General features: G+C 45.1%; 3 protein-coding genes across 8 annotated transcripts; 2 read left to right on the top strand and 1 right to left on the bottom strand.

Moving 5' to 3' along the window:
* Window positions 1–3608: 3608 nt before the first annotated feature.
* Window positions 3609–30449, bottom strand: ACSM5 (acyl-CoA synthetase medium chain family member 5). 6 transcript variants are annotated; one of them, XM_088656497.1, is made up of 14 exons: window positions 30116–30449; window positions 23440–23706; window positions 20109–20319; window positions 17973–18180; window positions 16842–16985; window positions 15131–15287; window positions 13616–13695; window positions 11626–11749; window positions 11219–11299; window positions 10341–10442; window positions 8773–8900; window positions 8582–8696; window positions 7797–7916; window positions 3609–5590 (listed from the first exon to the last, which is right to left on the bottom strand). In XM_088656497.1, exons 2-14 carry the CDS (start codon window positions 23623–23625, stop codon window positions 5504–5506), a joined length of 1743 nt encoding a protein of 580 aa, XP_088512623.1. In that variant the 5' UTR covers window positions 23626–23706; window positions 30116–30449; the 3' UTR covers window positions 3609–5503. The 6 variants fall into 6 exon arrangements, with proteins under 6 accessions (XP_088512623.1, XP_034987164.1, XP_088512628.1 ...); XM_035131273.3 differs by having other exon boundaries at window positions 8597–8696; XM_088656502.1 differs by lacking the exon at window positions 30116–30449 and adding an exon at window positions 19386–19740 and having other exon boundaries at window positions 20109–20339; window positions 23440–23579.
* PDILT (protein disulfide isomerase like, testis expressed) lies at window positions 27216–54905 on the top strand. Its single transcript, XM_035131275.3, has 11 exons — window positions 27216–27490; window positions 36720–36926; window positions 38889–39022; window positions 40307–40444; window positions 42343–42453; window positions 43809–43934; window positions 44682–44879; window positions 50160–50280; window positions 50819–51000; window positions 54282–54359; window positions 54707–54905. The coding sequence occupies exons 1-11, from the start codon at window positions 27259–27261 to the stop codon at window positions 54776–54778; spliced, it is 1599 nt and encodes a 532-aa protein (XP_034987166.2). The 5' UTR covers window positions 27216–27258; the 3' UTR covers window positions 54779–54905.
* Window positions 54906–64580: 9675 nt separating this feature from the next.
* UMOD (uromodulin) lies at window positions 64581–79589 on the top strand. The gene is made up of 10 exons (XM_035132109.3): window positions 64581–64806; window positions 65730–66371; window positions 66512–66604; window positions 69599–69801; window positions 71106–71254; window positions 72494–72739; window positions 74206–74368; window positions 74478–74559; window positions 77661–77696; window positions 78107–79589. The coding sequence occupies exons 1-10, from the start codon at window positions 64725–64727 to the stop codon at window positions 78175–78177; spliced, it is 1767 nt and encodes a 588-aa protein (XP_034988000.3). The 5' UTR covers window positions 64581–64724; the 3' UTR covers window positions 78178–79589.
* The last annotated feature ends 35436 nt before the right edge of the window (window positions 79590–115025 follow it).

Below are 115025 nucleotides of genomic sequence, written 5' to 3'. Positions count from 1 at the left end.
AAGACAAATTGCAGTCGTTAACAGTCATCAACGAGTTTCCATACCTATCAGTCAAACACCCATTCCCATCACCCTCCTGAGAATACCCCTCCCCCACCCACCCACACTATATATATCAGGGTCTGGAGACTTCTGTTTCAGTGTATCTGAAGAAGTGTGCATGCACACGAAAGCTCATACCAATGGCAAACTTAGTTTTCCATTTTCCCCCAGTAGTGATGTATGGAAGTGAGAGCTGGACCATAAAGAAGGCTGATCGCCGAAGAATTGATGCTTTTGAATTATGGTGCTGGAGGAGACTCTTGAGAGTCCCGTGGACTGCAAGAAGATCAAACCTATCCATTCTTAAGGAAATCAGCCCTGAGTGCTCACTGGAAGCACAGATCGTGAAGCTGAGGCTCCAATACTTTGGCCACCTCATGAGAAGAGAAGACTCCCTGGAAAAGACCCTGATGTTGGGAAAGATTGAGGGCACTAGGAGAAGGGGACAACAGAGGACGAGATGGTTGGACAGTGTTCTCGAAGCTACGAACATGAGTTTGACCAAACTGCGGGAGGCAGTGGAAGACAGGAGTGCCTGGCGTGCTATGGTCCATGGGGTCACGAAGAGTCGGACACAACTAAACGACTAAACAACAACAAAAACAACAAAAGGTGCTACTGGAAGAAATTTTTTTTTTCCGAGTACACCAGACCAACACGGCTACCTACCTGTAACATATATATATATATATATATAGAGCTTATGTTTTATGACAGTGAAGAAGCTTCATGGCTGAGTAGGGATTTAACCCTGGCCTCCCAGATCTGGCACTTGAACCACTACACCACACTGCCAGAGAGAAAAATATGGGCTCACAGGTCTCCTGCTGAACAACAACTCCCATTATCCCTGACCATTGACCAAGTTAGCTTGGGTTATAGGGGGTTGTAGTCGAACAACGTATGGAAGACTTTCCCACCCATGCCATAAATGAAGAGGAAGAAAGAGAAACGCTCTTACAACGTCTGCTGGACAAAATGCAGTTTTTCAGCGCCATTTTTGCTGTTCAAAAGGAGTTGGGGATTTAGGCTAAGGTTACCAGACGTCCCCGTTTCCCAAGGACAGTCCCCGGATTTACAAATCAGTCCCCTGACAAAATCCTATCATTCCTACTGAAGTTGAAAAGTGTCCCCGGATTCATTGGGGGAAAAAATCTGGTAGCCTTAATTTAGGCCCATCTGCGCAGAGCACTAACCTGAGAGTTCTGGTAGGTCAGGAACTGGAGCGAAAGGTTTTTAGGAGAAAGGGCTTCCTCACTGGGCTCTGTCTCTTTTTCAGGGCACCTCTGTCTTTAAAGCAGTTGCGGCAGCTATTGCTTGGAGAACATCATACGCACTGAGGGTCCTGAATTGCCTTGGCATGTACTTCCACAGCAAAGAGGTGTGTGGCCAAGCATTGGATGCCAGCATCCTCTAATAATTGACATAAAATGTAAAAATGTGGTGGTACTTTGACCATTATATTCTCCCCTTCTCAGGCACAACTTGAGGAGGGAATGGAAGCAACAGGCTAAACATTTACATCTGCATACAGATCTCTTAACATTCTCTCCCCCACCCCCTTCATTCCTAGAGTGACCCAAAAGATCCTCCTTTCTCTCTGTGTTCCAAGGGCTACATTTCTGTGGGCTTTGAAGAAATCTCTGAGTTATGTGCTCAGAGCAAATATATAGTGAGTCAGACCATTGGTCCATCAGCTTAGGTAGCTCAGTTGGTTAGGAGTGTGGCGCTGACAAGGCCAAGGTTGCAGGTTCGATCCCCGTATGGAACAGCTGCATATTCTTGCATTGCAGGGGGTTGGATAAGATGATCCTCAGGGCCCCATCTAATGCTACAATTCTAATTTGGTATCATCTGCACTGACTGGCTGTGAAGTACATTGAGCACTCGGCTGCAAACTATTATTGTACAGTGGTACCTTGGTTTGCATACGTCTTGGTTTGCATATGTTTTGGAATACAAACACATCAAACCCGGAAGTGCGTGTCAAACCCAGAAGTGGATTACAACCCAATTTTTTTGGATTACAAACGAAAAATTTTTGGAGGCCCCATTGGCGAAAGTGTGCCTTGGGTTGCAACCTGTTTTGGTTTACAAACGGCCCTCTGGAACGGATTACAACGGTACCTCGGGTTACAGGCGCTTCAGGTTACAGACTCCGCTAACCCAGAAATAGTACCTCAGGTTAAGGACTTTGCTTCAGGATGAGAACAGAAATCACATGGCGGCAACATGGCGACAGCGGGAGGCCCCATTAGCTAAAGTGGTACCTCAGGTTAAGAACAGTTTCAGGTTAAGAACGGACCTCCGGAATGAATTAAGTTCTTAACCTGAGGTACCACCATAGCTGCCAAGTTTTCCCTTTTCTCACGAGGACGCCTATTCAGCATAAGGGAATTTCCCTTAAAAAAAGGGATAACTTGGCAGCTATGGGTACCACTGTATAGTTGTAAACCAAGGTACCACTGTACTATGTACAAACTATTATTTTCATTTCTGGATGGCTAGATGTTTTCACTGCAAACCTAAATGCCTGCTCTGAATTTTCAGCCGTTTGAAATTTAGGAATATCCAAATCACGAGTATTTGTGGTCTGATTAGCTTAACATTTGAAGTGAGTCTGAAAATCCTTCTGAAACCACAGCAGTGATTGATTAGTTATTCTGCCTTCCATACAACAAGGACCCAATGAGTACAGAGATATTAGGAAAAGGTAAAATGGATGAGGAGGAGGATTTGCCTGCTTTTTGTTACCAGAAAATAGGGAAATTAGGGGGGGGGGACTTTTACATTAAGAGACTGACAGTCCCCCAAGTTTGTTATGGGTCAGAGAAGAATGAGCTAAGGCAGAATCCAGTGAAAGCAAGGCAGATTTTTGTTATTCTATTGCAGGCATCCCCAAACTTCGGCCCTCCAGATGTTTTGGACTACAATTCCCATCATCCCTGACCACTGGTCCTGTTAGCTAGGGATCATGGGAGTTGTAGGCCAAAACAACTGGAGGGCCGCAGTTTGGGGATGCCTGTTCTATTGCAACAGAATCCACCCCCCCCAGGAGGCGAGGACCCAGAACAACAGTGTGCAAAACCTTTTAAAGACTTTAGAAACCGCCCAGCTCCTTAGCCCAAGGACCACCCCAAAAGCATCATACACGTGTCACAGAAAGAGGTGGTCTACAACATAAATCTGAGAGTGTAGCTTGTCTCATGTCTGTGAAGATATCTGATAATGTTTCCTGATTGCCCTATCTTGACCAGTCTGGGTCATCCTTTTGAAAAGGTAAATTAGGGCTGCCATAGATCTGGACAATACTGGGACTTCAAAGGCGGAATTGATGTCCGGGAAGAATATCTGAAAGGTGGTTGCGTAGGCAAGTCAATACAGAAATCATTTTTTATTTTATTTTTTGGCATTTGGGGTTCGTCTTGAAAAGCACAACAAATTTCGGAGTGTCCTAGTTTTTACCTTTTGAAATATGGCAACCCTAGGTAAATACCTTTGTTCCTGACTCCCATTCACAATTTTGTACCTACTGATACACAGAAGATGCTCCATTGGCAGTCTGCTCTGGTTTTTTTAATTAGTATTTTATTAGAAGAATTTCGTTTATAAAAAGAGTGATGAAAAAGAAAAAGAAAAAAGAAAAACATGAATGAAAATAGAAATGAAAGAAAAACACTTAATTACATTTCTGTATGCTAGTATTGGTCTAGTACAAATATCTTTATCAATAACTTAATATATTCTCTGTAAAGTCGTTCCATATATCATTATACCCATCCAAAGAAAGTCTGTGTCTATATGCAGTCTGTTCATATGTTGCTAATGTTGTAATATTGTCAAGCCATTGATTAAGGGGAATCATAACTCTGTTCCTTCAGTTCATCAATATCAATTTCTTAGCCACCATTATGGCACGTAGAATCCATTTTCACTGTTCCGTTTTCACTTTCCATAGAATAGGTATGTAGTTCAAAAGAACGTTCACCTTTGAAAATCTTAAATTCCTCTGTAACGTATTATTTATACAATGCAATACTTTCTCCCAAAACTTAGTGTGGGACATTGTTAAAAACATGTGTTTCAAAGAAGCATTGTCCATATTCCACCTCCATTTTACACCTCCTGCTTAACAGATACTTGCCAAACCGCATTTGCAGAGGTTCCATTCCAAGCAACACAAAGGAGGGGAAATATATGAATGACTTGGGGATGGGATAGAGATTAGTTCAGTTCATATTTTAATACAAACCTACCACATTTGCACTTCCCGAACCAATACATGGGGGGGGGGGAATGCAGCTCTCCTTTAAAACCCACATTTTACTGAATTTTGCAATGAAGTTTTCCAACCAAAGAATTTGTACATAGATGCACCAAGAAGTGCACACATGAAAATAATATTCAAAGATTTGATATATTAAGGGAAATTGATTGCCAAAATCTTTAAATTCGGTAACATTGCATACAAAAATGCATCTATTAGCAGAAATGCCGGCAGGAATGCCAATGAATTTTTCCGCAGACTTAAAAAACAATAGACAATCTAATCTAGAACCCGATTTAAGATTGGAAAAACAAGAAACCAGAATCAACAAATTTGCCCATCCCTAGAATGAGCTGAAGAACTGCAAGCTGCAGCAAACTACACATCCATTGCATTCTACACAGCAGGGTCTCTCCAGATGTTGCTGGACTACAACTCCCATCCTCTCTGACCATTAGCCATGCTGTCTTGTGATGGATGGGAGACTGAATCCACCAACTTCATTTGAAGGGCCACAGGCTCTCGATCTAATTTGGAAATAATAATAAAAATGTAACAGTGGAGAATTCCTGATGTATTGCAGTTTCACTTTGGCAACAAAGGCTGCATTATCACTGCAATTAATTCCATTCGCCCGATGTTCCCCTAGCTGTTATTTTGCCCATTATATTTGAGCTTCCACATGATGTAGAAAGGCAGTTCTGGAAAACTAAAGGAATGGAATGTAGTGGAAGTTTCATGCCCATTTCCGTGTTATTTAGGTCTAGAAAAAAAATCAATTTGCAGCCCCATCAACCTGGAAAATAACGGGAGTTTCGCATGGCAATTTGCCCATTTTTTTTCATGGGTCCATGCTGTGAAGTGTTGTGAAGTGGCACTCCCTGCCCATCTTAAGGCTCGTGCCTTTTCAAAACAGTTGGCCTGCTGAGAAAGCATGCCGGTATTTTGGCATAGAAAGTCATGCCAAAAAGGTAAAGCCAAGAAGAATGGGTAGAACGTCGAGATATTCATATGAAGAGAAGCAAACTTAGGAGAAAGTATAGTTATTGTTGCTGGACGACATGAATCTCTTTGCTTGAGATATCATAACTTAGCAATAGATTAGGGTATGAAGGCAAGATGGGGAAACTCTCCATCGTCAGAGCAAACAGCTGATTGCAGGACGATTCTGCATATGCAAATATCCTTCCAAAGCTAGACATTCCCCCACTCTCTTTTCCGTAAAACGTTCCTTCGCATTTTCCCTGCAGCCGTCTTTGGCAGCTCTTGGACAAACTCGACCTAGCAAAGTAAAAGACATTGACATCATTTATCGCAGTCACATTACCATGGCTCACAAGTGTTTAGTGCTTTTCATGTGAGTGGAAGTGTCAAGTTAATGGCAACAACAAATCCCCCCTGAAAACGTCCCCAGTCTATGATCATTGTTATTATTCATTAGACTTGCTCGTTACTTGAAGGCCTCCAAGCAACTTAACAGGATACAAAAATTAATATAAATATATTACACCTTAAAAAGCTAACAAAACAACTCTCGTAACAGCTGGAGGAAGCTTTGGTAGCACACTGGGAAGAAAAGGACAGCATCACAGCCTATCCCAAGGCCTGGCTGGAAAAAGGAAAGGCTTGGCCTGATGCTGAAAATATGTCAATAAAGGCACCAGACCTTACCTGCCAAGTCTCCCGTTTTTCGCGGGAATCCCCCGTTTTTAAAGCCATTTCCCCGCTGTTGTCCCGAATGGCAAAATATCCCGTAATTCCCCCGGATTTTAAAAAATCGGGCAGAGTGGCACCGGAAGTCGCTTCTACGCATGTCTGGACATGCGTATAAGCGACTTCTGGTGCTGCGCCGCTGCTGATCCCGGATTTTTCAGTCCAGGAGTTGGAGGGTATGCACCAGATGTACATTGCTGGAGGCAACATTCCACAGATGAATAGCCACAACTGACAAGGCCCTTTCCTTTGCCACTACCCTCCAAGCCTTCTGCAGATGTAAGACCTGGAGAAGGGTCTCTGAAGATCTAAGGCAGGCACCCCCAAACTTCGGCCCTCCAGATGTTTTGGACTACAATTCCCATCTTCCCTGACCATTGGTCCTGTTACCTAGGGATCATGGGAGTTGTAGGCCAAAACATCTGGAGGGCCGCAGTTTGGGGGTGCCTGATCTAAGGGCCCTAGTGGATCAGACATGGAAAGCCAATGCAGTCCAGACTCTTCTTTCTCACGATGGCCAACCAGGTGCCTCTGGGAAGCCTACAAGCAGAACATGAGTGCAATCGCTCCCTTCCCTTGCAGCTAGTAAGTTAGATGCTTGCTGCTATTGAAGCACAAGGAAGGAGTATCCCGCCACCATGACTAGTAACCATGGACAGGGCTGGGCAATATCTGGTTTTCAACATCACGATATATCATCAGCTAAACATTGTGCTATGCTGATATATCATGATGTCTGAAATAAGGAGGGAGCTATGCAGAGGCATTGGCTGGTTTCATGGTTTTCAACGCATTGTGATTTTTGCTGGAACCTGCTTTTGTGATATGCAGGACTCAGGGGAGAGCTGAGCCAGCAGAGTTAACAGGGGCTGCAAGATAGATAGATGGACTGTTGGTCTCACTTGGGGTAAGGCAGCTTCCTCTCTCCCTACACAAGATGATGATGATGATTAATAATAATAATATTTATACCCTGCCCATCTGGCTGGGTTTCCCCAGCCACTCTGGGCGGCTCCCAACAGAATATTAAAAACACAATAAAACATCAAACACTAAAACACTTCCCTAAGCAGGGTTGCCTTCAGATGTGTTGCCTTCAGATGTCTTCTAAAAGTCAGATAGTTGCTTATTTCTTTGACATTTGATAGGAAGGGATTGCACAGAACAAGCGCCACTACCGAGAAGGCCCTCTGCCTGGTTCCCTGCAACCTCACTTCTTGCAATGAGGGAACCGCCAGAAGGCCCTCGAAGCTGGACCTCAGTGTCCGGGCTGAACGATGGGGGTGGAGACACTCCTTCAGTTATATTGGGCCGAGGCCGTTTAGTGCTTTAAAGGTCAGCACCAACACTTTGAATTGTGCTTGGAAACGTACTGGGAGGCAATGTAGGTCTTTCAGGACTGGTGTTATACGGTATCGGTGGCCACTCCCGGTCACCAATCTAGCTGCCGCATTCTGGATTAGTTGTAGTTTCTGGGTCACCTTCAAAGGATAGTCCCACGTAGAGCGAATTGCAGTAGTCCATGTGGGAGATAACCAGAGCATGCACCACACTAGAGCATGCACTTAACACAGACCAGTGAAATCACTGGTGTCTTCCTGTACCTAGGGCCATGAGCAGGGAAAAGTCTCCCAGGTCAGCACCAAACCACTACCACTAGGGCGCATATCACATCTGTCCAACAGGAAAGTGAGACATAAGTTCTTAATTCCCCAAAGTTTGACCTCTCAACCCATTCTGTCATTTCCTGGTTAGGTCCTGGGAAGATACTTGCCTTTCTAGGATACTTGTAAGGAGCAGTCACCTTTTTCACATGATCCTGGAGCTCCTTGATTAATTCTTCTGGGTCATGTGATAAAAAGGCAGGTGACAAGACGACAAAAGCTTTCACCACCTATAGAATGCCAATTGTATGTGCTTTAATGGCTCAGAGAGAAAAAGTAGGTTTCAGTGTGATTAAGTGCTTGCTGTAGCAAAAGACACTCCTTTCTATTCCCCCTTCCCCTCGTCCCCTTACAGACAGACAGCATTTCACATCCACTAAGCATGCTCTATTCTCTATTCCCCACTTAGGAAATTCCCCTCTAAATATTGTAAATTTGGGGGTTCCCCTGAGCCTGCTGTTGCCCCAACTCTTGAGCACGGATGGTGCCATTTAATCTACAGAAGGATTCTCACTTGGAGTACTAAAGGCCAAGATAGATTCATAAATTCATTTTGTGTTGGCCATAGCCAGAGCATAGCAAATATAACTGTTTGGAGGTAAGGGAAGAGCAGGATTTAGGGATTCATAGAGGTTGGCAGCATCTCTAGGGACCATTGTGATCCTGGTAAGAACATGCATTGGGCTGTGTCTCCCCCCCCCAACTTTTCATTTGTACCCAGCTGAGCTAAGGTGCGTTTGCTCACTGAGAACATTTCATCGTTCCTCAACTCGGAAGCATCCCTGAAATGCAGCTCTGCCAGTGCCGCTGTCATTTTTCAAGATTTAGTACGCTTTCTCCGAGCAAGCAAACTGCATGCGACTGAGTATCGTGTGTTGCAGAATGTGTTGGCTGCCTGAATCTCCATTACCTCTCCTCTCACGGGATCCGGGCTGCTGACCACAGCTGATTCCACCACAGCCGGGTGCTCTATCAAGGCGCTCTCCACTTCAAACGGGCCGATACGGTACCTAAGAGAGAGAAGGAGGTCACTCCCGTGCCTTTTGTTGCAGAGCAAATGAAAAAGCCAACTGAACACAAACCTACCCGGCAGAATTAATCAAATCATCTGATCTTCCGACAAACCAGAAATAACCTTCTTCATCTTTAATCGCTCTGTCTCCAGTGATATAAAAATCGCCACGTTCACTAGCTGCTGTTTTCTCAGGGTTATCCTGGCAACAACAACCGGACAACATTTCAACCAATGCCTGCTGATCTGTCCCTTTTTAGTAATGGTGCCTCAAGATAAAATAGCAAGACTCTTGGGTTGATGACTGTGCCAGCTCCAGTTCTTGGAGGGTCCTTGGACCAGATGTTGTCACTTCCTCTGCTCTATCTGAGTGGGTCCTACCTCCTCTCTGTTGCCTCTATTTTCTCATACTCTCCACCGGACCCTAAACCAAACCTCCATGCAAAGGGAGAGTGAATGGTTTGAAAAGTGGCTTAGACAAATTCATGGATGATGAAGTTATGAATGGATTCTAGCCATGATAGCTATTTTCTATCTCCACCATCGGAGACGGTATGACTGTGAATTCCAGTTGTTGGGATTCACAAATGGGGAAAGGGCTGTTGCACCGAGGTCCTGCAAAGCCATTTCCTCTAATATAACACAGCTAGATATTTCCACTAACGTATGTGTTTTATGCAGTTTACCCTGGTATATGCCCTTTTTGGGGTACACATTCCACGACAATGCAAAATTCAGAGAAGTGCAAATTCCCAAAGATGGCTGGCTTTCAGTTTGGGTATTGTTTTGGGAAGTGCAAATGAAGAAGGTTCATCTTTACATGTGAATGGGATCAAATCCCTTCCCCCATCCCTTACCACAACCAAACCCTGTTACAAATGCAAACCCAGAGCAAGTGAAGCTGTTGGTGAACATTTTCACCAGACCTGCCGAGGAACACCAAATTGAGTTGTTGTTGTTATTATTTATTAGAAAACACTACACAAAAATGAACATAAAAACCCAAAATACCTCTCTCCCGCCAGAACAGAGAAGTACAACTCATTCATTAGAGCAGGGCCACAGGGGCGTACCCAGGATCAAAACTGGGGGGGGGGGAGAGGGGAAGAGAGAGAAGGAAGGAAGGGGTGAGAGAGAGAGAAAAAAAAAGGAAGAAAGAGAGGGAAAGGAAGGATGGAAGGAAGGAAGGACGGAGCCCCCATCTGCCCCCCCAGCTCAGGATGCTCCTCCCCCTTCCCACATTCTTGTTGCTGGCTGCAGCCGCGGAGGAAACAGCCCGATTTCCATAACCCGCAGCAACTTTTCCCCTTCAGTTTTCGGAGGGAAAAAGTGTGGGTTATAGTCCGTAAAATACGGCAAAAAATTTTTGCTTCTGGGGGGGGGCAGCTGCCCCCCTGCCCTGCTAGGTACGCCCATGCAGGGGCAGGCCACATGATGCCTTTCAGATGTTGCTAAATTACAGCTCACATCTGGCCAGGCTGGTTGAGGCTGATGAGAGTCAAAGACCTACAATATCTGGAGGGTACAGCTTTGCCTACCCCTGGCTTAAAAAGTTACACAGGAATGTGTAGCAAGAGTCTTACGTGTCGATTTCCTTCTCCTTCCTTAGTTTGCCCACGTCATCACCTCAAATAATACTTACTAAGTACCCTGGGAAAGGACAAAATGGTTGCTTGGGTTTGATCCTGATCGCAATGTACCCTTCTTGTCCTGGAGGTTGAACATTGCCTTCATCATCTACAATCTGTAAAAACAAAACAAAAAACAGAAGGAAGCTTCCCAAAATGCACATGTTATTTCAATCAATTGGCCTTGATTTAAAACTCATATGCATATCCTTGGTTCTCTGTGGCACCCATTAGGTTCTATGGAACAAAGAAAAATAGATAAAGCTTCTTCTCAGGGTTCTGTTACACTCCAAGAAATGGAAAAGAGTAGGAATATGTAGATGGAGAACTGAACTATGCAAGCGAGGATTGACTTAGTAATCAATGGTTCCCATTAAGCTCTATGGTGTGGGTGTGTGGGTATGTGTAGAGCATGCATAGTGTGTGGGTGTTTGTTCTCAGAGTTCTAGTACATGATATTCTATTGAGAAATGGAAAACATTTGAGAATATTTAGATCAGGCACCCCCAAACTCTGCCCTCCAGATGTTTTGGGACTACAGCTCCCATCATCCATAGCTAACAGGACCAGTGGTCAGGGATAATGGGAATTGTAGTCCCCAAACATCTGTTTGGGGATGCCTGATTTAGATAAAGAAAGAGGGGGCTAATAAATTCTCATGGATTCCCATTCAATTCTTTGGAACAAGGAAAATGGACTGCTCAGCTGGGACACAGCTGAGAAAAGAGCAAATTACTTGCATACACAGGACTTCCCCGCCCATGATAATAATGGGGATTTCCCTGGTGACAGATAAATTATAGGGAATTAAAGTTCAAGGATAAAGAATACTTTGTTTTCTTCCAGCCTTTCGATGGACACCATTCTGGTAAATATAAGTTTGTCTTTGTACCTGGACATCATATGGTGGAGAAGCCTTTCCTAGTGAGCCTGGTTTGATTTTCATTCCCTTTATATTGGAACATATTGTTACCTGTAAGAAAGAGAGAAAGAGAGAGCACAATGCAATTAATTGAAAATTGGGGTGGTTTTGGAGAGGGAGGAGATTGTTTTCATTGTGGCATGAGAGGACAGCATACTAATCTAAGACAAGCAAGGTTGGATAGAGAGCTACATGTAGAAACTAGCGCCCAGGACAAAAGAAAGATTTACATTCCTTGCTCCGCCCACTTTTGTCCCTAGCCCCGCCCACCACTGGAATTTGCCCCCCAGAAGATTGGATGGAATGGAATGCAGCCCTTGGGCTAAAAAAGATCAATCAAAAGACCCACCACCATGCACTAACAAAGACAGACATACTGTTTCTGTTTGTCCATAGCCTTCATAGATATCCAGCCCCGTCTGAGCCTTCCACTGCTCCATCACTTTTGGGATGAGTGGTTCCCCTCCTGTCACACAGTGCTTCAGGCTCATGAATTTGCAGCTTGAGAGGAAATGGCAACCATCAGTAGCAATCCTATAGATCAGGGGTGAGGGAGCTTTGGCCCTCCAGATGTTGCTGAGCTACAACTGCCGTCACCTCTGATCACGGGCTCTGCTTGCTGGGTCCTATGCCCCCACCAGATGAATCCTCTACCAAGGAGCATCCGGAGCCCCAGAAACTCAGGAATAGCCCAGAACAATATCCATGGAAGAGTTGGGACCCTTGGGGGAGGCTGGCACGGTCCCCTCCCTGCAGAAAGGGAGCTTAGTCTGGGATGCAGAGGCAGAACAACACCTGTGAAGGCCTAGGGGTGATGGTACCTCAAGAGGCAGGCCGAGACCCTCGCAGTCACGAGAAATGCTCGGTTGCAGAAGGCTCCTCATGAGTAAAGGGCTATTTATTCATGGACCCTCCTCCTGAGTAGGACTCTCTGCAGAATCTCAAAGAGGCTGGAGCAGGGGCCAGGGTGGGGTTATGGCATCTCTGGCTTAACGCCTCAATGTCTTGCTACCACCGCTTTGTGTTGTACACAGAGCTAGCTGTTTTCTTCATGTATTTATGGTTTACATTTATATGCATTTCAATAGTAGTTTAACAGTAAATCAAACATTTCAAAACTTGACTTCCTTCCTCCTCTTTCTGCGGTTCGTTAAAAGTTTTTATCATCATTCCCTGCATATTCTAAATTATATCAAATCATTCTTTTATTTATCTATTTTCATATATCTATAATTTAAAAACTGCAGGTTATTACAATAGTCCTGCCAATGTTTTTAGAGCTAGCTGTTTTCTTTGACCTTGCCCTTTGATCTGTTCTTTGTCTGAGCTGCTGGTGAGCTGAACCTTGGGCTCCCTTCTTGTCTGAGTTCTTGTCTGAATCTCTGCTGCCCTAGACTGGAGCTCAGATGGACCCTTGCCTGAGCGCCTCCTGGAATCACTGTTTGCCTGGAATTGGACCCTGGGCTGGCGTTGGGTGTTCCTGCTGCCCGTACCCACAACAGCCTTGGTTATCTGGAAAGTCTCCTGCAACCTGGGACTCACCTAGAGCAGGACACTGGGGCCGATGCCAGTTGTGTTCCTGAAACATCTAGAGGGCTGAAGGTTCCCCACTCCTGCTAGAGAAGTACCAGCTAGAGCCAGCTGGATTTGTGCTGGTGTTTTCTTTTCACCTAATCCCTTGAATTGGATTAGACTGTGTTTCATAAACCACTTTGCAGTGGTATCATGCTTAACTCGATTAAGCAAATGGATTCTGCAGGGAACAGTATGCAATTTCTCTAGTCATGCAATTATTCAAATGATAGACTAGGTTAAGCATCTGTTTTCGTAGCATTTGCCATGGTGTACAGGCCAGGCTCCACCCCCAAGAACCCCCAAGCCTCAAACTACGGGCAATGACTCAAGAGTGTCTCTTTCTCCCATAATGCCATAGGGTGGAAATGAATTACAATCTTTCCTTACCTGCCCACACAGGTATTCTACAGTGTGAATAAGGTAAAAACACATACCCTTCAAATGTTCCGGTTTCCCCGGAATATCATGGAATTACAGAAGCCACCCCATCTTGCTGAGCTAACTAGTATGCTGAGCTCAGCAAGGAGGATGAGCCAGCGGTTGCATTGGTGCTGTGCTCTCGCATGAGTCAGTTGGCTCCTGCAAGAGCACGGCACTGAAATATGCTCATGTGCTAGCAAAATTTTAACAACCCATCTCCATCAAACAAGGACAGTGATCTACTCGGAACTAGGGCTGTCTGTGGTAAATGTGAGCAGCTGGAGCAAATGACAAGAAACGTTTGCTACCCATCCAATTCTCATGACAGTTCTACTCTTGCGTTCACCTTTCCAATTACACATTATAAAGTACCTGGTGAGATCGTGCTGAACCAACATCCGGTATGCAGTAGGAGCTGTGCAGAAAGTCGTGATTGGGTATCGGTTGAGAGTCTGAATGGAGGCAATGGAAGTACAGCCATTATTGCAACCTCAAATTCTGGTTTTGCAGCATAGGGTGAGATCCAACGTTAGGAGGCTAGCTTTTTGGTGGGACGTTAGAAGGAACTTTCGAAAGAAACTCTCTTTAGAAACATCAGAAAAATGGGTATGCAGTGTAACAATGTACACAAAACTGATTGCCCATCTCCTTAGCCTCTCCCTGCTGCCAGGTGGACCCTCTTTTGACAGCCCCAGATCACTCTGGGTGGACTTGATCTGATCTGGGGTGATCCCATGCTGCCTCAACCTGATCCAGCTGAATGTTGGGTCTACCAGAATCAGAAAGATAGAGTTTGGGACCCAGTGCACAGCTCTAGATTCTAGGCCACACCCCTTTCCAAGCCACAACCCTCACTGGTCCTGCTTTACACCTCTAGATTCTGCACACTCTCACACCCCTCTCTATCCTCCGCCCAGGGAATCAAGAGGCTTTATCAGAGTTGAAGGACACATTCTAGCTGGGCAAAAGTGGTCAAGGAGGGTGCAAAGCAGGACCAGTGAGGGTTGTGGCTTGGAAAGGGGTGTGGCCTAGGGGGAGTCTGGTAAGCCTTCTTTAGAAGCATAGAGGGCTTTATTTGGGCCCCAACCTTGAGGTTCCTCATTCCTGGTCCACAGACCCTACATAGCCTGGCAGATCCTCAGGCTCAAGTCTTTTCCATATTTGCCAAAGCTTGAATCTGAAACTTTTTGCATGAAATGCTCATTCCTTACCACTGAACCCTTTCCTTGAAAGGGAACCTATGACCTGCATGCAGGGTGTTATATATGCAGGCATTGTAGACTGAAGCCAGGCTGCATGAATGCAATGCAAGCCTGGAACTCAGGATAACAAAAGACAGAGAGGATTCTAAAACCCTCCAATGACACTGTTAGCAGCTGGCAGGCTGCCAATCACTGCTGAGATAGGGCCAGTGTTGTGATTCGCTAATTGCAGCATTAAGGCGGCCTATCACAGGCAGTGGGTGTGTTTTGCCTGGGCCAGCTTAAGGTATATATCAGGGGTCGGCAAACTTTTTCAGCAGGGGGCCGGTCCACTGTCCCTCAGACCTTGTGGGGGGCCGGACTATATTTTGAAAAAAATATATGAACGAATTCCCATGCCCCACAAATAACCCAGAGATGCATTTTAAATAAAAGGACACATTCTACTCATGTAAAAACATGCTGATTCCCAGACTGTCCGCGGGCCAGATTTAGAAGACGATTGGGCCGCATCTGGGCTCCGGGCCTTAGTTTGGGGACCCCTGGTACATATACTAGGCCAAATGTCCCTGTTTGTCATTCTTGTTGTTCTTGTTCCTGGTGTTCCAATAAATCTTTTTCGAGCTGAATCTCGGTCTTGGGTTATGCCCGTACCTACCTACACTCCACAAACCTTTATTCTTACATTTATTATGACCGTGGGTTCGAATTTCAACAGGTGATGTACAAAGACGCAGGACCCATTGATCCACGGAGCAAACACGCTGCTCCAAGCTGACTTCACCCATCCTGTGTCAGATGTATTCCAGAATATATCTGAAGGAGTCAGATTCATCCAGTGCCTGTTCAGTGAGAAAGAACACATTTGTATTGGCTGTTGATAGTCAGGATCCTGGGAAGGAGTTTGCAGGATGACCCAGCAAAGATGTCACACATCTGATTTAGAGGGTACAGGGAGAGCTGGTGGAGAAGTGCAAAATCCAAATGGGCAGTGGAGTGGAGCAAAGAGAGAAAACTCCTCACCTCCAGCAACGTTTGTTCCTGTTGACAAGTAAGACTTTGGGGAGGAAGTCTAGGGCCCCACTTAGCAGAATAGAAGACCCTGGAGGGCAAGGTCAGATCTAAAACTCTCTAACCACACCATTGGCTGAGCCTGCTGTTCTGTTCTTCCCCCACCTGCCTCCACCAGCATCTTGCAAGTTATGCCAAAGTTACGTAGATTATGTAAGTTACATAACTTACATTAAGTAGCAGACAGTGAGATAATACCGGTAGTAGTAGTAGTAGTAGTAGTAGTAGTAGTAGTAGTAGTAATAATATAATAATAATATCGGGTCCTCCCTGCAAGAGAGGGCACGTGTTGTGGTGGGACCCGGCATTCAGGCCTAGGTGTTGGGGCGGGGACAACTGGAGCAGCCACAACACCCTATTGGTGGTCCCTCTGACGGGGAGCAATTGGGCTAAGGGCATGCCAGTCAAGGAGTCATAGGGACCGCTATTGAACTGCTGCACGTGACCCTCGAGATCCTCTTTTCGGGTCACAGTGCATCGGAACACCCGCCCACCTCTCCCTATATTTAGGGCTTGCACTTGACCTTGCTATGCCATCGTGTGTCACCTGTCTTTGTGACAGGGGCATGGCAGGAATTTTCCCCATTTGGCTGATGCCACTTGGGTTTTGCCTGCCACGTAGCAAATCATCACAACTTGTAAGGTTGGCGGATAGGCTCTGGTTCTTGTTGATAGGGGTGGCAGGATTCCTAGCCATCTCTATGCATGGGTATTCCTGTAAAAGGAATCCTAGGACTCATGGTTGGTCTTCCCCGAGCGGGGTTGTGCCCTGAGCCAGAGTTCAGGGCGCATCTGGGTGGACCCGGGCCCATTCATCTGATGGCCCCCGTCCCAGGTGTTCCCCCAGGCTGACTCATGGTTGCTGCCCTGAGTCAGCACTACTGTAGGTTGCTTGATGAATCAGAGCCTATGCAACCACTCACTTGATTTGTAATCAATAAAGTTGTGGCTTAAATTCTGCCAAAAACCAAACCAAAAATTTGAGTCCCGTCTGAATTTATTTCTAGGCCAGGTTAAAGGGTCTCCACACGCAAATAATAATTTATTATTTATACCCCGCCCATCTGGCTGAGTTTCCCCAGCCACTCCCCAATCGAGTGTTAAAAACAATACAGCATTAAATATTAAAAACTTCCCTAAACAGGGCTGCCTTCAGATGTCTTTTAAAAATAGGATAGTTGCTGAGCTTCCCATCCTTCTGATCCACCTGTCTCCCTCTTATCCTGAAGCTTTCCAATCCTGTCAGGGCCCTTTGCACCCTAATCCCAAATGGCGTTGCGCTGTTTTGCTACCGCAAGAGTCGGAAAGAAGTCAACGGGTGTTACCTGCCGCTTGCTGTAAATCCAATCCCGTAACTGCAGTGGGAATGTTCCACCATTTTGGGAGACCCTGTGCTCCCGCTAGTAAAGTAGATGACCATGGGCTCGTCGCTTGTTGTCTTAACACAGTCATGGTTGGCAGGTGCTGCTCTTAAAAACAGTGACATCGCATGCGATCAATGTGAAACACTTTCTCCTTTTGCAATGGGCATGCATTTCATGAATGGAACCCCCGGCAAGCTTCCCAAATTACACCAGCTTGGCACAAATCCAATGGATTGCTGTGCAGCATCCAAGTTTATCAGCCACCAAGAAGTTTTCTGGGCATGCCCCAAAGGACCCCCCCCCAAAAAAAAATTTGTTACGAATTTAATGCGTTCTGAACACACATTTGTAAGTAAAAAAAAAAAAATGTAAGTCGAATCCCATAGGAATGCATTGGGAGAAAAAATTCGTAAGTCGAAGCAACCCTATCTAAAAATTCGTAAGTAGAAAAAATCCTATCTAAACCGCATCCAAGATGGCGGACGGAGCTCCATTTGTAAGTAGACAAATTCGTAAGTAGAGTTATTTGTAAGTAGAGGTACCACTGTATATAAATTTAAAATTGATTATATATATTTTAGAGTGTGCTCTCATAGGTATCCCACTGTGATGCCAAAAGGATTTCTGTGCCTGTCAAGCTCTTCCAAATTTGTCCATTAAAAAAATAAATTTAAAAAATGTTTTAACTAACCACTCCTGAAGAATCCCTGCTGTGGTGTCAAAAGGTTTTTGTGATCTTCCTGACCCCCTCCCCCCACAAATGGGTTCTTTTTTTTAAAAAAAAGAAATAAATAGAATTGGCTAGCCCCACTTTTAGACTTCAGCTCCAGCCCCCTTAACACATGACCCCTGAAGGGTTTGTTGTGGGTCAATCTGGCCCTAGGCCTGAAGATAGTTATTCACCCTTGGTTATATCCATGCTTCCACCTACACCCAGCTGGTAAATAAATACCAATGTTACAAAACATCAGTGAGTCCTCAGTGATTTCCTTCCAAAGGAAGCTATAGCTGAGTAAGTGTTGTACACCTGGAACATCTTAGCAGAGTGAGCAGAGCAATTGGTTACTCTCGTTTCATGCTCTGTCCACTTACTGGAAGAGATCCTTGAAGTTCAGCCAGCCATCTCTGCTGCTGTCAGACACAAGAAGCTTGGTTTTCAGAAATGTGCATTCGGACAGGACCGAGTCCACTGCGGGGGCCAAGGCGTCGCTGACCACGATGCATTTGGCTTTGGAAGCCTGGAGCCTGTAGGAGATGTCTTTGGCGGTTAACTGGGGTGTCCCTGGAATAAAAACAATGCCTAGAAAAGAAGGAGGCAATGAAGTGAGTAGAGAGCCCAGAAAGTCTCCATGCTTGGTTAAAGCAGGTGTGCTGAACTTCTGATAAATGAATTAATAGCATAAGAACATAAAGAAGAGCTCTACTAGGTCAGAACAAAGGTGTCCACCTAGATCAGAATTCTGTTTTCACAGTGGCTGACCAGATGCCTCTGGGATGCCCATAAACAGAGCGTAATAATTCTCTTAATAATAATAATAATAAATTAATTATACCCCGCCCATCTGGCTGGGTTTCCCCAGCCACTCTGGTGTATTGTAAAATACAATAATTTATTAAACATTAAAAGCTTCCCCTAAACAGAGCTGCCTTCAGATGTCCTCTAAAAGTTTGGTAGTTGTTTTCCTCTTTGGCATCTGGTGGCAGGGCGTTCCACAGGGCGGGTGCCACTACTGAGAAGGTCCTCTGCCTGGTTCCCTGTAACTTGGCTTCTCACAGCGAGGGAACCGCCAGAAGGCCCTCGGTGCTGGACCTTAGTGTCCAGGCAGAGTGATGGAGGTGGAGACGCTCCTTCAGGTATATTGGACCAAGGCCGTTTAGGGCTTTAAAGGTCAGCACCAACACTTTGAATTGTGCTCAGGAACGTACTGGGAGCCAATGTAGGTCTTTCAAGACCGGTGTTACGTGGTCTCGGCAGCTGCTCCCAGTCACCAGTCTAGCTGCCGCATTCTGGATTAATTGTAGTTCCGGGTCACCTTCAAAGGTAGCCCCACATAGAGCGCATTGCAGTAGTCCAAGCGAGAGATAACTAGAGCATGCACCACTCTGGCGAGACAGTCCCCAGCCACTGTTATTCAGAGGCATACTGCCTCTGATACCTGAAGGTAGTACAAAACCACCAGGACTAATAGCTATTGAAAGCCTTATCCTCCATGCATTCGTCTAAGTAATAATACTAATACTGTACTACTACTAATAATTTATTATTTATACCCTGCCCGTCTGGCTGGTTTTCCCTAGCCACTCTGGGTGGCTCCCAACAGAATATTAAAAACACGATAAAAGGATGCTACTTCTATGCTCTCCTGAGCACATCCATTTTTATTTCTGCGGTGTATTTTGTAATCTAGAAGTATATTCTGCCTTGTTTGTTTTTCACTGCTGCTTTCTGCTGAATCAAGTCTCAACCTTTATATACAGGTAAGTAAACAGTGCTTTTATTCTTACTGTAAGGGGGAGAGATTGCAGAGAACCTCCCCCTCTCGTCAGAAGCAGTTCGTCCCCAAGCAGCCATGAAAGCGTGGGGTCTGAAGGGGCTAGTCAGGAAGCGGAGAGAGAGGGAGCCAGGTCTCTGGCAGCATGGGAGAGCCCCTGCTCCACAGGCGGGAAAGGAGAGAGACGGAAAAGGGGGAGAGGGAAAAGACGGAGCGCAGACCCTTTCCCCCGGCACCGGAATTAAGGAGGAGGAGAAAGGGGAGGAGATTCGCTGTCCCGCGACTCTTATGTTGGTCCAAGTCGCGAAAAGGGGCAGTGCCGGATTCTGGTTCGGAATAAGCAGACATGTTTCCAGCACCTCGTTACACTGTAAATAGAGTGCACCAATAAAGACTGTTAAAAGACAAGCATGTGGAAGGTCGTTACTCTAGAGTAGTCGCAACAACCTCTGACACTTACATTACAGTGTTGTTATTTAAATCAGATAAAAGGGATAAAATGGGAAGTTCTAGTCTGCTAAAGCATCCTGGATAATTACTAATAAGGTTAAGCAACCTTTGTCCCAAAAGTGTCTATATTTGATGCTGCAAAGGGATGCTAAATTTTAAACTCTGCTAACTAGACATTGAACTCACACAAGTAAGAGGAAGGATAAATAATAAAATAATATCCTATCCTACCCTCCAAATCCTCCCAACACTAATGACTATTTTATTGCCCGTAATATTGACTAACCTGTCCGCATACAAGCCACACTTAGTAGCCACCATTCTGGAATCCGGGGTAGAACTGTCATGATCCGGTCACCTCTTTGCAAGCCGCATGGACCAAGGAGCATGTTGGCAGCTTTCCGGGATAAGACTCCCAGTTCCTCAAAGCTCCACTTCACGTCTCCCCCGCAGTCATTCACCCACCAGAAGGCTGGATTCGGAGGTCTCTTTCCCTCCTAACAGATAACCCAAAAAGCTATAATAAGAGGAAAGACAATGAAAAATGGTGCATAATCTACAGGACCAAGCACATGTGTGAATCAGATAGGATTTTATGACCAACAGGGAAACGTAAGGGGAAGAAAGAGCGGGCAGGAGTGCCCCAGAATAGACTTGCCTTGGAAGCAGTCATCATAGGAACACAGGGAGATGCCTTATACTGACTCAACTCATGGGCCCATCTACCGTATTTTTTTTTTTTGCTCCATAAGATGCACCTGACCAAAAGACTCTCCTAGTCTTTAGAGGAGGAAAGGGGGAAAGCCCCATTTTTGGGGGGATCAGCTCACAGTTGTGCAACTTCTTTTACAAAGGGGAAAAGCCCCGTTTTTGAGGATCAGCTCAAAGTTGTTGAGCTTACTTTGCAAAGGGAACAAATCCTGTTTTTATGGGGTTGAACTCACAGTTCTGCAGCTTCTTTAGGAAAGGAAAGGGAGCCCTTCCTAGTTTTTCCAGACAGATAATCTAATCAGCCAGTCACATGTTGCTGGGGGAACAAACAGCCTCCATCTGCAGAACATTCAACAATGGAGGCCTGGGCAAGGGGGCGGGGCCTGAAAGGGCCAGTGATTGACCACACATTCGCTCCATAAGACGCAAAGACAATTCCCCTTACTTTTTAGGAGGAAAAAAGTGTGTCTTATGGAGCAAAAAATACAGTAGCTTGGTATTGTCTACAATGAATGGGTGTGGCTCATCCCCAGGTGAGCACCGTTTGTTTTTAGCTCTGCAGTTTGCTCAAGTTTTTATCGTTTTAAATACCTTTTGAAGTCCTAATTATTCTAAAACCGTTTCTTTCTTTTATTTGGTTGTATAACTGTAAGCAAGGGATGTGGGTGGCACTGTGGGTTAAACCACTGAGCCTAGGGCTTGCCGATCAGAAGGTCGGCGGTTCGAATCCCCGCAACGGGGTGAGCTCCCGTTGCTTGGTCCCTGCTCCTGCCAACCTAGCAATTCAAAAGCACGTCAAAGTGCAAGTAGATAAATAGGTACCACCCCAGCAGGAAGGTAAACGTTGTTTCCGTGCGCTGCTCTAGTTCGCCAGAAGCGGCTTAGTCATGCTGGCCACATGACCCGGAAGCTGTACACCAGCTCCCTTGGCCAATAAAGCGAGATGAGCGCCGCAACCCCAGAGTCGTCCACGACTGGACCTAATAGTTAGGGGTCCCTTTACCTTTACCTTTACTGTAAGCAACTGCATTTTTTTTTAATCAAGAACTTTTTTTATCTTATTGTCTGTTTTGGCTGTAGTGAGCCTGCATGTGTGGTGGGAGTCGCCCTCTATTTGGCTTTCTTTTTTCATATATATTTTTTTATTTTATTGCTGGATGGGATACTCTCCTGTTAGTTGCTGAATTGCCTAGAGTTTCTGCTTCTGTCTCTGCTTCATCTGGTTGAGAGGAAAAGATAACGTCTTACCAGTGGTAGCGTTTGCAACAAGAGAGGAAAGGTTCCTGTCTTTGTTTACCCCATTTATCCCCTGCAACTTTCCTTTAGTTGGTGGAGTTGCTACAATGAGTTGCTAAAACAATTCCTGACGTTGAGGGGGAAGTTATAAATTACAGGGGGCTGCAAAGCTAGAGCCATAAGTCTTCAATATAATATGAAACAAATCTCTACAATGAATGGTGAATGACAGTGATCATTCCCAGGTCAGAGGTCATCCCCAAACTGGGACCTCAGGCATGCAAAGCATGTACCGTGTTTCTCCTAAAATAAGACGTGCCTCTAAAATAAGCCATGGCACGATCTTTTAAAGGCAAAAAATATAAGACATCCCCCCAAAATAAGATGTGTTGGGGTACCGGTACCTACCCGACCCAGCGGGAGCCGGCAAACGCAGCAGTGCGCAGCGCGCCAAGCCCCAGCAGAGCGGGAGCCCCAGCACAGCGACGCGCCGAGCTCCGACTGAACGGGCCCCAGGACCCGGCAGCGGGCGGTGCGCGAAGCCGCAGGACCCCGGCAGGAGCCGGCAGCAGCCCCAGCCGCGCCGCACCGCACCGCGTGAAGCCCAGGGACCCAGCAGCGGGCTCAGCGGGCGGCGCACGAAGCCGCAGGACCCGGCAGGACCCGGCAGCAGCCCCAGCCGCACCGCACCACACCGCGTGAAGCCCAGGGACCCGGCAGCGGGCGGCGCGCGAAGCCGCAGGACCCGGCAGAAGCCGGCAGCAGCCTCAGCCGTGCCGCGTGAAGCCCTGGGACCCAACAGCAGGCTCAGCGGGCAGCGCAAGAAAGCCCCGTACCATACTTAACAATGCTGTACCATGCTTAATAAAAAAGACATCCCCCGAAAATAAGCCGCGATGTGTTTTTTAGAGGAAAAATAAATATAAGACGTGTCTTATTTTAGGAGAAACACATAGTCTGCCACAACGAACGGGAGGGGACATTCACTTCTGTTTGCATTCTAATGAGAATTTGGACTTTTTGAACCAAAATATGAACCGCAACATGGTTATCCTTTGAATTTTGCATCTCTTCGAAGTTTGTGATGCAGTTCTGCAATCAAGCGGTAAATACCAAAACACATATGTTAAGAGAAATTATGCACAAAGAATGCATTTGTTCATGAACATAACATACCAACATGCATTACATTAGGTAAAAGAGCTTTCCAATATGCAGCTTAGTTTTAAAAAAAACCCACAAAAAACACTGCTAGGAGAAATTCCCAGGCAAACGCTGATGAATTTTCGTGAGGATTAAAACAAATAATCACAAATTGTAGCAAGAATGTGGAGATTTAAAATGGGAAAAATAAGGAAGTCAGAGAAGTCGAAAGTGGTTGATTCATCGATCCCTGTCTACAACTGAATTAGATCCATAGTCAGCCCAGGTAACTCAAGGCAAATAAAGGGAGCTTCCAGAAATAATGGATCAGAATCCTACCAATGGCTAGAGTTAGACCAAATTCAATACTTCCTTCAGTCTCTTAGTTTGGGGAACACTTAACTTAACTGAACAAAGCCACAGGTCCCCTGTACTCCAAAGAGATCATAAATGTATACCTAGAGTACCAGCAATATCCTGTTTTCCTGCCAGCCATGAATGTCTTCCTAAAGCAGACAAATCCATACCTTTTCCACTTGGGTCCACCTGTCCAGAACATCACTAGCAAAATTGAAGTACTTGGGCACTTCCTGCTCACACCGGTTTATAGCTTCGTAGTGTGAGGTGATTGGAGAGGCAAGGTGTCTTTTGACCTGATGGAGCACTGTGTGAGGTGGCCGCAGATTCCAGAAGCATTTAAACAAGGTCTTCATGGCACCAGAGCAAAAGGCAGCTTGAGAACACCAACTCAGTTGGATTCTTTTGCAATGACGTGTTGTAAAAGCAGAAAAGTTCTTTAAAAAAAACATGTTTGCAGTTAACAGAAACATCTGATACATTAGGAACATTGTAAAATATGTTATACTAAGTCAGTATTGTGTTAGATGTGCCAATCTAAGAGTATTGTATTAGATCTGCCAATAGACTGACTTGCAGAATATTTCTGACTACACACTAGAGGTTGACTAATTCCACAAAATCACTTGAAAGCATACAGAGGAAATGTTTCATGTTGGCTTCTCCGGTTTTTGTTTGTTTGTTCTTGTTTGAGGTAAAGATCTTGAATCCGGGAGATCAGGGAGGTTGTGAGCAACTTGGGTGAGAGCACGTAGGGCTACCTTTTGCAGGTGACCCAGAAACTACAATTAATCCAGAATGCGGCAGCTAGACTGGTGACTGGGAGCGGCCGCCGAGACCATATAACACCGGTCCTGAAAGACCTACATTGGCTCCCAGTACGTTTCCAAGCACAATTCAAAGTGTGGTGCTGACCTTTAAAGCCCTAAACGGCCTTGGCCCAGTATACCTGAAGGAGCGTCTCCACACCCATTGTTCAGCCCAGACATTGAGGTCCAGCTCCTAGGGCCTTCTAGCAGTTCCTTCACTGCGAGGTTGCAGGGAACCAGGCAGAGGGCCTTCTTGATAGTGGCACCCGCCATGTAGAACGCCCTCCCATCAGTTGTCAAGGAAATAAACATCTATCTGACTTTTAGAAAACATCTGAAGGCAGCTCTGTTTAGGGAAGTTTTTAATGTTTGATGTTTTATCGTGTTTTTAATATTATGTGGGGAGTTGTCTAGAGTGGCTGGGGAAACCCAGCCAGATGGGCGGCGTATAAATAAATTGTTATTGTTATTATTATTACTAGCTATACGATGTTGGAAAATGAAGTGGTCAGTTATGGAAGGTCAGAGAGACCACTTACTTCCAGGATCTCTTTCCTTCCAGTTATTACACTGGGGATATTCTCATGTTACACAGTCCCTGCAGAGAAGTCAGCTCCACCTGGGAGACCAGGGTTCAAATCCCCACTTGGCCATGAAACTCACTGGGTGACTTTGGGTCACTCACTGCCTCCCGGCCCAGCCTACCTCACAGGGTGGTTGTAGGATTAAATAAGAAGGGGGAAAGTCGTGCATGCTCTCTTGAGTTCCTTGGAGACAATATGGGACATAAATCCAATAAAGAAATACTAAAGGAACACAGCATCTTAAAAAGCATAGACATCACCTTGCCTACAAAGGTCCGTATAGTTAAAGCTATAGTTTTCCCAGTAGTGATGTATGGAAGTGAGAGCTGGACCATAAAGAAGGCTGATCGCCGAAGAATTGATGCTTTTGAATTATGGTGCCGGAGGAGACTCTTGAGAGTCCCATGGACTGCAAGAAGATCAAACCTATCCATTCTGAAGGAAATCAGCCCTGAGTGCTCACTGGAAGGACAGATCGTGAAGCTGAGGCTCCAATACTTTGGCCACCTCATGAGAAGACAAGACTCCCTGGAAAAGACCCTGATGTTGGGAAAGATTGAGGGCACTAGGAGAAGGGGACGACAGAGGATGAGATGGTTGGACAGTGTTCTCGAAGCTACGAAGATGAGTATGACCAAACTGTGGGAGGCAGTGGAAGACAGGAGTGCCTGGTGTGCTATGGTCCATGGGGTCACGAAGAGTCGGACACGACTAAACAACTAAACAACAACAACAAAGGAATATTTGTGATGGGTGCAAGGTTTTTTTTTGCAAAAGCTTCTTCTAGGCCTAGAACAATCTTTTTAAATAGAATTGCGGGCAGGGCTTGTCAAACTAGCTCATTTCATCCCCCCCGTTTTTGGCAGAGGGGTATTGCCGATCTCATTAAGCTTCCGGTTTTTGTTCTGCAAGACTGTTTGTGCACAAACCTATCTTTTCCTGAAGCCGCTGCACACAGGCTCATTATATTAAGTATTCTGTGTGCTTAATGATAACAGGGGGGAAAGGTGCATTGTGGGTCATTTTCAAAGACTGCTTGTCATTGAGAGCACAAAAATGGCACTTTAGGTGGGGAATGTTTTCCAGCTTGCAGGGTGGATCAAGAACTGGGTCACAATCCATTTTTGACAAATGGATGGGACCACCTACCTGTAAATCATCTGATGCCATTACTGTGTCAGGTGACAACTTCAAAGCCCAGGTAGGGCTGGGAATGTCCCCTGCCTGAAACCCTGGAACACTGCTACCTGTCTGTGTAGACAGTACTGAGCTGGGTAGGCTAGTGGTCTGACTCAGTATGAGGCAGTTTCCTATGTTAACTGTGATAACTATTGCAATGAAATTTGCGATGTCCTATATTAAATAAATAACCCCTGAATACAGGTGAAATCAGAATGATCACCGTCACATGTCAATTTCTTTGACACAGGAATGAACATAACTTCCTTGAACTAGTTACATAGGGCCAGGGCTATTTTTTCTGGGGGGACGCAGGGGTACGCATACTCCTAAACATTTTGTGAATCTTTGTACTTTTGTCCATTTACTTTTCCCGATTTGAACTATGAAATGGTGATTTTCTTGAGTCAAGATGAGAGTACCCCTAAACATTTTTTAAGGGAAAAAAGCACTGCGTAGGGCATAGCATGAAATACCTCTCCAGTCTTGAGTGGATACTAACTGAACAGCTACCAGAAGGTAAACGAAGAAGATCTGCTTTACCTTTATCAAAAACAGGCAAAATATGTCGTATAGGACCCAGGATTTCATTTTTACCTGTGAGTACGCCGATTTCTGTATTCACGTGTGGCGGCCATTTATGGAAGATCAGTTTTCAATTTGTCAAAATGCTGAAACCTGTTTTGGGTGTTTCTGTTGTTTTAGAGTTTGTCAAATTGATCTATTGTTCTGAGACTGTTTCTGCACTTTATTCTTCTTTCACCCTGTGCACCACATGGTTGGTTTTATGCTATTGAAGCAGACTTTAAACTCGCTGAGCTAATAAATAAGATGGACCAGCGCTATGACTCGGTGTAATGTGAGCACCCCAGGCAGCGGCGGAGCAAGCTGATCGGGCGCCTGGGGCGGCACGCATGCCCTGCGCCCAGGGGCTGGGCCAGTCACCCGTGAGGCGGGGTGAGCCGGGGCAGGATGCTCCGCGGGGGCCCTGAGGTGTCTGCCTGCCTCCTGCCACTCAGCTACCTGACATCTGAGGGGTAGGCGGAGAGTGGACTGTTTGGGGCAGTGAGGAGTCTGCCTGGCCCCCAAGCCACCGTGTCACTCCCAGGAAAGATGCGTGGCTCAGGCGTGCTGCAAGCCCTGTGTTGAGTGCCACCCGCCATTGTGTTACCCCCCCTCAGTGGTGACGCCCGGGGCGTACCACCCCCACTGCACCCCCTCCCTCCAGCCCTGACCCTAGGCTCCTAAAGTCTTGGCAGCTTTAACAATTCAAAGAGGGAGCAGACTCGATTCTCTTTGCAGCGAGCCCTGTCCCCTATCTCTAATTATGTGGGAATTAAGCCACGTGGCCTGCTGATAAGGCCATGGGCATTTTTATCCAGAGCAGACCCAGGCTAAGTCCCCTTTCTCCTCTTCCATGGTGTCTGCAACGTCCTGGAAGGCCACAATGAGAGCTCTGTGGCTGCTCGTCCTGACTGGTTTAGCGTGCCTTCCTCTTTCTACCGCAGAAGGTGGCATTGGCCCGTCGGAGAAGAAACAAAAGAAAGCCAAACTGTCCCAAATCAAGGAGGAGGACAATGTTCTGGTCCTGAAAAAGAGCAACTTTGACAGGGCTCTGAATGGAACACAGTACCTGCTGGTGGAGTTCTGTAAGTATTTCTTTTTCCAAAGGAGATATTGCTATTTATTTCTTTCTTTCTACTTTTCCATTCCCTCTTTCCTCTAAGGAGCTCAAGGTGCCATACGTGGTTCTGTTCCTCTCCATTTTGGCCTCACAACAACCCTGTGAGGTAGGCTAGGCTGAGGGACTGTGACTGGGGCCCAAGGCCATTCAGTGAGTTTTATGGATGAGCAGGGGTTTGAACCCTGGTCTCCCGATTTCCTAGCCCAACACTCTAACCACACTGGCTGATGAGCTAATCTTCACAAAAATGGGCAAAGTCTTGTGGCACTTTAAACCTGAATGACTAACAACAGCTAAGGATGTAGGGTAAATTTTTATTCTGCTGTCATTTAAAGGTGAATCTGCCTAATTTGTACTTTCGGGGGGGGGGGGGGAGAACAAGGACCAAAACACAGTCATCCTGCGAAACATGCACTTCTCTGAATTTTGTGGCGCAGTTCGTCAAGAAAGTCATATATACAAAAGCATATATTAGCATAAAGTGTACCTAAAGATGCTTACATTCATGCTAACAACATGCAAAAATGTGTTATATTAGGGGAAGTCACTCTACAAAAATGTAGATATTAGGCAAAATTGTGTGTAAGGAGAAATTAGCGCTAAAATGCTGGTGAATTTTCATGAATATCACACACACACACACACACACACACACACACACACTGATGTGGAAATGTGAAGCAAACTTAAGATTGGAAAAATGAGGAAATGAGGGAAACAGAAATGAACATATTTGCCTTGTGGCACCTTAAACTAACTGTGCAATCCTTACAATGTCTGCTCAGAAGCAAAATAAGTCCAATTGAATTCAATGGGAATTACTTCATATGTTGTCCAGAAAGGAATGCTTCCCTTGGGGTGAAAAAGTTCCCCCATCTCTTATTTATTCCATCCTTTCCATGGGGTTATTGAGCTGGGGTACCTAAAGGCCAACTAGTCCACTCACCAAGTCAAATTTAGGACTGCTAAATCTCCCCCACTCCTAACCAGTATAGAAACTGCAGCCAATTATCTGCTTCAAGCAAAGAAGAAACATATTATAAGAGAATCTAGATACTGTGAAAGCAAGTCAAGGTGCCGTGCCCTTATTTTCTCGCTGCATAATGTACCAGCTCAGGGCGTGTTCCTGCTGTTGACTTTTCAGTTTAATCCAGTGGTGTAAAAAAAGCCAAGGATGATTTTCAGTTTGATCTAGCAATAGTTGTAGTCACTTATTAACTTTTTAGCAAACTGAAAAATCTATGCAAATAATGAACACCCATTACTAGTGCAGAACCATTTTGTGGATACAGTAAATGCAGAAGAATTCTGTTTGAAGTTTTGAAAATGGGACTTTGGGTCAGCAAGTGAGCTTGCCAATTCTGTTTTTGTTTTTTTCTGTTTTCCTTTTTTCCAGTTTCCATATTTCTAGGTTTGTGTTTGTTTGTTTTTTAAGTCTTCATGGATGCCCATTCATTTCAGAACATTTGTTCCCTAATATACAGAGTTCTGAATGCAGTTTTTCCTGAAGTAAAAAAAAAATTATGCAAGTAATTTCCACTGATATAATGCATTTTAATATGTTGTTTTCATGAATATATGCATTTCTAAGCACATTGGTTGGCTCGGAAAACAGCATCGCAAAACACGAAGTGCTACTTTCAAAGGATAATTGTGTTTTGGTTTGCATATTGCTTTGGAAAGTGGTAGTTTCACGTTGGAATTTGAACAGAACTGAATTTCTCCCCTCTCCCTGGAGACTACTCATACATGCCTTTCTTACCAAAAAATAAACAAATATATAGGAAGTGAATATGGTATTGTGTGTTTTCAATGCGGTGGTGGTGGTGGTGGAAACACATTTTGAATGTAAAATGTGTTATTGTATGTGAGTCACTGAATTTCTTAGAAGAGGCTTATTCATGCAACTTACTCTTTGACCTTCTTATGTAACAGGGGGGGGATGCATATTTTTTTCTTTTGACAAAGAAAAGTATGTTCATTAGAATTATGAAACTCTGGAGGATCAAAAATTTGTTATCTAGAATGGGGTGGGGAAGGAATCTCCCCAGGACTCTGCCCTTTCTCTCCACTTCCAGGGGTGCATCTAGGGACTTTCTGCAAGCTCCCTACCCCTGCGCTGTGACCCTTTCCCTATACAGTAACGGAAGCATTGATGGGCACTGAGCAAACCCCCCAAATAGCATATTGCACAGTGCCCACAGCTGTCTGCATTTTAATTTTACTTTTTTGTAATTTGAGAGTGAGGGCTGGTTGTCAGCACACACACAACTTTGGCCTGTATGTAGCAAAGTTCTACTCAGAGTAAACCCATTAGAATTAATGTCCCTTCTGGGGGTACTCAGGGGTACATGGTACTGGCACTTTCCCCTCCCACCACGTGTTAAAAGTGTGGCACTTACTGTCACAACTTCATGGTGAGCACCTTTTTTTTGAAAAAGAAGAAAAAGAAGCACTGATCATGTCCATTAATTTCTCCCCAGAGTAGGACTAGAATTGGATACAGCCATTTGTTGACAGGGAGTGCCCCAAACAGAGTGCCCCAAATATTTAAGCTGGTGTAAAATATTTAAGCCTCTGTAGTACTCACCTGTCCTCGGGATTTGGGGAGTGGGTGGACGTCTCGACTGAGCCTCTCGCTATGACTGCTGGGTCCCTGGTGTCCTTTGCAGATCCTTTCCTGTGTCCTGTGCCTGGGTTGTTGATTTTAGGCAAAAGTGAAAGCTTGCTCGCAGCTGTAGCCTGAATTGCCTGGCCCGACTGTCATACAACCGGCACAGCGGTGATGGGACAAAGTCCAGCCTTGGCTTGGCGCGGTGCCCTCGATGCTCACATCTGCTGTGTGTAGTGAGGGGTACCCTATCCCTTCCTTTCTTTACTTATCATTCGTGGTGGCTGCTGCCTATCGAGACTGGTAAGGCAGAAGACTGGGAGACCAACAGTGGGTGGAGACAAAGGCAATGACAAGCAAGAGCCGGCTCCTGGCTCCTTGTCAGTAAGAAGAATGGCATGTAGGGGTTGGCTGAAGGTAGTCTGAGATCGATGGGGCCATGCAAAATTTTGTCAGCCTCCACTGCTTATAAACTGCTTTCCCTCTGCAGTAGGTAAAGGTAAAGGGACCCCTGACCATTAGGTCCAGTCGTGACCGACTCTGGGGTTGCGCGCTCATCTCGCATTATTGGCCGAGGGAGCCGGCGTATAGCTTCCAGGTCATGTGGCCAGCATGACAAAGCCGCTTCTGGCGAACCAGAGCAGCACATGGAAACGCCGTTTACCTTCCCACTGTAACAGTTACTATTTATCTACTTGCATTTTGACTTGCTTTCGAACTCCTAGGTTGGCACGAGCTGGGACCGAGCAACGGGAGCTCACCCCGTCACAGGGATTCGAACTGCCGACCATCTGATCAGCAAGCCCTAGGCTCAGTGGTTTAACCCACAGCGCCACCTGGGTCCCTCTGCTGTGGAGACCCCCAAAGCAGCAGCCCCCCTGCTGCTGCTGCTATTATTATTATTAGTTTATTATTATCATTAGTTTATTTATTCCTCAAGGAGCTCAGGGTGCAGCAAGATAAGCTTTCATCATGTGATGGGGCAGGGAACCTCGGGCCGAGGGTCTGAATGCAGCCCTCTCTCTATCAGGCCCTTAAGACTCTGCCCAGGCCACGCCCCAGAGGCCACGCCTTTCACTGGCTTGGCTATGTGCCCTAATCTAGCGATTTCACTAGGCTGGAATGTGTCCTCAAATGGTGATAAAACCTCTCCCTTCCCTGGATAGAAGTTGGAAAGTTGTGCATGTCTGATTACATCGGTTTTCCCCATGGCCAGCACAGGTATGTGGCCCCCGGAATGAGGGAATGTGGCCCTCAGGCTGAAAAAGTTCCCTATCCATGTTGTTTTCTAATGATGCACCACTTTACCCTGCTGAATTATATGCTTAGGAACTATTATTATTACTGTATTATATTTTGATCCAACCCTACCTGCAGGGCTCTCAGAGCAACATACAAGGTTCTCCCCCTGGTGTTATCCTCACAACGACCCTGTGAGCTAGGTTAGGCTGAGAGATTAGTGACTGGCCCAAGGCCACCCAGTGAGTCTCATGGCTGAGTGGGTGATTTGAACCTGGGTCTCTCTGACCATAGGTTCAACACACTAAACTTATGGCCACATTCCTTTATGCAATCAGCGATGTTGAAAGATTTCTGATGCTCAGCCGTGTTGAGACTGGGATCAGCATCCATAGCGTTGCAGACCCGTGAGAACATAAGACTTGTGTACTTGGCCTTGAAGCAGCGAACTACGCCTTGGTCAAGAGGCTAGACTTTGGAGAAAGACAACTTTGACGTCGCTATGAGCAAACCAGACTCCGTCGGGGTGGCCGGGAGCATCATCGACAATCAGCAACACCTTAAAGTTGATTCCTTTTTCTTTCGATTCCTATGGGTCAGAAAGACAACTTTGGCATCACTATGAGCAAACCAGACTCCGCCGGGGTGGCCGGGAGCATCATCGATTCCTTTCTCTTCGAGGTACTGCTTGACCTCTGGAACGAAGCATCGGTGGAACCAATCCAGGAATATTGCTGCTGTCACCCAAGCCTTTTTGCTCAATTGCCAGAACACAGGGAGGAGGTGTTAGTCCTTGCCTTTTAGGGCACGAGGATTTGCAGACCCACAGAGCAAGCCGTCCTTTATTAAATGCCCGGCCGCGTTGCAGCAAAGCAACAACATCACAACGTCTTGGGCCGCCTGTCTTTCTGCTTTCGAAATGTACGTGCGTCTGGGCATTTTCTTCCAGAAGAGCCCCGTCTCGCCAGCATTGAAAACTTGCTTGGGGGAGATATCCCTTTCCTTCTATCAGTTTCTTTAACTGTTTGGAGTAGGGTTTTGCCGCTTGTTTATTGGCAGGTGCAGCCTCGCCAGGGCTGGGCCCGTTTTTCAGGTTGAAGCGGTTCCTAAAGCTGTTGAGCCAACCTTGGCTGGCTTTGAACTCCTTCTCATCACAAGGCCTCCCCTCTTCAGTAAGACGTTTGAACAGCGTGTACAGGTCAAGAGCTTTTCCTCGCATCATGTTGCCGTCAACGGGAACGCCTTGTGTCTTCCAGCCACAAGTACAATGCCTTTTCCGCCTTAATCAAAGTCTGATCACGAGGATTTCCCAAAGTTGGGTCTCCAGCTGTTTTTGGATTACAATTTCCATCATCCCTGACCACTGGTCTTACTAGCTAGGAATGATGGGAGTTGTAGTCTAAAAACAACTGGAGACCCCAATTTTCGAAACTCTGCTCTAAATGCTACATCACACTGACTCTGTGTCAAAGTGGGAGCCAACTGCTATTCACGCCAGCTTCTGTATGTTGCCATTCGCCCTAAGTAGCAAAATAGATTGGGCAAAATATTTTGGGCTGCCCTGGTTGGGAGTCCTCTCACAAATTGCCCTAAGATCCATGATTCTTGAATATCCCCATCCCCAAATGTGGTTAGATAAAAGCCTAACAGGCAAGGATCAAAAGTCTTCTGTTTGAGTTCTCTTCTCTATCGAATGCCATAGAAGACATTAGATGAAATAATTAACGTGCCAAGGAGGCTGCTGGGTATTATTTCAAGGCGGCTGATGGCTGTGGCAGGCTAGAGGATGATTAATTGAGGTCTCCTGGTAATTATGATGAAAATAAATGTTTCGGGGATCTGCAACTGATCAGCAAGTTAAGATGAACAGATTAAAACCTTCTAGCCATTTATCAAAAGTCTAATGAAAGTGACTGTCCCATGCTGGTTTTGGATGGGACGGTTGCATAATACGGTGTCTTGAGGAATGCATACAAGGAAACTTATTTCTGCATTCAGATGGCTGCAATGATCCATAACTTCCTATGCTAGCTCAGCCTTCTCCCCCGCCGTGGCAGAGGATGCTGTGACCATTGGTCATGCTGGCTGGGCTAATGGGAGCTGGAGGCCAGCAAAATCTAGAGGGGCTTGGTTGGAAGGGGGCTTTTATTTTAATGGCTGTGTGCTCCCAAGGTCAGTTTAAAGAGAAAGGAGAGGAGGGGCATTCATGAGCTCATAGCTCTCTCCTGCTCATCAACCCGAGAAATGGAATACAGAGTTGATGCCTGGGTGTCCTGGCCTGGGACCCAGGTGGGTGTTGTGGCCCAGGAAGTATGTCAGAATCCACAGTGCACAAACCCCTATGCAATTACATCCTCTGACACAGAACATGTTTCTGATACACAACTGACCTTGGCCTGCTACGTGCATGAACATGTTCTCACCGTCACAACCACAACATATCTTTGCCACTGCCCTGTACTGGAAATGTGTTGGAAATAAAGCCATCTCTCTCCTGCCTGCTTATTTTGCAAGAAATTCAGTGCTGTCTTGGCCTTGAAGCTCCGACAGCTTGCTACAGTACTTAGTTTTAACAAGAAGCAGATACCTAGCTAAACAGAGATTTTTAATGCGTTTGTTTTACACACTTGGTCTAATGCTCATTAAATCCCAAAGCCAGAGGTCTCCAGTATCAATCAGATCATCTCTGTCAATTGAGTCAATTAAGGATCGAGGCCCCTTTATGTTTTCACACTGTTGAGTCAGAATCACAGAGTTGGAAGTTTAAGCATTTTCTCCTTGTAACCCTCCCCACCTGCAAATAAAAGGTGTATTTTTTGTGTTTTTGCTAACAAACAGTGCCTCTCTTATCAGCTCTGCATAGCAGAATGAAACTGGCCTTCAACTTCACAGCCAGGACAACTATAATTTCCCCCGATCCAGACAAGTCTTCATGTAAGAGATAGCAGAAAAGAAACATTTTGTATGGGACAGAAGAATAGCGAATTTATAAGCTTTGATTAGTAAAACTTTGACAGTGAGAGCTCTTCGACAGAGGAACAGTCTCCCTCTCCTTCCGCGGAGGTTTTTAAGCAGAGGTTGGATGGCCATCTGTCGTGGATGCTTTAGCTGAGATCCCTGCATTGCACGGGGTTGGACTAGATGCCCCTTGGGTCCCTTTTCCAACTCTAAGATGATTAAAGATACTTATTGCCTTAGTAATTAGGAGCAAGTTGTTCTGACCAATGAATTTGATTTTAGGGGTCTGTTATCCAATCATATTACTGAAAGGGATCGCTCATGGGCTAATCATGTAAAGAGAATGTTATGAAAGTCCCTTGAATTTTGTATCCGGGGTCCAGAATTTGGAGAATTCCTCTGGGTCATTTATTCTTACTGCAGTCTGCAATAAATCTGAACTCTTTCCACGACGCTGCTGTCTTTATTTGGCTAAAGAGGACTGGTGTCATTTCCAGACCCCCTTTGTAGGGTAACAGAATCACTCTGGCTCTTGAAATGGAGGTAATCTTGTCATTGCGACTCCTACTAGCCAAATCTTTCCTCGCCAAAAAGGGCATGCTGTGATCTGCCAGGGGAAATTTGGCATTTTAAAGCTTGCTTTACATTGTACTTTATTTGGGCCTGAGCTAAACCTCTGTTGTTGTTGCTTTGTGTTACTTTCATTCATTTTGTAACAGTCTGATACAAGTAAGCAGCTTTGTCGCCCAGGAATTTGCCTAATCCTCTTCAAAGTCATCCAAATTAGTGGCCATCCCTACTCCTTGCGGGAGGGAATTCCATAGGTTAACTTCCTATGAAAAAGCGTTTCCCTTTGTCTGTCCTGAATCTCCCAACAATCAATTTCATTGGAACATCCCTGCTACAGTACACAGTAATTGAAGTCTTGTTGCACCACAGAAGTTTCCCATCCATAGTTACTGGCACTATTACACATGCCAAGTAATGTTTGTGTCATATTTGTGGGAGATCAATCTTTTAGTGCTGCAGCAGCTCCTTTCCTCTGGAACTCCCTGCCTCTTGATATTAGGCAGAGCCTTCATTGCACTGCTTTTGATAGCCACTAAAAACTTTTTAAAGGCAAACCTACCCAGACACCTGATTTTATTGTGTACATTTTTTTAATGTTGATATTATCTATGATGCATTTAATACATCTACTGCTTTTAAAGCCTGCTTTATTACTATCTTCAACAAATATTTTGCATTGTTTTATTAATGTATTTATTAATGCATTCATTATAGTTGAAATTTGTACACAGCCCTACATCTGTAGAGCTCAAGGCAGTTCACAATATAATATATAAACTGCTTAGAGATTATTATTATTTGATTAAGCGGTATATAAATCTTGCTAAGTAAATGAAATAAAGAAATATAAAGCACACACTTCTCCTGGTCACAGTCCTTCCCACTATGAAGATGTACTGTAATTCTATTTACATTAGCATAGTTCTTTCTAAATTTGCATCTATAAACATGCATTAGCATATGCAACTTGTACACAAACCCATACCAAATCTCATTCTCTTCTGTGGTGATTCAGTGCCGGATTTACGTATAAGTGAAACAAGCGATAGCTTAGGGCCCCACTCTCTTGGGGACCCCCCAAAAAAAATTGAAGGAAAAACCTGGATGTACATTTCCAAAGTAGAAGAGTTTGGATTTGATATCCCACTTTATCACTACCCGAAGGAGTCTCAAAGCGGCTAACATTCTCCTTTCCCTTCCTCCCCCACAACAAACACTCTGTGAGGTGAGTGGGGCTGAGAGACTTCAGAGAAGTGTGACTAGCCCAAGGTCACCCAGCAGCTGCATGTGGAGGAGCAGAGACTCGAACCTGGATCACCAGATTATGAGTCTACTGCTCTTAATCACCACACCACACCAAACAAAATAAAACCTTCATACAGCAACAGTGTTTTGTGTTGTGTAGGCTCCTATGATGTAAGTAATGGGCCCCACCTGCTAACCTGCTCCCTGAAATATCACTGATTTGCTCATTTTTAATATATTTCTTCTTAATTGTATTTCACTTCAACAATTACTTTGATAAAATACATATTTTGTTATGTGCAAATGGCTTTAGATACCCATTAGGTCCATAAATTTCCAATGTATGTATATTCAACAGAAAAAACAGCAACAACTTGTTGTTGACAAAGGACAGCTGGATATATAAAGGGCCCCATTACCTTCAGTATCTTAGGGCCTCATCAAACCTAATCCGGCCCTGGTGGTGATGTGCAGGCATGTGGCTGGCCGTTGTTCTTATGTTCTTCTGTGTAAGGGGCATCCTAGCCAATGTGGATAAGCAACTGCTTTTCTTTGTCTTGGCTTTTTCTAGACATCCCGTTATCTGGACCTTCTCAGAGCTTGGCTGCAGAGTTTGCCAAAGCTGCAGAACAGTTGAAGAAGGAATCTGTGGATATCCGATTTGGCAAAGTGGATGTGACTGATCAGAAAGACTTAAAGAAGGAATTCGGCATCCTGGAATATCCGACCCTGAAGTTTTTTGTAGACGGTGACAGGAAAAACCCTGTTGATTGCAAAGGTGAACTTGTACGCAGCTGCAAATATGCCTGTTTGCTCACAAGGGGGAGCTTGTGCCCAGCACTCCAGCATACAACGGAATAATTTCAAAACTTGATAAATTTGAGCACATGCAAGAGTGCTGAAAAAGGACAGGGGCAATTAGGGCTGTGTGGGAAGGGGTGGGAGGGAGACAGTTTCACAAAACACTTCACCCCCCACAAAATATGCCCACTGCATTGGGAATGGTTGGCTGTGTGTGTCTATGAAATGGGATGAAAATGTTCACCTTTCATAAAGGTAAAGGGTAAAGGGACCCCTGACCATTAGGTCCAGTCGTGACCGACTCTGGGGTTGCGCGCTCATCGCGATTATTGGCCGAGGGAGCCGGTGTATAGCTTCCAGGTCATGTGGCCAGCATGACAAAGCCGCTTCTGGCAAACCAGAGCAGCACATGGAAACGCCGTTTACCTTCCCGCTGTAGCGGTTCCTATTTATCTACTTGCACTTTGATGTGCTTTCGAACTGCTAGGTTGGCAGGAGCTGGGACCAAGCAACGGGAGCTCACCCCATCACAGGGATTCGAACCGCCGACCTTCTGATCAGCAAGCCCTAGGCTCAGTGGTTTAACCCACAGCGCCACCTGGGTCCCTTCACCTTTCATATCGGGGACATAAATCTTTGCTCACAAAAAGCACCCTCTGAATATGTCGTCTGCCAACACCACCAGATGCCAGCATACTCCAGAGATGGGGAATTCCTGGCCCTTTCGATGTTGATAGTGTTGGAATGGGGGGGGGGAATGAAACAGAGTGGCTGCAGTCTCCATACTGCAACATTTTGTTGCATGGACTCACTTGTTTCAAATCTTTAAAAGCCGCTTTCTACTTAAGCAGATGGATCTCCAGGAGTTAAAACTTTGCATCCCTTCCCACTGGGGAAAGCTCAGCTTCAGCACTGAACAGCTCTTCCACTGCTTCTCAGCACCTTTATATTTCCCCTTTTGTTTAGCGGACAAACATATGGTTTTGCTTCTGACACCTAATTCAATTTGGCAGCCTGCTCAATAAGCTGTGGAATGATCCTGAAATCATTCTGGATTAAATTGCTAGTCGATATTTTCTGCAGGGGTGGGGTGTGGGCTAAATGGTGCTTTCCAGAGTTGCCATGTAAATCACATCAGGACGTGCTCTTTTCAGGGTTTCCTTTAAATAATAATAATAAAAAGGAGAGTGGCTTGACCTGAACAAACCTGAATAGATACGAAAGCTGGTGATTAGGCAGCTAATTGGCAGCACATCCAATTACACAGGAAAGGCACAACCGTGGATTAGTTAAGCCAGGAATGGGGAACCTATTTCAGCCCAAGGATCACGTTTCCTTCTGGCAATCTTCTGTGGGACACATGCCCTGCCAGTGGTGAGGAGTCAGAGTTAAAAATGGGCGGAGCAGTGAATGTGAATATTTACATTTAGACTCGTTTCTACAGCCTTCTCTCCCTATCTTCCATCCAGGCAACCAACAGGCACTGTTAGAGTTCAGTGACATATTCCAGCCAGGCAAAAACACTCAAGGGTGCAAAACAGGACCTGTGAGAGGTGGGACAGTCCTGAGGGCCAGATAGAGAGATCTGGAGGGCCGCATTCAGACTCCCGGTCTGAGGTTCCCCACTTCTCAGTTAAACTCTCTTACAGGTGCTCTGTTTGGCAAGTAGGGATATGTGGGGCATTGGGGCCCATCTAGACCACACATTGAAAGCGCTCTCATGCCACTTTAAACAGCCATGGCCGCCCCAAAGAATCCTGAGAATTGTAGTTTGTGGAGGGTGCTGAGGATTATAAAGAGATCCACTATTCACCTCACAGAACCACATTTACTAGTGTCCTGTGGGAAAGAGGGATTGATTGTTTAACGCTTCTGGTAATTGTATCGTTCCTGCGGATAAACCTGTTGATTCTTCTTCTTGTTGTCTCCCCCCCCCCAGGAGTTAGAGAGGCTTCTGCCTTCATTACATGGGTCAGGAGACAAATAGGACTCAGTACTGTACTTCTTAATAGCACAGACCAGGCCAAAACCTTCATAGACTCCGATGATTTGGTGGTGATCGGCTTTTTTAAGGTAAATTACTGTGGATGTTAATTAATGTGATGCAGCAGCAAAAAGAGCTAATGCCATTCTAGGCTGCATTGACAATGGTGTAGTTATCAGATCAAGGGAAGTAATACTACCTTGGTCAGACCCCACCTGGAGTACCATGAAATTTAGCAAAAAAACCAAAATAACATCTGAGGTCCTAAACTGCAGCTGACTGAGCCTGTGTGCAAATTCAGCCCTGAGTTTCCCGTTGCTTCCTGTTGTTGATGTGCAACTCTTTAAATGACTTTAAAGGAGGCTTAGACAAATTTATGAAAGATAGTGGCTACTAGGGTGATGACTTTTTTACAACCTCATTTCCCTGTATCATAATTTGATGAGCTTTCATTAAAGATTAGATAAAACCTTACTTTCAAAGAGCTTTGATAAAAAAAACCTCACGCACAAAATGATTTTAAAAAAATTATTTATCAGTTTTTTGACCATTTTTGAAGGGTCATCAAAGACACAAGGAAGCTTTTTTTTAGCTGCAGTAACAGTATAGATGCCGCTAGAGGACGATGTTTTGCTACCTCTCCTGTAGGTTCTTTTCCCAGCATGCCCGGCAGGGTCTGCTGGCTGAGTTTTGAGTTCCCAAAAAGGGGCTTTTACCTTGCGCAGGTGTGACATTTGTATACCCTACGTTGCTAAGAACACTCCCCATTGTGGAATGTGGTGTTGTGTCCAAATTTGATACGAAATACATATAGAATTGTTAATACAATTTTATGAAATGGTAAAACGGCATACAAAAAAAATTAAAAACGGTTTGTGCGTAACCTTTTTTTATATTTCAATGGAATATACCTCATTTTAGTCATTAATAGGCAAAAGTTCATCCATTTGTGCTACAGGAAATAATTTTTGAGGGGGAAAAAATGAAAAAGTCATCACCCTAGTGCAGGCATAGGCAACCTTGGCTCTCCAGATGTTTTGGAACTACAACTCCCATGATCCCTAGCTAACAGGGCCAGTGGTCAGGGATCATGGGAGTTGTAGTTCCAAAACATCTGGCGAGCCAAGGTTGCCTATGCCTGCCCTAGTGGCTACGAACCATGGTGGCGATGCTCTGCCTCCATGGTCAGAGGCAGAAATGCTTCTGAAAACCAGTTGCTGGGAGCTGTAGGAGGAGAGAGGGCTCTTGTGGGTTTCCTACACGCCTGTGGTTGGCCAATGTGGGAACTGGATGCTGTACTAGATGGGCCACTGGACTGACCCAGCAGGATTCCTCTTATGTTTTTCTCCCCCCCCCCCCACTGCCATATACAGAGCCTTCGAGGTGGAGTTGTGGAGGCCTTTTATGATTCTGCAAGAGATGTCCCTGAACTTCCGTTTGGAGTATCAGCCAGCGAAGAAGTTTTTGCTGACTTTGGCATCAGAGAAGACATGGTGGTTGTGTTCCAAAAGGTATTATTAGCATGTGTATCTTATAAACAGTGGTACCTCGGGTTAAGAACTTAATTCGTTCTGGAGGTCCGTTCTTCACCTGAAACTGTTCTTAACCTGAGGTACCGCTTTAGCTAATGGGGCCTCCTGCTGCCGCCACGTGATTTCTGTTCTCATCCTGAAGCAAAGTTCTTAACCCGAGGTACTATTTCTGGGTTAGCGGAGTCTGTAACCTGAAGTGTCTGTAACCCGAGGTACCACTGTACTAATGTTAAACTCATTCTCCAGTGAGATCCCTATCTAGTGGAAACAGTGCAAAAATACATTATATATAAAAAATCTGTAAGGGAACAGAGACAGGCCAGCAGCTTTTTGCTCTCCTCTCCTACAATGTGGTGTAGTGGTTAAGAGCAGTGGACTCATAATCTGGTGAACCGGGTTCGATTCCCCGCTCCTCCACATGCAGCTGCTGGGTGACCTTGGACTAGTCACACTTCCCTGAAGTCTCTCAGCCCCACTCACCTCACAGAGTGTTTGTTGTGGGGGAGGAAGGAAAAGGAGATTGTTAACCACTTTGAGACTCCTTAGGGTAGTGATAAAGCGGGCTATCAAATCCAAACTCTTCTTCTTCTTATTATTCCATCCAGCTGCTTGTTACAGGAACTCCATTATGGTCTTAGTGTCTGACTTGTTGTTTTCCTTCAAACTCCCATTTTCCTTTCCTTTTGTGCTATGTCTTTTATATTTGAAGCCTGAGGTGATATTTTGTGATCTACAACCAAATAGCTGGATAAAATGAGAGCAGTGCAACTTTTTCACATTAGTGGGAATGGCCACTGCGATCTGTCATGTGATAAAACACAGCCATAATGCTTTGACCGATGGAAAAATGTCATGGCTCTTTAAAAAAATGAGTTACAGGTAGGTAGCCGTGTTGGTCTGGGTCGAAGTAAAATGAAAAAATTCCTTCAGTAGCACCTTAAAGACCAACTAAGTTTTTATTTTGGTATGAGCTTTCGTGTGCATGCACACTTCTTCAGATACAGTGAAATAGGAGTCCCCAGGCACTTATGTAGAGAAGGGGTGGGGAGGGGGTGGGGAGGGGGAGGGGAGGGCGGATCACTCAGAAGGGTGGTGGAAGTGGGTGATTGACTGACTGATAGCTGTAGATGACCGAAAACGACTGCAAATGGTTTTGCATGAAAAAGCAAGGGTTGAGATGGCTGAAGATTGCTTATCATGTATAATGAGATAAGAATCCGATATCTCTGTTCAAACCAGGTCCCTCCATGGTTTTGAGCTTGGTGATAAGTTGTAATTCAGCAACTTCTCTTTCCAGTCTATTTCTGAAATTCTTTTGTAGTAAGACAGCTATTTTGAGATCTTGTATAGAATGTCCTGGGAGATTGAAGTGTTCTCCTACTGGTTTTTCTGTCTTCTGAATGTACTGGGAGATTGAAGTGTTCTCCTACTGGTTTTTCTGCCTTCTGAATGACTGTGTTTGATGGAAGCTATAGTCCAGAGCACCCTAGGGCTTCGGACATGGGACATTCCAAGCCCCAGCTGAAGAGGCCGAGGATTAAAACGGGGACCTTCTGCACACAAAGCAGATGGTTAGAGAGGCTGCTTTATCATAGAATTGTAGAGTTGGAAGGGATCCCGAGGGTCATCTAGCCCAACCCCCTGCGATGCAGGAATCCTGCCCCCAGCCATCCCTGGGTGGGCTTCAAACCACGGACCTTATGGTTAGCAGCCAGACACACTGACTCATTGCACCACAGGAGGGCAGCCATTTTTCAAACATCATTTCTCGAAAGGCACCAGGCAGCAACTGAATCCAACGATTCGCCCCCCCATGTGAATGTTAACAGGGGATGTGGCTCACTTTATTGTTAAATCGACTATTTCTTGTGCTCCAGGGAAAGCCCATTCATAATAAAGCATCCGAAGAAGGCAAACTGAACAAAGTGGACCTTACTGGATTGATAAAAACATTCACCATGGATTTAGTCATAGAGTATAATCTTGAGGTGAGTTTGGTGCTGCCTGAGTGGTTGGAGTCTCAGATTAGGACTGGGGAGACCTGAGTTTGGGTCTGCACTCAAATCATTAGGCTCCCTGGATGATCCGGGGCCATTCTTTATGACTGAGGGTACACTGAGATGGGTGGGTCTGTGCCCCATTTGCCCTAATGCAGCGTTTCTCAACCACTGTTCCGCGGCACACTATTGTGCCGCGAGAAGCTGGCTGGTGTGCCGTGACGTGAGAAGGGCAATTTTGCAGCATCGTGGTCCCCTTTCGCTCTAGCTGCAGGAAGCCGGCCAGAGCCTCCCCCCTTTTTTTTTGCAAATAAATTTTGGGAGGGAGACCGAGGGAAAGCCGCCCGCTTCTTTCTCATGCCGCTTTACGGCTGCTGAAAACCCCCCTGAGAGAGAGCAGCGCCACCGTACAGCGTCCAGGCTCCCTCCTCTCCCAAGGTAAAGGGATCCGCCGCCGAGAGTGGGAGGGGGGAGAGGGGGCGGGGGGAAGGAGGAGCGCAGGCGAGAGCTGGTGGGCAGAAAAGTTGGCCAAGTCGCGGCAAGGCGAGGCAGGCGCACGGGGGGGGGCGCAGGTAGCGGCTCGCGAACTGCGAGGCGCCAACCCAGCAGCGGAGAGCTAGAGCGCGCGAGGAGGGAGCGCGCGCAGGCGCCGCCGCCGCTCTTCCAGCCCAGCTGCCATTCTCCCAACACTAAGCGCTCCCCTCTCCCCTCCTTCCTTTTATCCCACACCCCCATCTTTGCCTCGCTTTCTCCCGCCCTGCCCGTGGCCGCAATGAGCTTCACCCGCCGGAAAGCAATATTTGGCAAGTGTTTCTTACAGTCATAATTATAATATAGGGCGACAAAGAGTTAATTTTTTAAACTTTTTTAATGGTGGTGTGCCTCGTGATTTTTTTCACGGAACAAGTGTGCCGTGGCCCAAAAAAGGTTGAGAAACACTGCCCTAATGGACCATACTTCTCTGCTCAGCTCAATATTCTCTACAGCAGGGATGTGAGCTACTTCTATCTCCCACTCCTAGTAAATCCTCCAGACCCCAATTACTAGAATATCTCCAACAAGAAACTTTGAGGGGAAAAAATCCTTCCAGTAGCACCTTAGAGACCAACTAAGTTTGTATGAGCTTTCGTGTGCATGCACACTACTTCAGATACACTGAAACAGAAACTTTGAAATGGTCCCACAGATTTGACGCCTCTGAAAGGGGCAGTAATGAATTCAGGTTCATTCATTTCATCAGGTCTACCCTGAGTAGGGCTTAGCTGACTACAACCCTCAGTCTCTTTCTGGATTGTGACCTCCGTTGCCAGGCTTCTGAGAGAGAGCTCTGATGTTTTGTTTTCCAGACATCTGTGAAGATTTTTGACGTGCCCGTTGAAAATCACATCGTTCTCTTCATGGCCAAGAGCGCTGACATGTTTGGCTCAGCTTATGACAATTATACATCTGCTGCCTTGGAATTCAGAGGGAAGGTTGGTATAATGTTGTTTTCTGGAGTTCTCCTGGATTGCAAATATTGGATGTCAGAGTACTGAGGACATTGTAGATGTTTGCTTTCCTGGGATCATCTCGCAAGCCTAGATTCAAATTCAGCTCCAAAGGCAGTCTGTATGTGACTGACCGGGGACGAGCAGCCGTGCACTATGAAAAATAGCCCCAGTCATATAGTTGTTTATAGGTTTGACATCTGACGGGAGGGTGTTCCACAGGGCGGGTGCCACTACTGAGAAGGCCCTCTGCTTGGTTCCCTGTGGTAGATATTTTATTCATTTATTTAAACATTTATAACATGCACTTTCATACAAATATATCAAGGAAATATACAACAAAAAGCATCCATAAATATATCATTTTAAACATGCGTGTTGAAGTTTTTTCTACAATCAAACAGTATATTTTTTTCCTTAAATAAATAAATATTTGTTATTGTTATTTGAATTTCTATATTGCCTTTCACTTGAGGATCACAGAGCAGTTCACAATAAAATAAAATAAAATAAAAATCAGTCTTCTCTTCAGGCACCATCTTGGACAGCCATTTTGAGGCCCCAAATGCTGTTGGATTAATAGCCCCACTGTTCCCAGACAGCATGGCTAATGGTCAAGGATGATGGGAGTTACAGTATAATCTGAACAACGTCTGGGGGCCCAAGGTGGGAAACTGTTTTGGGATGTAAGGCGGTAGAAATACAGTATTTCTTGCTTCTTTCATTCTTCAGATCATGTTCATCTTTGTGGATACTGATGAAACCAGAAATGGCCGTGTGATTGAGTACTTCCGGGTAACAGAGGTAGAAGTCCCTTCCGTTCAAATCCTGAACTTGACAAGTAATGTCAAGTACAAGATGCCTGCAGATGAAGTGACCCCGGAGAATCTACGACACTTCTGCCGGAACTACTTAGAAGGAAAAGCAAAGGTGAGCTTTTGGGATTGTCACAGATGGGTGTTGGCTACTCCCGAGTAAGCACTCCACACATCCTCTGGATTTTCAGAGTTTTATTGTGCATGCTATATACAGAAGCAATCAGTGTCACGCTTTTCATTTGGTATACCACGGCAAACAATTTGTCGGTTTCATTGACCTGGCTCCTATTGAGCCTCACAATTGCATCAATTGCTTTTTTTGCAGTGGTTTATTAATGTGCATGCATATTGTATATAGTGAGGATGTTTATCTGGGGAAGGACATATCTGTGACTCAGTTACTCTCAGCTTCTCATTTCCCTGATCCTAAGTTTAATTTGTTTGACTGGAAAGCTGCAATGCAAAATTTGGATAAGTGCAAATCATGAAGGGTAGCTGTGTTTCGGTTTGCGTGTTGATTTGAAGTGGGTAGAATCACATGAGTCTGAATTGGGTAGATTTGCATCAAAATATGAATCAAACAACCCCCCCCCCCAGTGGGGAGAGATAAACCACAAATGAACTGAAATAAGTGAAATGTGGGATGTAAACAGGTGCAGTCAACTCACAACAGTTCCTAGAGTGTCCACATGGAGGAACACCTGACCAGGTCAGTTTCCTGTTCCTCCACACATGCAAATGAGATGGGAAAGGTGGCAGATAAATTCACCGGCCAGTAGCCTTTTCCCCTCTCTTGGACCACACACTTCGAGCAAGCAACTTCTTAGTGAGGAGACTCTCTCTAGGCTTCCAGCCAAGAGAGAGAGGAAATGGAGTCTCACTTCATATAAGTGAACTTCACATGTATATACTACTTTTATCTAAGCTAGTCTACCTCTTGAGTTGTGCTGTATCTCAAGAAGCTTGTAAGTAAACTCTTTTTATACTTTTAAAAGAGCACTGTGTCATGTCTTTTCTTTTAAGAGGGATAAAGGGGAAAATCCAGGATATATACTTTATTCTAGAGGTTTAAGCAAACCTGTGCTCCCGTTTTCTGCTGTGCATTGAAAGGGAATGCTACTCTGCTAAGTTTGGAGCTTGTTAACACAAGCTGGGAGAGGATATATTTAATAATATTTCCTCATCCACATTCCTGAACATTCCCACATGAAAGCTGTAGCGCAAATACACATACAGATCCTGAGTGGTAATAGTTCCGCTTTCTAGTCAGGGTCAGGACACAACTGGAGGACTGTGTCCTGTTCTGCATGCAACACTTGAAAAAGAACATTGACAAACTTTAGCCACATTCCCACTGTACATTTAAAGCTCCATGATGTTAATGCTTGATATTTTATTATGTTTTTATATGTGCTGGAAGCTGCCCAGCAAAAATATATTAGATAATATAAGATAAGATAATAATAATAATTTTAACAGTCATAGCTTTCCCCAAAGAATACTGCGAAGTGCAATGAGTTAAAGGTGCCACAAGTTGTTAGGGGACTCCAATTCTCCTCATAGCATAGCTGTCAAGTTCTCCCTTTTTAAAAGGGAAATTCCCTTATGCTGAATAGGCTTCCTCGCAAGAAAAGGGAAAACTTGACAGCTATGTCCTCATAGAAGGTCAGTTCCCAGAATTCCCTGGGGAAGAGGGCTTGAACCACTCTGTGAATTGTAGTGTTGATGGCAGCTGACGATTGGTGGGTTCTTTGGCTGGCAGCCAAAGGGAGCTTGTAAAATGCAGGCTTTTCTCTCTCACACCCACCTGGGGAGAAAATGCTTTGCCAACCCTATGATCAGCGCTCCCCACAGCACTGAGCGTAGGGCTAGCAATGCCCTTTGTGCTCATACCTACCAAGTTCCTGTGGGAGAAATAAGGGACCGGACCGGAAGTAGCAGACCAGAAGTAGCGCTGCTGCCATTTTGGAACTGGGCGGAGCATGCTCAGAAGTTACTATTGATGCTGCTTTGCCCAGTTCCAAAATGGCCGCCACGCCAGAAGTCGCACTGCAGCCATTTTGGAACTGGGCAGAGCAGCATCATAAGTCGCTTCTGAGCATGTTCCGCCCAGTTCCAAAATGGCCACCGTGCCAGAATAAACTTGGAAAAAACAAAAAAAATCGTTTTTTTCAGCTGAGAACAGCTAGAAAAACGGGGGTTTCCCGGGGAATACGGGAGACTTGGCAGCAATCACCCACCAGCAATAATAGTGCCGTGTCAGATTTGGCCCACGAGGCTGATCCTGATAAGGATTTGGTTTGTGGAGCCAAAACAGTTCCCCACCATTGCACTAAACCCTGCTGTCTTTTAGCTATAGTCTTGTAATTTTTCTTTGCTGTTTCCTTCAGAGTTGCCTTACTTCTTTTTTAAAAAAAAAATGTTGTGGTTGGTTGGTTACAACAAGCCTTTCCCGGGCATGTACTTTTAATATGTACATATGTCTTTAATATCTGCTGAGTTTATCTCTATCTTGATCATTTTATTATGTCTACTGTTTTTAAAGTCTGTCTTGCTTTTGCTCTTTTTAATCAATATTGCATGCAGCATTATGTGAATTGCCTATATATTTTGATGAAGTGGTATATAAATCTTGCTAAGGAACTATATAAATCCTCAGCCAGAGTTTGAAATGAGTGGAATCCCAGGTGGAGCTACCCCTTGAGACATGGTTCAATAATATCTGGGATATCGCTAGTTCAGAACAACTAACTGGGCTCAGAAGAATTGCAGATGGGGTTATAAAAGAAAACACCTTTGATGAAACCTGGTTTCTCTCTCTTTTCATATGTAAGGGGAAAAGACTGCCAATGTTTTAAAACCACGTAAAATGATGGGCCCAGTCTTATTCAACATCTTTATCAATGACTTGGATGATGGGCTTGAGGGCATCCTGAGCAAGTTTGCAGATGACACCAAATTGGGAGGGGTGGCTAATACCCCAGAGGACAGGATCACACTTCAAAATGACCTTAACAGATTAGACAACTGGGCCAAAGCAAACAAGATGAATTTTAACAAGGAGAAATGTAAGGTACTACACTTGGGCAAAAAAAATGAAAGGCACAAATACAGGATGGGTGACACCTGGCTTGAGAGCAGTACATGTGAAAAGGACCTAGGAGTCTTGGTAGACCACAGACTTGACATGAGTCAGCAGTGTGATGCAGCAGCTAAAAAAGCCAATGCAATTCTGGGCTGCATCAATAGGAGTATAGCATCTAGATCTAGGGAAGTAATAGTACCACTGTATTCCGCTCTGGTCAGACCTCACCTGGAGTACTGTGTCCAGTTCTGGGCACCACAGTTCAAGAAGGATACTGACAAGCTGGAACGTGTCCAGAAGAGGGCAACCAAAATGGTCAAAGGCCTGGAAACGATGCCTTATGAGGAACGGCTTAGGGAACTGGGTATGTTTAGCCTGGAGAAGAGAAGGTTAAGGGGTGACATGATAGCCATGTTCAAATATATGAAAGGATGTCATATGGAGGAGGGTGAAAGATTGTTTTCTGCTGCTCCAGAGAAGCGGACACGGAGCAATGGATTCAAACTTCAAGAAAGAAGATTCCACCTAAACATTAGGAAGAACTTCCTGACAGTAAGAGCTGTTTGGCAGTGGAATTTGCTACCAAGGAGTGTGGTGGAGTCTCCTTCTTTGGAGGTCTTTAAGCAGAGGCTTGACAGCCATATGTCAAGAATGCTTTGATGGTGTTTCCTGCTTGGCAGGGGGTTGGACTGGATGGCCCTTGTGGTCTCTTCCAACTCTATGATTCTATGATTCTATGCCATGGTCTTGGTGCTATGTTCTTTGCCGTGACTGCATTGTATAGTGCATTTTTGTTTAAGATGAGTGGAATGCCTCAGAAGATGCTGAGGGAACAGAGTACAGTGGAACCTCGGTTTACAACTACCTCTGTTTATGAGCGCCTCCGTGTTTACATTTGGGTTCCGCGGAGTCGGATGCGCAGCTCGCGCATGCACAGAAACTATCTCGCAGAAGCTCTCTATCGGCGCTTCGCACACGTGCAAAAGCGTGCCTTTGGGGAGCGAATGCCTCTGTTTACGAATGCCTCGGTGGAACGGATTGTGTTGGTAAACCGAGGTTCCACTGTACCTTGGTTTAAGTACGCCTCGGTTTGAGTATTTTCAGTTTAAGTACTCCGCGGACCCGTCTGGAATGGATTAATCCACTTTAAATTACTTTCAATGGGGAAGTTCGCTTCAGGTTAAGTATGCTTCAGGTTAAGTACAGACTTCCGGAACCAATTGCACTCATACCTCGGGTTAAGTACAATTCAAGTTGAGTACTCCGTGGACCCGTCTGGAACGGATTAATCCACTTTCCATTACTTTCAATGGGAAAGCTCGCTTCAGGTTAAGTACGCTTATGGTTAAGTACTCTACGGACCATCTGGAATGGATTAATTCACCTTCCATTACTTTCAATGGGAAAGTTCGCTTCAGGTTAAGTACAGACTTCCGGAACCAATTGTGTTTGTAAACCCGAGGTACCACTGTAGAAGGAAATCCACTCCCTTTTCTGTACATGATTGGGGAAAGTGCCTTACAACAGGGAAGGGACATAGCTCAGTAGCCGAGCATTAGTCTTGTTTGCAGAGGTTCAACCCCCAGGTTCAATCCCTACCATCTCCAGGTAGAACCTGGAGAGAACTCTGCCTGAATCCCTGGTGAGTTGCTTGCTAGTCAGGGTAGACGATGCTGAACTAGATGGAGCCAAGGTCGACTCAGAATTTCACCAAGGGCCATGGAGTGACAGAGCATCTAATTCGTATACAAATGGTCTCAGGACGAGTCCTTGGCATCTCCCAGTAAGTCTGGGAATGTCTTCAAGAAAGAAGATTCCACCTAAACATTAGGAAGAACTTCCTGACAGTAAGAGCTGTTCGGCAGTGGAATTTGCTGCCAAGGTGTGTGGTGGAGTCTCCTTCTTTGGAGGTCTTTAAGCAGAGGCTTGACAGGCATATGTCAAGAATGCTTTGATGGTGTTTCCTGCTTGGCAGGGGGTTGGACTGGATGGCCCTTGTGGTCTCTTCCAACTCTATGATTCTATGATTCTGCCTGAAATACTATAGATGGACCCATGGCTTGACTCAGTATAAAGTATCATCCTATGTCCCTGGGATTTTGAGAAATTGCTCTACTATAGTGAGTAGTTCTGCTCTCCTGCTATGGGACAAAGCAGACAGCTGGTAATTAAAGTGAAAGGGAACATGTGTCCAGCCAGATAAGCCTCACCAAGGACTTTTAGCAAAGAGAACCACTTAACCACCCAGCACAGCTTCAAAGATGAGCCCCTGTTGACATCCACCCTTATCTCTTTCCCCCTTATTAGCCACATAAATCCAGCGAGGAAATCCAAGAAGGCTGGGATAAGAAGCCGGTGAAAGTGCTGGTTGGGAGCAACTTTGACCGGGTTGCCTTTAATAAGAAGAACCACGTGTTTGTCCTGTTCTGTGAGTATCACTTGTGCTTCTGAAGAGGAGACACTGGAGGATGAGCTCTCACAGGGAAAGAATTACAGTACTTGATTTTATTGAAAACAGCAGCAGAGTGGCACACTGAGCTGATATGGAGTCGGCTTGTGTATGTTCAAGCAAATGCTGCTAGTTTAAATTGGCCTGCCGCGGAATCAGTTTTCACTCCCATGGCGTACATGTCATGCACACTTGGACCACTTTAACAGTCATGGAGGATCCTGGGAACTGTAGTTTGTTTAGGCTGCTGACCTCACAGAGCTACAATCCCAGCACCATTAGCAAACTACTGTTGCCATGATTCCCCTTTGAAAGGTTGTTTTTTTCGGGGGGGGGGGGGATAAAAAAAACTTACTAGTGCATCCCAATATCTTTCTTTTGTTTCTCCGTAGTCTGACTTTGGCTACAGTTCTGTCGGCACTCACTAGCTGACTACACCATTAGAAGGTGTTATAAGTTCCAGCGCCACCACTATTTATTTATTTTAAAATGGCACATTCTTGGTTTTCAATCCCAGATGCACCCTGGTCTCGAGATTGCCAAAAACTGCTACCTGTATGGGATGAATTTGGCAAGTTGTACGAAAGCCGGAAAAACGTTGTCATTGCCAAAATAGACTTCACGGCAAATGACATTCTGTTAATCAACCTGGAACGGTACCCGTTCTTCAGGTACTTTCCTGCAGGATCTGAAACGGAGGTGAGATGTTTTCCACCCTCATCGGGTGCTTATGGGTAATGGATGTCTCGTGATGAAATTGGGGTGGGGGTGCAATTCTAGCAGCAAGCAAGGGTGTCCTGTGGACTCAAAAGCAAAGGAAAACTACATTTCTTGCTGTTGTCATGCTTGAATCATGGAGAAACAGGCGCACAGGTCTGTAGAAAGTTAGGGGAGTAGCAATACTGTCCAATTACATTTGTGGGTATGTCAGAGCTAGGGTTGCCATACATCCGGAATTTCCTGGAAATATCTGGAATACTGCCGTCTGGGAAAATCCGGACCTATGGCAAGCCATGTCAAAGCTCAACAACTTCTCTGTCCGGATTTTCACTGTTTGAAGTATGGCAACCCTAGTTAGAGCACACCCACTGGTGTGAATGAAATTTAGCTGGCAGATTGGTCAAAAAGCTTCGGTTCCATAATGCAGCAGGTATTACAATGTGAAAAACATTAGAAAACAGGACAGAAGCACTAGCATTATGTTCGGGAAATGAATTCAGCATTCCCCCACATCGTAATGCACACTTAATATCTCAAGCAATGCTTGAAACGACAAGTGCCTTCATAGGAGATGCATGTATGTATTTGCAGCAATTGTTTGTGTCCCTGCTGACCATAAAATATTTCCTTAACAAAAATGGAAATTTAGATAGGATACTTACAGATTTTAAATGTATACACTTTCAACATGTTTTTTTTATTTAGTTTTTTATCTGAGGTGCATAATTTTGGTTTCGAGATTATTTAAGAAAAAACATCTGCCATTTATTTCTAGATACTTCCTGCACCAGCTAATTTAATTGCATTTGATAATCTTTTAGCCAGAGATGTCTTAGTTACAGAAGATTGTATGCTACACTATCTGACGTTTAGAAGACATCTGAAGGCAGTCCTGTTTAGGGGAGTTTTTAATGACTGATGTTTTAATGTATTTTTTCATCTTTTGTTGGAAGCCGCCCAGAGTGGCTGGGGAGGCCCAGGCAGATGGGCGAGGTATAAATAATAAATTATTTATTATTATTATTATTATTATTATTATTATTGAAACGTTTCTGAGTGCAACAGAAACTTCTGGCGCCTTCGTCTTTGATTACGTTTCAGACCCACCATTCTCTTGTGCTTTTCCCAAAAAAAACAACAACAACAAAACAGCAACAACCATGGAATTAGTCTTACAACAAAGGAGGTCACAAATAAATCAAAATTTTATTGCATTAGCCGGTTGGCCATAGCACATAACACATAAAACATTAATAATAATAATAATAATAATAATAATAATAATAATAATAATAATAGCAGTAACCTACCGCTATTATACAGAACATATATCAAACACTTACAAAACATTGGATATAAAAACATGCGATATAAAACAGAATTTGGTAAAAACTAGGATGCATCATGTGTGTTTTGTCCACTGGGGAATGTGTAGTGAAATCCGCATCTAGAGAAAGTTAGCCAGTCGAGAGAGCTCTGAGTTTCAGGGCCTGCAAGATATAAATGGCCACTCTGCGGGTAACCCTGGGATTAGCGTCCACCAATAGAAATTTCATGCGGTCGTCTTCCAAGGCGATAAGCGAAGGGATTAGTATGAGGAGCCTTGGCCTCATTGCGTCGTATAGAGGGCAGTGAAAGAAAAAAATGGATAAAATCCTCTATCTTCCCCTTGTTGCACGGGCATAGTCGGAGATCAGGGGGAGTGTTGGAAAATATACCCTGTAAAAATGCTGTGGGGATGGAATGGAAGCGGGCACAAATAATAAAAAATACATCAAACAAATGGCTGTGCTCCACCATTTGGATGGATAATCTAACTGAACTGAGAACATCACCTCTGGAGCCAAGTAATTCAATTCAATGGCACTCTTTCATAATTAAGACATTACTCAGGTTTTCATTCCTCCCTCTCCTCTCTCCCCCTATTCCCCACACATAAATTACATTCAAAGACATTTGTCCTCATTTAATCCCTTAGGAAGGTGCTCCGGTGCTGTGTGTGCATGCCCAGATTCTAATGAACCAAAGAGGGAGCCCTGAGCATTTAGGTGGCGTGAAAATGTGTCTGTTTACAGAAGCCTGGGGCATTTGATTCTTTTTGGAATATAAATGCCTTTCCTTTTCTTGTTTTGCATTGCTCCTGGCCTGATGTGTTTTCACCCTCTAGGAATACTAATTGAGAAGGCTGGCAGCTGGCATATGTTGCCATTAGTTCTCTCAATTGGCCATGCACTGTAATAAAATAATCAAATCACAGATTTGGAGGGCGGAGGGTGGGGGAAGGACTTGTATGCCATTGGGTCCAACTTCCTGCTTGGTGCAGCCAATCCAGAGTGAGAGCATCCCCATCAGATGGATGTCCCGTCTCTGTCTGAAGATGACTAGCGTAGAAGAGCCCCTCCCCTCCACAATCAGTAATTGGTTCCATTATTGAACTGCTCCTACCATCAAAAAAATTATCATAATGTTTAACCATAATTTTCCCTGTAACTTAAAACTCAACAACAACAACAACAACAACATCTATTTGGGAAAGTTGTTTGCCTCTTCTCTAGGCATTTGGACACCTCTTAAGATACTGTAAGCAGTTTTCTTCATGGTAGTTCTTCAGATCAAGGAGCAGGTTTTTGTCTAAGTTTGGATTCACTTGGACGCCATTTTGAATCAAGATGGCAGACTGAACGTTTCAAAACTGCACTGACTTTAACCCCCAACTGTGCACTGATATTTTTGGTTTCTCGAGCAATGCCAGGCACTTTCTGCTATTTTAATTTATGTACTGCTTTATGCCAAATTGGCTTCTCAACAGTTCACTACACACACACACACACACACACACACACACACACACACACACACACAAACAAGGTCCACAAATATTGAAATATAAACATTCAGCATTAAAATATGAAATTAAAAAAAAATCCCATTAATTAAAACAAAAGATTCAGGTTGAGAGTTCAAGGGAAATGCCTTCATATATGTCTTCAAAAGCCAGCAGAATGGCAATATGGATTGGGACCTTCATAAGCATTGGCACAATGGACTGTATCCAGCTAAGTCCCACTTTGAGCAAAATTCATAAACCAAAGTTAGTAATGCGCATTAACTTCAATTAGTCTACTCCAACTATACAACCCAATATCTGTCTTAAAGGGTGTCTGTAGGGCAAGCATGTACCAAGTTGCCCTATGAGTCCACAAAATAACAGACAATTCACCATTCCATTCACCCCCCCCCCTGTTTTTTATTCCTCAAAGGTTGTCCCATACAAAGGCGAGCACAATCTCGATGCTTTTGCCAAATTCTTAGAAGAACAAATTAAGGCAAGAAAGAAGGTAAGGTATACATTTATGTTTAAAGGTGGTTTTAGAATTGTCTTGCACACAATGAATTCATGTACCCATGCCTGAGGAATCCTGTCTTTGTGAATTCACAATGTGAAATTAACTGATCCACACCTTTTGGGCTAATGTGTAGCTCGGAATTTATAGCAAAGTCCTAAGCATGTCTACTCAGAAGTAAGACTTCTTGAATCCAGTGGGGCCCAATTCCTTCACAGAAGGCCATTGGCCCACCCCCAAGTTGTAAGACCAGCCTGGGCAGTTTGCTGCTTGTTCTAACGCTAACTTGATATGAAGAGTCTTTGTTGCATAACTTACTTTTTTCTTTGATTGTTTCTCAGGACTCATCCAAAGCCAAGAAAGAAGACTCTGAGAAGGAGAAGGAAAGAACTGTGCAAAAGGAAGAGCTGTAGGTTTACCTTAAAGCACAGATAACATTGATTTTTTTGAAGGATGGTAGCATTGTTTACAAGAATCTTGACATGATCATGGGAATTTGGGAAGGTATTCAAACAAATAAAGACAAGAGAAAGAAATGCACTGGTTTGATTGTGTGTGTTTTGGCTCAGTGATGATCATTCTTAGCAGGAGTGAAGATTGGCCCATGATGGAGAATGGAGAACTGGCCTATCCACCCCAGTCTTTTATGAACCAGCCCCCACCTGCCTCTCTTCTTAATGCCAACCAATCAGGACATGGCTCTGCCTGTCATTGCAATTAATCCAGAATGTGGCAGCTAGACTGGTGACTGGGAGTGGCCGCCAAGACCACATAACACCGGTCTTGAAAGACCTACATTGGCTCCCAGTACATTTTTGAGCACAATTCAAAGTGCTGGTGCTGACCTTTAAAGCCCTAAACGGCCTCCGCCCAGTAAACCTGAAGGAGCATCTCCAAACCCCCCCCATTGTCCAGCCTGGACACTGAGGTCCAGCTCTGAGGGCCTTCTGGCGGTTCCCTCACTGTGAGAAGTGAGGTTGCAGGGAACCAGGCAGAGGGCCTTCTTGGTAGTGGTGCTTGCCCTATGGAACGCCCTCACATCAGATGCCAAGGAAATAAGCAGCTATCTCACTTTTAAAAGACATCTGAAGGCGGCCATGTTTAGGGAAGTTTTTAATGCAGGCATCCCCAAACTTCGGCCCTCCAGATGTTTTGGACTACAATTCCCATCTTCTCTGACCACTGGTCCTGTTAGCTAGGGATCATGGGAGTTGTAGGCCAAAACATCTGGAGGGCCGCAGTTTGGGGATGCCTGTTTTAATGTTTAATGCTGTATTGTGTTTTTAATATTTGGTTGGGAGCCATCCAGAGTGGCTGGGGAAACCCAGCCAGATGGGTGGGGTATTACTACTACTACTACTACTACTACTACTACTACTACTACTAATAATAATATAGCTTCCTTGTTGCTAACCAAAGCAGACCCAAAGTGTCCAGTCCCGTAGAAAGAGGTCTGCAGGCTGCTCTGTTCAAGCTTTTCTGTTGGCACAGCTCAAATGCCCAGTTTGCACTTCATATTAACTCAAGCATTTGTAATTTTAATTGTTACATTTTGGGAATTGCAGCTGTGTGAGGGGAATAGGGGTTTCCTAACAACTCTCAACACCCATAACAAACTATAAGCTTTCCAAGATTCTTTGGGGGAAGCTGCAAGTGTTTAAAGCTGCATCACAGTGGTGTGGATGTGACTTTTGCCATTTGAACCTGGCTCCAGGTGACCCTGGAATGTCTGGGAGAAGGTTAGATCCCATAAGCCCAAAGCCTGCCCTCTCCCACTCTTAAGGTGCACTGAATTGTAGCCATCTCGTTTATTCAGCTCCTGCATAGATAACCAGCAAGTTCGGCTTCCAGTGAGTTGAATAGATTGAACTGAAGATGAAATGGCAAGATGCATAAGCTGAATTAAAGATGCAGGTTTTCCTAGAAACTTTGAATATGTAAGGTGCCTTACATCCTTCCTTGTGTAACCACAGATGGTAAGAAATTTGATCCAATTTTAATTTAAAGGCAAACCTACCAAATCTACAGTTGTTTGTTAAAGGGACAAACCAAAACACCACCCTCTTCTCAAAACTGCTTTTTTCTTAATTTTAAAATGGAGTTCTCCAGCCAAGTAATGTGCACAAAGAATGCATATACTAGAGTGAATTGCGCACAAAAGCAACTATAATAGTAAAAATAGCATACCAAAATGCATTATATTAGAGGAAGTTGCTTTGCAAAAAGGTTGGGAGAAAAGGTGAGAAATCAAGGCAATAAATAAATAAAACTCCATTCCATTCCTTAACACAAAGGGACTGTTGTTGTGAAAATTCCTATGCATAGTAACAAATGGGTGTTTGTTTCAATATGACTTAGTAATGATCAGGGTGATAATGTTCTTAAACAGCCTTCTGAAACAGGGTGAACCAGCAATAAGAAAACCTAATGCTATTCTAGGCTGCATCAACTGAAGTCTAGCGTCCAAATCAAGGGAACTCATAGTTCCACTGTATTTTGCCTTCGTCAGAGCCCACCTGGAGTCCTGTGTCCCATTCTAGGCACCACCATTTAAGAAGGATATTGACAAGCTGGAACGTGTGCAGAGGAGGGCGACCAAGATGATCAAGGGTCTGGAAACCAAGCCTTATGAGGAAGTTGGGTATATTTAGTCTGGTAAAGAGGAGACTGAGAAGAAATACAATAGCCATCTTCAAATAGCTAAAGGGTTGTCACATGGAAGATTTAGCAAGCTTGTGTCTCCTGCTCTGGAGGGTAGGACCCAAACCAATGAAGATTCCAGCCAAATATCATGAATAGCTTTCCGACAGCAAGAGCTGTTTGATAGTGGAACAGACTCCTTCAGAAAGTGGTGGACTCTCCTTCCTTGGAGGTTTTTAAGCAGAGGTTAGATGGCCATCTGTGGTGGATGCTTTAGTTGAGATCCCTGCATTAGTTGAGATGACCCTCCGGCTCCCTACTATGCTTCCATGAAAGTTGAGCAGGTTGGGCGGGTGGAGTTCGGGGCAATGTATGTGCATGAGTTTTTAAGGAGGAGTCAGGGATCAGGACCAGTGGTGGCTGGTACACATTGGGACTGGTGAGGTGGAAAGCAGGGAGATCAAGAGTGGATGGAGCCAGAGCCAAGGACAGAGACAGCCACCTCCTGATTGGTTGTAAGAAAGAAGGCAGGCAGGTAAGGGCTGGTTGAGGGCAACAGAGGTTGGCAGTGCTTTGTTAGCATAAATCCACTCACCTTAATGGAGTCACATTTGCTGATGAGAAGTAGTCCTTGAAAGAAGCAAACAGTCTCCAGGCGAAGTGATGTAAGATCTTGAGTGGCTAAATTCCAATTACTTGACACTTCTTAATGTACAGTCAGGCCTTTCTTTCTCTTTTATTGAGGCTACTGAATCAATCAGTTCTTTGAAAGCTCTTCAGTATCACAAGGCAGCTTTGAGATTGCCAATATTTACTTCAATGAGTTAGCCAAGGTCCAGGCATGGTCCATGCAAAAGAGAAGCAAGCTAACTATTCCACTCCCTATTCTTTTTTAAAATATTGCATCATTGTTTGCAAGCTGGCATTGCTGAATCCCACTGGCTTCTGTTCTGAAGGTTGTTTGGGCAAAATATTGAGTTGTGTTCTTGGGTGGCAGAGAAAGGAAAATCATATGATATGTGAAATGCCAAACATTTAGTTTATATTTATTTCATTTTTTGAAAAATGAGCTTGGTGCTTCTTTTTGCTCTCCTCTTCAAACGGTGTCTGTGACCTTTATTATTTATTGTAAAATAATCATATGGAAATGTCAAACAACAGGGCAAAATTGCAAGGCAGATCACCCATTCCAATTGGCATCAGAAAATGTGAAAAGCCTGTGTCCTTCCAAGGTTAAAGATGGGCAAATCATGCTAATTCCAGTCTGTGCTGCTTTTATTTATTTTTTATTTCTATTTATTAGATATATACAGGCAACTCCCCACTTACCCAGGAGTTACGTTCCAGTGCAGCAGATGCATAAGTGAAAATTGCATAAATGGGGAACACCTTCTAAACACCCACTAAATTTCCTCTCAGCCACTCTCCCTCCAAAACACTACTCTCCAAAATATAAAAAATACTGTACCCTAAATATCCAGAACTGGAATTGAAGCTCTGGGGCTGGCAGGAGGCCGGAGAATACGTAGGAACATGGCTGCTGCTGCTGCTTCAGCTGTTAGGCGGGGAGGCTGAGCAGCCTTAAACAAAGCCCTGTTGCACCTCTGGTCTTTTCAGGGCTTCTTCTTGGGGCTCAGACACCATGCACACACATCTCCCAACGCAGTGCAGGCCGGTGCAACATCGTGCCAGGCTGTGCAGGTCCCCACAGCATCTCCCAATGGCATGCAGGCCTTCCGTAACGTCGTGCCAGGCCCCCTCAACACTGAGGAGGCTGGGCTGCCTTCAAATGAATACAGTGGTATCTCAGTTTAAGTACACAATTGGTTCCGGAAGTCTGTACTTAATCTGAAGTGTACTTAACCTGAAGCGAACTTTCCCATTGAAAGTAATGGAAAGTGGATTAATCCGTTCCAGACAGGTCCGCGGAGTACTTAAACTGAAGCGTACTTAACCTGAAGCAAACTTTCCCATTGAAAGTAATGGAAAGTGGATTAATCCGTTCCAGACGGGTCCGCGGAGTACTCAACCTGAAGCGTACTTAACCCGAGGTATGACTGTAATTGGTTCTGGAAGTCCGTACTTAACCTGAAGCGTACTTAACCTGAAGCGAACTTTCCCATTGAAAGCAATGTAAAGTGGATTAATCCATTCCAGATGGGTCCGCGGAGTACTTAAACTGAAAGTACTCAAACCGAAGCGTACTTAAACCGAGGTATGACTGTATTGAGGGGGCCAAAGACACCTCTGTCCCCTAGAGTTGGCACATCTGCCACAGAGTGGTGAGGAGCCATTGCAGCTTCTGGAAAAAATTCCTTCAGTAGCACCTTAAAGACCAACTAAGTTTATATTTTGGTATGAGCTTTCGTGTGCATGCACACTTCTTCAGATACACTAGAAACAGAAGTGTCAGACCCTATATATATACAGAGGGTGGTGGGGGTGGGTGGGAATGGGTGGTGGGCTGATGGGAGTGGTAAACCTGGAGATGGCTGTTAATGGCTGCTGATGGCTGCAATTAGTCCTGGGCTGAGGTGCTAAAGAAAGCTTGATCATGCATGATGAGATAAGAATCCGATGTCTCTATTCATCCCAGGTGCTTCCATGGTTTTAAGCTTGGTAATGATTTCCAATTCAGCAACTTCTCTTTCCAGTCTGTTCCTGAAATTTCTCTGTAATAAAACAGCTGCTTTGAGATCTTGTATAGAATGTCCTGGGAGATTGAAGTGTTCTCCTACTGGTTTTTCAGTCTTATGGTTCCTGATGTCAGATTTATGTCCATTTATCCTTTGGCGTAGGGTTTGGCCTGTTTGTCCAATATAGAGAGCTGAAGGGCACCGTTGGCATTTGATGGCATACACAATGTTAGAAGATGAGCAATTAAATAGTCCTGAGATGGTATGTTGGATGTTGTTGGGGCCAGTAATGATGTTGTCCGGGTGTATGTGGCAGCAAAGTTGGCATCTGGGTTTATTGCAGGCTCTGGTACCAGTGTCCATGTTAAGTCTGGTGGTTGTATTATTGTGGGTGAGGAGTTGTTTAAGATTGGGTGGCTGTCTGTAGGCAATGAAAGGTCTTCCTCCCAGAGCTTGAGAGGTTTACCACACCCATCAGCCCACCACCCATTCCCACCCACCCCCACCACCCTCTGTATATATATAGGGTTTGACACTTCTGTTTCTAGTGTATCTGAAGAAGTGTGCACGCACACGAAAGCTCATACCAAAATATAAACTTAGTTGGTCTTTAAGGTGCTACTGAAGGAATTTTTTTTATTTTGCTTTGACTCAGACCAACATGGCTACCTACCTGTAACTAGCTTCTGGAAAGTTATTGTGTCCTTTGTGAGATCTCATGAGATGACGATGAGATTTCAGTGAGATTTTGCGAGGTCTCACTGGAAGCCGGCACTGCTGGTGATGGCGGCAGGGGGTGAGGTGTGCCTGCGGGCAACTGCCCCTTGAGCCTCTGCCACCTCAGGTAACTGCCTCACACGACTTTATGGGCAGGCCATCCCCTGTGGAATGGTGACTGGCCAGGAGGTGACTGGAATGGAGCTTCCTAAAAAAGAGCAGAATTGACTGGCTGGCTGGCTGGCTGCAACCCTGAATTCGATTATTCTGCACAGCGACATGTTGCCGTAAAGAACCCCCCTCCTCTTTTCACACACCAGTTGATATTTATGGTTTTGGCAACTTAGAGAAACCTGAGAACCAGGAAAAAGGAAATGTGTCCACATACCCCAAAGGTTAGTTTTTGTTATATAGCTATACAAATAAAGCTGATTAAACAGCCTTAGAAACATTTCCTTTTCCAAAGGCTATATAAGGGGGAAATAAAATCTAGCTCCCAAGGTTTTCTGATCTTTGGCATCAATTGGTAAGTATAAGTTGATTCGATATGGACTATTACTAGAATTTGACAACGGTGGAGTTTCTACAGGGCAGCAGCTGAACTTAATTTATGTGATTGGCGGGTGTTATTGGCAGTCATATTTTAAGGGAGAAGCAGACACATAACCAACTTTTTTGGAATAGGGGTGGGTTAAGAAGAGCCAGAACGAAAGAACACCTAGCTGAATGTCCTTAAGGTAAATACTTGAGTGAACTTGTGGAGGTCTGGGGGAAGGGATAGTCCACTTCTTAAAAACCTTCATTGGTGAGGGCAGAAGGGTTGTAGTTCAGTGGTAGAGCATCTGCTTTTCATGCAGGTTCAATCCCTGGAGCTTCAGTTAGACCCAGGAGATGCCCCTGTTTGGACCCTGGAAACCAGACACCTCAGTATTGTAGACAATGGTCTCATGGGGTGGAGATCCTGGTTGGGCAACTTTTCGCCCTTTCCCCCATCCTGTTATTGGAACTTTTATTTCAATAGAAGAATAAAATACTTCCAGGGCTGGAGCAATTTTTTCTCCCTTGTCGGGCTTTGTGTGTGAGTGTTTTTCCCAGGGAAATCAGAAGACTATGATCCTGAAGATTCAACACCTTCTGTGATCTGTGCTGATGTACCCTGGCACCAGACCCTCGAAGTGTCCCTATTTTCCAGGGACATCCATCATGTAGAGAAGCCATCCCAGTTTCTGATTTGATCCCAGAATGTCCCAATTTTTCTTAGGATGTCCCTATTTTCACTGGAGAAATGTTGGAGGGTATAGAGTTATCCAACCCCCGAGCCGTCTGAAGGCAATCCTGTATAGGGAACGGGGTTTTTTTTTAAAAAAAAAAGTTTAATGTTTTATTGTGTTTTTATATATGTCGGAAGCTGCCCAGAGTGGCAACCCAGTAAGATGTGTGGGGTATAATTAGTAAAATTATCATTATGGAATGGGACATCCCTCTTTTCATCGGAGAAACGTTGGAGGGTATGACATCCACTTTCGAACCCTGCTACCATTAGGGCATCAATGGCAAAGTGAGGGCCGCAGAGCTGTCACAATGAGGAGGCTTCTGATGGCAGAACTTTTCTGCTCACAAATCTCCAATGGCAGAAACAGAACCCTGCAATTCCTAAGGATCCTTCGGTCACCCTCTCTGGGATGCTAGGATTATCCCTGTAATTGTACGCTTGGGATTCCCACTTTTGGGATTTCCAACCACTGGTTTTCAGAGGCAGACTGCCTCCGGCAGCAGAGCGAGAACATTAGCTATCATGACTATCACCACCCGCCCTTCACATCAGTTCCCTGTGCCAGATGCGACCATTTAAAATCTAGAAATTAAAAACAATTAAAACAAATTGCAATCTTAGGTATAGGGTGGGTCCTGAAAACACACAATTCAAGTGTCAAAGGCCAGGGTAAAATAGATAGGTCTTTAGCATTTGAAAGCTGGTTAGAGCATGGTGCTAATGCCATACCTGCCAAGTTGCTGTCAGAGAAATAAGGGACCGGGCCAGAAATAGCAGACCGGAAGTAGCGCTGCCGCCATTTTGGAACTGGGCGGAGCATGCTCAGAAGTGACTTTTGATGCTGCTTTGCCCAGTTCCAAATTGGCCGCCGCGCCAGAAGTTGCACTGCAGCCTTTTTGGAACTGGGCAGAGCAGCATCAAAAGTCACTTCTGAGCATGCTCCGCCCAGTTTCAAAATGGCCGCCACGCCAGAATAAACCGGGGAAAAACAAAAAAATCTGTTTTTTCAGCTAGGAACAGCTGGAAAAACGGGGATTTCCGGGGGGGAAACGGGAGACTTGGCAGCTATGGCTAATGCCAAGGTTGCAAGTTCGGTCCCCGTATGGGACAGCTGCAGAGTTCTGCATTGCAGAGGGTTGAACTAGATGATCCCCAGTGGCCCTTCCAATTCTATGAATTCGTGAAGGTGTGGAGAAGGAGTTCCACAACTTAGCAGTGCCACAGATAATGCTCTCTCTTGAGTCACCACCCCCAAACTTCCAAGAGCGAAAGATCCACCCACAGGGACACCTCTGGTTATCTTAATACCCGATAGGGTCTGTAAGGAGGGAGGTGGTCTATCCTATATCTGGGGCCTAAGTCGTTGAGGGCTTTAAATGCTAACATGGGCACCTTGAATTGGGTCTGGAAACAAACTGGAAGCCATCACTACATCTTGGGAGGGGGGGGATTCCATAGTTTAACTGTGCACTGTGAAGAAGTACTTTATTTTGCTTGTTCTAAATCTTCCAATGTTCAGCATCATTGGATGTCCCCAGGTTTTAGTGTTACGAGAGAGGGAGAAACAAAAAGTCCACTGTAGAAGCCATGGGAGCACAAGGATTATGTCATCCTGTTCAGGGTTTAAAGCCTACTGCAAGGGAGGGCCAGTGCAATAGTGGGATAGTATATTATGAGCCATGACCAGGACAGCATGGAGTGATCCTTCCATTGGTTCTTCTTGTTCCCACAAGAGCATGACATTTAATTAAAAAGGATTGCCTTTCAAAAAAGCTTAACATCCTCTTGTGCAAATGTTGATAACAAATATTTGTTGGCTATTCTGAGTTTGCAGCTGAAGCATGTTTAGTGGAAATTACTCTAGAGGTTGGAGCAATAAAATGCTGGAGAGCATTTGATAGCTTGACATACATTAGGATCCAACAGTGTTTGATAATGGCCATGCAATGATATTGTGCATTTCATGTTACTTGATAACTGACATGCAATGGTACCAGTTTGACTATATTTGAAATTGGCTTGCCATGATACTGAACATTTATTGGAACCGATAGCTGGCATGCAATAGTAGTTGAATTAAGACATGATTTGATACTTGGCAAGGGGTTGTACTTTAAACTTGAACAATCAAAGAACTTCCTAACATGTCTAATGAATTACTAGCATGCTTTATCACTTATTTCGAATGTTGCAAAGAGCTTTGATTCTATCTAGAAAATGAAAATGTACCTCGGAAACGTGATCCTAGCCTGCTTTATTATTTTTTACAAATGTTGAAAGAAACGAACAATTATAATTGCAAAAGAAGCTTCTGCTGAGATTAACAGTGTAGTCTTATACTGTGCTGTCTTCATAGAAATAAGTCCCATTGAGTCTGAAGGGGCTGGCTCCCTGGTAAGCAGGTATAAGGCTGTCCAGCAGGACAACCCAGTTTCACCAAATTTCAAAGTTTGAGTTCAAAGCCAAGGTCAAAATCTTAATGTCATTATGTGGAATTTCAATACAAAATTGACAAAAGATAACAAAAAGAAACTCAACATGTCCCAAAATTTATTTCAGTTCTAATGAATGTGCAGAGACACAACAATGTGAAAACGTCATACACACATCAGCAAAGGTGGTTACTGTATTGGCCACGTGTTGCAACGCTGCAAACTGCTTATAAGAGTTTGGGGAGTGGTTGGTTAAAATTTCGTTCTTTAAAACTAAAGTTTTAGTTTTCAATTGGAGCTCAACTGAAATACGGTGACTCCTGGGTGCTTTAAAGCTGAGTCCATAAGTTTTTTTATTTACTATATATTTCCCCCCTTATTAAATAAAGTTGTTCACAGACCCAGAGGTTCAGAACAAGGGTCTCTTTTGTATTGATTTTTGGGGACTACACGAACCAGCAGGGAGCAGTCCTTGATATTTGACTCTGGCCCAGATGAACCCTTATTAGTAATGCAAGATTTTTCTCTTCTTAATAGGTTCTGAAAATGAGAAAACACAATTTCTAGGGAATAATATATATATATATATGTCTTCTTTTCAGCCTGGCTATCTGTCGCCCTGTGTTCTTGGGTATCGTCGCTTTCCCTTTTACGGCGAAGTATGAAACATCCATTTAATCTGCTCTTGTTCTTAGTCAGCCTCAGATGTTCCACCTTGGCACAGACGACGAGGCTGGTGAACGGTAAGGAGACAAATGTCCTGTTTTAACGAGATACTTTTTGCTGTTGTGATTGAACCTGGCAATCAAACCTGGCACCTTCTGCACAGAAAGCATGTGCTCTAAAAAGGTAAAGGGACCCCTGACCATTAGGTCCAGTCGTGACCGACTCTGGGGTTGCGGCGCTCATCTTGCGTTATTGGCCGAGGGAGCCGGCGTACAGCTTCCAGGTCATGTGGCCAGCATGACAAAGCCGCTTCTGGCGAACCAGAGCAGCACACGGAATCGCCGTATACCTTCCCGCCGGAGCGGTACCTATTTATTTACTTGCACTTTGACGTGTGTCACAGTGGCCGGAGCGGGCTACTTCAGAGTAACGACTCTACACAGCTCTGCATTTTATCTTTTATTGGTGCTGCGTATTTACAGTGCTGAAGGCAATGCTATTTACAAGAACACATCATCTCAGCTTGAATCAGAACCTCCGAATGTCGTTTGGCGCGTTTTTCTCCAACATAACAACTTGGGGAGACCCATCCTCTTCCCTCTCCGCTTTCTGCGCAATTCCGGAGTTGGGGGGATGGGTCTGCCCCCCCTTGCTTGCCCCTTCCTGTCCCCCCTGGGACCCTGGCTCCGCTACCTTGTCTGAGCCTCGGACACGACTTCCTGCTTCCCCACTGGAATCGGAACTCTCCCTGCTTTCCCCTGCGCTCGGGGATGGGCTTGAACTCAGGAGGGGAGGGACTTCGCGATATCCCCTGTCCCTCACAACGTGCTTTCGAACTGCTACCGTACGTTGCCAGGAGCAGGGACTGAGCAACGGGAGCTCACCCTGTCGTGGGGATTCGAACCGCAGACCTTCTGATCGGCAAGCCCTAGGCTCAGTGTGGTTTAACCCACAGCGCCTAAGCTAAACCCATTTCCCTGTTTTTATTCTACTTCACTAGCTGCAGTACGGTGTTCAGACTGCCACCCAAATGCCACCTGCGAGGAGAATGGAGACCTCCGCCAATGTATCTGTCAAGATGGGTTCACTGGAGACGGGGCCACTTGCTCCGACGTGGATGAGTGTTCCAGCCACGGTCTAAATCATTGCCATACCTTAGCAACCTGTATTAACGGCCACGGCAACTATTCCTGCTCCTGCCCTGAGGGTTACGATGGAGATGGCTTCCATTGCGAACCTGCTGGCTTTGCTGAAGAATGTGTGCGGATCAACGGATCCCATTCCTGCTCCGATCCGTGTTCGAGTCACACGGTTCTGGATCAGCCCTGGCGAAGCACCTCCTATGGGGTTGGAGGTAACTGTGACAGTGATAAAAAAGGGTGGTATCGATTTGTAGGCAGTGGAGGAGAGCGCATGCCAGAATCTTGCGTGCCAATCAATAGGTGTAACACTGCTGCACCCATGTGGCTAAATGGATTGCACCCCACCCGTAATGATGAAATAGTAACCCGTACCGCCTGCGCCGACTGGAGTGGTAACTGCTGTCACTGGTCTATCCCTGTACAGATTAAAGCTTGCATAGGTGGTTATTACGTCTACCGGTTTCAAGGGACACCAGTTTGTTCCTTGGGTTATTGCACAGGTATGTTGCTTGGCATTGTTTTGGAGAAAAGTTTTGCACTGAGAACAGAGCAATCTATTTTTTAATTTTTTAATTTATTGCATTTGCACATTGCCCATGAATCACGATCCACTTTGTGTTTCATCAATGCAATCTTCCAGATCCAGCGTACGTAGGGACCCCGTGCCCTGGATGCAATGCAGATGAAGAGTGCATGCTGATCAATGGAAAATGGGGCTGCTCCTGCAGTACTGGTGGGTGCATTGAGGGTGCCATGGCTGGGAAGGACCAAGACCAGGGGTAGGCAACCTAAGGCCCATGGGCCACAAGCGGCCCATGGGGATTGTTTAACCGGCCCATGAGCCACCCCCAAACCGAGTCACCCGCTCAGCACTGGCACAGCGCGGTGCAGGGACTCGCTTCCGCAGCGCCAGAAATCACGTATGCACAGACGCAGAAAATCGCGTGCGTGCACTCCAGCCCACGAAGGGATCTCCGCTGGAGTGAACCTGCCCAGGTGAGGTAAACCTTGCTGACCTCTCACCAAGATGACAGAGCATTGGAGAAAGAAAGGAGGAATGATTGATACTACTCTAGGACAGTTGTGACATCGCCCACTGGCATGCAAGGGCTCATTTATACAGATCAGGGGTACCAAAGGTTATCTATTATTCTTAGAATTTATTCAATTTGTATATTGCTCTTCACCTGAAGATCCATAGCTGCCAAGTCTTCCGTATTCCCCGGGAAATCCCCATTTTTCCAGCTGTTCCTAGCTGAAAAAACGGATTTTTTTTTGTTTCCCCCCGGTTTATTCTGGTGCGACGGCCATTTTGGAACTGGGCGGAGCATGCTCAGAAGCGACTTTTGATGCTGCTCTGCCCAGTTCCAAAATGGCTGCAGTGCGACTTCTGGCATGGTGGCCATTTTGGAACTGGGCAAAGCAGCATCAAAAGTCACTTCTGAGCATGCTCCACCCAGTTCCAAAATGGCGGCAGCGCTACTTCCGGTCTGCTACTTCCGCCTGGTCCCTTATTTCTCCGACAGCAACTTGGCAGGTATGCCGAAGATCACAGGGTGGTTCACAACATAAAGATACAAAATGTATAATAAAACAAAAAAGAAATCAATAACTCCCCCCCCCCATTTAAAAGGCCATAGCATGTTCAGCCAAAGGCCTGGTTATAAAGAAACTTTTTTGCCTGGCACCTAAAGGTATGCAAAGAAGGCACCAGGCAAGCATCTCTGATGCCATCTAGATGTTGTGGACTAAAAAAAAAAAAGAAGTTGTGGAATGTCCCTCATCCCTAGCCAGCATGGCCAATAGCTAGGGACAATAGGGGAGGTAATCCGCACCTTAGAGACCAATTAAGTTTGTTCTGGGTATAAGCTTTCGTGTGCATGCACACTTCTTCAGATACACTGAAACAGAAGTCACCAGACCCTTATATATAGTGAGAGGGCAGGGAGAGGTATTTCTCAGGAGGGTAGTAGGAGATGGGTGATTGACTCAATGGGTATGGTAAACCTGTTCAACTGTTAACGACTGCAATTAGTCCTACAGGAAAAAGCAAGGGATAGTATGCAGATGACCAAAATAGCTTTAGCATGTGTAATGAGACAAGAATCCATTATTTCTATTAAGACCAGGTCTTTCCATAGTTTTCAGTTTGGTAATAAGTTGTAATTCAGCAACTTCTCTTTCAAGTCTATTTCTGAAATTCTTTTGTAATAAGACAGCTGCTTTGAGATCCTGTATTGAATGTCCTGGGAGACTGAAGTTTTCTCTTACTGGCTTCTCTGTCTTGTGACAGACTTGAAAGAGAACAAAACCCACCCCACCCTCCCACTATATATAAGGGTCTGGTGACTTCTGTTTCAGTGTATCTGAAGAAGTGTGCTTGCACACGAAAGCTTGTACGCAGAACAAACTTAGTTGGTCTCTAAGGTGCTACTGGACACACACACACACACACACACACACACACACACACACACACACACCAACTGTGTCAGGCCAACATGGCTACCTACCTGAATCTATATCCCAATGTTGTTAGACTACAGTTCCCATCTTCCCTGACTATTGGCCATGCTGCCTGGAGATGATGGGAGTTGAAGTCAACCTAATAGCATCTGGGAGGCTGTAGGTTTCCCATCCCTGTTTTAATTGAACATTCAAATGGCACGTGCAAACGAGCCATCGCAGATTAATCTCCAGAGGCAGAAATTTCATAATATTGTTGGGAGTAAAGCAACTTGTTAAACCACTGAGCCTAGGGCTTGCTGATCAGAAGGTCGGCGATTCGAATCCCTGTGACGGGGTGAGCTCCCGTTGCTTGGTCCCAGCTCCTGCCAACCTAGCAGTTCGAAAGCACGTCAAAATGCAAGTAGATAAATAGAGACCGCTACAGCGGGAAGGTAAATGGCGTTTCCATGTGCTGCTCTGGTTTGCCAGAAGCGGCTTTGTCATGCTGGCCACATGACCTGGAAGCTAAACGCCGGCTCCCTCGGCCAATAATGCGAGATGAGCGCGCAACCCCAGAGTCGGTCACGACTGGACCTAATGGTCAGGGGTCCCTTTACCCTTTACCTTTAAAGCAACTTGTAATGAGCTACCTGAACAAGTAGGGGGTGATAGGCAACCTTTTCTTCCCTCACGGAGTCCTTCTTAAATAACTACCTGTAGACTGTTTATTTTCTTAGGCTTTTCTTCTTTCCTCCTCAATCTCCAGTTCGTATTAGACCTCCCTTCATTTTGTTAACCTCATGACCCCCAGGGTAGCTTGTGCTCAGAACGGCTTTGTTTCCCAGGAGTAATAAACTGTTCGTTGCTTGAGTCTTTTGACAGTCAGTCTTATCAGACTATTTCTTTATGCAACTCTGCTTCACCAAACTCCCAAGATTACTTGATGTCAATCAAAGCACCGCTGTTTTCAAAGGAGACACTGCGAGAGGATTGCACCGCTAGCCAGAATGAACTCTGAGCCACGCAGAATTACAACACTTACAGTTTACTGTAAAAAAACAAAAACAAAAAAACCTCTGCATTTGCTCTGCTACTTATTCCACACACAGACACTCCTGCAGCTAGGAATGCAAAATAATAATTACAACAGATTGTTGGTTCAATATATAAACTGCTTTGAGCTTTTGAAATGGGGAAAATAATCTAGCAGTAAAAGAATGTACTTAGTAAATATTAATAGCCGCTGACACTACAACTGCTATTTATTCTTGTTTTCCAGATGCTTCTAACTTGGAGCCACAACTGGAGTGTGGTGCAAATGAAATCAAGGTCTCCATGCCGAAGTGCCCCCTCAATAGCTTCCAGAATTTAACCATGCATCTCAGAGACAACAAATGTGATGGTTTCGTAGAGCAGGGGAATAGAACAGTGGTCTCTGTGGTGACACCCACCCAAGCTGGCCAGTGTGGAACGCTATTGACGGTAGGTTCTCTATTCAGTGGGAAAGCCTCACCAAGAAGGATTTTCTGCATCCTTTCCTGGAGATGGTTTTCATATTTGCAAATACTTAAGGCAGGAGATGATTGGCTACATCAGGCATGTCAAACCTGCAGCCCTCCAGATGTTTTGGACTACAATTCCCATCTTCCCCAACTACTGGTCCTGCTAGCTAGGGATCATGGGAGTTGTAGGCCAAAACATCTGGAGGGCTGCAGGTTTGACATGCCTGGGCTACATTGTCTCACCATGAAGTCAATTTAGAGTGAAGGCAAGTTGGAGCATTGACCTCACTCTGCAATGGCTTTTTCACATAATCATTCGCATTGTAACAATAGCATGGCATCACCATTCCGGCTACAGCAGGCATCCCCAAACTTCGGCCCTCCAGATGTTTTGGACTACAATTCCCATCATCTCTGACCACTGGTCCTGTTAGCTAGGGATCATGGGAGTTGTAGGCCAAAACATCTGGAGGGCCACAGTTTGGGGGTGCCTGGGCTACAGGATTCCTGATTGGCTATAGGTCGTGACCCCCACAGCGCTGTTGGGATCAGCTGTAGATTGGCAGGCTCTGTTGCAGAAGGAAGAAGAAATGGGCCAGACTGAATGGTGGGGAAAGTGGGTCAGAGGAAGCGGGCTCACCTTTTACACCTTGACTTCAGCCAGGGACTCTGCTCTCCCCCTCCCCTTGACCTGTTTGTGGAGCCTCAGTGGAAGTTGGGGGGGGGGACTCTGAGCACAAGGGGAGGTAGAATAGTCAGCAGTGACTGAACAGGAGCTCAAGCCGGAGGGTACAGCCTTGTCTCCTAGAACCAGGCACCTTAGCAGATGGGAGCAGAAAAACCTACCCATATTCAATCCTGACATTCCCACACAAGGCAAGCAAGTCTCGTGAAGGAGCATGGCATGTCTTGTCTTTAGAAGCTTGGCATGCATAGCAACTTGTTGGGACATCTTGGTTGCTTCCATCCAGTTCTGAACTCCTTGCCCTGCTCTTCTTAACCCCTATACTTTCCTGAGTCCTGTGTCTGCGTCCTGTCTTGTGGTCAGGAGGGAGATACTGTTAAAAGCAATGTTGCCAAAGCAGCCACGGTAGTCAAAGAGGGAGCATTTAAGAAACTGGGGGGTAAGGGGGGCTAGGAGAGCCATTTCCATTTCCTCGAAAGCAGCTTCCCTCTCTCTTTCACATTAGAAATGTGCACTTGGAAATAATTAGCCAGGGATACAAGTAACTGTGCTGAAGTCCAGAGGCGGGCTGCTTTAATTCCTTTTATTCCCCCTTACAGAAAAATGAAACCCATGCCACATATAGCAACACACTCTATCTGGCTGATGGGACTGTCATTAGAGAGAACGAAATCAAAATTAATTTCCAGTGCTCCTACCCGTTGGATATGGAAACCAGCCTTAGAACAGCCATCCAGCCCATTGTCAGGTACAGCATTATTTATTAAGATGAAAGCTGTTCATCTTGCCTGATGATACTTTCATTTCTATTTAGGGTTCCAACCTCTGGGGAGTAATGTGAGGGAGCAGATCCTGCAAAGCAGAGAGTGTTAAACCTTCTTTAGCTCGAGGTCCACATTCACTTCTGGACGACCTTCCAGGGGCCACATGCCAGTGGCAGGCAAGGGCCAGTGGCAAACTTGGACAGAGCAATAAATGTAAAATTTACCTTTGTACTGTAAGCTAGTTCAGTGGTGGCTGATGCCCGCCAAGACTGGCAGAGCAGAATGCAGAGAGCCCAGAGAGCAGGCAGAGCCTAAGGCAATCGCAGACAGAGCAAACTAATTGTAGTTTTGTTCCCATCCTCCTCCCTGCTAAGTTCTGCAAGGGCATCGCTGTCAAGGCAGGAGTTGGGTAAAAAAAGGTAAAAAGGTAAAAGATCCCTGGACGGTTAAGTCGAGTCAAATGAGACTATGGGGTTGCAGTGCTCATCTTACTTTCAGGCCAAGGGAGCCAGAGTTTGTCCACAGACAGCATGTAGCCAGCATGACTAAACCACTTCTGGCACAATGGAACACTGTAACAGAAACCAGAGTGCATGGAGACACTGTTTACCTTCCTGCCGCAGTGGTACCTATTTATCTACTTGCACTGGCGTGCTTTCGAACTGCTAGGCTGGCAGGAGCTAGGACAGAGCAATGGGAGCTCACCCCGTCGTGTGGATTTGAACTGCCAACCTTCTGAACGGCAAGCCCAAAAGGCTCAGTGGTTTAGAGCACTGAAGACTCACAAGGTGTCCATGAAGCTAACTCTTTATTCAAAGAAACAGAGCAGTTCAGGCCTAGTGAGCACAGCAACACTTCCCAGTAGGTCTTGCCCCAATGAGGCAGTTGTGTGAGGACTGAAGGTTGCTGCTTTTCCACAGCTCTTTAAATCTCCTCCTCTCATGAGTCCTTCCCAAGCAACCCAAGACTTATTTTCCTTGTCTGTCTCTGCTCCATCCTCTTCATACCTCTTCTGGTTCTCCACAGTGGGAGGTAGCAATGCTTCTGAATACTAGCTACTGGAAGCATAGCTCTGGTGCTGCAACCCTGTCTGTGGGTTTCCCTCAGACATCTGGCTGGCCACTGTGAGAGCAGGATGCTGGACTAGATGGCCAACAGGATCTTCTTATGCTCATAATCCGCCCACCTGAATACACTCTTACTTCCTATTTTTAACCTTCCAGTTCAACCAACATCAGCATTGAAGGAGCAGGTCAGTTTATAATTAAGATGGCTCTCTACAGAGACCAAAACTACACCTCGCCCTATGAGGGAGCAATGGCCGTGTTGCCAACTCAGTCCTGGCTCTATGTTGGTGTCATGGTCACCAGTGGGGACGTGAGCCACTTCGTCTTGCTGATGGACAATTGCTTTGCAACGGCCACAGAAGACGCCGCTGACCCTCTGAAATATTTCATCATTCAAAACAGGTACAGTAAGGGGTGTGTGTGGATTTGATCAAGGGACTATCCTTTTCCATTCATGGTTTCAGGATTGGGGTCCAGGGTGTGTGAAATCAAGTCTAGAGTGGAAGCAGCATCCGGATTGGGATCAGGGATACAAGGGCAGGCTGCAACCTAGCTGAAAATACAGGTGAAACTCAGAAAATTAGAATATCATCGAAAAGTGCATTTAATTCAGTACTGCAACTTAAAAGGTGAAAGAAACCAATACAGTCATACCTCGGTTTACAACCGCCTCCGTTTGCGAACGCCTCTGTTTACAAACACCGCAGACCCATCTGGAATGGATTAATTCAGTTTCCATTACTTTCAATGGGAAAGTTCACTTCAGGTTAAGTACGCTTCAGGTTAAGTACAGACTTCCAGAACCAATTACACTCATACTTCGGGTTAAGTACGCTTCGGGTTGAGTACTCCACGGACCTGTCTGGAACGGATTAATCCACTTTCCATTACTTTCAATGGGAAAGTTCGCTTCAGGTTAAGTACGCTTTAGTTTAAGTACAGACTTCCGGAACCAATTGTGGTTGTAAACCGAGGTACCACTGTATATGAGATAGATGCATGACATACAAAGCAAGATATTCAAGCCTTTATTTGTTGTAATTGTAATGATTTGTCGTTAGGCGGGTCAATTAGAAATGGAATGTAATTAATGAAATGTAATAGCAATGTTTATTTTTGAATTATTGTAACTATTTGTTTTATTACTGTGGAATTTCCAAAAGAAAGCATTTGTAAAAATTAAAAGAAAAGAAAAATAAGTTGCATTACTGAAATAAATGCACTTTTTGACGATATTCTAATTTTCCGAGTTTCACCTGTATGTGGCTGGTTAGTGCCTGCCTGGGAAGCTCCAGAATGCTCTTGTAAATTCAATGGAAGAAAAGCAACACGCAGAAATTAATTTTAAGAAGCAAGACTAGGAAGATATTGGGGAAAGAGGCAACGGGATATGCTCACTGTGTCTAATTTCCCCCTCTGCGTCTAACAGAATTTCTGCTGTCTCTGTGTTATGGGGTTATTGGAAACATCTGGCGAGCCATTCTAGAGACAGATGCTAGACACATTCCCTTCCGGGCAGCCTTCTGGGTGGGACAGAGGCAAAAGTAGGTGGAGCAACAGATGCAATTTTTACTTTTGTGCATTGAGCTAGTGTTTATACATACATGCACCTCCACCTGGGCATTATCAAGAGTCATTATTGGAGTTCAGGGACACAGTCCAGCCAGGCAAAACACTCAAGGAGAGTGTGAAGCAGGGCCGATAAGGAGATGTGGCAAGTGAAGAGGGGGTGTGGCTAGGGAGAGTTCTGAGGGGCAGAAGGAGATGCCTGATGCGCTACATGCCGCCTCCCAGCCTAAGGTTCCCCACCCCTGTTCTAGATGGACTGGCGGGGCTCGTCTTACATAAAGTTCTTGCTGGTTTTACAGCTGCCCAAACAGACGGGATACCAGTATAACAGTCCCAGAAAATGGAGTCTCGGCTCGAGGGCGGTTTTCCCTCCAAGTGTTCAAGTTCGTTGGGAATCATAACCTCGTTTATCTCCACTGCGAAGTTCGCCTCTGCGACCCTAGTGCTGGACCATGCAGACCGGTGAGCCTGATGCTCATCAGCATAAATTGTAGCTTAGTGGGTTCAAATATACTCTGATACTAATGGATGATCCCTTCCTGAGAAACCAAATCACATTTCTCTCCTGTAGCGCTGCACAGGAATTGAAAGTCGCCAGGCTGCTGCTGTCGCAGAGGGCCATTTGTTGGATGTGGGTCCCATTGCCCACCAAGGTAAAGACGTGTGTGTGTGTGTGTGTGTGTGTTTCAAATACAATAACAAGGGCAAAAGGGCTGAACCTGTATCTAGGCTGGAGATTTCAGCTTGTAGGTGGATCACTGGCTGCTTCTTCTTACAAAGTCCCCGCACGTAAGAAAGAAACGTATCAGGGAGAAAGCTAGGTTCATGCATAGGAATGTGCAGCACCTATCATTAGTGGGTGCACCCAAGGATCTTTTAAAATGTATTTGTTTGTTTCAATGAAGGAAGAAGGGGGCGGGATGACAAAAAGCTAACCAAAACAACCAAACACAAGATTTTTCCTGCGGAAAAATAGACCCATACCAAGCTGACCAGAGGCAGGGCAGATCTGGATGACCAAGGGCAGGATAGTCCCTCCTCCTTCTCCTTGGTTGTGTGCCACAGAAGCAGTCGCTCACCTTCACACACCTTGCTGCACAAAAAGTGGTGAGCAGAACTCAGATGGAGACAGAGCCATGAGACAGAACCAGCTTCAGGTGCAGGCAGAAGAAAAAGTCTGGAGTGGATTGGTAGCTTCTGCCTGGGCTATTTCCAGAGACAGACACCACAGGCAGAAGCTGCCAATCCATTCCAGACCTTTTTTTTCTGCCTGCATTTCTTTCTGTCTGCGTCCATTGATTCCCCAGTTTTTTAAACACTGGGTTTGCTTGAGTATACCTGGCACTCTTATTACACATACCTATGGGCTGGTGTCTACACCTCCCTAAAAGAGAAGGAAAGCAATCTAAAATGCTTTCCCAATCTTAAACAACTCCTCACCCACAATAATACAACAACCAGACTTAACATGGACACTGGTACCAGAGCCTTCAATAAACCCAGATGCCAACTTTGCTGTCACATACACCCAGACAACACCATTACTGGCCCCAACAACATCAAACATACCATCTCAGGATTATTTAATTGCTCACCTTCTAACATTGTGTATGCCATCAAATGCCAACAGTGCCCTTCAGCTCTCTATATGGGAGACAAACAGGCCAAACCCTACACCAAAGGATAAATGGACATGAATCTGACATCAGGAATCACAAGGCAGAGGAATCAGTAGGAGAACACCCAGGACATTCTATACAAGATCTCAAAGTAGCTGTCTTATTACAAAAGAATTTCAGAAATAGACTGGAAAGAGAAGTTGCTGAATTGCAACTTTGTACCAAACTTATGGTGTGCTATGGTCCATGGGGTCACGAAGAGCCGGACACGACTAAATGACTAAACAACAACAACCAAACTTAAAACCATGGAGAGACCTGGTCTGAATAGAGACACTGGATTCTTATCTCAATATACATTACTCAACTTGACATCTGCTGTGACTGCAACATAATTATGTCATTAACATTGACAGATTTCAGTGGAACAATGCAGAAAATAATGTAATCATTTCCCCCATAAATGTATTTAAATTTTGTAAAATATACAAACAAAATATTAAAAAAAAACATAGTACGCTAACCAAAACAGAACATAAGCTGGGTGTCTGTCCATAAACTCCAGCATTATAGTGGGAACAAAGTTGATGGTAATTTTACACATTCACCATAAAAATTAACAGCGCTTTGTAAGGCTCATGGACTGTTTTAGTCTTGGCTTCCATAGCTTCAAACTACCAGCCAATAATACATGGGAATAATATCCAACCATATAGATTTTTTAGAGGGGAGGCGGAAGAATCTGACCTTGTTGCTGGATCACACAATTCACGAGAAGGTACTATGTACCATCAAATGAACTTTTCCAAATGTTGGTGTCTCTCCTCCCTTAACTGTTCTGCTACAGCTAACCCCCACATTCTGGTCCGCCAGCCTTGAAAGAAAGTTCTGTATGGTTTATCAAATGATGTGCAAGTTTCAGGTAGGTAGCCGTGTTGGTCTGACGTAGTCAAAAAAAAAAATCAAAAAAATCCTTCCAGTAGCACCTTAGAGACCAACTAAGTTTGTCATAGGTATGAGCTTTCGTGTGCATGCACACTTCTTGAGCTGGAGCCCAATGATGTGCAATTTCTAAAGGTAATTACTTATGTAATGTTCACAGCCAAATGAAAGAAAGAAAGAAAGAGAGAGAGAGAGAGAGAGAGAGAGAGAGAGAGAGAGAGAGAGAGAGAGAGGAACCAATACCACTGATTTTTTGCTGGCATGGTTTCTGTCCCTGACCTCGGCAAACACGTGAATTGTGGCGATTTCCATTCCAATTTCCTTTTTTCAAGGAATTCTCCAACATCCCCATTCACAGCTAAGCAGAAAAAGAATCTCTGTCTGCCAGTTTACAGTCCAACACTCCACCCAATGCAGCACAGTGATGAGCCCAGGAGCCTCACTTACCCTGCTGTCAAATAGGTCCCTCCTGCGGCTTCAGTAAGCAGAATTTTTTAGTATGCAGCATGCATTGCTGCACTGCTTTCTTTCTATTACATACTTTTAGTGGTAAAATCAGAAAGCTCCAGTTAATAACCCAGAGTGGCAGGAACAATGGAAAGGATGATAACAGAAAGGAATAATTTCACCAGGCAAAGAAAAGGAAGTGAACGGCATGCGGGTCTGTCTTACGGACAGAAACAAATGGCTCCATAAAATGGGTGTTTGTACAAAATGTTCAGTTATTAACTGTTTTGTTTTACTTATTTACTTGTTTTTATTCTGTGATCTTAGATCTTAGATCTTATGATGAAGGGCGGTACAGTCATACCTCAGTTTAAGTACGCCTCGGTTTGAGTATTTTCAGTTTAAGTACTCCGTGGACCTATCTGGAATGGATTAATCCACTTTCCATTACTTTCAATGGGAAAGTTCGCTTCACGTTAAGTACGCGTCAGGTTAAGTACAGACTTCCAGAACCAATTACACTCATACTTCGGGTTAGGTACGCTTCAGGTTGAGTACTCCGTGAACCGTCTGGAACGGATTAATCCACTTTCCATTACTTTCAATGGGAAAGTTTGCTTCAGGTTAAGTACGCTTCAGATTAAGTACAGACTTCCGGAACCAATTGTGTTTGTAAACTGAGGTACCACTGTATATAAATCTAATAAAAAATAAAATAAAATACCCTTTTCTGCCACCTGGTACAGGTTTCGAACATCTTGCTGGGGCTGCTGCACCACAAGGTAAACTCTTTTTTGTTACCTGAAGGGTGGGTGGGTTCCCATTAAGTAAATAAAAAAGCAAACTTGAAATTATTATCAGATGCATTGTTCTGGCTTCAAAAAATCCCAGGTAAGAATAGGCATGCATAATGATAATAACCTGGACATATTTTGTAACATTTCTCAAATGCAATAGATATGTTTTGCCTCCTGTGTCTTACAAATGAAACACAAGTAAATTTGGTACCAGACCCAAATTGTATTTTATATAAGACTCATTTGGTCCGTAAGGTCGTGGAGGGAAAGGTGACTTTAAACTGGATGACCTTTTGGATCCCTTCCAACTCTACAGTTCTACAATTCTATGAAACAAATCTCTGAAATCATTGTCACCTGCAAACTTTGAATATGAGAGCATTCTTCCTCCTCAGGTTTACAAGGAGCGTGGATGACCGTGCTGATGTCTGCTGTTCTAGTCTTCTCCATCCATACATTTGCTTAACAGCCCATGAGAGGAAACCTTGCTGAAGCAGCAGTAAGCTGATGAAGAATTCAGTTGAACAGAGAGAGGAAAACATAATGGGCTACCTGCGTGCTGATTTCCTTTTACTGTGGTGGAGGGGATGGAAATCCAGATCAATTTAATGTGCTCTTCTTAGATGAATTTATTACAAGAGTGGCCCAGCCCTTCTCCTGCACTCCTTCCTGGTCAGTCCAAAGCCACAGATGACGCTCTCCATGAACGTGCTTCTGATACCCAACCCCATTATTTCAACTTTGGAACATCTTATTTGAGCTTACTGCTGCCACTAATTGAATGCACCATTGGGTCCCAAAATGCGCGTATGTAGAAACTAGCCTACTGTACAAAACTAGCCCAATGTCACATCAGCGCCATGACCATCGCTGGCAACTGGCTCCCAGAAGTTTGCAGTGTGGCCCATGGACTTAAAAAAATAAAGGTTCCTTGCTCCTGCTCTGGAGCAACGTTGTCCTTGTGGGAATTAAAACAGTGCCTTATTAGATCCCAGACTCAACTGCCTAATACAGGAGACTCAATATAAGTGTTTGTGTAACTTTGGGCCCCGCCAAGGCACTGGGACCCCAGCAACTGCCTGTAGATGCCTCACTCTGGTGCCAGACCTTCTTCCTTCTCACATTGTCTGTTGATGGGGGACGGCTACTTTCAGCGTATATCTCCAGTGCTCAAGCACTTGCACTAGCTTCCCTTACACTAACAGGCTGGGGTCAAGGCAGTGGCGTAGTGGGGGGGGGCACAGGGGTAGTTGCCCTGGGTGAAAAATTGTTGGGGTGCAAAATTCCAACCCCCAGTGCTGCCTCAATACAGCTGCACATTTTTATCCCTGGGCTCCATTGAAAACAGCTTCTACATGCAAAACAGGAAGTGACATCACCAGACAACGGAACGACTCTTCTTATCTCTGTGGCTGCAATCTTCTGGGTGATACAGACACCATTAGGCAGTTGAATGTGCATGCATACTCCCTCGCATAGCCCCAGGCACTGACAACCCACGCTATGCCACTGTTTCCAAGGTCCAGGATGCCTGAAGACTGAGGTATTTGTGGGGAGTCACTGTTACTGATTTTCCACGGCTCTGATGAATGGCTTGTACCAATCAGAGCTGTGCATTCAGTATTGAGGGCCCTGTTTTATAGAACTCCCTTCCAGCGGAGGTCAAGACAAGTCCCTCCTACCTGTTGAACTTCCGGTACCTGCTGAATACTTAAAAAAAACATTTTGCATGTATTTAAACTGAGTTCTGATGTTATCGTTTTAACCCATTTTAATTTTCATTGTGTTCTTCATAACATCAGTTAGAGACAGCTCCAGTTAAATGGTATACAGACTGTCTAAATAAATATTTGCAGAAATAAAAATTACTTTTCCCACAGCATGCATATCGAGTCCAAATTTGATGGTTACAGGGGGCTGAATCCACTGTGCAGAGGCAGAAATATTGCCAGGAATTATATGTAAACAGCGTTAGGTGACTCAGGTCCATAGTTAAATATATTAACTGCTGATTAAGCACCATCAAGACTGCTGGTTCATCTTTTGCAGGCAAAGAATTCTCCAGGCATCTCAGCTGAGCTTCCCCTGGTTAACTGTTATACTGGCATTCTGTAAGCATTAGATGAATATTAATGAAGCTTTTTTTTTTTAAAGAAGACTTCATTGAGATGCAAGTGGGCCTTGAATATCTTCTGGAATAAATGTTGTTTGCTTGTCAAGACTAACACAGGTAGAATCCCAATTAGTCAGGAAAGGCAATGAAATGTTGTGTGTTCAAACACTCCTGACAAAGCAATATGCCTTTATTAAGTGGCGGCTGTGAAATCTGCCAGAAGCTGAGCCTAGCATTTGATTTTTATTTCATTTCATTGCCCATTCCATATTCTAAACAGGTGCCAACACTAATTTCGTGAAGTGCACTAAACAATTGCGCTGGCAAACTTGGCTCACAGGTGCTCCTTGCTAATAAATGGAGTCTACGAAGACCTACAAACACTCCCCCTTCTGCCTAGTGATGGGGGAGAAACTCAGTTTGATTAGGATTTAAATGCAAATCTACCTAATTTGCAGTTTCTGAAACAATTGTTGTTGTTGTTGTTGTCGTTTAGTCATGTCCGACTCTTCGTGACCCCATGGACCATAGCACGCCAGGCACTCCTGTCTTCCACTGCCTCCCGCAGTTTGGTCAAACTCATGTTGGTAGCTTTGAGAACACTGTCCAACCATCTCATCCTCTGTCGTCCCCTTCTCCTAGTGCCCTCAATCTTTCCCAACATCAAGGTCTTTTCCAGGGAGTCTTCTCTTCTCATGCGGGGGCCAAAGTATTGGAGCCTCAGCTTCACGATCTGTCCTTCCAGTGAGCACTCAGGGCTGATTTCTTTCAGAATGGATAGGTTTGATCTTCTTGCAGTCCATGGGACTCTCAAGAGTCTCCTCCAGCTCCTCCACTCTGAAACAATATGCGAATGGAAACACAGCTCTCTTTTGAAATTTGCACTTTTGAAATTCCGTGGTGCAGTTCCTCAACCAAAAAATATGTATTAAAATTTGACCATCCTGGGAAAATGTGTGTAAGATACATATATTAATGGAAATGATATATGAATTGCATTATATTGGGGTAAAATGTGCATATTGGACGAAATTAGCACTAAGGTGATATGAATTTTCATGAGGGCTTTAAAAACAACAACAACACCTGATGCAGAAAGTAGGGAAATGAACTTAAGGCGGGATGGGGAGTGGGCAGTGGAATGAGAAACTGAGAGGAACCAAAATGGACAGAATTTTCTATCCTGGCTGGAACCATACCAAATGATCTACAGTCTTGTTTAACGAGGCCATCATTTGCCTTTTACCTGAATCGTAAAGAGAGAAACATTTTCCCAGTAAAAAATTGCCCAAATGTTCCTGTAGGATAAGACAATGAATAACAAGTAGTCATGGGTAGGGTTGCCAGACTCAATAGAGGACAGGACTTCTGTGCCTTTAATTGCCCTGCTCTCATTTGCTTGGAAATTAAACAAAGGGTCTGCTGGTTTCTCTTTAAGGTTTCCAGACTCAAAAGAGAGCAGGGCAATTAAAGGCACAGAAGTCCTGTCCACTATTGAGTCTGGCAACCCTATTCACGGGCCATGGCACAGCATGCATTCAGTTATGATTTTCCCCAAGGAATTCTGGGAGCTGTAGTTCCTTAAGAGTGCCGAGAGTTGTTAGGAGACCCCTATTCCCACTCACAGAGCTACAATTTCCAGAGGTCCCAGGAAGAGGAATCGGGTGGTAAACCACTCTGAGAATTGTAGCTCTGTGGTGGGAATAGAGGTCTCCTAACAAATCTTCACTTCAGCTCTCGACATTTTCACATCAGTTCATGCTTTTCATGCTTGTATTATTTTTTTTAAAAAAATCCTCCTGAAAATCCATCAGCATTTTAGTGTGATTTTCTCCTTACACATATAATTTTGATGAATAGATGCATTTCTGCAAAGCAATTCCCCCTCAATACAATGTATTTTTCTATGTTATTTTCACCAACTTATGTTGTCTATATGAACACGTTACCCAGCGCCATAGCTGCCAAGTTTTCCCTTTTCTTGTGAGGAAGCCTATTCAGCATAAGGGAAAATCCCTTAAAAAAAAGGGATAACTTGGCAGCTATGCCCAGCGCTGGCCCAGCCATGAGGCAAGGTGAGGTGACTGCCTCAGGCGGCAGGATTCACAGGGGCAGCAGATCCAGCTTCCATGGAATGCCTCGCCCACTGCTGTTGCCATGGTGGCTGCGGCAAGCTCCTTGGAGCCTCATCCTAAGTAGCCCAGCCCGCAATGCTGCCTCCACAGCACCTCTCAGCAAATAGCTCTCCTTCCACCCTTAGGGAGGAAATGGTGGGTCTCCTGGGGTCTGCATATGCCAGGCATGATTCAAAGGGGGCCCCTTTCCCCCAATGATGGCACTTGATTCCCAGTTCAACCACCAGGTAAGGTTGATGTGATCCCCTCTCTCGCCACCACTGCTTGTTCCCAATGTAAGTCTTCACTCCTCCTTCTTTTCCGGCAGGGGTGTGCCATTTTGTGGTTTGCCTCAGGTGTCAAAATGTAGTGGGCCGGCCCTGACTTTATTCATGGATGTGCATTGAATTTTGAAGGATGGTGGTTTTCTGGTTCAGGTATTGTTTTAGAAGCCGCAAATTAAGTAAGGCTGTTGTCAGAGGGTCGTCGTGGCTACTCTAGAGTAACTCCGCTTGAGTCCAGTTTGTCTTTAAAGACTTTTATTGTGCAAAGTATTTACAGTCCAGAGACAGCTTAAAACATGACCTCTCATTCCGAACCAGAATCCGGCAATGGCGTACGTCGGTTCCTACGCCAGCAAAGTAGTCGGGGCACCCCAAAACGCCTCCCCCTTGACCTGCATCATGGTGCTCTCCTTAACTCTTGTGCCAGAAGGAGCGATGCCCTCTCAGTCTCCTCCTGGTCAAGGTGGTGGAAGGGCTCTCCAGCATCCTGGAGGCCTTGCCTACATCTCTCCTTCCCTGAGCTTTCCCATCGTTCCGCACGCTGATTTCTCTCTCCCTCCGAGTCTCTCCCTTCCCCCCTGGCTGCTTCAGACCCACTGCTGCTCCCTGCACTTGGCGACGTGGACGTTAGGATAATGGGGGCTGGCTCCCTGTAGGGAGTCACCCTTACAGCTGTCTTTAAATGTGAGTCTAGATGAAGTTTCCTACCAGCAGTTTTGGAACATGCCAAACATCTACTCTGGTCTGCCGGAAGAACATCCTAATAATCGTCTTGATGGAGGAGATGTCAACAGCTCTGTTACTGAGCTGTGACCCTTCCCCAAATCCTTCGAATAAATCCTTTGCAGATTTTCTGGAGTTAAGAATTCATGTTTTTGATTGCGAGTTGGTTCTTTTGTAAACAAACACTGCTAATTATCTTTCTGACAATCCCAGCATCAATTAGCTATATTTAGCTAACTGCATGCAATTCTGCAAGAAACACATGAAAGATGACTTAGTCATCATATTTTCTTTTTCAATAGAACCTACCCAGCTTTCCCCAAATCACATTTAAGCAGCTTAGCTGGGCAAGTTTTGCTATCCCCTGTAGATGGCAATTCCCTGAAAAACTAGTATCTGTCTGTTTACTGTGGGGACCAACGCGATCTCCATCATATGAATGGGATCTTTCAAATCCTCTGTTTTAGAAGATACAGTAAGCCTGGATCATAATCTACATCAGGAATGGATGGATGGATCAGTCTATGGGTGGATCTGCACACAGGAAAAGAACGCTATGAACAAGTCAGAAATTAAATCGTTATAACGAAAGAAAAAAGCTATGTAAAAATCACATATAATTTTTTTCTCTCTCTGGAGCCAACTGGTGTTGCATGTTTATAAATCATTCAAAGCGTTGTTTTTTTGACTAATGTACCTGAGTCCTATTTGGGAAGGCACAATAAATTCCAACAAAAGGATTTGGTTAGAGCAGAATGTTATCAGAAAATTGTTGGAATGGTTTCTAGGAAAGCAAAGGGGAAGGGGGAAGAATGTTGGGCCATAGTCAGACGGGCGGCATATAAAATTATTGTTGTTATCGTTATTGATATTGTTATTAATTTCTTAAAATTGACACATGTCGGCAGCCCTAAGGAGGGAAGAGTAGGTTTATATACAGTGCTTTTTTGCTTTTAAAGGAGCTGGTATGACCATCAAGTTGTTACAGTAAGTGCCACACTTTTAACATCTGGTTTTTTTATTTAAAAAAAGGATGTCGGTACCCTTGAGTACCCCCAGAACAAAAAGGCTGTTGGCCACTCTGCAGATAGGAAGTTGTGTTGCTGCCAGTCCTCTTTCTGTAATTTATCTTCATGGGCCCCAAACCATGACAAGCTTCTAGTGGAAATGACAGCCTCATTGCTGTGACTGAATCACTCCAGGCCGTGGCAAGAATTAATATGATTCAGAGACATCTGCTCCAGGTTGGTATCCAAGAGTGGGAGTCGATTCCTCATCCCATGTTCTCTAAGGCGCCCAGTGAACAAATTCAGGTAGATCATCAACTGGGAAACTTGGGAGACAGCTGGCTGCAATCTCCCCTCCATGATTTTAACCCTAGCATCTTAACTGTTTGAGATATTTTTAGGTTCCAGATTTGTCCAGTCATGTGGCACCTCTTCATCTTTTCACCATTGCACAATTTTATAATTTAATCATTGCCTCACTTCACAAACAAAACTTAAAAACGGGAGGGGAATAGAACAAATGTTTCTTGATTATTTTTTTTTTTTTTAGCAGTTTACTTCCTCCTTGGAAAAAGTCTCAAAATACTCCTCCGGAATCCAGCCAGATTCCACGCTGCCCCATTTTAACATGGTGTGATTCTGGCACATTTTGGCACTCATCTTTTATTGGAGTGGGGCAGGATTTGTCCCTCTTACTGCTGTCGATGGGTGAACACATTTTAATTATTCTCATGCTTTATTTTGTGTTTTCCATTTTATATGTTTGATAAGTTGATCTGTACTTTTAACATTTTGTAAGTGCCATGGAGACATTTTGTGGAAGAAGGGGAAAAAGCTATGAAGAGATCTATTAATATTAAATAAATAATTCAAAGCTTCCCTTTTTTCATCTTCTAGGGCTGGGGGAGAAATTAGATCCAGTCCCTATTGAAAGACTAACCTACCTAACATGGACTTCCTGAAACGATATGAGAACCCAAACACAGCCAGCCTTTGAAATTTGCACTTGTTCGGATTTTGCAGTGCAGCTCCCCAGCCTAGTAAAGTGTGCAAACACGCATGGACCAAAGGAAATTGTACATATAAATGTGTATGTCCGTGAAAATAACATACAGTGATGCATTCTATTTGAGGAGCATTATATCTGAGGAACCATTTTCACAAAAATGGTGAAGTGATGTGGAAATGTGACGAACTGAATTTAAGGTCAGAAAAACAAGAAAAGGAGGGAAACCAAAATTGACAGATTCACCCATTCCCTCTAATGCCCTCTGTTACGATCGACAGGAGTCTAACAAGGCTTTGAGTCAGTCAAGCACAGAAATGTCAGTTGATCTATTGGGGAAACATGACCGCTCTGGCACTTTCCAGGAGAATGCTGCTCTCTCCTGCTACCTCAGGCGAATAAAAATGTGGTTTGACAATCCTGTTTTGTCGCCATCATCTGATAAGGAAGTCCGCTCTGCCGGCCTGAGGGGACGGCAGCAAAATTACCTCGGGAAAACAGATAGCATCGCTAATAGCTTTGTTCTCGTCTCATTTATAACCCAGATAACTCTTTCCCTCTGAGGCTAGAGCTTCCCACAGCACCGATTAAATGGGTAACAAGCCATCTCTCCCTCTCTCCCTCTCTCTCTCCCTAAACAAATCTCCCCCCCTCCTCAAACAATAAATTTCCTAGACATCACAAAGGGCGTCACCTCCAGGGCTAAACAAGTCTACAATACAGTGCATAATTACTGTCCAGGTAACAAAAAATGTGGTTTTATTGCAGGCTCAGTGATCTTCAACTGGTCCAGATCCGAGACCCACCTCTGATTCCCAAGCTCCAAAAGTGTGGTTGTTGTTGTTTAGTCGTTTAGTCGTGTCCGACTCTTCGTGACCCCATGGACCATAGCACGCCAGGCACTCCTGTCTTGCACTGCCTTCTGCAGTTTGGTCAAACTCATGTTCGTAGCTTCAAGAACACTACGACACTAAAATACTTAGTCCACTTAGAAACTAAACGAATACCTGGTAACTTAGGGGAAGTTGGGAGCACTTCTCCAGATGATCACAGCAATGCAGATTGTGAATAAGGGACAATAGTCCCTCTGCTACCTTTTGGTTTCCTCCTGGGGCGTTTTGGCATTGATTTCTCCAAGTACTTCCAAACTGCCATCTTGTCTTCCATTTTCAACTTTAATAAGTACCTATATACTCGAATATAGGCCGACCCGAATATAAGCCAAGGCACCTAATTTTACCTCAAAAAAACCTGGGAAAACTGATTGACTCGAGTATAAGCCGAGGGTGGGAAATGCAGCAGCTACTGGTAAATTTCAAAAATAAAAACAAATACCATCCTATGCCTTTCCCAGCTTTCGGCGGCAGGGTGGGGGGAGAAGCGGCGGGGAAGGATCCCTACCTCCCTGCTTCTCCCTCCCTGCCGCCTTGCACAGAGCAGGCATAGGACGGGGGTTCGGAGACTTGCAGCGCAGCGCTTCTCCAAACCCCCGGTCCTGTGCCTTTCTCTGCTGCCGTCAGCCTCATTCGAGTATAAGCCAAGTATGCAGCATCACAAAGACTGGCTCCTGGTGGACACCAGAAGCTGTATATACTCAAGAATAAGCCTACTTTTCCAGCACATTTTTTTGCTGAAAAAATAGGCTTATACTCGAGTATATACAGCTTCTGGTGTCCACCAGGAGCCAGTCTTTGTGATGCTGCATACAGCGAATGTCTTTACCTAAATTCTTCTGGTTCCCTGGAACCAGCAGGGGCAAAGGCCAGGTGTGAGTAAGCCTCCTATAGGGATTGTCTTCACAGTTGATGGAAAATGTCGATGAGTCATAGATTTAGGGCACGATTGACTGCGCACCGCATCCGAGCAAACATCACTCAAAGGAATGAGTATATCGTCGGATATGTGCTTTGTATAGAGAATCCTCAGAGAGCTTTGTCTGTTTCGTACCCCCTCGGCTGGCACTCTTCCCTCTACATCCAATTATGTCCAGAGGCGAGAAATGTAATTGACACAATCCTACAGATCCATGCTGTGCGGGGATGTTCATGCAGTCGCCTCGCTAAACGCTTCCTCTCTGGTTGCCAACATGTCAGAGCCCAGCAGAAGACTCCATGTGGTGATGATGTCTACACTCATCCCTCATGACGAACGCATAGTCAAAAGGCAGCTTCACGTCAGCCAACCCTTATGCAAGCCGAGCGTCACAGCCCCAACAGACGTGGATGAAGGCCTGAGCAAACAGGTGTTCTATTCTCTGATGACATCAAGTTCTGGATGTGGATATGGAGCCAGGCTGTTGCTGGTGGAACAGTTACAGGGACAGTTTGATCACGGGAAAAGCACCTAAAACAGTGGTCTTCAACCAGTCTGGGAATTTCTCATTGGATTTACATTTATTCCCTTTATACATCACTTCCCACTAAAAGAGATCAACCATAATATATTGTATCACTAGCACTGCCCATATGTCTGTGAAAATACAAAGCCATCTTTTCCTGCATTGAAATAATGACAAGGTTGGTGCTTGGCAGGCCTCCATGGGGAGAGCATTCCATAAACCAGACCAAATTCAAGGTGCTGGAATTTCCACTTGTTAAATATTAGACCACTGCCATCTTGGTTGTCTCTTCAGAAAGAGACTGAAGACTTTCTCTTTTCAACAAGTCTTTGAAGTGGAGATATTTATTCCAATTTGTTTCTTTTTCTGTATCTGAGCTGGTTTTGGATGGTCTGTTCCTTGTGTGTTGGATGCCCAGGGTTACTTTTGGAGGAAGGGTAGGATACAAAATTAATAAATGCATAATAAACAGGGGCTACTACAGAAAAGGCCAGCTCCCTCAATGCCATCCACTGGACTTTCTTTGGAGGTGGTGGATGGAGAAGGGCCTCAGCTGGCAATCTCAGGGTCTGGGCAGGTTCATACAGGGAAAGATGGTCCAAGATGCATAAGACTTTAAGGCATAGCTGTCAACTTCCGGATTGGAAAATAAGGGATCAGCAGCAGCGCAGCACCAGAAGTCGCTTCTGCGCATGTCCAGACATGCACAGAAGCGACTTCCAGCGCTGGCTCTGCCCGATTTCTGGTGCCCAAACATGGGCAGAGCTGCACCAGAAATCGGTTCTGTGCATGTCCAGACATGCATAGAAGCGACTTCCGGTGCCGGGCTGCCCGTTTCCACATATCGGGGCACCAGAAATCGGCAAGTGAGCGAGCAGCCAGCCGGGAGCCGGGACATTTACGGGGTATTTTACAATCCAGGGTTGCAGCGGGAAACGGATTTAAATTTGAGGGTTTCCCACCAAAAACAGGAGGGTTGACAGCTATGCTTTAAGGCCAAACCCAGCATTTTGAATTGGGCCTGGAAACAAATCTACAGTTGAGCCAGAACCAGTGTTTCATGTTCATGCCTTCATGTTCAGCAAACAATGTAACCAGTGTTCTGTACTAGCTTTAGTCTCTGAACAGTCGTCAAAAGCAGTCCCACGTATGGCACATTGCAGTAGTCTAACCTGTCATTTACGGGAACACACCCAGACTTCACCACCAATCCCGTTTTTAGTTGAATAATAATAATAATAATAATAATAATAATAATAATAATAATAATAATTTATTATTTATACCCCGCCCATCTGGCCGGGTTCCCCCAGCCACTCTGGGCGGCTTCCAACAAAACAGAAATTCTAAAATACAGAAATCCATCAAACATTAAAATACAGAAATCCATCAAATTACAGTTCTGTCACAAAGACAAGTATATAAAGTATAAATGCTGAGAAGCCATGAGACTTTATAGGGCAGGCTTCCTCAAACTCGGCCCTCCAGATGTTTTGAGACTACAATTCCCATCCTCCCTGACCACTGGTTCTGCTAGCTAGGGATCATGGGAGTTGTAGGCCAAAAACATCTGGAGGGCCATGTGGCATTCACACAGAGCTCCCGGTCGTTCCACAGACTATTGACCCTGTGCCACCACATCTATTATTTTCCACTGCCACCAACCAGGTTTCCCTGGTAATATATTCAGACTCAGTCAGGATATAACGTATTAACAAATATTTCAGTTTATTGTGAATGCAAACAAGTTTTAAATACTTTGAAGCACTGTAATCCGATTCACTCTCTCTGTCTCCCTCTGTCTCTAATCCACTTTGACTCCTATGCCTCCCACCCACAAGAAACCAACCAAACTAACTGTCTCTCTATTTCCAACTGCCTTCCCCAACTGTCTAACCCTCTGGCTAAGCCTTTTAAAAGCAGGTAGGCTCCGCCTCTGGGGCCCTTTCTATTGGTTTACCTATTAACCCTTTCTCTCCCCCTGTACAGACATTTCCAAAAGAATGGGCAAACGCCACAGGCCGAGTTTGAGGAAGCCTGGTATAGGGGTTTAGGATCTTGCAGATCAGGGACATCCAGTCTCAAACAGGTGGCTAGAATAGTTACTGGGGGAAAAGAGTGGGGCAGTTCCTGTAACTCTAACTAAAACCACTGGAAAGCAGGATGCTAATGAAAGAGCAAGTCGCCCATTCTTTAATAAGGCGGGATCAAAGAGTAAAGCTACAGACTTAGCAGAGCTCAGAACAAAGTTCAGCTGACTTCTTGTGCAGGAGCAGCCCATGGCCAGCCTGGATGGGCAGTCAGTCCAGGCACTGAAGGTAAAAAAAGCTCTCCATGAGGAAGCTGCAGTGACACAGCTCACCACCAGGGACAATGGTCAGTAGGTCCTGTCTGGACTGGAGTTCAATGACATCTGGACGGCCACAAGTTCTCTGTCTCTGTCCTATAAAAAAGGTAGGGGTTGTATTCCCAAATGTAAAGAATGTGTTAACAATCCCAGAAGATGAAGGGCTGCAATCAGGAGAGATAGAACTATCTCAAACGGTTTGCCTTTGAATGTAGCTTGTGATAAAAAAATAAAAAAATGAAATAAAAAGTCACCGCAATCAGGCACGATGCACGGAAGTGTCATTTGTCATTTGTGTCCTTGCCCGCATTTTTCTCGCTTCCCTCTCAAGTGCCAAATGGGCTGCAGAATCTCTCGCAAGTGATTTTTATTGCTAACACCAATGACCAGCCTTCCTCCTGAAAAGGAAAGGGGGGAAAATGAATTGGTCTTGAGGAGCTGGTGGGGAGTGCTACATTACAGACCAAGTAGAAAAGGGAGTCATGGAGGCACAAATAAGGGGAGAGAGAGAGAGAGAGAGAGAGAGAGAGAGAGAGAGAGAGAGAGAGAGAGAGAGAGAGAGAGAGAGAGAGAGAGAGAGAGAGAGATTGTTTAGGTTCATTCACCCATTATTTATCTTGGCTCTATTATTAATGGCATTTTAACTCATTGAAAGGTCATGAGCACCACCATTAGTGATGCCCTCCGTTTGATTTAAATGTACCCAACTGAATTGTGTTCTTGAGCTCAACCAAAAGTCCATGGCGGCGTTCCTCTCTTGACAAACTGAGGCTGTGATCCAATGCACAATTACCAGGGAGAAAGCCCCACTGAAAACAATAGGGCTTACTTCTGAGTAAGCATTTATAGGATTGTGCTGGGATTATTTTTTTAAAAAAAAACAGCAACCCACAATGCTTCTCAAATGAAGTCCTTCAACTGCCCCCTTCTCTCCTCGTGTGTAGAATAGCTTCATGGAATTGTCATGTAAAATATACCTAACGCAAATTCAAATTCATACAACATGCACAAGGGGATCCTCCAGTTGACCTGTTTATTGAGTGTTCATCCTCATTTGCTTGCACAAAGTTTACTCAGAGTGGAAAACTGGGCTTTCAGACCTGCTGGGCCATTGCAGCAGAGTTGGAGGGAACTGGAGATGGAGGAAGCACAGGCAGTGCAACACCTAAGCCTGAATCATCTCGTGGGCATTGTGGGTGGGCCGGTTGCAAATCCCTTGCCGTTAGGTGTCCTGGCTCTGTGATATGCTGTCAAGACTGGGTTGGCTGCAGTTTGAGGTAAATCGCAAGCAAGGAGGCAAAGCAATACTGAGGTCCAAAGAACAAGTCAGAAACACCCAACACCATTGCTGCTCAAACAAGGCTCAACTGGGACAGGAAACCCTTCCGGCCCATGAGGATCTAATAGCAAGTCTGGGTGGGTGGAATCTGCCTAGGCCTAGAAGGTTATTTGCCCCAAAGCTCAGAACCCTATTTTCTAGAAGCCGTTCCGGCTTCTGGTATGATCACAGAATGTCCTGCTTTTCCTCAGGATGTCCCTATTTTCATCAGAGAAGGGTATGGAAAGATATCCATATTTTCATTTGAGAAATATTGGAGGGTATGGAGTTTTGCGACCCTTAAGCCAAGGAGATAAGTAACGATACGAAGACACCTGAAGGCAGCCCTGTAGAGGGAAGTTTTTTAATGTTTATTGTTTTATTATGTTTTTATATATGCTTGAAGCCACTCAGAGTGACTGGGGCAACCAAGTCAGATGAGTGGAGTATAAATAATAAAAGTGTTGTTGTTGTTGTTAAATAGGATATCCTTATTTTCATCAGAGAAATGTTGGAGGGTATGGAAGCTGCCGCCTACAGCTCTGTGGTTTATGTGAAAGGTAAAGGAACCCTGGACGGTTAAGTCCAGTCAAAGGCAACTATGGGATGCAGCGCTCATCTCGCTTTCAGGTCGAGGGAGCCAGCATTTGTCCACAGACAGTTTTCCGGGTCATGCGAGTAGCATGACTAAACTGCTAATGGCGCACAGAGGACCGTGACGAGTGCCAGAGCACACGGAAACGCCGTTTACCTTCCAGTTGCAGCGGTACCTATTTATCTACTTGCACTGGCAAGCTTTCAAACTGCTAGGTAGGTGGGAGCTGGGACAGAGCAACGGGAACTCACCCCGTCGTGGGGATTCGAACCGCCGACCTTCCAATCAGCAAGCCCAAGAGGCTCAGTGGTTTAGACCACAGCAACACACATGGGGATGCTACATATGGGTTCAGCAGTCCCTGACACATGTCCCTGAGGAGGGTCTAGAGCAGGGAGTCCCCAAAGTAAGGCCCGGGGGCCGGATGTGGCCCAATCGCCTTCTAAATCCGGCCCGCGGAAGGTCCGGGAATCAGCATATTTTTACATGAGTAGAATGTGTCCGTTTATTTAAAATGGATCTCTGGGTTATTTGTGGGGCATAGGTATTTGTTCATATATATTTTTTTCAAAATATAGTCCGGTCCCCCACAAGGTCTGAGGGACAGTGGACCGGCCCCCTGCTGAAAAAGTTTGCTGACCCCTGTTCCAAAGGAAGAATGACATGAATGGCTTTCTAAGTGGTTTAGAAAATCATAAACAGCTTGGAGGAAAGAGGGCATTTGTACACAATCTGGGACAACGGGATCATGCTCGAACCATGGCAATCCCTAATGCACTTACCGGTTGGTAAGGAATAAGGAGCAAAGTCACACTCGGAGGTAAATCCAGAGTTCTCAGGGAAGAGGAGACGCCATCAGGAAGTTGTTTTACTTACACGTAAGGTCATATTTAGTAAAGGGAAGCTGGTTAAATTATGCTGATATTTACTGACATTTAGCTGGTTTTATTTTGCTAATTTTCCGGCGGTTGGGGGTGGGGTGGGGTGGCGGAATGCATGTTCTATGATTTCGGAGGCAGGAACAACTCACTTTCTCTAATGAATGTTTTGCAGAGACATGACATTTGCTAGGAGATGAGTCTTCCATGTCTTGTTGACTGCTGGGCAGGGACACATCCAGGGGTACACAGGGAGTGGGAATTTGGGAAGAAGGAAAGGAGAATAGGCATATATAACAACCCCATCTGCATCTGTCCTAATATAATCTTCAAGAGCATCAGTCAGTAAAAGGCATAACTCCATGTTTCTGGAAATCTACATAAAAGAGATTGGGGCTCCACTCTTTAATGGTTTTCCGAGACCCCTCACTTTGCACTCCAGTGACCCAGATTTTGAACAGAGAATCTGATATTTATCTAAATTCCTTTTTAAACAATTTCTGGGTGTGATCCTTTCCACAAGGGGCAGAGAATTAATCTCAGAGTTTTGAGTTCAAGCCCCACCTTGGGCAAAAGTTCCTGCATTGCCTGGGGTTGCACTAGATGACCCTTGTGTTCCCTCCCAACTCTACAATTCTTTGATTCTGATGTAGGGGTTGGGAGTAATTAAAATGTACATCTATATGTAGAATTACAGCCTAAATTATTTAAAATCCTAATTCCTACAACAACATCATCATAAACAGCAGTGAACGTTCTCCTTGGAACTCTGAAGAGGAGGGGCCAGATAGATTTGTCAGGAGAGCAAGCTGCATAGAAGGGGACCCATCACCAAGAAGACCCTGCTCCTGATTCCTGCCAGGCTTCCGTGAGCCAGGACCAAGGCCTCCAAGGCCGATCTTAGAGCCCAGATGCGTTTATAAGCCAATCTTTCAGCTCAGGCGAACAATGAATGCAAGACACAGGAGTGTAGGAAGCTGCCTTATACAGAGCCAGAACATTTGTCTATCTAGTTCAGCACTCTCTGCTCGGACTGGAAGCAGCTCTCCAGACTTCCAAACAGGAGGTTTTGCCAACCCTACTAAGAGACGTCAGTTTGAACCCAGGACCTTCTGTGTACAAAGCACATGCTCTGCCATCAAGCTATAACCCTTCTCATATTATTAAGCCATCTTCAACCAGTGCAATATGTGGAGCAGCAGCTCAGCCAATTATTTCTTTGTTTTTTAAAAAATGAATGTTCAAGAGTGTCCTTACTTCTTTCCATGAGATGCTGCAGCTGAGTACAAAGTGATTATCCCTCTTGACACACTTCTCCCCATTCTCCAGCAATTGCTATAACCTCTTCAAATCTTTTTCAGCTGGTATGGTTCCCCATCCCCCCCTTTACCCCTCCCTGCATAAGTATTCACCTTCAGACTTATAATTAGCCTTCACCAACCCAAATCTTTGACTAAACGCCTTTCAAGCTTTTATCTAGCAAGCCTGTTAGCTGGTCCTGGGTTACTGCATAGTACAGCATGTTGATGGATTGAACCAAATCTCTCTTTCCCCCACCCCACCCCCTTTCCCTCCCCTTTCACTCTGCAGCCATTTCCTCAAGTATTTTGATCCTCCTGGCAAAGAGGATGACATTATTGATTTGCTCGGCACTGCAAGTCTGGAGACTCATCTGCAAAAGCATTACTCTTTATTGCTTCAATAATTTCACTTTAGGAGTACAGAGGACTCTTTATTTATTTATTTTCCCTCTCCTCCCCCCCCACCGCCCCTCCTCTTTAGTATTTAGCGATGCTTTAAATTTTTTATGTGCTCTCAAGTGAAATATCAGCTGTTTGCAGAAATGCAATAGGATTTATCAGAAATCCAAGTCCCCCTTTAGGTTTTTCCGACTGCTTCCAGTCCAAATTATCCACTCCCTGAAAAGTTCCAGAAATTGGCAGAGGGGCAAAGCTAGCCCAGACAGGAAATTTGGGATGAGTGAATACAGTGGTTTCTAATGTCAGATTAATGGAACTCCGCTCACCCCTTTTGGTGCGGCGGCATTGCAGGACGGCAGAGGCTTTACCGGGGCTCCGGCAAGAGAACTGGAACAGTGGTGCCCTTCCTGGGAGGCGGTGGGGGTTTAAGCCCCCCCCCTCCACCTATCAGGAACTGGATCCTAGCCTGCACCCGGCTAGCCTACGGTACAAAGGTAAAAATTATATACCTTCCTCCTTCCACTTTTGATTCTGGCAGTGCCTACCAATGGTATGTGGCCCCTGGAAAGTTGCCCAGAAGGAAATGTGGCCCTTGGGAGATTTCTGTTAAAGACAGGACTGACAGAACAGGGGAGGGGGGAATCAAAATCTGAAGATGTTGTCATGTTTGTGCAACATATGTCCTTGAGTCTCCCTGAAAGCAAAATCAATGATTTTGTTAAGCCGCAAGCATGCTGGTAGCTTAATTAAAGGTTTATCTGCATTCTTCATACTTTATACATTTGCTCGTTCCCAAACCATGCTCAGAAACAACTTCCCTGGAGGCGGTTGGAGGGTGGATGGTGGCTAACAGATTGAGGTTGAATCCTGACAAGACAGAAGTACTGTTCGTGGGGGGACAGGAGGCGGGCAGGTGTGGAGGATTCCCTGGTTCTGAATGGGGTAACTGTGCCCCTGAAGGACCAGGTGCGCAGCCTGGGAGTCATTTTGGACTCACAGCTGTCCATGGAGGTGCAGGTCAATTCTGTGTCCAGGGCAGCTGTCTATCATCATCTGGTACGCAGGCTGAGACCCTACCTGCCTGCGGACTGTATAGCAAGAGTGGTGCATGCTCTAGTTATCTCCCGCTTGGACTACTGCAATGCGCTCTACGTGGGGCTACCCTTGAAGGTGACTCGGAAACTACAACTAATCCAGAATGCGGCAGCTAGACTGGTGACTGGGAGCGGCCGCCGAGACCACATAACACCGGTCTTGAAAGATCTACATTGGCTCCCAATACGTTTCCGAGCACAATTCAAAGGGTTGGTGCTTACCTTTAAAGCCCTAAATGGCCTCGGTCCAGTATACCTGAAGGAGCATCTCCACCTCCATCATTCTGCCCGGACACTGAGGTCCAGCACCGAGGGCCTTCTGGCGGTTCCCTCGTTGCGAGATGCAAAGTTGCAGGGAACTAGGCAGAGGGCCTTCTCGGTGGTGGCGCCTGCCCTGTGGAACGCCCTCCCAACAGATGTCAAAGAGGAAAACAACTACCAGACTTTTAGAAGACATCTGAAGGCAGCCCTGTTCAGGGAGGCTTTTAATATTCAATAGATTATTGTGCTGGTTACAGGTAGGTAGCCGTGTTGGTCTGGATCGAAGTAAAATAAAAAAATTCCTTCAGTAGCACCTTAAAGACCAACTAAGTTTTTATTAAAACTTAGTTGGTCTTTAAGGTGCTACTGAAGGAATTTTTTTTAGATTATTGTGCTTTATTTTTCTGTTGGAAGCCGCCCAGAGTGGCTGGGGAAACCCAGCCAGATGGGCGGGGTATAAATAATAAATTATTATTATTATTATTATTATTATTATTATTATTATTATTAGGTTCAAGGCACTTTTGAGTCAGCTGGTACAGCAGCACTGCATTTGGGTTTGGGGCGTTTGGCCAAAAGAGCACGAGAGAGAGATCAAACTGCAGCAGAAACTGACAGCAATTAGGTAAGATGATGGAGGACATTGTGAAATACCTTTGTCCACCAAAAAGTGGTAGCCCGGGATCTAGTTGAGAAGAGGAAAATGCTTTGCTTTCAACTGGCAAATGTCTCCGATACATATTTTGAAGTTCTTAAGCCAAGCAAGCTTCTGTGAAAAGTAATCATCCAAGCTTCATGGAGAAAATCACAGAGCATGGAAGAAACGTAATTAAGTTTCTCAGAAACTGCTATTTTTGAGCCCTTCCCAGCGCGTTCTAAGAAATTGGCTGGTGTCACTAGAAGAGGCAGTGTCTGGACAAGACACCGCATCAGGGGCATAAAGTGGCACAAAACTTTGCAGGGCTGCAGGGTGACAGCTTGGGTCACCAAAACCCTCCTCCCTCAACCCAACTGAATCCCATTTCCTGAACCTAGTCACAATTGTTTGGTAAGCATCTCTCATAGAACTACAGGTATCTCTATATGCCCTTCAGAACTTTCTCTAAGCCACACCTACTATCAAAGCCACACCTCCTTTTCCCAAACCACACACCTTTCTGGCCTTAGCGTTGCATCCTGGGTGGTTTTGCCTTAGTGGAATGTCTTCTTGAATTCTCATAATGCTTCTCAGTTGTCTTGATGGAGGATAGAGAGGAGTGTGTACAGAAACTAATCTAGAATTTGATAAGAGACTGACTCTGGTGGGGGCTTTTTACGATGACACAGTGCAGAGGTTTTAGGAAAAGTGTCATCAGCAGTCTAGCCACTGCTTTCTGTGCTAGCTGGAGTTTCAAGCTACCTGCCTTTCAATACTACAAAAATGATAACATTTGTCGCTTCCATTGGGCTTCTCTGAACTCACTGATGAGTTAGAGAGCAGCCTTGCCAATCTGACCACCATTTTTTGGTGATATGCTCCAATGTCAGTAGGATATGTGGTGAACTCAAAAAGGTTTCCTTCCACGAACCTAAAGGATTAAACTACTATTCTTCTCCATAACCTCTGGTTTTCTATGGCTACATTCACACCCTACTATGTCGCCACTTTAAAGAATTATAGCTTCCCCCAAAGAATTCTGGGAACTGTAGTGTGTTAAGAACACTGAGGGCTGTTGGAATACCCTGATTTCCTTCCTTGAGCTGCAGTTTGCAGAGTGAAAACAAAATCCTTCCAGTAGCACCTTAGAGACCAACTAAGTTTGTCATAGGTATGAGCTTTCGTGTGCATGCACACTTCTTTAGATACACTGAAACAGAAGTCACGAAATCCTTCTGTATAGTCAGAGGGTGGGGAGGGGTATTACTCAGAAGGGTGGTGGGAATGGGTGATTGGCTGATAGGAGTGGTAAACCTGTTGACGACTGTTAACGACTGCAATTGGTCTTGCAGGAAAAAAGCAAGGGCTCAGGTGCTAAAGAACGCTTGATCATGTATAATGAGATAAGAATCCAATGTCTTTATTTAGACCAGGTCTCTCCATGGTTTTAAGCTTGGTAATGAGTTGCAATTCAGCAACTTCTCTTTCCAGTCTGTTTCTGAAATTTTTCTGTAATAAAACAGCTACTTTGAGATCTTGTATAGAATGTCCTGGGAGATTGAAGTGTTCTCCTACTGGTTTCTCTGTTTTGTGATTCCTGATGTCAGATTTATGTCCATTTATCCTTTGGCGTAGGGTTTGGCCTGTTTGTCCAATATAGAGAGTCGAAGGGCAATGTTGGCATTTGATGGCATACACAATGTTAGAAGATGAGCAATTAAATAGTCCTGAGATGGTATGTTTAATGTTGTTGGGGCCAGTGATGGTGTTGTCCGGGTGTATGTGGCAGCAAAGTTGGCATCTGGGTTTATTGCAGGCTCTGGTACCAGTGTCCATGTTAAGTCTGGTGGTGGTATTATTGTGGGTGAGGAGTTACCTACCTGTGACTAGTTTGCAGAGTGGTTTAACAATCATTCCCTCACCAGGTAACTCTGGGAGGAGGAATAGGGGTATCCTGACAACTCTCAGCATCCTTAAACTACAAATCCCAGAATTCTTTGGGGGAAGCCATGACTGTTTAAGGGACCCAGGTGGCGCTGTGGTTAAACCACTGAGCCTAGGGCTTGCTGATCAGAAGGTCGGCGGTTCGAATCCCTGTGACGGGGTGAGCTCCTGTTGCTCGGTCCCAGCTCCTGCCAACCTAGCAGTTCGAAAGCACGTCAAAATGCAAGTAGATAAATAGGAACCGCTACAGTGGGAAGGTAAACGGCGTTTCCATGTGCTCCTCTGGTTTGCCAGAAGTGGCTTTGTCATGCTGGCCACATGACCTGGAAGCTATACGCCGGCTCCCTCGGCCAATAATGCGAGATGAGCGCGCAACCCCAGAGTTGGTCACGACGGGACCTAATGGTCAGGGGTCCCTTTACCTTTACCTTTACTATGACTGTTTAAAGTGGTCTGGTGACTTCTGTTTCAGTGTATCTGATGAAGTGTGCATGCACACGAAACCTCAGACCAAAATAAAAACTTAATTGGTCTTTAAGGTGCTACTGAAGGAATTTTTTTATTTTGTTTAAAGTGGTGTCACAGTTCTTCAAATGTATGGTGTATGTGTGTGATTGATTTAGATCAGCGTTTCTCAACCACTGTTCCGTGGCACACTAGTGTGCCGCGAGACGCTGGTTGGTGTGCCGCGACGTGCGGCGACGAGAAGGGTGATTTGCATTGTCACGTGCCTGGCGGCCGCCAATACACAACGCTGACCCGCCGGAAAGCAATATTTCTCCTCCTCTTTCCCAAAGCTCAGTGCAAATGAGCCTGGCGGCCGCCAATACACAACTATGACCCACCGGAAAGCAATATTTGGCAAGTGTTTCTTACAGTCATAATTATAATATAGGGCGGCACAGAGTTAAATTTTTTAACTTTTTTAATGGTGGTGTGCCTCGTGATTTTTTTCACGGAACAAGTGTGCCGTGGCCCAAAAAAGGTTGAGAAACACTGATTTAGATGCAATGATTTCACTCTTACTTTCTTTGCATGGGAAAGCAACAGCACATCTGAGCCCTTGCCAGCAGTTTGCAGTGGTAGACACAAGTTTATGTCCTCCTCTGAGAGACAGTTCTCAGACAAGGCCCTGACCTCAAGGATGCCCTCCATTTGTTTTTGACCCGGTAGGTCTATTAAAAAAGAGCCCAGGGTCCCATCATCAACAGGTGCATATGTGATACCTAAAATTAGATTGAGTCAATCAAGGACCAAGAAGGTTATTCCGCCTATAAATTAGATCCTTGGGGTAACTTACCAGGAACTTGGATGAGAGCTCATTAACAATCTGTCCGTCGCATGCTGCATGCACAACATCAAAAAGTCCTTGCTGGACACAACTTGATTAAATCTCCTGCATTCTCTCCAACCTTCATTGACTTTGGAACTCAGCTTCCGGTCCCAAGCTACATGGGCAGATTATAGCAAGTTATCCTGGTGGCGCTGTGGTTAAACCACAGAGTCTAGGGCTTGCTGATCAGAAGGTCGGCAGTTCGAATCCCTGGGACGGGGTGAGCTCCCGTTGCTTGGTCCCAGCTCCTGCCAACCTAGCAGTTCGAAAGCACGTCAAAATGCAAGTAGATAAATAGGAACCGCTATAGCGGGAAGGTAAACGGCGTTTCCATGTGCTGCTCTGGTTTGCCAGAAGCGGCTTTGTCATGCTGGCCACATGACCTGGAAGCTATACGCCGGCTCCCTCGGCCAATAATGCGAGATGAGCGCGCAACCCCAGAGTCGGTCACGACTGGACCTAATGGTCAGGGGTCCCTTTACCTTTACCTTTATCCTGGAGAAGGCTAGATGGATACAGACCCGTACTGAGGGTCTCTTACGCCCTTGGTAAGGAGTCGTACTGGCACACACAGCCTGCAATAGCCAGATGTGTGCATCCCAGGTAAATGTGGGTCTTGTTTCCCCATGAGACTGCTGGAGAGGGAAGGGAAATGAGGGAGGCATGCACAGGTACTCTGAAGGCTGCTGGGTAACAAATGGCCCACCACTCCCCTTCTTGGCCAGCTATTTATGTTTGCAGCCAAGCTGATGGAGGCGAGAAGCTCACTGAGGAGCAAGAGCAGCCTTCTGAACTGCTAGCTCTTCTCTGAGAGAGTTTCTCCCTTCGGGCTGAGCACCTTCTCTCTCGCTTCTCCTTAGCAGGATCTCTGAGGCAGGTCAGGTGAGGAAGCCCTGGTGAGCAAAGTGCTTCTTCCAGGCACAGTTCTTCACTGGCCTGGCTCCTTCAGAGAGGGGGAAAGCCTGCCTAGGGGCAAGGAAACAGCCCCTCCACAATATCCATTATGGGTTATTCGTAGGGTTGCCTCTGAAGACAGGTCGGAAACTTCACCTGGTGCAGGATTCAGTGGCCATTCTAATTAAACATGTCCAGGTTGCTCATCGGGGCAAGACGGTTTGAGCATATTACACCGATCCTGGTCTGAATGGTCTGACTGCACATGCTACTCATTAGTACTCATTAGAACGGGCCTTCTCTGCAGTGGCTCCCCATCTATGGAATGCTCTCCCCAGGGAAGTTCGTCTGGTGGCTTCATCACACACCTTTAGGCGCCAGGCAAAAAAGTTCCTTTTTAACCAGGCCTTTGGTTGATTTGATTGATATCCTATGCCCTTTTAAAATGTGTTGGGGGGGGCTGGGCTGGGGTTACTGGGTTGTCGTTTTTATTTTTATTCCATATTTTGTGGTTTTATATATTGATTTTCTTCCGTGAACCGCCCGGAGACCCCCGGGTATAGGGCGGTAAAAAAAAAAAATCAGGAGGCTCAGAATCTGAGTTGTCTGAGCCTCCTGGTGTTTTTTTTTTACCGCCCTATAGCCAAGTGAGCTGGTGTTTTCCGCAGACAGCTTCCGGGTCATGTGGCCAGCATGACTAAGCCACTTCTGGCGAACCAGAGCAGCACACAGAGTTAACACTAAATACATTACTTCTGGTACATGAGCCACCCTAGCCACTAAAGGGCCATGAAAATTTGTGTGCTGGGCTTTTTAGACTTGTCTACCAGCTACCCGTGGACGCGGGTGGTGCTGTGGGTTAAACCACAGAGCCTAGGGCTTGCCGATCAGAAGGTTGGTGGTTCGAATCCCTGTGACGGGGTGAGCTCCCATTGCTCGGTCCCAGCTCTTGCCATCCTAGCGTTCGAAAGCACATCAAAGTGCAAGTAGATCAATAGCTACTGCTACAGCGGGAAGGTAAACAGCGTTTCCGTGTGCTGCTCTGGTTTGCCAGAAGCAGCTTTGTCATGCTGGCCACATGACCTGGGAGCTGTACGTCGGCTCCCTCGTCCAATAATGCAAGATGAGCGCCGCAACCCCAGAGTAGGTCACGACTGGACCTAATGGTCAGGGGTCCCTTTACCTTTACCTTTAACCGTGTACTATCTGAAACTGAAGGGGTGCATTGGTTGCCAGATAAGAGGTTGGGTTCCCACCCCCCTGACTCTCCTACCCCACTGTTGGTCTCAGTGCTGCCCTTGCAGGTCTCAGCAGGGAGGACAAAGCTAGAATCAGTTGTCTCTGCTTACCATTGGCTCTGCCTACGAGTTGCCTCCCTGTCTTCTGCCCCTACCATTCCCAATAGACACAAGCCACCACTGCAGGGCTGTGTGTGCCGCACAAGCTGTGCATCTATGTAAGGGAGATTCAGGCGCCCGTCTGATCATCTTGTCCTTGACGTCAAAAGCAAAACGTCTCGCACCAGCCCTGCAACCCTGAACGCGTTCTCTTTTCTCAGCCTGCTAATCTAATCCATTAACATCGCCACATCTTAAAGAAAGCCATTTCACCTGTCAAATTATGCACCCTCCGCACAGCTCACCAAATAAACTGTTTGACTTTCATTGCCAGAGGGTTCATGAATATAAACAAAAGTATTGGGAGGACCAAGGGAAAACACCCCACCCCGCCACCGCCAAACCACCCCCCCATTAATTTCTGTGGATGCATTAGTGAGCTGGCGCTTCTGCTAAATCAAAGCATGCCACAGTTTTGATTGGCGTTTAATAGAGATATTGTGGCCTGCAGGAGTAAAAAGAGAAAAGAGAGAGAGAGAGAAGAAACTAATCACGTTTAATAATTCAAGAGAACTTGATGCGTTTCATTATTACTCAAAAGCTAATTACCGCTTTTCCACCACAACTCTCCTTTGCATTATAAATAAAGTGTGTTCAGCAAACATCACTCAGTGGAAAATGCAGTATGGAATGTCCAGCCAGGGTCCCTTTAGAAAATAAGGGGTAGGTGTCCTTTTCAAGGACAGTATCGTTGTATTATATAATGATGGGCTGGCTTGCAACTGGGATTGGCAAAATTCAACTCTTTTCCACACACACCAAATCATAAAACAGTTCAGAGGTAATTAGGCCCTCTGATCTACATCTAGACATGGGTGAACAGGTCGGTTTTAGTTGTTGACTTCTCCTTCACTGCTTCGCTTTAGTTCTTCATATCAGCTTTTGATTGATTGGGTTTTTTAAATGTCCTCATCAAAGTTCATCATTGCTTTAATGCAAATTTCTCTTAATATATAAGAAGATAAGAAGCCCCCCACCACAACAGATCAGGCCAATGACCCATCTAGTCCAGCAACTTGTTGTCACAGTGGCCACCTACCGGTAGATCCCTTTGGGAAACCACAAGCAGGACTGAAGTACAAGAGCACACTCCCCTTCTCCATGAATTTGTCAAATCCTCTTTTAAAGCCACCCAAGCCGGCAGGCCTCGCTGCCTCCTGTGGCAGTGAGTTCCATAGTTTAACTATGTGGGAACGTTTATAAAACTTAGCAGAGTTTAAACGATCCCCTTTTTAAGTTTGTGCAACGACAAGCAGGGTTGCTAACTCGTTTGAGTCCTATCAATAATTATACCTTCCTGGTTGATAATCCCTTTCTGTCCCTCTTAAAGAAAACACACCTGACTCTGAATCATATTAACATAAACTACTTTACTTTCAGATTCATTCAGGTTTACAGTGTTGTTCCTGAAGGCAGGCTTGGGTTACATAGCAGATAAACTACATACCAGATAGTGAGTCATGAGAAGACTGCATCTGAGCGGTTACCAGTTAACACTCCTTGCAGCAACCAACCAATTAACAAAACTGCCTGCCACATAGAGGCAGTTAGGTAAAGGTAAAGGTCCCCCTGACCATCAGGTCCAGTCGTGTCCGACTCTGGGGTTGCGGCGCTCATCTCACTCTATAGGCCGAGGGAGCCAGCGTTTGTCCACAGACAGCTTCCGGGTCATGTGGCCAGCATGACAAAGCCACTTCTGGCGAACCAGAGCAGCACACGGAAACGCCGTTTACCTTCCCGCCGGAGCGGTCCCTATTTATCTACTTGCACTTTGATGTGCTTTCGAACTGCTAGGTGGGCAGGAGCTGGGACCGAGCAACGGGAGCTCACCCCATTGCAGGGATTCGAACCGCCGGCCTTCTGATCAGCAAGCCCTAGACTCTGTGGTTTAACCCACAGCACCACCTGGGTCCCACTTGCAGCAACCAACCAATTGACATAACATAGAGGCAATTAGTCCTCTCAAAATGTTGGACTTGACTGACAGCTTTATATCCCACAAACTATGCGCTGCATGAAGATGTGCTTCCTTTCTTCTGTCCCAAATCCTCCTTTGTTCAGCTTCATGTGATGTCGACAAATTCTATTGTTATAAGAGAGGGAGGGGGGAAATATCTAGCTCCACTCCTCCCATATTTTATCAGCGCAACAACCCTATGGGGGTCCCTGAACTATGCACCCAGTGAGCTTTATGGCTGAGTGGGGAGTCAAGCCTTCATCTCCGATATCTGAGTGTGAACCAATCCTTCTGAAACTCTCGCCACCTCCACACACTGGCTCTCAGTAAGATAGTCCCTTCTGAAGAATGTTCCCTACCCCTACTGTTAAGCCAGACTGGCAACTGGCCCAGGGCTAGATGGGTATTCTGTGCAACAGCAAAAAGAAGTATCATGGGAGTGGTGGAGACACCACAGGGTCTTGCCCAGTTGGCACTGATCTGTGGCAGGGCCTTCTTAATGGTGGCTCCTCAATGGTGAAATGCCTGTGAGGTGTGTCTGCCTCCCTCATTGTTGGCTTCAGTGAACACCTTTCCACTTCCTCAGGCATTTGATGTGTGTTCCCAGAAACACTGAAAACACAGGTTGAGAGAATGCATTTTAACCGTTTTAAACTTATTAATTGTTTTTTATAAACCTAATAATAATAATAATAATGCTGTGTTTGTCACAAGGAAGGTTGAGATATAAATTAAATTATTCTTCATCATATTTCAAATGACATAATTAAGCAATACATCTCTGTAAACAATGTACACAAGTAAAATAAATTAGAAACAAATCACATACAAAGCAAATACATCAAGACACAGCAATGGAGCACAACATAATTACAAAATCTCATAAATATTACAAAATAATATGGCACAAAACTATTACTTGGCACATACATTTTACAAGGAAAATTATGCCGGGAAGCTCAAACGCCTTTCAAGTCCCTTGTTCAAGCCATGAAAAAATTGCTTTAGTCACACATAGAACTTGCCCACCTGCTTGAACATTTCCCAGAAAAGGCGTTTGTATTTCATCTCAGCAATAGGAGAATACTGCAGCACTGTTATAACCAGAGCTTGTCGTCAATTTCCCTCTGGCTTTCATTAATTTCTCCCTGCCACCAAGCAATTTCCCCCCCCTAATAATGCTTTATTACCCCAAAAGCCAGGTGACTGGAAAGGATGGGGTTTTTTATAATAAAAAAAATGCACATGCGGTGTTACATAATTTAGAATTTGATTTTGTAGGCAAAAGGGGGGGAAGTGCTGATTCCCCGCCCTTTTTTATTATACTTTGTATAAATGCCAAAGCTGCACATTTAATTTGTACAACTAATGTTCTGCTGCAAGAATACTCTATGGGAAATGGTAGAGACAGCAGCAGAAGATTTACTGGGAACAGGCACTCTGAATCGCTTGGGTTTTGCATCTGTTAATGATGGGGATTCATTTTAGGTGGTTCATTTAAGGGGGGGTGGAAGCAATGCATCATTTGGTTCCAGTGAATCAAGGTGCAACAATCAGCCTTCATTACGTACTTCTTTTAAATGATGGAGCTATAGGGAACCTGGGGGTCATCTAGTCTGACCCCCTGGGTCAGTGTAGGAAATCCAGAAATGGAGCATTCCTAACAAATTTGTCGCACAGCCTCTGTGCCACGGTTCTCATTGTCAAACCGCTCTTACTGCTGGGAAGCTTTTCCCAATATTTATTGTATTTTATTTCACAGAACGCATATACTGCTTGTTTAATTATTATTATTTAAAACAGAACCAATGGAAAACAATCAAAAGATTGCACATACCCAGATCCCAGCTGCTGGCAAAATGTTAAAGGGGGTTCTCAGCTGCTGGTTCCAGGAGACCCCAGCTGCTCTTTGGAGTCTTCAACTCGTGGAATGTCTGGTTCCTCTTCTGAGAACTCAATGTCTGGCACCACCTCGGGGCTAAGCTTGGCATTAGAGCAGAAAGGAAGAGGGAATACAAGGGACTGCTGGGGAACAAAGGGACTGTGGCACTTACAAATACAGGGTTCTTTTCATTTGCTTTCCCCCATCACATTCCCACGCTCAATAAGAACAGGGCACCTTTAAAACAAGATAAATGCTGCTATGCCAGTTTATCGGGGACCTTCTCAGTAGGTGGCGCTATGGTCTAAACCACTGAGCCTCTTGGGCTTGCCGATCAGAAGGTTGGCGGTTCGAATCCACACAACGGGGTGAGCTCCTGTTGCTCTGTCCCAACTCCTGCCAACCTAGCAGTTCGAAAGCACATCAGTGCAAATACAGTCATACCTCGGTTTAAGTACGCCTCGGTTTGAGTATTTTCAGTTTAAGTACTCCGCGGACCTGTCTGGAACGGATTAATCCACTTTCCATTACTTACAATGGGAAAGTTTGCTTCAGGTTAAGTACGCTTCAGGTTAAGTACAGACTTCCGGAACAAATTACACTCATACTTCAGGTTAAGTACGTTTCAGGTTGAGTACCCCGCAGACCCATCTGGAACAGATTAATCCACTTTCCATTACTTTCAATGGGAAAGTTCGCTTCAGGTTAAGTACACTTCAGGTTAAGTACAGACTTCCGGAACCAATTGTGTTTGTAAACCGAGGTACCACTGTAGATAAATAGGTACTGTGGCGGCGGGAAGGTAAACGGCGTTTCCGTGTGCTCTGGCTTCTGTCACGGTGTTCCGTTGTGCCAGAAGTGGCTTAGTCATGTTGGCCACATGACCCAGAAACCTGTCTGCGGACAAACGCCAGCTCCCTCGGCCTGAAAGCAAGATGAGCGTCGCAACCCCATAGTCGGCTTTGACTGGACTTAACCGTCCAGGGGTCCTTTACCTTTACCTTCTCATGTAGACGCAACACAGAAATGACACTGAAGTTCTTGTGCCCCTTCTTACATACTTCAGCAGGCCTTCCTCAAAAGAAGTGATGCAATGCCTAGCCGCTTCAGCATCCAGAGCTGGAAAGGCCGCAGCAACAAATCTGGCAGCATTATGAATAAAACTGCCTTCCTCCTACACTCGTTGCTCCTTCAGACACTGTGCTGAAGATGGCAGGACACAAATTGGGCCGTAGGGAATGCAGATGTGCCTTATATTACCCAAGAGGATTAACAGTGCTGGAAAGGGGTCTAGCAGGTGTAGCGACGATAAGGAGAAATGTTGCAGTCCAGCATTTTGTTTCAATAAATCCGCACTGTCTTATCTACGATACCTGGACTTAATTAAAGGCTGTTGTCGTTTTGCTTTGCCTCTAGTTTGTAGCCTACCTTATTTGCCTGAGTCAACTCAAGGGACCAGGAGAGCAGGGAAAGGCAACCTCAAACCCTGTAAGCCAGGCATCCCCAAACTTTGGCCCTCCAGATGTTTTGGACTACAATTCCCTACAACTTCCCCGACCACTGGTCCTGTTAGCTAGGGATCATGGGAATTGTAGGCTAAAACATCTGGAGGGCCGCAGTTTGGCGATGCCTGCTGTAGGCTGTATCTGCCAGTTTCTCTCGGTTTCCCATTTTTTCCCATCTTAAGTTCGGTTCACATCAGCCTGTGGCCCTCCAAGTCTTTGTTTCCGGCCCAAGTCTCCCCAAGCCACACCCACTCTCTCCAGATTACATTCCTCACCACCCCAGCTTTGCACTCACCTGGCCAGAACGCATCCTTCTCACTAGCCTGGAAGGAGGAACGAGAGGGAGTTGGAGCATGTGTAGAAATGGGCCTGCTGTGCAAAAATAAAGTTGTACATTTCTCTGCCCACTTTTGCCTCTGGCCCTGCCCACCCCTGGCATGTGGCCCTCAGAGTGGTTGCAGAGGAGGTAATATGGCCTTCTGGTTGAAAGAAGAAACTGTATGCCAAATATAGGGAAAAGGGAGAGAAAAATCCGGTGAAATTCTCATGGGTAGAGTGTTGGGATTTTTGTGGTGTTTGTCTTACTTTCAAAGTGGCCCAAAGATGTTTGGGGATGCCTTTTATTTCATTTAACAACTAATTTTTTCTGGTGTTCTGCATTCTGCAGCTTTCCCAGGTGCCTGTGATTCCTTTTTTTAAAAGCATATTATGTCCTCCGCTGAGCTTTCCTAGACACGAGAGGATGGAGAAATTGCCTTTTTAAAAGTGCAGTCTTTCTGCTTTCAAAGAAATCCGTGAGGGGCTTAAAAGGTGGAAAAGGTAAAAGAAAAAGTCCCTTAAAAGGAAAATCAATGAGTGTAGCAATTTCAAGAGCTCAAAAGGTAGGCTCTCCACAGGGCCGTCTTAAGGTCATCGGGCGCCCTGGTGCAGGGATCCCTCGGGCGCCCCCCCCACTCTTAAAAAAAGAAGAAAAACTCTTACCTGGCGTGCCGGGCGGCGGGAGCCTCACGGCGGCCCCCGCAACTCACAGCAGGGCCACGCTGTGCCGGAGGCCGCCTGCCTGTCCAATGCCGCCGGATTGGGTGGGGGAGGGGGCGCCGCTGCTCCGTGCGGCGTTCCTCCCTTCTCCCAGCGGAGCGGGGTGCCTGGGCAGGCCGGGCCACGGCGGATTCCTTCCCGCCAACAGGGCGCTGTGTTTCATTGGTAGAGGCGCGGCTGGTGGAGGGAAAAGGGAGGCCGCCGTGAAGCTCCCCCACTTGCTGGGGCGCTCCTCAGCGCCCCCTGATTGCCCAGGCGCCGTGGTGCATTGCACCACTAGAGTCAATGGGCGAGCCAGGCCTGGCTCTCCAGATGTTGCTGGACTAAAACACCCATCATCCTAAGCCAGATTAGCCCAGTGCAGTTATTAATATTGTACAACTTGAAGCAATCGGATGAATAAAAACTGACTTCTCTTGGAATAATAATGATCCAGACCAAAATATGTTTTCAAAGCTTTACTAACAGAACTTTCTTCAAAACAGAACATAAAACAACAATGATACATCTAAATAGTTGCATAAAATCACATGCTTGTCCATTTCTTAAAATATAAAGTACTATTTATAATCAGAGCTGACAAACAAAGCTCTTTCTCTCCCATAGACTTCATTTGCCTGCATTCCAACCCAAGGCTGTTTTTTTTCTCCTGGAAAGACTCAGAAGCACAATTTTTGTCTTCGGTGGCTTGAGAGCTAAAAAGAACAAAGACTAACTCCCCAAGATGTCAATTTGAAAGAGAATACCTCTCACATGATCTAAAGTTAAACACTAGCAGCAAATATCAACAGTTAATCATCAACCTGTCAGATATTCAGAGAGTTCCTCTTAGCTTCAATGGAATTTTCCATGCCCCCTTAGCAATGCACATACAGAGCATATACAGAATTATTTTCCATTCCAATGTAAAATTAAACATTTATACTTAACTTGGCCAAGGGTCAGGTATGATGGGAGTTGTAGTCTTATAACAGCTGGAGAGCTAAGGTTGAAGAGGCATTGAATTAACTTCTGAACCGATTTCTCCTCTGCAGCAACCCAATTTCTGTGATTTGGCTTGATAGAGCAGCACGTACAAGCCTCCGGGTTAAGGGCCCCCTAGAGAAAGATAAAAAGCTTGCTGGAGTGCCAGTTGCCAAGGCTGAATGATCCATCTTGCTGCTAAAGAAACTGTCAGGTTTCATTCTGCCCTTGCAAAATGGGCAGTTTTGTTTTTATGTGTGAGCTCCAATTTGGGAAGGACACTGTTCTGATGTTTCTAGACAGAGCGGGAATTCAGATGCAAGATCTGAAAAGGCAAAATAAACGGATCCCCGGAGCTTGCTTTTACCAAGGTTCCACATTTAACACACAGCAGGAGCACAACACTTCTACAACCAGACCACCACCAGCCGTTGCAGATCTGAGACCCAGCTTTCCTCCCAGTTAGCTGATGGGCCCAAGAGAGTCCCGCTTTTAATTTATTTTAAAACCTTTCAGTTTTATTTTTTGAAAATGCAGTTGTATCTGAGGAGATCTTCTCATCCAGGAGTGGGGAACCTCAGGAGCAAAATGCACCCCCTCGGACCTCTTTAGTTGGTTCTGTTGCATCCTCCTTGCGTATCTGGAATGTGCTTTGGGAGGCCACAGCATTCAAAGCCTCCCTCTTGAGCTTTCCAATTTCTAGAAACAACCTAGGACTCTGGCTCCTTGCTGAACTTCTTGAACTTCTTTCTGGATTACATTTTGAACCTCAACTAATTCTCTGTACTTAACCTTGGCTTGTTGAGATTACAGTACACCTTGAACCCTGCTCTCTTGGGTACAGTGTTTTAGGAAAAGTCTGTGTCCTCCTTGGACTGAGGTCACCCGGTGAATGCAGGTGGCGCTGTGGTCTAAATCACTGAGCCTCTTGGGCTTGCCAATCAGAAGGTCGGCGGTTTGAATCCCCGCGACAGGGTGAGCTCCCATTGCTCTGTCCCAGCTCCTGCCGACCTAGCAGTTCGAAAGCATGCCAGTGCAAGTAGATAAATAGGTATTGCTGTGGCAGGAAGGTAAGTGGTGTTTCCGTGCACTGCTCTGGTTTCCATCACAGTGTTCCGTCGCGCCAAAAGCGGTTTAGTCATGCTGGCCACATGACCTGGAAAGCTGTCTGTGGACAAACGCCGGCTCCCTTGGCCTGAAAGCAAGATGAGCGCCACAACCCCATAGTCACCTTTGACTGGACTTCACCGTCCAGGGCTCCTTTACCTTTTACCCCCCTGGAGCATAACAGTTTGTTCTGATAGCTGGGGGGGGGAAACCAATCTAAGTAACATACACACCCACAAACTACAGACGTGGGTTGTTTCCTTCACATCCCCTGGAAGAAGAAAAAATATTTTCTTTGGTGTTGGGTGTAGTAACTTTTTTAAAAAAAGGCTATTTCTTTTGACGCTTTATGAGGAATTATTGAGGCGGGTGGGGATATTTAGCCTGCAGAAGAGAAGACCGGGAGATGATATGAAACCTGTCTTCAAATACCTGAAGGGCTGTCACATGGAAGATGGCACAAGCATGTTTTCTGCTGCTCCGGAAGATGGATATGATAAGCATCTTCATCTCACGTGGAAGATGGAGCGAGCTTGTTTTCTTTCTTTCTTTCTTTCTTTCTTTCTTTCTTTCAAGTTTTATTTATACTTTTCAAATTCATACATTTCACTGATTTTACAGTCATTTTGTGATTTCAAAACTTGACTTCCTTCCGCCACTTTCTGCGGTTCCTTAAATTTATTTTTAATATCTTCTGCATATCTGAATAAACTTAAATTTTTCATTTATTCATCTTCTTTAAATATTATACTCTTATGAAACTGCAGGTTATTTCAACCATCCTACCAATGTTTTTTATCTGTTTATCTGTAAATATTCAATAAACCATTTTCATTCTTTTATAAAAAGTTTGTTATCTTGATTTCTTCTTCTTGTGGTAAGTTTTTGCTATTTCTGCATATTCCATAAGGTTTTTTTTTATCCATTCTTCCTTTGCTGGGACTTCTTCTTCTTTCCATTTTTGGGCAAGTAACATTCTTGCTGCTGTAGTCACATACATGAATAAGCTTGTTTTCCCAGCTCCAGGTGGTCAGACCCAAACCAATGGATTCAAATCACAAGGCAGGAGATTCTGATTCAACATTAGGAAGTTACAGGTAGGTAGCCGTGTTGGTCTGATGTAGTCGAAACAAAAAAATAGAAACAATCCTTCCAGTAGCACTTTAGAGACCAACTAAGTTTGTCATAGGAAGTGTGCATGCACACGAAAGCAAACTTAGTTGGTCTCTAAGGTGCTACTGGAAGGATTATTTTTTTAAAAAAAATTTGTTTCAACATTAGGAAGAACATTCTGATGGTAAGAGCTGTTTAACAATGGAATGGATTCAGGGTCGGATTTAGGTTTGATGAGGCCCTAAGCTACTGAAAGTAATGGGGCCCTTTATATCTCCAGCTGTCCTTTGTCAGCAACAAATTGTTGCTGTTTTTGTGTTGAATATATGCTGTATGGTAATTTATGGACCTAATAGGTATCTAAACCCATTTGCACATAACAAAATATGTATTTTACCAAAGTAATTGTTGAACTGAAATACAATTAAGAAGAAGTCCATGCAGAATGTAGGCACCCTATATATAGAAATGAGCAAACCAGTGATATTTTAGGGAGCAGGCTAGCAGGCAGGGCCCATTGCTTACATCATAGGAGCCTACTAAACACTGTTGCTGTATGTAGGTTTTATTTTATTTGTTTTTTATCTTATATTTTGGAAATGTACATCCAGGTTGTTTTTTTCCTTTACATTTTTTGGGGGCTCCCAAGAGAGTGGGGCCCTAAGCTATACCTTGTTTAGCTTATACAGTGGTACCTCAGTTTACAAACGCTTCAGATTACAAACTCCGCTAACCCAGAAATAGTACCTCAGGTTAAAACCTTTGCTTCAGGATGAGAACAGAAATCGTGCTCTGGTGGCGCGGCGGCAGCAGGAGGCCTCATTAGCTAAAGTGATGCTTCAGGTTAAGAACAGTTTCAGGTTAAGAACGGACCTCCGGAACAAATTAAGTTCTTAACCAGAGGTACCACTGTACATAAATCTGGCACTGAATGGACTCCCTCTCCATACTTGTTATTCCCGGCAACTGGCATGCTCCCTCTGACAGCGGAGGTGGAACACAGCCTTTGCGGTAATAGCTTCTCCTTGGGGGATTTCCACTTTGCCATCTCCCACCATGGAGCTTTCCCCCCGTGTTTTAGATAATGCAGGTTGTTCTTTCGCCAGATGCAATTTTTCACTGTCAGAGCGAAATTTCAGTGGAGGGAGTCCAGGAAATAAAGCACAAGGTCCCTCCATTTATCAGCCATGCTGATGACAGGTTTGGGCTTTTCCAGGCCATCACCTCCTCTCCGGCAGATATCACACACCTGCTCAGTCGAAGCAGCCCCCACAAAATCTCACAGTAACTCAGTGACTTGTGGGACGCAGGTGGCGCTGTGGGTTAAACCACTGAGCCTAGGGCTTGCCGATCAGAAGGTTGGCGGTTCGAATCCCTGTGACGGGGTAAGCTCTGGTTGCTCAGTCCCAGCTCCTGCCAACCTAGCAGTTCGAAAGCACGTCAAAGTGCAAGTAGATAAATAGGTACCGCTCCAAGCGGAAAGGTAAATGGCGTTTCCGTGTGTTGCTCTGGTTCGCCAGAAGCAGCTTAGTCATGCTGGCCACATGACCCGGAAGCTGTACACTGGCTCCCTCGGCCAATAATGCAAGATGAGCGCCGCAACCCTAGAATCGGTCACGACGGGACCTAATGGTCAGGGGTCCCTTTACCTTTTTAACGCAGTGACATGCATAGCTATTGCAACATCCCCACACCCTGTAGGGATGGTAGCTGTGGGCAACTGTCATTGACCTTTTGAGTATATATTCAACAGCATTTGCCTAAAATAAAAACTTAGTTGGTCTTTAAGGTGCTACTGAAGGAATTTTTTTATTTAGCATTTGCCTACATTATTCATTTTATTTTTATTCAATGGGATTACTCATCAAAGCCCCTGAGTAGTTAATGGGGGAAATACAAAATAGGCATTAAAATTAACAAGATCCCATGTTAAAAACCACCAAGAGACTTAAACATTTTACAAAATAAAATCAGCTTTTAAAAAAATGTACATTATAAATTAAAATTGCATATTAAAATATAAGACAGATACACATGTCTAAACTGAACCATGTAAGGTACCATGCATGTTGAGGTTATAGCAAGGTTGTTATATTTTCGATGCAAAAAAGTTGCTGAAAGGGCAATTAAATTGAAAATGAAGGACACATTTTATTTTATTTATTCATTTAATTTATTCATTGCCGTTATATACCACCTATCTGCCAAGGCACCCAAGGCAGTTTACAATTTTAAAAAACTAAAGGAAATTATGTGACATTTAAAATTTAAATTTGCTGGAGTGGGAGGAGACAGTCTGCTTAGAGGAGGCCCTGTTATTGTCTGTGCCTTCCTCCATACCCTCCAACATGTTGAGCCCCAAATCCGGGACAAGTATCTTCCCATCCGTACTCCTGTGCAAGTCATGTGACCTGTGTGAGATCATGGGGCTCAGAAAAACACTTTATGGGGCAAAAAGCCTGTTCAGCCCAGATACTGAGGTCCAGCGCCGAGGGCCTTCTGGCAGTTCCCTCCCTGCAAGAAGTGAGGTTACAGGGAACCAGACAGAAGGCCTTCTCGGTAGTGGCACCCGCCCTGTGGAACGCCCTCCCATCAGATGTCAAGGAAATAAACAGCCACCTGACTTTTAGAAGACATCTGAAGGCAGCCTTGTTTAGGGAGGTTTTTAATGTTTGATGTTCTACTGTGTTTTTAGTATTCTGTTGGGAGCTGCCCCAAGTGGCTGGGGAAACCCAGCCAGATGGGTGGGGTACAAATTATTAATTAATAATAATAATATTGACATCATCATCATTATTATTATTATTATATCAGCATCCAAAACGGTCACTGTGCTCTCCCGGGAAAGCCCGTTTTTTCCTAGGACACTTATACCTCCCTCTCTCCATCAGTAGATAACTGGTTGGCTAAAAGAAAAGAAATGCAGATTATGAAAGCCTGTCTAAACCATGCCCTCCAACATGTCAAGGCTGAAAACCGGGACACATCTTCCATGTGAGCCTTGTGGCTCACATGAGAGCACAGAGCCCCAAAGCACATTTTGGGGTACTGTGCTCTCATGCGAGTTCACAATCTCGCACATTTGTAGGTGCTGTGCTCTCGCGTGAGAGAGCACAACCCTCTAAAACAGGATGAGGGGTATGCAAAATTGTACCATTGTCAGAAGACCTCTGAAAGAAGGCAGGAATGGTTGGTTCCAAACCTCCAGTGGCAGAGAGTTCCACAGGGCAGGGCCTGCAGCACTAAAAGTTCGGCTCCTATTGAAGGACAAACAAACCTCATGGGTGTGGAGAAGAGCGAAAAATGTGCCATTAAAGGCTCTCATGATAATGCAACCTGTATACTGGGCTTTGCACCTTTGGAAAGACCCGCCAGCTCTGAAAACTAACAGCCAAAAAAAAGCCCAGCTTGTTTTAGTTTGCTACAGGGGCCATCAGTGGTCTATCACTGCTCCTTATCTGCATGTGGAACAGGAGTTCCCAATGATATTTCTGCATTCTGAAGAGAACACTTCTGCATTTGCATGGGTCAGCGGCTATAAAGCAAGGTCACTTTTTATTTGGAGGGGTGTATGTTTAAAATGAATTGCTACTTCAGAGGGAGATTGAGCAAACCCTTTTCGAAAGCGTGATGCAAAGCAGATTCTTAGTGCTTAAAGATGTAGCCATATAAACATTCCTGCCCACTGCAATATGCAAATGGTGGCTGGGGGTTGCAGGAAAGCCAGAGTGAAAAGATATTTCACCTGTCCGTGAAAAATATAGTC

This window comes from Zootoca vivipara, chromosome 13, assembly GCF_965207765.1.
Source record: "Zootoca vivipara chromosome 13, rZooViv2.hap1.1, whole genome shotgun sequence".
Lineage (NCBI taxonomy): Eukaryota > Metazoa > Chordata > Lepidosauria > Squamata > Lacertidae > Zootoca > Zootoca vivipara.
Note: the sequence above shows the minus strand (reverse complement) of the source record. Positions and strands in the feature narration are given on the sequence as shown.

Coding starts and splice junctions, on each gene's coding strand:
- ACSM5 (XM_088656497.1), bottom strand. CDS start 23,625: ATGAAGACCTTGTTTAAATGCTTCTGGAATCTGCGGCCACCTCACACA. Junction 20,320..23,439: donor GGTGGACCCAAGTGGAAAAG/GTATGGATTTGT, acceptor GTTATCTGTTAG/GAGGGAAAGAGACCTCCGAA. Junction 13,696..15,130: donor AACCCACGGTCATAATAAAT/GTAAGAATAAAG, acceptor GCCTCCATTCAG/ACTCTCAACCGATACCCAAT.
- PDILT (XM_035131275.3), top strand. CDS start 27,259: ATGGTGTCTGCAACGTCCTGGAAGGCCACAATGAGAGCTCTGTGGCTG. Junction 43,935..44,681: donor CCTTGGAATTCAGAGGGAAG/GTTGGTATAATG, acceptor TTCATTCTTCAG/ATCATGTTCATCTTTGTGGA. Junction 54,360..54,706: donor AAATTAAGGCAAGAAAGAAG/GTAAGGTATACA, acceptor ATTGTTTCTCAG/GACTCATCCAAAGCCAAGAA.
- UMOD (XM_035132109.3), top strand. CDS start 64,725: ATGAAACATCCATTTAATCTGCTCTTGTTCTTAGTCAGCCTCAGATGT. Junction 64,807..65,729: donor GACGACGAGGCTGGTGAACG/GTAAGGAGACAA, acceptor CTACTTCACTAG/CTGCAGTACGGTGTTCAGAC. Junction 71,255..72,493: donor GCCATCCAGCCCATTGTCAG/GTACAGCATTAT, acceptor TTAACCTTCCAG/TTCAACCAACATCAGCATTG.